This window comes from Hemiscyllium ocellatum, chromosome 39 (genome assembly GCF_020745735.1).
Source record: "Hemiscyllium ocellatum isolate sHemOce1 chromosome 39, sHemOce1.pat.X.cur, whole genome shotgun sequence".
Lineage (NCBI taxonomy): Eukaryota > Metazoa > Chordata > Chondrichthyes > Orectolobiformes > Hemiscylliidae > Hemiscyllium > Hemiscyllium ocellatum.
The window spans coordinates 21,783,864-21,928,042 of NC_083439.1; the positions used below are offsets into that span (position 1 = coordinate 21,783,864).

A 144,179-nucleotide genomic window follows, 5' to 3' on the forward strand; every position below is an offset into this window, starting at 1 on the left:
CAGCAGTGCTCTGCTGTTAACAATCCTGCATCGACAGCAGTGCTCTGCTGTTAACAATCCTGCATTGACAGCAGTGCTCAGCTGTTAACAATCTTGCATCGACAGGCAGTGCTCTGCTGTTAACAATCCTGCATTGGCAGCAGTGCTCTGCTGTTAACAATCCTGCATCGACAGCAGTGCTCTGCTGTTAACAATCCTGCATCGACAGCTGAGCTCTGCTGTTAACAATCCTGCATCGACAGCAGTGCTCTGCTGTTAACAATCCTGCATCGACAGCTGAGCTCTGCTGTTAACAATCCTGCATTGACAGCGGTGCTCAGCTGTTAACAATCTTGCATCGACAGGCAGTGCTCTGCTGTTAACCGTCCTGCATCGGGAGCAGTGCTCCGCAGTTAAGAATCCGGCATTGACAGCAGTGCTCTGCTGTTAAAAATCCTGCATTGACAGCTGAGCTCTGCTGTTAACAATCCTGCCTTGACAGCGATGCTCTGCTGTTTCCAATCCTGTATCGACAGCAGGGTTCTGCTGTTAACAATCCTGCATTGTCAGCAGTGCGCTGCTGTTAACAATCCTGCATTGGCAGCGATGCTCTGCTGTTAAAAATCCTGCATCAACAGGCAATGCGCTGCTGTTAACAATCAGGCATCGACAGGCAGTGCTCTGCTGTTAACAATCCTGCATCGGCAGCAGTGCTCCGCAGTTAAGAATGCGGCATTGACAGCAGTGCTCTGCCGTTAAAAATCCTGCATCGACAGCTGAGCTCTGCTGTTAAGAATCCTGCATCGACAGCAGTGCTCTGTTGTTAACAATTCTGCATCGACAGGCAGTGCTCTGCTGTTAACAATCCTGCATCGACAGCTGAGCTCTGCTGTTAGCAATCTTGCCTTGACAGCGATGCTCTGCTGTTAACAATCCTGCAATGACAGCAGGGCTCTGCTGTTAGCAATCCTGCCTTGACAGCGATGCTCTGCTGTTAACAATCCTGCATCAACAGGCAATGCTCTGCTGTTAACAATACTGCATCGACAGCAGTGCTCTGCAGTTAAGAATGCGGCATTGACAGCAGTGCTCTGCCGTTAAAAATCCTGCATCGACAGCTGAGCTCTGCTGTTAAGAATCCTGCATCGACAGCAGTGCTCTGTTGTTAACAATTCTGCATCGACAGGCAGTGCTCTGCTGTTAACAATCCTGCATCGACAGCTGAGCTCTGCTGTTAGCAATCCTGCCTTGACAGCGATGCTCTGCTGTTAACAATCCTGGACTGACAGCAGTGCTCAGCTGTTAACAATCCTGCATTGGCAGCAGTGGTCTGCTGTTAACAATCCTGCATCGACAGCAGTGCTCTGCTGTTTACAATCCTGCATCGACAGCTGAGCTCTGCTGTTAGCAATCCTGCCTTGACAGCGATGCTTTGCTGTTAACAATCCTGCATTGACAGCAGTGCTCAGCTGTTAACAATCTTGCAACGACAGCAGTGCTCTAGTGTTAATAATCCTGCATCGACAGGCAGTGATCTGCTGTTAACAATCCTGCATTGATAGAAGTGCTCTGCTATTAACAATCCTGCATCGGCTGCAGTGCTCTGCAGTTAAGAATCTGGCATTGACAGCAGTGCTCTGCTGTTTCCAATCCTGTATCGACAGCAGGGTTCTGCTGTTAACAATCCTGCATTGTCAGCAGTGCGCTGCTGTTAACAATCCTGCATTGGCAGCGATGCTCTGCTGTTAAAAATCCTGCATCATCAGGCAATGCTCTGCTGTTAACAATCCTGCATCGACAGCAGTGCTCTGCTGTTAACAATCAGGCATCGACAGGCAGTGCTCTGCTGTTAACAATCCTGCATCGGCAGCAGTGCTCCGCAGTTAAGAATGCGGCATTGACAGCAGTGCTCTGCCGTTAAAAATCCTGCATCGACAGCTGAGCTCTGCTGTTAAGAATCCTGCATCGACAGCAGTGCTCTGTTGTTAACAATTCTGCATCGACAGCAATGCTCTGCTGTTAACAATCCTGGATTGACAGCAGTGCTCAGCTGTTAACAATCCTGCATTGGCAGCAGTGGTCTGCTGTTAACAATCCTGCATTGACAGCAGTGCTCTGCTGTTAACAATCTTGCATCGACAGGCAGTGCTCTGCTGTTAGCAATCCTGCCTTGACAGCGATGCTCTGCTGTTAACAATCCTGCGTTGGCAGCGATGCTCTGCTGTTAACAATCCTGCATCAACAGGCAATGCTCTGCTGTTAACAATACTGCATCGACAGCAGTGCTCTGCAGTTAATAATGCGGCATTGACAGCAGTGCTCTGCCGTTAAAAATCCTGCATCGACAGCTGAGCTCTGCTGTTAAGAATCCTGCATCGACAGCAGTGCTCTGTTGTTAACAATTCTGCATCGACAGGCAGTGCTCTACTGTTAACAATCCTGCATCGACAGCTGAGCTCTGCTGTTAGCAATCCTGCCTTGACAGCGATGCTCTGCTGTTAACAATCCTGGATTGAGAGCAGTGCTCAGCTGTTAACAATCCTGCATTGGCAGCAGTGGTCTGCTGTTAACAATCCTGCATTGACAGCAGTGCTCTGCTGTTAACAATCTTGCATCGACAGGCAGTGCTCTGCTGTTAGCAATCCTGCCTTGACAGCGATGCTCTGCTGTTAACAATCCTGCAATGACAGCAGGGCTCTGCTGTTAGCAATCCTGCCTTGACAGCGATGCTCTGCTGTTAACAATCCTGCGTTGGCAGCGATGCTCTGCTGTTAACAATCCTGCATCAACAGGCAATGCTCTGCTGTTAACAATACTGCATCGACAGCAGTGCTCTGCTGTTAACAATCATGTATCGACAGGCAGTGCTCTGCTGTTAACAATCATGTATCGACAGCAGGGTTCTGCTGTTAACAATCCTGCATTGTCAGCAGTGCGCTGCTGTTAACAATCCTGCATTGGCAGCGATGCTCTGCTGTTAAAAATCCTGCATCAACAGGCAATGCGCTGCTGTTAACAATCCAGCATCGACAGGCAGTGCTCTGCTGTTAACAATCCTGCATCGGCAGCAGTGCGCCGCAGTTAAGAATGCGGCATTGACAGCAGTGCTCTGCCGTTAAAAATCTTGCATCGACAGCTGAGCTCTGCTGTTAAGAATCCTGCATCGACAGCAGTGCTCTGTTGTTAACAATTCTGCATCGACAGGCAGTGCTCTGCTGTTAACAATCCTGCATCGACAGCTGAGCTCTGCTGTTAGCAATCTTGCCTTGACAGCGATGCTCTGCTGTTAACAATCCTGCAATGACAGCAGGACTCTGCTGTTAGCAATCCTGCCTTGACAGCGATGCTCTGCTGTTAACAATCCTGCATCAACAGGCAATGCTCTGCTGTTAACAATACTGCATCGACAGCAGTGCTCTGCAGTTAAGAATGCGGCATTGACAGCAGTGCTCTGCCGTTAAAAATCCTGCATCGACAGCTGAGCTCTGCTGTTAAGAATCCTGCATCGACAGCAGTGCTCTGTTGTTAACAATTCTGCATCGACAGGCAGTGCTCTGCTGTTAACAATCCTGCATCGACAGCTGAGCTCTGCTGTTAGCAATCCTGCCTTGACAGCGATGCTCTGCTGTTAACAATCCTGGACTGACAGCATTGCTCAGCTGTTAACAATCCTGCATTGGCAGCAGTGGTCTGCTGTTAACAATCCTGCATCGACAGCAGTGCTCTGCTGTTAACAATCCTGCATCGACAGCTGAGCTCTGCTGTTAGCAATCCTGCCTTGACAGCGATGCTTTGCTGTTAACAATCCTGCATTGACAGCAGTGCTCAGCTGTTAACAATCTTGCAACGACAGCAGTGCTCTAGTGTTAATAATCCTGCATCGACAGGCAGTGATCTGCTGTTAACAATCCTGCATTGATAGAAGTGCTCTGCTATTAACAATCCTGCATCGGCAGCAGTGCTCTGCAGTTAAGAATCTGGCATTGACAGCAGTGCTCTGCTGTTTCCAATCCTGTATCGACAGCAGGGTTCTGCTGTTAACAATCCTGCATTGTCAGCAGTGCGCTGCTGTTAACAATCCTGCATTGGCAGCGATGCTCTGCTGTTAAAAATCCTGCATCATCAGGCAATGCTCTGCTGTTAACAATCCTGCATCGACAGCAGTGCTCTGCTGTGAACAATCAGGCATCGACAGGCAGTGCTCTGCTGTTAACAATCCTGCATCGGCAGCAGTGCTCCGCAGTTAAGAATGCGGCATTGACAGCAGTGCTCTGCCGTTAAAAATCCTGCATCGACAGCTGAGCTCTGCTGTTAAGAATCCTGCATCGACAGCAGTGCTCTGTTGTTAACAATTCTGCATCGACAGCAATGCTCTGCTGTTAACAATCCTGGATTGACAGCAGTGCTCAGCTGTTAACAATCCTGCATTGGCAGCAGTGGTCTGCTGTTAACAATCCTGCATTGACAGCAGTGCTCTGCTGTTAACAATCTTGCATCGACAGGCAGTGCTCTGCTGTTAGCAATCCTGCCTTGACAGCGATGCTCTGCTGTTAACAATCCTGCATTGACAGCAGTGCTCAGCTGTTAACAATCCTGCATTGGCAGCAGTGGTCTGCTGTTAACAATCCTGCATTGACAGCAGTGCTCTGCTGTTAACAATCTTGCATCGACAGGCAGTGCTCTGCTGTTAGCAATCCTGCCTTGACAGCGATGCTCTGCTGTTAACAATCCTGCGTTGGCAGCGATGCTCTGCTGTTAACAATCCTGCATCAACAGGCAATGCTCTGCTGTTAACAATACTGCATCGACAGCAGTGCTCTGCAGTTAATAATGCGGCATTGACAGCAGTGCTCTGCCGTTAAAAATCCTCCATCGACAGCTGAGCTCTGCTGTTAAGAATCCTGCATCGACAGCAGTGCTCTGTTGTTAACAATTCTGCATCGACAGGCAGTGCTCTGCTGTTAACAATCCTGCATCGACAGCTGAGCTCTGCTGTTAGCAATCCTGCCTTGACAGCGATGCTCTGCTGTTAACAATCCTGGATTGAGAGCAGTGCTCAGCTGTTAACAATCCTGCATTGGCAGCAGTGGTCTGCTGTTAACAATCCTGCATTGACAGCAGTGCTCTGCTGTTAACAATCTTGCATCGACAGGCAGTGCTCTGCTGTTAGCAATCCTGCCTTGACAGCGATGCTCTGCTGTTAACAATCCTGCAATGACAGCAGGGCTCTGCTGTTAGCAATCCTGCCTTGACAGCGATGCTCTGCTGTTAACAATCCTGCGTTGGCAGCGATGCTCTGCTGTTAACAATCCTGCATCGACAGCAGTGCTCTGCTGTTAACAATCATGTATCGACAGGCAGTGCTCTGCTGTTAACAATCCTGCATCGGCAGCAGTGCTCCGCAGTTAAGAATGCCGCATTGACAGCAGTGCTCTGCTGTTAAAAATCCTGCATCGACAGCTGAGCTCTGCTGTTAGCAATCCTGCATCGACAGCAGTGCTCTGCTGTTAACAATCCAGCATCGACAGCAGTCCTCTGCTGTTAACAATCCTGCATCGATAGCAGTGCTCTGCTGTTTCCAATACTGCATCGACAGCAGGGCTCAGCTGCTAACAATCCTGCATTGACAGCAGTGCGCTGCTGTTAACAATCCTGCATCGACAGCCGTGCTCTGCTGTTAACAATTCTGCATCGACAGGCAGTGCTGTGCTGTTAACAATCCTGCATCGACAGCTGAGCTCTGCTGTTTACAATCCTGCATCGACAGCTGAGCTCTGCTGTTAGCAATCCTGCCTTGACAGCGATGCTTTGCTGTTAACAATCCTGCATCGACAGCAGTGCTCTGCTGTTAACAATCCTGCATCGACAGCTGAGCTCTGCTGTTAACAATCCTGCATTGACAGCAGTGCTCAGCTCTTAACAATCCTGCATCGACAGGCAGTGCTCTGCTGTTAATAATCCTGCATCAGCAGCAGTGCTCTGCTGTTAACAATCCTGCATCGACAGCAGTGCTCTGCAGTTAAGAATCCGGCATTGACAGCAGTGCTCTGCTGCTTCCAATCCTGTATCGACAGCAGGGCTCTGCTGTTAACAATCCTGCATTGACAGCAGTGCGCTGCTGTTAACAGTCCTGCATTGGCAGCGATGCTCTGCTGTTAAAAATCCTGCATCAACAGGTAATGCTCTGCTGTTAACAATCCTGCATCGACAGCAGTGCTCTGCTGTTAACAATCAGGCATCGACAGGCAGTGCTCTGCTGTTAACAATCCTGCATCGACAGCAGTGCTCTGCAGTTAAGAATCCGGCATTGACAGCAGTGCTCTGCTGTTTCCAATCCTGTATCGACAGCAGGGCTCTGCTGTTAACAATCCTGCATTGACAGCAGTGCGCTGCTGTTAACAGTCCTGCATTGGCACCGATGCTCTGCTGTTAAAAATCCTGCATCAACAGGTAATGCTCTGCTGTTAACAATCCTGCATCGACAGCAGTGCTCTGCTGTTAACAATCAGGCATCGACAGGCAGTGCTCTGCTGTTAACAATCCTGCATCGACAGCAGTGCTCTGTTGTTAACAATTCTGCATCGACAGGCAGTGCTCTGCTGTTAACAATCCTGCATTGGCAGCAGTGCTCTGCTGTTAACAATCCTGCATCGACAGCAGTGCTCTGCTGTTAACAATCCTGCATCGACAGCTGAGCTCTGCTGTTAACAATCCTGCATCGACAGGCAGTGCTCTGCTGTTAACAATCCTGCCTTGACAGCGATGCTCTGCTGTTAACAATCCTGCATTGACAGCGGTGCTCAGCTGTTAACAATCTTGCATCGACAGGCAGTGCTCTGCTGTTAACAATCCTGCATCGGGAGCAGTGCTCCGCAGTTAAGAATCCGGCATTGACAGCAGTGCTCTGCTGTTAAAAATCCTGCATCGACAGGCAGTGATCTGCTGTTAACAATCCTGCATTGACAGCAGGGCTCTGCTGTTAGCAATCCTGCCTTGACAGCGATGCTCTGCTGTTAGAAATCCTGCATCAACAGGCAATGCTCTGCTGCTAACAATCCTGCCTTGACAGCGATGCTCTGCTGTTAACAATCCTGCATTGACAGCAGTGCTCTGCTGTTAACAAACTTGCCTTGACAGGCAGTGCACTGCTGTTAACAATCCTGCATTGGCAGCAGTGCTCTGCTGTTGACAATCCTGCATCAACAGGCAGTGCTCTGCTGTTAACAATCCTGCATCAACAGCAGGGCTCTGCTGCTAACAATCCTGCCTTGACAGCGATGCTCTGCTGTTAACAATCCTGCATCAACAGGCAGTGCTCTGCTGTTTCCCATCCTGCATCAACAGCAGGGCTCTGCTGCTAACAATCCTGCATTGACAACAGTGCTCTGCTGTTAACAATCCTGCATTGACAGCAGGGCTCTGCTGTTAATAATCCTGCATCGACAGCAGGGCTCTGCTGTTTACAATCCTGCTTCGACAGCAGTGCTGTGCTGTTAACAATCCTGCTTCGACAGCACTGCTCTGCTGTTTACAATCCTGCATCGACAGGCAGTGCTCTGCTGTTAACAATCCTGCATTGGCAGCAGTGCTCTGCTGTTAACAATCCTGCATCAACAGCAGTGCTCTGCTGTTAACAATTCTGCATCGACAGTAGTGCTCTGCTGTTAACAATCCTGCAACAACAGCTGAACTCTGCTGTTAACAATCCTGCATCGACAGCAGGGCCCTGCAGTTAAGAATCCTGCATTGACAGCAGTGCTCTGCTGTTATCAATCCTGCATCGACAGCAGTGCTCTGCTGTTATTCATCCTGCCTTGACAGCAGGGCACTGCTGTTAACACTCCTGCATCGACAGCAGTGCTCTGCTGTTAACAATCCTGCATCGACAGCAGTGCTCTGCTGTTAACAATCCTGCATCAGCAGCAGTGCTCTGTTGTTAACAATCCTGCATCAGCAGCAGTGCTCTGCTGTTAACAATCCTGCATCGACAGCAGGGCTGTGCTGCCCACATGTATAAATGTTCTTTTTCAATTTAGCCACAGCCTATTCCCGGTCATCTCTTTCCCAATCATACCTTTTTCTCAGCGTCCTATTCATCCTTTTCTCATTGTTTTGCGTTATCTGCGCTGTGGACTCTTTCGGCCTTTCTCCACCCTTTTTAGATTTAGATTTCCTCAATTCTGAATGTTTCCCCTAGTTTTCAATGCCATGACCCATACTTGTGCTTCATCTCCTTTCAGTTTTCAATACGATGTGCTCTTTCTAATGGTTTCTGGAATCTCACGATCACTGATTTTTTACTGGACCTTATGTACAAGTATTTTCCACTGCTGATCGATTGGACAATTTCTCCAAACATTTAGTCTAGGCAAATTGATTTAACCTTTATATAAATTTCATTTATCACTAAGACGAGCACTTCTTGTGATGCAGTGATAGTGCCCCTAACCCTGGACTTGAAGACCTCTATCCAAATCCTAACCTGGTCCAGAGGTGTGACATAACCTCCTTCACCAGGTTGGTTAAAAAATATCTATAATTAGTTGAAATCCATTTCTAACTACTGTGGAACAGTGAATAACTTTACAGATATTGACAAATTCAACATTGTCAATATCTGTAAAGTTATTCACTGTTGCACAGTAGTTAGAAATGGATTTCAACTGATTATAGATATTTTTTGAAAATAAATGTTCTTGCATTAAAGAATTTGAATATTGACCATTTCCAAAAAGAAGAATTCCAGTGTTATTAGCTAAGAAATTAAAAATGATGTGCTGTCAAAACTTAGCAGATCTGGTAGCATCTGTGGAGAGAGAAACCGTGTTAATGCTGTAAGTCCAAAATAATTCTCAAAATGATTCAGTATGAACCTATATGAGTGTGGAAGAATTTGCAGACCAAGGATGGGCGAGATCATAAATTCATTTGTAAATTAGTGTGAGAAGTGTGAATTTACTGTAGTGGGGGGATAGAATTCGGAGGATAATTGCTGGGACTGAAGTAATAGATAAACAGAGCCAAGTGCAGGATACAAAAACTGACATTCTGTACAAAGAAGAATGTATTAAGGATGAAGCTCAAGAGGTCCCTTCAAAGGGAATTGCAGATGGTAAGACTAACTTTGATCAAGTACATCAACCATAACTTGTATTTTTATTAGTACTTTAACACAGTAAATTGTCGCCAAGTAATCATAGGGATGTTATGAAACAAAATTGGATGCTGATTCATGAAAGGAGAAATTCGTGCTGGTGATCACATGCTTTTCCAAAGATGTAGGTTATAAAGACCACCTGAAACGAAGAAATTAAGCTAGAAAGGCCAAGAAGGTTAGGGAAGGAAATCCAGAGCTTCGTATTTCAGTTAAAGGCACAGCCAAAGGTGGAGTGACTGCAATTGGAACAAAAGGTCAGAATTGAATGAGAATGATATCTTGGAAAGCTGTGGGAGGATATTGGAAAGAAGAAATCATGGATAGATTTGAAAACCAGGATGAGAATTATAAAATTGAGTTGCTTGACATGGAGCAAGATTAGGTCACCACAGGAATGATGTGTGAATGAATGTTTACACAGGACAGAAGATGGAAGGGCTGCCAGCAATACATTGGAATAGTCAAGTTAAGAGATAATTAGAATGTGGGTGACAGTTTCTGCAGCAGGTGAATTGAGGCACTGACAAAATCAGATAATGTTACAAGGTTGGAAATAGCCCTGTCTGAGCAATAGTGCTGATACGTGATGGAAGTACATCTCAGGGGTCACACACACCAAGATTGTGAATATTCTGTCCAAGTGTGGACACTTAGCACAGAGAGAGGGGGGAGTAAGTGGCTAGGTAATGGATGTCATGGCTGTGCCCAAAAAAAACTTGGGTCATCCCAGTACGTAACTGGAAGACATTTCTATTCATCCATTACGGGTTGTTGGACAAGCAGTTAGAAAATTTGCAGAGGTAGAGGGGATCGATAGAGGTGGTGGTGATGTACAGTTCAGAGTTACCATCATTCGTGTGGAAACTAATGGTTTGAAATATTGTCATCAAGGAGTAACGTGTAGATGAGAATTAGGAAGGAATCAAGATTTGATCACTGGAGACACCATAGATAGTGTTACAAGAGCAGGAAGAGAGTACACTGAGGGTGACTTTCTATCTATTAATAGAACAAAGTGAGACTGAATGACAGAGGAGAGGTGTTGGAAGAAGATGGTATAAGCAATTGTTTCAAAGATTGCAAATAGATTGAGATGGATGAGAAAGGTTTTATTGCCTCTGTTAGAATCATGTTGGGTGTGATTTTGATAAGAGCTGTTTCAGCAATATGGTGAGGCAAGACTCTGTTTGGCAGGTTCTTGAGTAGATTAACATGGATTCAGGAGGTGACATAACAACATAAGAACATAAGAAATAGGGGCAGGAAAATGCCATGCAACCCCTCAAGCCTGAAGCACCATTCTATAAAATCGTTGTTAATCTGGCTCAAGCCTCAAATCCTCTTTTGTGCCAGTTCCTCATAGCTCTTAATTCTCCAATATTTCAAAAATGTATCTACCTCTGCCTTAAATAATTCCTGTGATCCAGTCTCCACAAGTCTCTACGGTACAAAATTCCATACATTGACTACTGTCCGAGAAAAGAAATTCAAATATGTCTCAGTTTTAAATGAATATTCCCTTATTCTGTAACTCTGTTCCCTAGTTTAAAGATCCCCCACCTGTGGAGCCACCATTTCTATCCTGTTAAACCTCTCCAGGACCTTATTTGTTTCAGTAAGAACACCCGTCATCTTCCTAAACTCTAAGGAATAAAAGCCTAACCTGTTTTGCTGTTCTTGTTAAGTCAACCCCATAGTGAATCAGTTTTGCCAGTAAATGCAGGGACCAAAACTGTACACAATACTCCAGATGCAAACTCACCAAAACCCTGTACAGTTGCAGTGAGACTTCCTTATTGTTTAAACACCAAACCCTGACAGTAAAAGCCAAAATTAGATTTTTCTTCATTTAGCTGCTGCACCTGCATGCTAACTGTTTGTGTTTCACACACAAGAACACCCAGATCTCTCTGCACTACACTCTTTTGGAATCTCTCTTCATTTTGATAGTAGTCTTTATTTTTATTCTTCCTACCAAAGTGGTTAAGCTCACACTTGACTAATTAAACTCAATTTTTCAAGTCTTTGCAACTCAGTCAATATATATCCCCTTCATCACACATGCCCTCCCATCTATTTATCTATTGTCAGCAATTTTGCATAAATTACACTCTGCACCTCCTTCTCTTTACTAATATGGACTAGAATACCTACAGTGTGGAAACAGGCCCTTCGGCCCAACAAGTCCACACCGACCCACCGAAGAGTAACCCACCCAGACTCATTTGCCTCTGACTAATGCACTTAACACTATGGGCAATTTACAATGGCCAATTCACCTGAACTGCACATCTTTGGACTGTGGGAGGAAACCTGAGCATCCAGAGGAAACCCACACAGACACAGGGAGTGTGCAAACTCCACACAGACACCCACCCAAGGCTGGAATTGAACCTGGGACCCTGGTGCTGTGAGGCAGCAGTGCTAGCCACTGAGCCACCATGCCACCCAGACAGTAAATAATTCAGACCATAGGAATGATCCTTGTGGCACTCCACTGGTAACATCTTACCAACCTGAAATAGGGTTTCAGCAGCTGAGGGAGAAATCAGATTGGAATTAAACAATGTTGCAGTGTTATAAATATCTTGGTGATAGATAGAATAAAGGGTTTGAAACTTACTTTTAGGGGAACATTGAGCAAGCAGAGGAAAACAGAGGAAAAGTTTAGAGTTTTACTGCAAGTCAAGCAAGTTGGCTTCAGTCTCACTTATGTTAACTTGATTGGCGATTGATAGGAAATTCTGGCTCAACCTTGCCTTGATGTTGAATAATGGACATTCACTACAGTGGTCCTACAGGCACTGATAGAGTTGCCATCAGTGTACAAACAGCAGCTAAGCCTTTGCCACTGAGGGGAAGCATGTGTTGAAAGATTAGGAGTGGTCAAAGGTGGAAAATTATAGCTTACCTGAGTGAGCACTGGAGAAAACAACTGGAGCTGAAATGCTGCGTCATTTTAGGACAGGTAAAAAACTGGAATGGTTGATCACAAAAGAAAGGTGGCAAAAGAGGAGGAAGTAGTTGACTAAATAGAACACCATGAAAACCATTGAGAAATACAAGGAGAGGTAAAATACCATTTTTGCAATCATTACAGATTGGTTAATTGGGATCTTTTGGTCTATCTAGGGCTAAAACTGAAATGATTCAAAAAAAGGAGTTAGAAGTGAAAAACTGAGAATAGTCAGATGGGCATGACCTTTTCAAGGACCATTGATGGGAAAGGATGCTTAGAGAAGGAGATGTTATTAAAAATTTTGGAGGGAAGAAGGATTTTGGTAAGGAAAATACTGGTATTAGTATCAAAGAGTGAACGAAGAATGTTGAAGCAAACAAACCATTGATAAAGCTACTGAATACTGAACCAAGTAAAAGTAACACATTTCAAAGTTGTTGTGGTTCTCTTCGCCGAGCTGGGAATTTGTGTTGCAGACGTTTCGTCCCCTGTCTAGGTGACATCCTCAATGCTTGGGAGCCTCCTGTGAAGCACTTCTGTGTTGTTTCCTCCGGCATTTATTGTGGTTTATCTCTGCCACTTCCGGTTGTCAGTTCCAACTGTCCGCTGCATTGGCCGGTGTAGTGGGTCCAGGTCGATGTGTTTGTTGATAGAATCTGTGAATGAGTGCCATGCCTCTTGGAATTCCCTGGCTGTTCTCTGTTTGGCTTGCCCTATAATAATAGTGTTGTCCCAGTCGAACTCATGTTGCTTGTCATCTGTGTGTGTGGCTACTAAGGATAGCTGGTCGTGTCGTTTCGTGGCTAGTTGGTGTTCATGGATGCGGATCGTTAGCTGTCTTCCTGTTTGTCCGATGGAGTGTTTTGTACAGTCCTTGCATGAGAATTTGCACACTATGTTGGTTTTGCTCATGCTGGGTATCGGGTCCTTTGTCCTGGTGAGTTGTTGTCTGAGAGTGGCTGTTGGTTTGTGTGCTGTTATGCTGCTAGGATGTCACCTAGACAGGGGACGAAACATCTTCAACACAATTCCCAGCTCGGCGAACAGAACCACAACAACGAGCACCTGAGCTACAAATCTTCTCACAAACTTTGAACATTTCAAAGTATTATATGCCTTGATATTGCCAAAGATGCAAAGAAGTGGTGATAGATCATATGATTCTAATGGATTAGATTGTAATGTCATCTTCAGAGGTTCAAAGCAATTGTTTGTCTTGTAATCACATCTCCATATCAATATTAGATTAGATTAGATTACTTACAGTGTGGAAACAGGCCCTTCGGCCCAACAAGTCCACACCGACCTGCAACCGAAGCGCAACCCACCCATACCCCTAACCTAACACTACGGGCAATTTAGCTTGGCCAATTCACCTGACCTGCACATCTTTGGACTGTGGGAGGAAACCGGAGCACCCGGAGGAAACCCACGCGGACATGGGGAGAACGTGCAAACTCCACACAGTCAGTCGCCTGAGTCGGGAATTGAAACCCGGGTCTCTGGCGCTGTGAGGCAGCAGTGCTAACCACTGTGCCACCGTGCCGCCCACATCTAGATATTTCTCTAGATCCTTCATAACCCTCTCTGTAACTGCTGCCAAATAATTCTGAGTGGCAAAATCTTGAAAGATTGCAATGTTTGATGGAATACAGATTAGAATTACTTCAGCTATAATTATCTAAGGTGTATGTATAACTTTACAGCCAATCCCTACAGTATAAACGTTCCACCGGGAAAAGAAAAACTCACTGCGTATTTCTGTTATTGCTGCCAGTTAGGTTTTAAGAATTGCACCATCTGAGGAACACCTTGTGAATTGCATAACTAATGTTTATCCATGTTGTACAAGCTTACATTACAGTTTCATTTTTTAATTAAATGAACTATCAGAGGAACTTTAATTCTAGCATCACTTCAAACTCTTTCCTTGATTACTTGTTGAGTGGTTGGTGATTTTGTATATAAATAGGCACTCAGTATTAATTTTACACAACATTTTTGCATCCTTCTTTTTATTAGATTTTTTTTTCAGAAATGTCTTCAATTCTGATCCACAGTTATGATGACAAAAAAAGCAATAGTTTCTGAGTTACGATTTCTATCTGCTAAATGATATATGTTCAGTAACGTTTAGGCCAATATTTTACTTTGGGTGTTTTCTAGATTAAAAGCATATTGCTTGGGCTGCAATTATAGTGCCCTGTTAGTGACTAGCTCCAGCATTATTGTGCATCAATTGGGTGGAATTGGAAGCTGACTGAGTATTTTCAGGAGTCACGACTATTTCGAGATTCTGACCTTGCATGGGTATGCAGTATCACAACATACTCCAGAAAGTGTCCCCTGCCGTTGCCCACCTCTGGGTTTGATGTCTAATGGAAGGCAGCGATGAGTTCCTCAGACACCCCGAAGCCCTACCATGATGCAACTCAGGTGGAAAGAAGAAATCAAGAGTGCCTCAAACTGTAACATTTCTATTCAAGAAATGACAGAGAGAGAATATAGGGAACAATGGGCCTGTTAATATATCAGGTGTTGGGGAAAATGCTGGAATCAATTATTAAAAAATGGAAGTTGGGAATTTAGAAAGATGCAATGTGATTAGGCAAATTCAACATGGTTTTATGAAAGGATAAAAGTGGTTGATAGATCTAATAGAATTATTTGTGTATGTAAATTGCAGAGTGGATAAAGAGGAACCGATAGTTGTATTATACTCAGATGTTCAAAATGTACGTGTGTATGCTAACGTGCATTGAAAGCTTTCTTTAAAATTCTTTTGTGGGCTGTAGGCATTGGAGCCAGGCCAGAATTTGTTGCCTATTCCAGTTGCTCTTAAAAAAATGGTGATCTTGAACTACAAATTTGGGAGAACATACCAGCATGGATAGAGAACCATTGAAAGATTAGAAGTCTGAGAGTAAAAATAACTGAGTAACTTTCAAGTGGGCAGGATGTCACTGATGAGATGTAATGATGATTGATGCTGAGTCCATAACTATTAGCAATCTATATTTGTGACCAAGATAAAGGAATTCAGTCCAATATAAAGCTTGTTGGGAAAGTAACGTTTGACTGCACAGTGTGTTTGCATAGATATATAGGTAGGTTAAGTCATTGGCAAGAAGATGATATTTGGAATATAATATTTAATTATTCTGATAGGTAGAATACAAAAACAAAATATGCTCGAAGGTGTGAGAAATTATTAAAGCTTGACCTTCAAAGAGATTTGGATGTCTTGTACATGAAACACAGGAAGTTAACATACAAGTTCAAGAAGCAGTTAGGAGCCTAAATTCTATTTTTTTTAAATTGCAAGAGGTTTACATTGCAAGGGTAAGGAAGTCTTGCTGCAATAGTACAGCATTTTATTGAGACTATACCTGAGATACCGTGTATTGCTCTGACCTCTGCCTAAGGAAAGGATATATTTGCTTTCAAGGCTGCGAAACAGAAGTGAGTAAATTGATTGGTGTGACAAAAGAGTCGTACCATAAAAAGAACGTGAGTGAAAAGGGCTCTCTAAAGTTTTGAAGATCTCACTGAGACACATAAGATTGTGAAAGGGCTTGACAAAGTACAAGCTAAGAAGCATTTTATTTGGTTTGGTCCCTGGATGTGGGAACCATTAGCTAGGTTATTTTGGCCATTCCTAATTGACCTTGAGAAGATGATAATGAACTGTCTTCTGGAACCATTCCAATCCTTGGGCTGTTGATACATCATCTACTGTGCTATTGAGGACTATGACCCCCTGGCCGGTGGTGTTGGTGGTGGGGGGAGGGGGTAAACTAAGGGGCAAAATCTAATGACAAGACCAGTTAGAACTGAGCAAATGAGAAATGTCTTCACTCAAAAGGTTGTGAATCTTTGGAATTCTTTATCTGTGAATGTCCTGTCCTTGAGTATATTCAAGACTGCGATTGATAGATTCTTGGAATCTAAGGGAATCAAGGGACATGGAGATCATGCAGGAGAGTGGAAGTGGGTCAAGGATCAGCTATGATCTTATTGAATGGGAGGCAAGCTCCAGGGTTGTATAGCCTCCTGCTGCGCCATTTTCATAAGGTCTTTTGATGTTGATAGAAAATGACTCTGTATAGTAGTTGTTAGGATGTCTCCATTTTACTTGTCACACACAAGAACCGTCCTGTTACAATCAAGTCAGATTAGAACCCATTTAAATACCTCCACTCGCACAACCTCTACCTATTGACTTAACAAGGTTCCACTAGCCTGACTCTCATGTGGGACAAGTAGACACTATGGTAACTGCAAGGAAAACTAAATGACAGGCCAATGGATTCGTTACATTGGGCGTTTCCCCCCAGCAACGGGAGCCAACATTCATAATGTGTGCGTGGAGTGTTGGAACCGAACTCCCACTGCCTGGCTTGGGTCTCTGTGCTTTGCTTTGTTAACTGTATGTGGGGTTCTTGTTTGTCTGTGTTTAAACTAATGGCTTGAGAGCAAAATGTTTTGATTACATTAATCACTGTCAGTCTCTTCTGAAAATAAGCTCTTTGATGTAAACCTCTATTGCAGGAAAGCGTTTTCGAAGGAAAAAAAAACAATATTCACAAATGCTGGATGATAAAAAGAATAGTTTCGAGGGGTTTTGTTTTCGCACTTTGATAAGATTCTGAAATCCAAGGCTGTGGAGCCAGGGAAATCAATAGCGCTGTGGTTTCGGTTATAAATCGTTCGATACCAACTTTAAATGTTCTGCCATTTCCTCAGTGCCCAAGTATGTCTCAGGATCTTCGCCATTAATAATACCCATTGTACTGATTCAACAGCAGCTCCAGACAGAGACCAGGCTGTCTGCAGGCGCGAAATTCGCAGGTCGTTTGAAATCTGTCGAGGAAACTCCTGCCCCGAATTCGCTGCCGGGAGAACATTAACGGTTCGTGTCAAACCCTGAGAAACAAGGTCCTAACAGGATCGCAGTGAGGTCCCGTGTTCTTCTCGCACCGTATTCGATATTCTAGAAACAGTTCAAAGGGTTGCATTTGCAATGAAAGACATTAAGGGGCGGGTACTTGCGTTCTGACGGTAGACACGATTGTCCATTTGTGCATAGGAAGATCCCACGCTTTGGCGAATGGAACGAGGGGACTCTCTCGCTCTCGCTGTTGATTTGAGGGAGGAATATTTGTCAAGGAAACTCAAATAACGCCAGAGAGTGCCCTCCAAAGCGCTGCGACACAGGTTTAGCGCCTCTCTCTCTCTGAAGATTGGCATCGTCTGTTATCCACAGGCTGGCACATCTGGCAATGCCTGGGCAGAGGGCGAAATACTGGCGATGCAAAACATAGAACAGGCTATTGTTTCAGCCCAGCTGTCAGAGTGGGTGGTGAATGTACCTGGTAATATAGGAATAAAAATGACAAGGGCTAAGAGAAGTTACCTCCAGCCAATACTGGGCTTGTGGCGTGAATTTCGACCTGCTCACTAGCAAAAGGATGATGCTGAGAGATCTGCAGGTGGAGGTTTGTAATTGGAAGGGGGATACTGGGACAGGGAGGGGTGACAGTCTGTAAGCTAGGGATCTGCTGAGGAGGGGTCTGTAAGGACGATACTGAGAGAGGGTATTTAAGGGAGATATTGACGGAGGGGGTCTGTGAGGGAGATACTGAGGGAATGGTCTGTGAGGGAGATACTGAGGGAGGGGTCTGTGAGGGAGATACTGAGGGTGGGTCTGTGAGGGAGATACTGAGGGTAGGTCTGTGAGGGAGATACTGAGGGAGGGGTCTGTGAGGGAGATACTGAGGGTGGGTCTGTGAGGGAGATACTGAGGGTAGGTCTGTGAGGGAGATACTGAGAGTGGGTCTGTGCGGGAGAGACTGAGGGAGGGTCTGTGAGGGAGATACTGAGAGTGGGTCTGTGAGGGAGATACTGAGGGTAGGTCTGTGAGGGAGATACTGAGGGTGGGGTCTGTGAGGGAGATACTGAGGGTGGGTCTGTGAGGGAGATACTGAGGGTAGGTCTGTGAGGGAGATACTGAGGGTGGGGTCTGTGAGGGAGATACTGAGGGAGGGTCTGTGAGGGAGATACTGAGGGTAGGTCTGTGAGGGAGATACTGAGGGTGGGTCTGTGAGGGACATACTGAGGGAGAGGTCTGTGAGGGAGATACTGAGGGAGGGTCTGTGAGGGAGATACTGAGGGAGGGGTCTGTGAGGGAGATACTGAGGGGGGGTCTGTGAGGGAGATACTGAGGAAGGGTCTGTGAGGGAGATACTGAGGGAGGGTCTGTGAGGGAGAGACTGAGGGAGGTCTGTGAGGGAGATACTGAGGGTGGGTCTGTGAGGGAGATACTGAGGGAGGGGTCTGTGAGGGAGACACTGAGGGTGGGTCTGTGGGGGAGAGACTGAGGGAGGGTCTGTGAGGGAGATACTGAGGGTGGGGTCTGTGAGGGAGACACTGAGGGTGGGGTCTGTGAGGGAGATACTGAGGGAGGGGTCTGTGAGGGAGATACTGAGGGAGGGTGGGCTATTTAAGTATAAGGGAGTTTCTTGGCCTGGGTCTTGGGGGTGTGGGCTCTGTAAGTGTTAAATGTTACTAGCTTTAAAAAAAAACCATGTGCCGGGAGTTTGCTGCTGTCTGTCTGTCTGTCTGCCTTTGTGAAAAACGCGTTTATTTTGGACGGTTTCGAAGAGCTCGTTCCGCAGAAGCTGTTTTGTGTATCTTCAAACTTTCGTTTTCATTGGCAGGGAGAATTCCCAGCTGGGGAGAAGTGGCGGATCCTGTCTGGAGGTTGTGGGAAAAGTCCGCTGTCGCTTCCGAGCGCTGCTCGTTTCCATTGCCTGTGGCGGGCTTGGGCTGTGAGAGTTTGCTGGGGAAAGTGGGCTCCAGCAGCCGGACACACACACACACAGATACACACACACAGACACACACAGACACAGACACACACACAGATATACACACACACAGATACACAGACACACACAGAAATACACACACAGACACAGATACACACACGCAGACACACACACAGATACACACACAAATACACAGACACACACAGACACAGATACACACACAGACACAGATACACACATACAGACACAGATACACACATACACACACACACACAGAAACACAGACACAGACACAGATACACACACATACACACACAGATATACACACACACAGATACACAGACACACACAGATATACAGATACACACACACAGACACACAGATACACACACAGACACACACATACACACACACAGATGTACACACAGATAGACACACACAGACTCACACACAGATACACACACACAGACACAGACACACACACACATAGATATATACACACAGATACACACACATAGATACATAGACACAGAAACAGACACACACACACAGATACACACAGACACACACAGACACAAACATAGACACACACACAGACACACACACACACAGAGGCACACAGACCGACAGACACAAAGACAGACACACAGAGACACACACAGACACCAGACACAGACATACACAGACAGACATACACACATACACAGACAGATACATACACATACACAGACACACACACAGACACACACGCACAGACACAGGCACACAGACAGACGCAGACAGACAGACACACACAGACACAGACACACGCACAGCCACGGACAGACACAGACACACAGACATACACACAGACACACACACAGACACACACATAGACACACAGACACAGACACACACAGACACAGACACACATATACTTACCCAACCAGAGTCACCTTGCCGTATGTTCTTTAGTGAAGCCGATAGCAGCTCTGAAACAACCGGACTGTCGGCTTTTGCCGGTTAAAAATCTGCTTCTTGTGCAAGTTTGAGATTTTTAACAATAATAAAAGCTGGTGGAGCACAGACAGTGTTTTTCCTGTCCATCTTTCAGTATAAGTGGTGCCCATGCCCCTCAGAGACGGGACACGCCAATCAGGTAAAGGCGACACAGATTAGGACCAAAGCTGAAACAGAAATTCGCCTCCCCGATGGGGGGATTCGGTCCGCAACATCAACCAGAAACAGGGAGAGGGAGCCAATGTCTACTGTAGGAATGAAAAGGGCTTGAAAGAGCGGAGCTGCGACTCTTTTCCCAATTCTAGTGGTGATCTCTGGTGAAAACCGCTCCAGGATTAACCGGGGAGAGGAAGGGGGGAGATTAAACTGGCTGAAAAATCTAATGGATTTCAACCGTGTGGGTCATCCGCTGCATTGCCCCCCCCCCCCCTCCCCCCCAGGTGTGGCTGGCTGTGCAGGTGAGGAGGTGAGTCTCAGGTAGAACATACCATCTGACAAGGTAGGACCAGAACTGACTGTCTCTCGTGAATGCAGCAGTGCATTGGGAAAGGCAATGAGTCCGACTGTTGCACATCTTTGGAACATGTCATTGAGAAAGGACAGCCCAACCCCCTTCTCAGCTGATGCCCAATAAGAGAGAGACACAGACTGACACCTGCTTAAATAGAAAAGCCCAGAGCTCAGGGACACAAGTCAGAATCTCTGATCAGCAAAAGTAACGGGGGGTGGGTGGGAGGGGAGACAGAGAGAGAGAGAAAAAAAACTCGGCATCCTGACTGCAACCCGTCTCGCCAAATCGACAACTATGACTTCCAGTGAAATCGAGATTCCCAGTGAGGTGAAGGCTGACCCCGCCGCTCTGATCGCTTCCCTCCAACTACTACCATCGCCGACACCAAACCTAGAAATCCAACACACCAAGGTGCGTTTCCTTTTTCCATTAAAGTGTGAGTAAGTGTGAGGGAGTCAGGGCACTCGGGGGGTCACGGCGGCTGCGGACAGGCGGCTGTAGCTGTCTATGCGTGTGTCTGTGTGTGTGTGTCTGTGTGTGTGTCTGTGTCTGTGTGTGTGTATGTGTGTGTGTCTGTGTGTGTGTCTGTCTATGTGTGCCTGTATGTGTCTGTGTCTGTGTGTCTGTGTGTGTATCTGTGTATGTGCGTGTGTCTGTGTCTGTGTGTCTGTGTGTGTATCTGTGTGTCTGTGTCTGCGTGTGTATCTGTGTATGTGTGTGTGTGTGTCTGTGTGTGTGCGGTGCTGCTGTGTATACTCTTGTAGATATAATAGCCCTTTATAGATCATTTAGGGTGTAGGTTTGCTCGCTGAGCTGTAGGTTTGATATCCAGACGTTTCATTACCTGGCTAGGTAACCTCATCAGTGGCGACCTCCAAGTGAAGCCCATAGACCATGTTGATATATGGTCGCTCCAGTCCTTAGAGAATATTTTTGCTATTACAAGCTGAATTTGAATCTTGAAGATTCTTTTTCTTCGGTTTGGTCAGCTCACCAGGACGGTGTTTGTAGACTCAGCTTCCCAGCACCTATGACAGCCCACACTGTGGGCTCCAAGTTCACTTTGGGACTGTCCACCATGGGAAAGTGCCAGCCCCTGGATTCACACACCGACTTTTGAATTCTCTCTATTTCCAGTACCTTGCCGTATAGTTTACCTCTTGACTCTTGTTTGTTTGGCGTTTACACGGTGGTGAGAACAGCAGGTGGGTTTACCCCGCGAGGGGCATCTTCACAAGAGAATGAAAGTGACAAACAGAAGCGTGAAGTCACTTCATCACAGGCCTCCCGAGAGCCGTGCCTTAAAGCAGCTCTTCAGGTCAAATCAGAGCATGGGGGGAGGGGGGACGACACATGTGTATCTGTGTGTATGTGTCTGTCTATGTGTGTACCTATGTGTGTATGTGTGTGTGTGTCTGTGGATGTGTGTATCTGTGTGTATGTGTGTGTGTGTCTGTGTATATATGTGTGTGTATCTGTGTGTATATATGTGTATGTATGTGTCTGTGTGTATGTGTGTCTGTGGATGTGTGTGTCTGTATGTATGTATGTGTGTGTGTGTATCTGTGTATATGTCTGTGTGTCTGTGTGTATGTATGTGTGCGTATCTGTGTGTCTGTGAGTATGTCTGTGTGGATGTGGGTGTATGTCTGTGTGTATCTGTGTGTATGTATGTGTGTGTATCTGTGTGTATGTATGTGTGTCTGTGTGTATGTCTGTGTGTCTGTGGATGTGGGTGTATATCTGTGTGTATGTGTACGCGTGTATCTATGTCTGTGTTTGTGTTTTATATGCGTGTATATGTCTCTATGTGTGTGCATATATATATGTGTGTGTGTGTGTCTGTGGGTGTTTGCATCTGTGTGTTTCTGAGATAGACGGGGACGAGTCTGAGACTGAGCCCGGTGAGACAGTGGCTCTCTCTGCCCCCTCGGGTGGGATTTAGGGTGATGTGGAGATTATGATCGGGAGTGCGGCGGGCTTTCTGGTTCTGTGTGTCTAGGATGGACTGATCTCAGGTTTGTCACTGACTGTCTTTCCCAAAGGACTTGTTGGAGCAGCTAGCAGCTCCTGTGATGCTCCCTGTTCAGCTTCCAAAGCAGCATTTGGTTCAACCTGCTCTGTCACAATTCCCGACTTTTTGATTGATTTTTTTTTGTAATAATTCCGCGTCTCAGTCCTAGTTAGAACCGGTAGTAAAGCGGTCAGTGGTTTGGTTCATAGTTGACCGAGTTAAACATGTTCACTGAGTGAAAAGTGCTGGAGGCAGGCTCTGTTGAGACTCTGAAGAGAGGCATTGTGTGATTGGGCAGAAATGGTGTGCAGGGATCTGGGGTAAAGACAGGAGACTGACACCAGGTAATAGAACAATGGGCCGAGCGGCCTCCGTAATCCCTCGTGTGATTCCCTTGATGCCGCTGGGATATCCAAAGGCATTTTGTCTTAGCTGCGTGTAAACCGGAGTCCCCGCCGCGTTCAGGTTTTCTTCTGGTTGTAGATTTTCTTTCGGCAGAATTCACCTTAGTTTTTACACACCGGCGAGATGGTTTTCCGCAGGGGATCTGAACAGCTCGCATTCTGGGTGGATCCTCATGCGTTCAAAGGGAGCGGGGCAGATTTATCGCTGTCTCCGTGCCTTGGGTGTCCCGTCGCAGTCTTCAGTGCAGCCCTTTAATGCAGTATCCACTTTCCCGTTTATTTATAAAGGTCAACGCCCAGCCCCATATAGGACACGATTTGGAAAGTGATTGGGAAAGAAACGAATTGGGAACGAAAGCCTCGCTGAGTGACCGGATGGTAACTTGGCTCCTTGTACTCCTCACATCAGTCTACATGAGAGCGGTACAGGGAAGGGGGGCTTTGGGGGCGATGACTAATGTGTGCACATTTAGAATGAGACTTTCCACAATGTTACACCGCGCTCTCGATAGACTGGAAACACATAAACGTCCTCGAATTATTCATTTCCGAGTGAAATGTCTCAGATGGGTAGATTTGACAAATTCCCAGAAACCCCCCGGACCATGGAGAGCGTGGGGTGCAAAGTGTGGAAAGTCGATACAGACTTGCGAGAAAGACCCTTCGGCCCATCGAGTCTCTGCCAGTCAAAAGCAAGCACCTAATTATTCTAATCCCATTTTCCAGTACTTGGCCCCTCGCCTTGTCTCGCAGATTTAGAACAACATAACCTCATGGATAGAAAGAAATAAGCCTCTGGCACTTTATGCTGATCTGTAATGTGTTTCAAATTGACGTTGATCGCAATCTAGCCTTTCCTCACCTCCCGAGTCCAGTGGAACTCATTACATCTCACCGAGAGAACACAGGGCGTGTATGAGCGCCACCGCAGCAATGGTTAAAATATTCATTTCCGTTATTGAATCAGCCCAAACTCCAGAGCGTACCAAGGAGTCTAGTTTAATTCAATTCTGAATTCTTACTTTGAGAAGGGCTCCCGCCCAGCTTTAAGAATAGAAATAATTCCACACCGGCAGGGTAAAATGAGGTTCCAATCAAAACGGGGGAAATGTTCACACTCTCTAGCACTGCAGTTTAAATGGGGGCTGAGACCCAAGTCAGGGTCAACCTGACATTAAAGAGAATTGCATTTCGGTACACGGATCCGAGCCTGGGAAGATCGGACTGTTTCATCTCAGAGCGAGTTAATGCCTTTCCATTCAATTTACATTACACACATTTAACACAACGTGAACATAAGGCTCTGGGCTCTGATGTTGCACTTTCGCCTGATAACATCTTCACTCTCCCATTCGACCACCCATTGGGTGGGAATCTGGTTCACCGTCTACCTGCTCCTACTCTGACCGGCTCCAGCACCTCCAATCTACTCTTTAAACATTTGCCTGTAAGTGTCGGATGATGGCCCTGTTCATGATGGAAGCTGTAAAGACACAGAATTTCTTACAATCTTATACTCCACAACCACCTGATGAAGGAGCAGCGCTCCGAAAGTTAGTGCTTCCAATTAAACCTGTTGGACTATAACTTGGTGTTGTGTGATTTTTAACTTTGTCCACCCCAGTCCAACACTGGCACCTTCTCTGTGGAGTATATGCAGAGCTCAGTTGGAAGTGGCTACGGCAGAGAGGAGCCAGTGAGCATGGACATCGTTCTGATGTTCGAACTCGAAGTGTTAACTCGGTTTCCCCGCCTACACCCGCCCAGTTTCTCCTCTGTTTTCATTTTCGGAACAGGGTTCTGAATAGTTGGAACCCAATTTAAGAGTGGCATCTGCAGCATGGATATAGTCCGTGAAATATCTGCCTGTGTTTATGAGCTGCATGCCTGACACAAATTCATTGTGGGCAAGCTATGTCCCTCTTCTGCGAGTGTGATAATTGATTAAAATTCATAGAATCTTTTCACTTGGATGGATGATATTTAAGCTACTGTACGCGTTCTGGCTCTTTGACAGTGCTAGCCAGTGGGTAGTGCTCTCTCCCAACTGAATTAGATTAGATTCCCTACAGTGTGGGAACAGGCCCTTCGCCCCAACACGTCCACACCGACCCTCCGAAGAGAACCCCCCCCCCCCCACTATATTTACTCCTAACTAATCCACCCAATACTACGGGCAATTAAGCATGGCCACTTCACCTAACCTGCACATCTTTGGACAGTGGGAGGAAACCGGAGCACCCGGAGGAAACCCCAGACACGAGGAGACTATGCAAACTCCAGTCGGGAATTGAACCCGGGTCCCTGGCACTGTGAGGCACCAGTGCTAACCACCATGCCCCCCTTTCTGTTTAAAGTTCTGCACCATTTTAGTTACTTTTGTTGTTATATATCCAAATCTCTTTTGAAAGTCAATAGTAAACCTGCTTTCGACGGCCTTTTAGATAACGTCTTCTCAAATCAAACAATTCACTCCATAAAATAAATTCCCATCTTCCCTTTTACCAATTCCCTTAAACCTAACTTCCCATTGATTGGAACAGCTACTCCTTATTTTCTTTTAAAATGAAATTACTCTTTTTGAAAGTTACACATGGTAGAAGTAGCTAGGAAAATTTGATATCAATAATTAATAGGTTTGGTTCTGTCTTGTTAAATGATAAGTTCAGTTCTATTATTTTAGAGGAACAATTGCGTACTGGAGGGAAATTGAGAGTCAGGGCTGATAGCTCTAAGCTATGCATTATATTTAACGTTTTTGGCTTATTTTACAGTTGAAAAACTATTCAAAGATTATGCATATTCCATACTAAGAAATGTTGAGTAATTTGATCCAATTTTGATAAACGTCCCAGTTCCATAATGATTCTTGCTTATTGTATTCATTTAAAAAACAATTTCACCAAGTATCCAGCATCCTGTTTTTAATTCCATAATAAAGCAAATAATGATTGATTATTACATCATACCTGCAATTTTCAGACACTTGCCATGTACTTGTTACATAACAAGAAAACTAAAAAGATCAGAATCTGACAGATATTTTTAAACCTTTTTCCTTCTTGTCAACCTCCTAGTGATGTTGGCTTCTTCATTCTATGGGTAGAAGCTGTTTTCTGCCCCCTCAAGCAAGTAGTCCTTCTCGGTTGTATGGAATTTGACAGCAAATACTTGTCACCTATTTACCAACATGCCCTTATTCAAGTGACATGCATATACATCCCTGCAGAAGTCACTGAATAATGATTAACACGGGGAGCACAGACTAATTTGCTTTACCTGTCCTGGAACCAATCAGACTAAATTCATTAGCTTGGCTCCTATCTGGGTGACTCAGCCTAAATTAGAACTTGAACTTGGCCAAAAACTCAACTGGATATCATCACAGAGCTGCTGGGAATCATTTAAGATGATTTTATTATAATGTCACAGCATGAGAAGTGTAGTATGAAGATGTATCATGAATGACAGAGTGATATTTGGATTGAGTGACCCAGAAGACCATGGATAGAGCATTTATTTTTGGATTGTGTAATCTGTAGGACTGTAAACAGAGTGATATCTGAATTAAGTGATCCCTTTAATTATAGGATTGTGACATTGGAATTGAATAGTCCACATTAATTGTGAGCATTTTAATGACTTGTTAATATTTTATAAATTGCCACAATTTCTCTTACTATTCTTCACACTATAAAGTGGAGAAATCATTCAAATAACTATGATAAAGTATAAGTACTTTTATTTTACTCACTATAATGTTTGTCCTAGTACAGGAACAAACAGAGAAGCTGTGAGAATAACGTAAACAGCATTCACAAACTCTTAGGTGTGCTATGTCATCTCAGCCTCAAAATATAGTACAAAAAGTTAGAGTCAAATGCAATTTAAAAAGGGCTGTGCACTATTATTAATGGCTAATCAATTCATATCACATTCCAGTTTGTAAACTGTTAATCTTTGTAAGTCTGTATTAATTGGCCACTAAAAAACTCCACACAAAGAAATAAATGTTTTGTTTGATGTGTTTGCTAGTGAAGCTATCAGGGTGAACGGCAACAGAAGGCACAAAAAATCACATAGTTTAACAATTAGTGATTAATTTTTATTGATTGATGCAGGGCAATCTCATAATGTGTAAATTATTTATTCTACAAATGGCACACAACATGAAAATCTGCCTTTTTCTGTTTCTAGATTGCTAACTAGTCTGATTCTGCACTTCTTCAAAATGTAGTCCAGGTTATTGAATATCAGAATCTTTAGCAGAAGGCCACAGAATTTAGTTTAAATTTAATCAGACAGTTATAATCTACCTTTGTAGGTTTATTTTTTGAATAGGCTTGCCCTGGTGCAGCATTCTCATGTTGCAAGATTCAAAGTTGAGTTATAGCCAGTTTGCCAAGTATTTCTCTGATGGGGAATAGAAATCAATTGTTTAGAACCTGTGGTTCTTTCAGTTTATTGAGACAATACAGCAGAACCAACTTGTTGTGACATAAACTGGAGTTAAATCAAACATAAAATTATTTATTCAAAGTTCCATGGTTATAATATTAAATAAAACTGATTACGTCACTCAGCTTTAATTGTTTTTACTTTTGTAAACTAATTGAAATTAATCAGCATGCTCAGACATAATAATAGCTTAAACTCTGCATCATTAGACACCATTCAGTAATACCTGTTTCAGTTCCATCAGTAAATCCTGTACATATCAGAATTCAAGCCTGATCTCAGCTACAGATTACATTTTAGCAGTAAATTACTTTGGTGGAAATCTGACTCTGACCATGTAATGAGCTCACACTTTAAGCAAGTACAAATTGGGCCTAATTTTCCTGCATGTTTTCTTTAAGTAAATGTTTCTTTTCTACTTAGGCACGAATGTCCCATTAAATAAACAAGCCCTTGATAACTTATTCCTGAGTAAAGACATTTCCCTTTCTACACAAAGTGGTTGTGTGTGAGTAGGGCTCTTTGTAGTTGCCTCTCCCAGCTGTTTGCCTGGGCAGCTCTCAGGGGGAGTGGAAGCAGCGAACCTGGAATAACAACAACATTAGACTTCATTTACCTCTCTGGAGAGTTTAGATCTTGCTAAATGGATTGAATTGATGTGATATTGTATACTAGGCTAGACCAAAGGGTTGCGGTGAATTAACTTTTTTCCAGTGCCTTGAAGCTTCCTTAAAGGGCGGCTGGTTATTAGGCTACATGTGTTGGCTGTAATTAATATGGCCTTCCACACCTCCACACGTTGATAGGTATTTGCACTGTCTGGGTGATAAATTCCCCAAATGAAAGCATTGCTGGTGGTTCCAGCCATTTAGTGATTTTGTGTCACAAAGTTCAGTCTATTGGGCATAAATCCTGCCTTGTAAACAGCAGGAGCAGTAATGAGCTTTCCTGCACATTTTAGTATCATTATATCAAATTCATGAAAGGATTCCAGCAGAGGAAGGAGATGGGATGCACTGGGTAACAGAAGAAAAGACCATTTATTCACGAAAGCTTCAGGTTGCTGTAGTGCTGGGGTTTGTTACTTCACACCTTTATCTCATAAATGCTGACATTTTGTTTGAAACTCTTACCTCGAATGTCATGCCTAGTTTCATGTAAAGGTTAATCACTTTTGAGCTGTCAGGATGTTTTTAGTTCTTTTAAACAATGAAGTAGATAGCATTCCAGTGCCCCTTGTATCTGGTACTTAGAGTGATAACATTCAATTAAGTTGATATATAACTATCATCACATTTCTTTCATTTGTTGGCAGTCAGAGAATTTATTTTAATTAACTCCACAAATCATATCTTTGAAAAGAGCATTTGTTCAAGATAAAACACAGCCAGCAGTTTTGTCTGGAAGAGATATTCATATTATTCACCAAAGAGATAAGAACTCTTAGAAAGAGTCCAAACTAATTCGCTTGCCACTTGAACTTGTATAACAGGAGTTCTGGAAAAAGTGGAACATTGGGATATGAGAAATGGAGAAGTGATAGGCTGAGAATGTCCAAGAAGTACCTTCATCGCTTTGGCCTAAATTATTCCTTCTACCACTGTGCAGGTCAGTGGCTCTGCTATTCGTCTCTGACCCAAGTGATCTGGAGTTCTTCAGATCAAAACTTAAGTCTTGCTGAGCTGAGATCAAACGGGTGAAGGTAGGGATACTGCCGGTGATTCATCATTGCCAAGGCGGGTGATTGGGCCAAATGGAGCCTTTGCAAATGAAGTTGACATTCCAGCGATCTCCTCTGTTTGATCAGGGGACCATTCTCTTGATAACATTAATTTTCATTCAGCAACAGAGCAGTGGAATCTCCTGTAAATATAACTCGAAATAATGTTACATGCAGTTACATGTAGATAGCAAGTTTTTAATTCGTAAATGTTCGTATACATACATAGACTGTTCTCAAACGGGTATAATTAACACATATTGTGTTTTCACTAAATTTATTTAGCCAATTAATGGGCGATGCGCTTGTGAAAAGACTTGAGCGTCAGTTACATCTGCATAAGTTAAATTCATCACATCACCATTTTCTTGTATTCCCACTTGCAATCATTCTACAAAACTGTGTAATTTGAAACAAACTAATGTTCTTATTTTAGTGATGCTTAACTAATTTAATTTTACTACATTAACACCCATGTTAAAATAGCGGGAACAAAAAACTGTTCATTCATCCACTATTATCAAAGTTCGTTTTTTTTTCGTTTGGCGAAGGTGGGTTGTGGTATAATCTTGAATTGCCCTCCGACACTCAGACCAAGGTGAGAAAAACTCTTCGTCCTTGTTTGTTCAATTGCATTTCGCGGTGAATGAAGGCAAAATGTTCACCAAAATCATAGTGGGCACCTCCGTACACGTGGTTTCCAACATCGCAGGGCATCTGATTAATCCAACAAAATACAAAAACAACAAGCCAGAGTGTGGAAACATGTAAAATGCGTTTTTAGAAATCAGTTGCAAAATGTCACGTTCTTGGATTCCACGAGGAATGTTTGAACCGTAGGCAAAGTATAAAATATATAATTTTGGACTAAATTACGAGGCACAAATACGTTTGTCAACAGACATGCTGCAAAGGGTTGTTTAATGTATTATTTCAACAAGTGACAGTTGCCACAATGCATAAGGCACTGCGACCTTCCATCCCGCATTCTGGAAATCAGCAAACATTCGAGACATAGCAGCGTCCCTCAGATGTGTCGTTCACAGTAAGAAAATAAACACTTTGGTGCCCTATGGTTGCTCTGTTGCCATATGTAAATTTCACGACTAATTGAGGAGACAAGGAAAATAGATTGAGCAAACATTTGGTGCAAGTATTTTGTTCCATAACAAAATGTCAGGTTACATTCCTAGTTTCATAACAGATTGATGGCCGATAGTAAAAGATAGTCAGTGTCATCTCCTCCCATTCTATCAATGCGAGGCAGCCCTCCCACCGAGCTCTCTCACCAAGACACAACTGTTTCTACATTTCTAATGCCTATAATCCTTGTTGATTCAGATTAGCAACATTGAAGTCTTCGCTAACACTGTTTGAGCCTTAAACTGATATCGGAAGGTCTGTCTTGAACGACTTGAGAGCGCAAAGCACACCCAAAACACAGCATTGTATTCTTGGAACTAGAAAAACCAAAACAAAATGACACCAAAAGAACTGGAAACGCACACTTAAGTTGTTGAGTAAAATCTAAAAGAACCGCGGATGCTGTAACTGAGAAACAAAAACAGAAATTGCTGGAAAAGCTCAGCAAGTCTGGCAACATCTGTGGAAAGAAATCATAACCCAGAGGATGGGTCCCTCAATCGAAACGTTCACTCTAAACTGTTTAGTGATGTCTGGAAGTGAATGCATGATTGTGCTTTACTGGTATCTGAAAATTACACAGAAATAAAGAGGTCAGTTAATTAATTTGAGTTCTGAACCATACACAGAGTCCCATTTTTGGGGTTTGAGTGACCGTTAACCAACCGTCCTGTTTTCCAATCTAACCACACCTCGTTGGTAGATTACAACGTGGCATACGCAAGCAATGCAGATTTTTTTTTCAGTCTCAACCCAGTTAATAATAGAACCTGGTGCAGAATTGACTTCTTCAAGAAACCACCAATAAGTAATATTTCATAAATATAGTATACTAAACAATATTTTATACGGAAAGAGGTGTTTTTTGCAAGACAGCCAGGGAAGAGATATTTGTCTAACAACAATCTTCTTAATAAATGCATGCAATCATTTTATGCTAAAACATTCAGGATAAGAGTGGACAGTGATATTGTAAAATTATTTGTTAAAATTCCACCTCAAGTTAAATAGTGTTTCAAGAGGAATAAAATTAGACTTTCTTTACCAGGTCTGAGTTTTTGGTCACCCATATACAGTAAGCATTTAGGTTCTTGGCTGAGTTCCCTGAATAGTTCACATTCTCAAAAAACTATTTGCATTTAATTTCCCTGGTTTGATTGTGTTCTTGCTAGCCCTATCCAGAATGTAGAATCACAGAACACAGAATGGTTACTGTGCAGGCAGAGGCCGTTTGTGTCCATGCAGTTCTCTGCAATCACAACATAGCTAATCCCATTTCCCTGCCTTGATTATGTTGTTCTGCCCAATTTCTTTGCAAACATTTAGAGATAGGTAAGGGATAGTCTGCGCTGGATTTCCCTTCTCTTTACTTTTTTTTCACCTCATGAGGCAAGCCACATCCCTCAAGAATGCTTTGCGGTTCAATCTAAGATTATGATACTCATGGAAAGAGAATTATGCCAGCTTTTATGGACTCCACACTGAAATCTACATATTTCAGGTTTGGCTCAACTATTTACAGCTAATGTTTTAAGACAAGGTAAAATTTCACCCACCCAGATGATGGTTCCACTACAAAATAGTGTGCAGCAGTCAAGAGCAAAATGGTGTGGAGACAACATATAGATTGGTAAGAAGGGTTAACCCTTCAATTGTTTAAATATCTAAAATATATAGAGACTAATAGTACAACTAATGCCCAAAAAACATAAGAGGTGATTGCAACATAACTGAAGATTGAAGAAGGCACTAATATATATATTTATATATAGTCCTTTAAAATCTGTCAGAGGCTGGTTTGCCAAGATCAAGAAACTCAGTTTGTAGTTTTAATGAAATGATCCAAATTAGCAAACCATCTATCATCAAGTTTGCGTTTTATTGGTTAAAACCAACAGAACTCCTCACAGAGTTCTCCAGACTATTTTGTACCCTAAAATATTTTCCTGCCATTTTTAAAATTATGAATTTTGTGGAATGTGGGCATTGCTGGCTGGCTAGCATTTATGACCCATTACTAGTTGCCCTCGAGAAGGTGCCTTCTTGAACTGCTGTAATTCCCATGTTGTGCATTGATCCACAGTGCCATTAGGGAGGGAATTCCAGGATTTTGACCCAGTGACTTTTCTCTGCAAATTGCATCCTTCAAACTACAATAAACATACCTATAAAAATACAATGTCAAACAATGCTTCTGTGCTAATTGTTTAATTACTCATTAAAATAAACATGATTAGATAATATTTAAACTTTGATTTATGTCAATTAGATTATGTCAATGTTTATTAAGTATGCATTCAGGCACATATTTAAATTTTAAAACATAAAGCTAGTATGGTGAAATATGTTTAAAAGATCTAAAATAATGAGAAAGGCTAAACGAAGTTGTAAAGTAACAAAGAATGTAGAGTGGATGGAAATAATCCTTGATGTAATGGTTACAAAGAGTTGTGTCCTGTTATTAGCAATGATTGGAAGCATTTTTTAACTTCCTGCTGATGGCCTGTGATACAAATAGTGCAGTTTTCTGCCACAACAAAGAAAAGGGAAAAGCCATCTGTGACTCATTGAAACTATAAAAACTCATCAAGATTACCTCGTTCTTCACAATAGTATTAAAAGATAATATTTTCCAGCAGTTGCTATTACCTATCATGACTCATTGGTAAATCACAGTCCTGACTTTAAAAGTTCTGTAAAGGAGGTAATCACAGGATTTCCACTGAGGGTTGCACTATACTACATGAGATGTTATTACTTGGCTTGGGAAACTCATTCTTAACTTGGTATATAATAACATAACTTTACAGACAGTAAACTTGGTTTTTTTGGGGGACTATGTAAGTTACTGAAAATTGTGGAAACTGGCTTAGACAGGAACAGGCTCATCTGGGATCACACAAGGATTTATTCTGGGCACTACTTGTCACTGCATGGGAAAAGCATTCGAGAGTATTTACAGTGTTGTTAAACATTGTGACCAAAACAATTCTTCCCCCCAAGAGGAAAAGTAAACTTGGTATGTGTTAAAAGATATCAGGTATCCAGATGTAGATTGAAGACTTACAGAATTCACACTCTGTGTAAACATATTTGCGCAGTTAATGGTCCATGGAAAAAAAGGGAAAGCAGTTAATTGGATTGGTAATTAACTGGACAACAAATGACTCTTGCACTGGTCCACCTAAACCATATCAGGTTCACTCACACATTTCAAAATTTGGGCCTGGTGAAACTGAAACTGTCACATCCATTCCTGCACAAGTTCTGGTCATCCATCTACCTCCAGGCCTTCTGACGTCCTGACAGCCACTTGTACCTTGGTAGCGCTCTCCATTTCTCCAGAATTAAACTATATGCTTGCTACAATTGGATTAAGGCCGGTGTGCAACCCACATCCTTCATTCAAAGCAGCAGGAGGTTGTCTCCCTGAGTTGCACTGTAACCTGACGCATCTCGCCCAGTACCATAAACATAATGTCAATAGAACATTTGTCAGTTGATGCAAAATTGAGTTAGTAAAACAGACCACATGATGTGTGACCTCCTCTTGCAACCTCAGCTTCTTCTAAAGGAAGATCAATAACAATCAACTATCAGGTAGATTACAGCATTTCCCTATAAAGTGCATTAAACTCAATGAATGTAACGCATCGACTATTCAGGACTATGCTCAAGTACTATTCCTAGGTAGCATGTCCTCATAAGGCAGGCAACGAGGTTTTTTTACAAGATTAAAATAATGCACAGGAAAAGCAGAGTAACACTAGCCATTGCCTGTTTTGGCAGTAGTTAATGACATAGCTCATCAGGCATAAGCATTTACTTTCTCTGTAAAAAGCACAAGTGAAAAGTTAGTAAGCAGCAGCTTTAAAACTTCCACATAATACTGAACACCTTGGGAATCACACAATGTGCAGCCATAAATTCACAAAATTAAGAACTTGGAGTGGTTCAGCTAATAATTAGCCAGATATATTATGTGCTAAGTACAGATACTGCTTTGAGGTGTGATTACCTGTAATGTAAAGAAGTATTTACATTTTAAGATTAAGGCAACAGCAAAAAGAAAGAAGCATTATTGACAAATCTCAAACTAGTCAATATGACATACCATTCAGAAATTACTAAAGTAAACATGAATATTGGGAAATAGCAATAGGAGCATTGAGTAAAAGTTCAAGATCAAACCTCTATAGTTGGTTGTGAGGTGGAAATAATGGATGCATTTTTATGGAATAGGTTGTATTTGCTGAAAGGGCAGTTCCTGCTCTAGTGTCAATTTGGTATCATGCAGCAGGTCTTAGGCCAGAGTAGTCTCACACAGTTTGACTTCACATCATCTGCAATGTATCTGCAGTCTCTGCAAAAGATGACATTTGAAACTTAATATTTAAAAAAAAAGAGGCCAAACTGTTTTCTGGACTTTAACATCTTTAATGTTAGAAAAGTGCAGATGGACTCATTAATACATTTTGACGATAGATATCGCAGAAAAATCCTTGGACACAGAACATATTTCTCCATGTAGGCGAAAGAGAGGAGTGTAGATGCTGGAGATTGGAGTTAAGATTAGAGAGGTGCTGGAAAAGCACAGCAGGACAGACAGCATCTGAGAAGCAAGAAAATCGACGTTTCGAGCAAAAGCCCTTCATCATGAATGCCCAAAACATCAATTTTCCTGCTCCTCAGATGCTGCCTGACCTGCTGTGCTTTTGTAATCTTGACCCATATTTCTACATGTACCTGCTCTGTTGATTCAAGACCAGTGTAAGTGAAGTGAAAAGTGAATGAACTTTATCAAAAATGGTGTTAAACTGATTCATCTAATCCATCCTCACTCTTAGAAATTTATATTCATAGAACTATAGAAATTTATGACACTTGAGACCACCCAGTGAAGACCTAATCCTACTTCCCAGCCTTACATTTGCAGTTTTAAATCACTGAACTGTACATTTAATGCAAATTGTTCTCTTTTTCTCATTCTGTAAATCATTCATATTAAATACAAAAAAAACATTGAATTAATCTATTCAAGCCAATAAATGGTATCAATGGTATGAAGATATTATGTTTGCCAGTAAAACAGAACAGAAGAATCAGCTCCAGAATTAGAAAACCAGCAAAACTGTAAGTAGGATGTGACTCCACAAACTGTGGGGATGTATATGGAGTAGGCTGACATATAATATAGTGCCTTCTTTAAGAGACTGCTTAGAGGATTTCTGATAACGAAAGCATGGAAAGAATGTCACTGCAGATATAATGCAAAATGATAAGAATGTTAGTTAGGTTATGTTTGGGGCTAGCATTTGTATGGAAGGTAGGAGGCACACCTAATTATTCCCAGTTAGGTTTGGTGAGGCTGATGGGTGGGATAACCATTTCTCATCCATAGCTCTTTGATTCCTAGTTAATGGCCACATGTGTTTTACAGAAAAGAACTGGCACAGATTATAATCTAGTTGAAACATTAAACATTTCTGTTTAAAGTCCTGTGTTCATTCACCTCGGTTATATTTCTATTTAAATTTTATCTGAGTGCAAATCATGTTCATTATAAATATATTTTACCTGCAATGTATTTATTGCGACCACAGGAGATCTTCAGATAATTCTATGATAGAATGGAGGCGAATTAATTTATGATGAGTTATCTCAATTCCCACTTCATTTTTTGAATAGTTCATTCTCTCCTTTTGGTTCACTCATTCATCATACTTCGCTTAGAAGTTATGGGGTGAGTCTATTCTCTGTGATTTGTCTGAATCACCCTGTAAGCCACCAGTAAGAGGTTTTCAAAAATGAGATTGAATAAAGTAACTTTTACACCTTGAATACACTTTTGAATATAAACAATGACATTATTTATTAAAATCAGCTAAGGTCATGAATTTACAAACTCATTGTACCAAATTTTCTCATCATCCCTTTGGATAGTTTACATTTTACTAAGAGTTAAAGACCAAAGCAAAACATGATAGAGATTATTATTAACTATCCACTGTTGTTGTGCTCATTTGATGCTAAAGATATGCTGATTATATTAGTGTCTATGGAATGATGTTAAAAAGTTAATTACCAAGGAACACATTGAATATGATTAAGATTATAGTGCAGTGATATGCTATATTTTGTCATCCAAAAAGTCATGACTTAAGAATTCAAACTGCATTTGATTAGCCTTGTGACTTCAGCTTTATTGCACAATTACTGTAAGACACAGATGTTCCTATTTCATTATGAATTCCAGTTTAATATCTGTTCCGCATGTCCAAAATTTGATCTTGTATGTGCAGTTGCATGGCACATACATTGCAAACTAATGACTATAGTTAGAGTCATATATACAAGAAGGATTTGTGTCTTGCATATATTAATTGACAATTAGTCACAATATGACATTTATTCAGAATTTTAATGATTAAATCTGTGCCACATTTATATAACAAAATTGAGTGCCTCTCCAATGACACTTGTGTTTCTCAGTCTCATGTCACTTCCATTACAATGATAATTGCAAGTTCTGAATGTTCCAAATGGGCGGAAATGAAGTTTTTCAGTTGGAACAGGATATGAAATTTCCTGAGTTATCCTAGGAGCAGGTGCCCAATGTGCATGAGGTTATGGAATATTTACAAAACTGTGTCATTCCATGACTTGGAAGACATTGGAAGCCAAACAGCTGCTAATGCTTCAAAAATAACTGAGCATTTGATGCCTGCCTCTCTGAGCATGGGAGTCAAAAATTCTCAAAGCAGGAAGCTACATATGAAAAAGGAATTATTTCTATGGAATGAAGTTGCAACCAGCTACTAAATCAATTAAAATAGAAGAAATTCCCATTCATTCAATCCTCCATTCACCGAAAGTTATTCCTCATGTGGGAAACTGTTATTTGGGATGTGAAAACTCTTCCGGTACCAAAACATGTGTGAAGCTGAAAATACAAAAACATCCCACAACAGCCATGAGAAACACTTGTGATTAAGTCTCCAGCTCTTGTGATACATCGTAGAGCAATTTTTTAAAAATTAAAGGAAAAGTAGTAGACTAATCTAATTAAAATAAATATTGATTCTCCTTCAGCAGCTATTAATTGGTTGAATAAATAACTTGTAAGCTTTTGACTGAAATTAGATTCTCAAATAAACAAAAGCACTCAATTTCTCCTTGTTCCCTTTTCTAAGATAAAATCCATCAGATCATTTGCGGCCTTTTTAATGGTGAACAGGTTATAATGCTGATAGATTATGATATATTTGTTGGATAAGCAAACCAAAATATAGAATAAACTAAGATTGACCTTTTTCTGCAGTTTTATCTCATCTGATGTTGAAACTTCTGGAGAGGACATTCATAGGGTGGCATGGTGGCTCAGGGGTTGATGCTGCTGCCTGGAGGTGGGTGCGGGAATGGGTAGCACCAGAGCACAACTATCAAGAAAGGCTGAACAAATTGGAGTGTTTTTCTCCAGAAGAGACCTGTTAGAGGTCTTTAATGAAGCAGTTTCATAAGACTAACACAGAGAAGCTATTTCCACTTGTGGGAGATGTCTGACATGAGGGCCATAAATATAAGGCAGGTCAGTCACTAGTAAATAAAGAAAGAATTCAGAAGAAACCCGTTTACTCAGAGACTGGTGAGAATGTGGAACATTCCACTGTCTGGAGTAATTGTGGTGACTAGCATTGTTCTATTTAAGGGAAGCTAGATGAGTCTTTAAGGAAGAAAGAAATAGAATGATATATTGGAGATGAAGCAAGATGAGATGAAGTCTTTGTGCAGCATGAACACCGGTGTAGCCCCTAGCGGGCTAAATGCCCTATTTCGGGGATATAAAGTACTATGTGCATGTGTAATTAACAGAAATCATTGCTTACAGGAAGCCTGAGCATAATAAAACAGGAATAGACAGTGTGTCAGTTGGCATTGGGAAGAAAAATACATTATAGTTGGATCCCTTCACCAAAACTAGAACAATAAAATCATTGAGAATTACTGTAAGCAATGTTATCATGCAAACACTCTTATAACTAATTCCTCTATCTATATATTTGAACAGAGACATTAATCTAATTAGTTTAAATGGTTCAGTGCCTCCAATAAAATTGCAAACAGAGGAGTTTGCCGTAAGAACATAATGTTTAGCAGCATTGCTCATGGTAATTCCCTAACAATGCCTGTACTGATTGCTTATAAGAGTGAGCTGGTGAAGTAAGACAGTGATCATACACTGAAAATGGACCATTCATTCACCTTCTATTACTGAAATAAGAGATGGCACAGCCAATGACTAAACAGGGGGTGAAAGATTTTCAGATATTTTGACACCCCTAAACCAAACATAAACAACTGTGAAGCTAATCAAATCAACTAATGGCACTTCGTGTCCACATAATATAATTTGTGTTAAATTCAGTCATCAGCCCTCTTAACACTGACATCTGTGGCACATCCTTGCTACAACTATACCCTCTAACCAGCTATTCACCCCCTCCATGTTCCCCTGCTTGAGATCGAGGACATATAGCTGTTCAATTAACAAAAGAAAATTACAAAGTTCAGGTTATTATCTTTGAAGGAATATTGTTCTCAAGGTGTTTTAACAAATGATTCAACTTTTCCAGGTCAGTTAATTTAATGACAAATATAGTACAGCCAGATGTGGAGCGAAAATCCCATTATTTTGTCTGTCAGTGTACCTTTAACTCCAACTTAAGAAAAGTCACCCCTTGTACAATAATGCAACTTTTTCTTTCTCCAACTGCAATCATGTTCTAGCTTGATTGCTAGATCAGATATTAATCTGTGTTGAATTATGGACAGTTAGTGTTCAGTTTTCATATATAAAGGGTACCCAAACTAAATCCATACCTAACTGGCATTTATAGGAGATGTGCATTGATATGCCTGAACTATTTCAGGACGCAGAGATGAAAAGACATTGCTGTTACACATTACAGCACTTCAAGCAACAACTCCTTAGGGCCTCAACATCATTTAGAAGCATTTAATCATCCAAGATATGAGAAGAGTTTGTTGTACTAAATTAAACACATTGGAAATCTAAATATTCCTTCTCACTCTGCCTGAGGGTAGATCCTGAATAACAACTTGCTGCACGTTGACAAAGTGGTGTGACTGTTTTAACACGGGTAAGCTGTAAATCCCCAAACAGAATGTGAATTGAGTTATTTCCATATCAACCTATTTAGCTGTGCTATTACACACAGCTCTGGAGCCAGTGTGATTTAAAACCAGGCATCCAGGATCAGAGGTAGAGACACTACCACTGTGCCACAAGAAAGCCCTCCAAGGTGACAAGTAATTAGTCTATCAGATTTCACCTATTTTCAAATCAACCTGTTGAAAGATCTTATTACACATCTCAGGATCAGGTGGAACGTGAAACCTGAGACTCTCAGTCTAGGGGTAGATTGACAACTGAACCCTGTGCTGTTTATCCAATCCAGATGTGAGCTGTTTAACCAACTGAACTAACTGACCCTACATTTGGAATCTAATCTAAGAGATATCATAAACCCTTCCAATGAATCCTAAGTCTTATTCTACAAGTGGCAGAAACATACAACAGATCATGGTTGAAAATCTGTCCCTAGCAGTTCTGTTAGAAAAATGGAATATGGTATTATGAAGGTGGGAGTGAATCAAAGTTATAATTGAGTTGGAGGCCAGATTACATCACAAACTATCAGAGGAAATTCTGCCTTTTATTGACATCTTCTTAAACCCAAAAGTAAGATTATGGCAGTTAATCACCTGCTGCAATCTATAATTTTGAAGCTTTCACTGCCTGCAATGCAATTTACAAAAAACAAACTTATGATATTTAAAAGTAGAGCTGAAATTACATTCGTTCAAAGTGAGACTGTTTTGAAGTAATTACTGTTGAACATAGTGCCTATAATTCCCAGAGGCTCAATAAAAAAAATTGTGATGGCCAATACAGTAAATGTCTTAAGTCATAGTTACAAGGATATAAATATTCAATTTAACTCACGTAGAGGTGTTGGTCACATTTTACCATTTATTTTCGATGCATTTTAATCCATAAAAAAGTCAAAGGGTATTTATATAATCTTGGAGGTTTTATTGAATTTGTTAAAACTACTTTGTTCAGTCATTTTGTGATGCTATATTTTTATTTCTGTTTGCAATTTTCCATGAGCTTTTGAATGTATGGGATACTGTAAGCCTGGAATGTGTTACAAAACTAGAATGAATTATAGGGTGGAGATAGCAAAATCAACCAAAACATCTCAGCTTGAATGATTTATCAATACCACCTCAAACCAGAAAATATTATTAGAAAGCTAGTGTTGCTGATTACTTGTTAAGTGTTTAGAAATATAGTTTTAACTGAAACTTCACATGTTTTTGTTTCACCATTAGTATGTGTCATTTCAGAAGGTAAGATTCTGTTGAATCCAGCTCATCTGGTCATACAGCATGGAAACAGACCCTTCAGTCCAACTAGTCCCTGCTGATCATGTTCCCATACTAAACGAGTCCCACCTGCTTGCATTTGGCCCATATTCTTTCAAACTTCCTTATTCATGTACTTATTGATAAGTCTTTTAAACATTGTAACTGTACCTGTATCCATCACTTGCTCTGGCAGTTCATTCCATGCACTAATCAGTCTCTGTGTAAAAAGGTTGCCTCTCATGTTCTTTTTAAATCTTTCTTCTCCCCACCTTAAAAATATGTCCGCTGGTTTTGAACTGTCCCGCCTTAGACAATAGACCTTTGCTATTCAACTTATCTCTGCACCTCGCAATTTTATAAATCTCCATAAGGGTGTAGGTTTGCTCACTGAGCTGTAGGTTTGATATCCAGACGTTTCATTACCTGACCTCCAAGTGAAGTCATGAGGTTGTCCTCTCAACCTCCCATGCTCCAGAGAAAAAAGTCGCAGCCTATCCAGTCTATTTTTATAACACAAACTCTCAATTCCTGGCAACATCTTGGTAAATCTTTCGCCTATAAGCATAAGTAAATATTACTACTTATTTCATTATGTAATACAGAGAATTGCATCAGATACGAACTAATAAGTGTGTTGAATGATGCTTCCCTAATATGTACATGAGACAAAGTTTGCCTCCTGTGGACCTGTCCCATACAATACTAGTTCTTCCTCACTTGTCACCTGTCTCCTTGCTGACCAATTTTGGCTCCTGACCCCCGACACTATAGATTTAACATTGTTTACCACTTAAATCAAGATTTTGGCCAATGCTCCTATCAATGTGGGTTGATGAAATGAAGGTCCAGGTCAACCATGATCTTACTGAATGAGGGAATAGAATGGACTAATTGGACTGTGCCTGGAAAAAGATGGAAAAGGTAGTGTCCAGATCAAGATGGATGGGGTCTCTGGGATAAGATTGGGGATGAATGTGTCTGGGACATCGCTGGGAGTTCGAACAGGAGGATTTGGAATAGGAGGGGGTTGGGAGAGCAGGGTCTGGAACGAGATGAGGGGGTCAGAAGAGCAGGGTCTGGGATGAGATGAGGTGGTTGGGGGGTTGGGAGAGCAGGATCTGGGACAAAATGGAGGGGGTGGGAGAGCAGGGTCTGGGACAAGATGGAGGGGGTCAGGAGAGCAGGGTCTGGGACAAGATGGAGGGGGACGGGAGAGCAGGGTCTGGGACAAGATGGAAGGGGGTGGGAGAGCAGGGTCTGGGACAAGATGGAGGGGGTGGGAGAGCAGGATGGGGACAAGATGGAAAGGTTGGGAGAGCAGGGTCTGGGACAAGATAGAGGGGGATGGGAGAGCAGGGTCTGGGACAAGATGGAAGGGTATGGGAGAGCAGGGTCTGGGACAAGATGGAAGGGTATGGGAGAGCAGGGTCTGGGACAAGATGGAAGGGTATGGAAGAGCAGGATCTGGGACAAGATGGAGGGGGATGGGAGAGCAGGGTCTGGGACAAGATGGAGGGGGTGGGAGAGCAGGGTCTGAGACAAGATGGAGGGGGATGGGAGAGCAGGATCTGGGACAAGATGGAGGGGGTGGGAGAGCAGGATCTGGGACAAGATGGAGGGGGTGGGAGAGCAGGATCTGGGGCAGGTGGGGCTAGGAGAGCAGGGTCTGGGACAAGACGGAGGTTTGTAGGAGGGAGGTGTTTGGCTTCCCTGGATCTTCAGACTGACCCCTAGTGTGTGTGAGATTAGATCAAATAATTCAGCAAGTCCTGGGGTGGATCCTGGAAGCATTCCAGTCCATTTCAAAGCTCAACTGTACCGTTTATACATTTCCACTGTCAAACACATGTTCTGGTGCTCTAAGTGGTGCTTGAGGTACATGTTTGTGCCGTAGATGTACATGGTCCACAATTCTAACTTACACAATGAGCACTGAAGGATCGAACCATGGACTACTAAATTATTCTGGTGGTGACACGAAACTGATTCAAACAGCCCAACAAGCAATTGCCTTAATGGAGTGTTGACACCTGCTGCTCCGTTTTCACACGCCTCTCTGAAAGACAGACTCGTACATCGCCCCGTCCCACACTTCCTAAAATACAAAGTAAAAAACGAAAGCAGAACTGAGAAGGCAACACAATCACTGTTCCTCTCTTCATATCGACGTTATGAATACTTTGACCAGTTCGTCCCAAACTGGATTAAACATATGTCAACGGGATAAACGGAGGCTTTTCTCACTTTCTCACCAGACGGCTACTTCAGAAATGTATGAAAACCCTGTATGGCAACGTGAACATTGCAGTCAATTTTCTCGGTAAAAAGTACCACCACATCCTCCTCCACTGATTTTGATTAACTAAGAGACCGGGTCTCTGTCCCTGACACATTAAAACGGCCAGTTGCTGCAGTTGAGTGAAACTGAATGATCATTTGTTTCCAAACTTTGAGTAAATATCCAAGTTAAATGGCTGGGGAGTTCTACAGACCTGAACAAAACACGAATATCTTGCTTACTTCCAAAAATTGTAAGGTTTTCCATCAATGTATAGATAAATAGAATATAGCATGGGATTTGCTTGAAGCTGCAGGTGGTAAAGGTTAGAGTATGCTTAATGTTTTGGGGACCTCCCTACACCATCCATTACCTTGATGTGAATTACCGTTGAGCTGAGTTCATTCCCAATTAACTGATTCAATCTGACAAACAAGAAAAAAGGTCTTTGGAAAAATGCACAAAATCACTTCCCAAAATGTACCCATTATTAATTAATAAATTGGATGAAAACATAAAAAAGACCTATTTTATAATTCTCACGTTGGGATATAGGCGTTACTTGCAAAGCCAGTGTTTGTTTTAATCGACTGTGGTGAGCAACACTGCTGAGAGTCTGGAGTCACATTGAGATGGGGTAAGGACACAGATTACCTTTCCTAAGTAAAGAACATTGGTGATTTTATTTAGAAAGTGGATTGTTACATGGTCATTCGACTGGCATTAAATTTCAAACTCACCAGCTACCATTGTGGGATTATAAGGTTACCTGTGACACTGACACTAACATTGTCGTTTCTAAAACCCCGAAATAACCGCGAATGCTGCAAATCAGAAACAGAAGTTTCTGGGAAAGCTCAGCAGGTCTGGTAACATCTGTGTAGAGAAATCGGAGTGACCGTGTCGGCTCCGGTTCGGAATGCAGCGTCACCGGACTCTGATCTCTCTGCACAGATGCTGCCTGACCCCCACCCCACCGTGTTGATGTCCTAGCCTTGATACAGGAGGGGGGTTCGCTGAGGAGACCGGTTTGTTTTCAGGGGTCGCTCCATCTTCATTGACCAAGTGGAGGTACCAGCTGAGCGTGAATAAGCTTCCTCCTTCACCAGTGAGTTATGTCGCTTTTGTGAAACTGCCAAGTCTGTTTGTATGTCAGCTGCAACGGTTCATTCATGAGGCAGTTCCAGAGAGCTGCTCTCTTTTCTCTCAGATCTCCTTGGAAGCGACTAATCCCTGTCTCGCGGACAGATTACATTTACGTATCTGCTCTGGTTAACTTCAATAAATCAGGATTCAATGATCTAAATATTTAGAGACTGGTAAACATGCGTCTGTGAGGGACGGGAGGGGACCATAAATATTGTTCCTGAACAGACTCGGAGTGCATTGGGGCGGGTTGTAATGCCTTCGATAAACTGGAGAGGTAAAAACCAGAGCACACACTCGCTGAGAACTGTACACACGATCGCTTGGACCACATTCCTGTCTCTCGCGTTGGCAAACACCAAAACTTCCCATGGCTGACGATGTTCAAAGTGAGAGCTATTGGTTAAACGAATGGTCTATAAGTTGTTTAGCTGCAAGGGGAATCTCTGCAGGACGGTATTTATCTTTAAACCACCTGTTTCGGTTTTAAACCGACTGAGAAATGTTAATTTACAACGTGGCTATCTTTGTGGAAGCTTAACTTCTATTTATGTAGCGCCTTTAATGTAGGAGTACGGTAAAATATAGGAGCGGTTATAAAACAACAGACGACTAAATACGATGGGAACGCTTCAAACCAGTACAGACCCATTGGTTTGGAGGCGCAGATGTAAACATCACCCAGACCCCTTTCCTGTATCCCGGCGACTACAGGAGTCACTGGGACACAAGTCACAGTGGATGGGACAGTTGGAGAGAGGGTGGGAGAGTGTCCCATAAATCAATGCTCCTTCCACACACAGGATAGTGTGCAAAACTCTGGATAGTTGGAGAAAGACTGCGGAAGCAAACCACATTGCCAGACTCCTGTTGCATTTACTCAGTTGTAGAAAATATGTACACTTCCTTAAAGTGTGTGTGTAAAGCGTATCAGACTGTGTGGTAACTGGAACGTAGCAAATGTTGCATCACATTCAAAGGACAGAAACAAACTCTGCAATTATAGACCAGTCAGCCTAATGTCCGTGAAGCAGAACTTCTGAGACAGTAATCCTGGACAAAATTAATTGGCACTTGGAAAAATATGGTTTAAGAAAGCCAATGCAAATTTGTGGTTTGGTGGACTTGTTTGAGTTCTCTGTTGAAGTAATGGAGAGGGATTATGGGAGTATTGTGATGGATGTGTATATGGATTTTCAAAAGTTTGGTAAAATGTCACTTATTAGACTTGTCAGTAAAATTAAAGTGCCTGAAATTAAAGGGAGAAAAAGGGCTTTTTAAAAAAGACTAATAAAGCAGAGAAATGTGGTCATTTATCAGAATGGATTGAAGTATATGATGGCGTTGGTAAGAGGCTGACATTAGGTCAATCATTTTTTGAAATACATTAAAGAACCAGAAGTAAGCATTTACAGCAACATTTTAAACTATTTCACAGGACACAGAACTTGCAACTGTCATATAAAGGCAAAGCAGTAGTAATAAGCTTGGGGAGGATTTAGGTGGGTGAAATGGGCAGATGGATGACAAACAAAATGTAATACAGAGATGTGTGAAATGAAACATTGTGAAGAGAGACCTGGAAATATATACAAAAGTCTTTGAAGGTGGCAGGACAGTAATCAAACTAAGAATAGGCATACAGGATCCTTGACCCTGCAAATAGGGGGATAGAATAGAAATGCAAAGAAATTATGCTAAACTTTATAATACACTGGTGAAGCCCTATCTGAAGCAATGTGGCCAATTCTAAGCAGTTTGCACTTGAGGATATTGGAGCCTTCAGAATTTTACTAGAATGGTACTGAGATGATGTACTATAATTATATAAAGGCTACAGAAAGTGGGGATGTTCTCCTTCGAGTAGGGAAGATTAATGGGAGGTAGTTTTCAAGATTTTGAAAAAGACTTAATTAAGGAGAAACTGTTTTCAGTGGCAGGAGGTCGTTAAACAGACGGAACTGATTTAAGGTAATTTGTAAAAGAACCAGAAGACATGAGGAAAACATTTTTACACAGCAAGTTGTTGTGATCTGGAATACACTGCCTGGAAGTATAGTGGAACCAGATTCAAAAATAACTTTTGAAACAAGGAAACTTGAAGAGGAACATTTTGTAGGCCTCTGGGAGAGAAGTGGGACATAACTGATATTGCAAAAAGCTATGAATGACTGAATGAACGCCTTCTATACTTTATTAGATATGATTTCCTTAAGAGTTACAACTAGATGAATAGCATGAGCTGCAGTGTACACATCTGATCTTTTACATATGGCTGTCCAACTCTTTTTAGATTACATGCTTCTTTATGGATTCCATGCTTTCTTATCTCATCAGCTTTTCATTAACAATGAGTGGCATCATTCAGTGAGTGGGAAAACATTCTCCACCTCCAACCCTTCAACAGGAGAGAAAATCTGTGATGTTCAAGAGGCTGACAAGGTAAAATGCTCTGGTGATAATGTCAACATTTGTTTCTCAAATAAAGATCAAATCATTCCCATTGTAATTGCCCTTAGTTTGATGTGTCCAATATATGCATAAAATCATTTCATGAACATTCAGTGCAATAGGAATTTTGTCCACAATCTATACAAACAAAGTGTTTCAAAAGGCCTAATGCATAGTTACTTTGCACACATATGAGCTATAAAATGCTGGGAAATTGTTAGTAAAGGAACAATGCTCACCATTCGAGGCTGTAGAAATATTGGCCGTTTTATGGTATAGAAGAATCTCACCAAGATTGAAAGATATGGTTTGCTATAGTCATTCCATCATCATTGTATTATGCAACTGACAGAATGGAAGGTGAATTAAATAGACCCAGGTTTTTATTAGTGTTCAATAATGTCTATGTTTCAATGAAAGCAGTGTAACAACTTGCCCCTGGGTGCCCCATTGATCCTGATCATGATGGACAGGGTTTCTCATTTTATACTTCATGCATCAAGAATGTTTATACAATTTACATAGTTATCCTGCTATTCATTCATTCACTCATTAACTTCTCAATGACAAAATACAACATTCACAAACACAACTGGGTTACAATTTTATTGCTTTCTATTTGCTTAATAATAAATACTTTCTTACTTTATTCTCTCACTCTTAAACCATTCTTTCTTCTCTCTTTATTACTCACTTTTGATTTTTGTTATCTATCAACTTTAATTCACCCATATGAGAAGAATTCGGATTCGCCACTAATTGATGGAACAATTTATGCCACTCCATATTATCCTCAATGAAACTGAGAAAAAAATTGAAACTTCACCAATAGCCCCCCCATTAAAATACATTTCCATTTTTAATGCCTATTACTCTGGCTGCAGCCATATACAATTGCTGTCATATATCATAAGGGCCCTTCTAAAGTCATTATGTTACATTGGAACATTAAGGTTCAAAAAGGAAATAGTGAAGCTGTGAAATCTCAGACCAGCAATTTGTGAATTGTTTTTGGAGAAATTTTTTAAAAAATCAAGACCTTTGATTTGTATATGAATAGGAAAGGTTTGGAACGATATGAGCAAAACACAGGCAAGTGGAACTAGCTTAGTTTGGGAATATGGTCATGCATGGTCTAATTGGACTGAAGGGTCTGTTTCCATGCTGTATGACTCTATAACTATCTGCTTTGGCAGTATTTGTATGTCATTTCTGTTAGTGTAGGAGAGTAATGATTTTTTTGGATGCAAAGCTGTTTTGACACTTGAGTGCAAATAAGATAGATTTCTTTGAGGAAAAAATGTTGGGATGCAGCGTATGTGTAATATGAGACATGACCTAGTAAATGTAGCATGCGTGGGAGGAAAGCAATGATTTAGGACCTATGGTTCCCAACTCTCTCCACCACTGGGATTTTTCTTCTGTCATTTCTATGTCTGTTGTAGATTAATTGATAAAGATTGATTGCTATGATCAGTCAACAATTCCTTCATAACTGTATTAGCAATTTCTGTGTTCTGATGAATGCAGTATAATGACTTGCCCCTGGGTGCCCCACTGATCCTGATCATGATGGACAGCGTTTCTCATTTTATACTTCATGCATCAAGAATGTTTATACAATTTGCATAGTTATCCTGCTACTCATTCATTCACTCATTAACTTCTCAAGGACAAAATACAACAATTCACAAACACAACTGGGTTACAATTTTCTCATCTTGTGCTTGTTTGATTAGATTAGATTAGATTATTTACAGTGTGGAAACAGGCCTTTTGGCCCAACAAGTCCACACCGACCCGCTGAAGTGCAACCCACCCAGACTCATTCCCCTACTTTTACCCCTTCACCTAACACTGCGGGCAATTTAGCATGCCAATTCACCTAACCTGCACATTTTATTTTGGATTGTGGAAGGAAACCGGAGCACCCGGAGGAAACCCACGCAGGGTTATAAAGGTTTTCTTTCTCTTTTTAGTTCTCATTCTGAATCTACATTAACTCTATTACCCTTTCTGACATTTGGTTTGTTTCTTACTCTATTCATTTCTTTAGTTGATAAAGGAAATACATTGAGGCGTGGGAACCTTCAGGTTAAACCACCGCCAGTTGTCTCTCACTCATGAGAGAGCAACCCTATCGTCTGGTAAGACTATGGTGACTTACAGTTGTCCAACTGAGCACAGTGGCTCAGTTTTCTTTAGCATTGCTGTGCCATTGTCAGCTACACATTCAGAAATGTTTAAGCTCAATAGTGCATAACCTTTAAGCATCTTATATGTAATAGTATGTGATGAGTTTTAGTACTCACAATGTATACAAGCATAAGGCACTTAATGTATAAGAAAAATGTTTTGTGTTAAAATTGAAGATTGCTTCTTACTGTAACATTAATTGTTGTCTTTTTTTTCTGTACACTGCTTCTACAGGCTGATGTGGACAAGGCAGTACAAGCTGCTCGGATTGCCTTTTCCCCGGGCTCTGTGTGGAGGCGGATGGATGCTTCAGAGAGGGGTCGGCTGATCGACAAGTTGGCAGATCTGGTGGAACGAGACCGAGCGCATCTTGCTGTGAGCATCCAGTCACATCTTGCAGTATCAGGCATTGAATTACACGATCAATAAACTGCAGAACTAGCAAAGAGGACATTTTATTCCCACCCACAGTTAACAGAAGGACAGATAAAATAGTTAAACGAAAGATAAACAAAATAACAGCAAAGATAAAGTGTAGCCAAAAATAACAAAACAGAAATCTGAGGAAGCCAAACATTAGAAACATTAAACTTAAACACATACCTTTAGAAAATATATCCCTAAAACATGGAACCTAAATATATATTTTCACTACAAATAACCTAGAAACATAACCATAAAAACATCTACCATAGGAGAATATACTCTAAAATGCATATCCTAAGAATATACCTCTTAAGAACATATACTTCAGGAAATGTAACCCAAAACATGGATTTTCAAACCTCCATAATATTGTTTGAAGGATTCCTCTTCAAATGAGTAAATAACCATGGATCCTCATCTAAAGATTTTGGTTCTATAATATTCAAACAAAAGAGCTACATGTGAAGAGTATTTCTTTAAAGCTTTTCAGAAACTTGGTATTTACTTTAATGATGTTTTCAGTGCTCCTTCATGTACAATCCAAACCCTCCCCCCGCTTCACTCTGCCATGCATATTGTGGTGACTGCATTCTGTTCCTGCTTCTTGTACTTACACATGATGGTTTTGTTCCCCACACCCCTGGAAAGTTTCTACTGACCCCTGGGAGTTCAGTGACTGTAATTTGTGAATTACAGTTAAAAATTACAATTAAAAAGAAATACCCAGAAAACATTAACCGAACAAAACATAACCTTAGAGCAGAAACATTAGAAACAGAGTCATACAATTACATGTAATAGAGAAAAACAGATTAGAAATGTTTGTTATCTCTAAAAATAAACTTCTCTTTTAATTCCTTTAAAACACAAGATAAACAGTTCATCATTGCTTGTCTATACTTCCAATTCTCCAATGTTTCCTAGTAGATGGCCTGTATTCCTTTCCATGTTGAGGGGGTTCATCTTTTTGCTTATTCCCCCAACTTAATAAATTATTTGTCTTTCCCTTCAAATAACAATGCACCTGTTATGAACACATTAGGGGGCTAAATTTCTACTGGTAACAAACTGGCAATGTGTTTAGGTAGATTTCCTTATGCACTATTATAAAGCAGACGAAAATGTATTAACCAATGTCCCATTGGAGGAAGTGAAACACCTAAATGTCAGACATCCATGGGAAATATGAATAATCCATTTTATGATCCTAATCACATTAACACACTCATCACTTCATCAGTCATGAATGATATGGTTGGTGTCCAGTTGGATGCAGTCCATACACCAAGAGAGACTGATAGGTACCTTCAAATAACTAATATTGAGCAAGGCATGCTGTAATCTCACTTTCTGTCCCCAGCTTGATTTATCATCTCATTGAATTGCATTATGTTCTTTGCAGACACTTGAATCTCTAGACAGTGGAAAGCCATTTCTCCAGGCTTATTATGTTGACCTACAGGGAGTCATAAAAACTCTCAGATATTTTGCTGGTTGGACTGACAAGATTCATGGCAAGACAATTCCCGTTGGTAAGTTGACAAAGGAAAGGGACCCATTGGTGTTTCTTTTTGGCAGGAATTCAAGCAGGGAATACCAAACTAAAGCTGAAATGAGACTTAATGAATAAGCTGTTTCTGTGCTTAACTTAACTTTTGTTTTAACAATCTCTCACAAGAGTTAAACATCAGGTGCCTTGTTTCAGATTGAACAGAGCTTCTGTACTTTTTGATGATATTTGATATCATCAAATGCCTGATTTAGATATTGTAGCTTACACTAAATAGCATTTACTATTGACAGTCTAAATCTGGTCACAAGGTTACTTAGAAATCTTAGAATGTATATAAACTAAGAGTCACAAAATTTGTTATGTGGTGAGTATGATGTTCAGTCAGTAGACAACAGTCATACTGTCATGGATTTTTTGAAGTGGAATTTCAATCTGCAGCTGGTAAGTCTATAGGCTTGTGTTAGTGTTTGCTTTCAGCGCACTTAGATGTATAGTTAAGCTTTTTTTGATAGTCATTAATGGGGTGTGAGCATTACTGGCAAGACCAACATTTGTAGTCCACCCCTAATTGCCCTTCAGAGGATGAGCTGGCTGCTTTAACTGCAATCTATCTGTCTTAGGTATGTTGACAGCAATGTTGGGGAGGGAGTTCTAGAGTTTAGATCCAGCAACAGTAAAGAATTGACAAAACATTCTAGGTCAAGGTGTGTGTAACTTGGAGGGGAATTTGGATGTGGCAGTTTCTGCATTAGCTGTCCTTTTCTTTCCTGGTGGTAGACATCATGTGTTTGAAAGGTATGGTTGAAGGATGCTTATTGAATTGTTCAGTGCATTTCTAGATGGTGCACACTGTGACATTGTGTATCAGTATGAAGGGAGTGGATGTTAAACATATTAGTTTGGTCTCCAAGCAAGATGGCTGTTTTGTCCTGCAGCTGCATATATCCTCACAAACAGATTACTCCTTCTCACCCTGACTTGTGTCTTGAGGCTGGTGGACAGGCACAGCAGAGAAAGCAGTTGAATTATTTGCTGCACAATTCCCAGCCTTCGATATTGATGCTATAAGTTTCGGCAATGGCATTCTCATTGGCAAGATGAAATGGTTAAGTCAAATTGGAAACAAAAGCAGAAATGCTGCAAAAACCCAGCAGGTTCAATAGGAGCTGTGCAGAGAGAGAAAATAGTTAGATTCTGTCTTGTTTGAAATGGTCATTGCAGGCACTTGTGTGCCATTAATCTGCTCAATTCTGTGTAGATCTTGCTGCATGTATGCACAGACTGAGCCCGTACATGAGGAGTTGTGAAGGATTCTGATCATTGTGTACATTCTCACTCCATGAGTGTATATTCTCACTCCATGAGTGTACATTCTCACTTCTGACCTTATGATGGAATGAAGGCTATCAATGAAGCAACTGGTGGTGCTGATGGTGGGGCTTAGATCAGGATGTGATTGTTGGTTTATACTTGCCCTTTTGCTTTGATACACATCTGAAATCATTTCAAATTGACAGGAAACTGGCAGTAAACTCTAACCATGGAGATTTGATTATTGCAAATCATACTATTTCCAAAGAAATGTCAGATACAGTTTACTTTTCAGACCAACCCAGTTGATTAACAATAGAGTTATACAGAGAGTTTCACACTAATCGAAAGCAGTTTCAGATTTATATCAATGTAACTGCATGACTTAAGGGTCACTGTTGAATTTTCTGAACACTATATAAAGCTCAGTATTAAGTTTCTTAATACATGAAATCAAACTCTGCTTCTCTTAACAGTAAAACAAAGCTCCCCAGGAGCATAACTTTGTGGTATAACTTTCGTCTTTCTCATATTCTACAAGAATTGGTCTCATTGAAGTATAACTTCAGCACAAGTTCGATTTATATGGATAGCTGATGTAAAAGATTAATTGCCATCTTGTGCAAACAGAATTTTGGAAATATTGCTTGGTCCAACCTTTTACTTTGAAATTCATATAGTTCAGTAATTATGGAGAACCAAGAAAAATAAGCATATACTTTTAATATGACATAATCCTGACTCCAGATCAGCATCCCTGCAACTGTGATTAGCTATACCAACCTTTATCAATTCCTGTCCACATAATGATAGTTTCATAAGATTTTCCAAACTGATCCAAACTCAATTTATTCAATATCCTGATGATGGACAAAAGAAAACAAACTTCTAACCTGGGTCTTCACTCTATCGGAATGTAGATACCAAGGTTAGAAGTCAGAGTTACAGCTCACAGCTCCACTCAACCCTTAAGATGCTCCCATTTGCAGATAACTTTCCTTTCTTGCATTCCCCATGCAATATATTAATCTTAGCTGAGATTGTTAATAATTTTTTGTCAGACTTCCACCAATGCAGTCGGTGGTTATTGTGAATGACTTTAGAGAATGACCTACTCCAGTTCCTATTTGAGAAGTACCAGTGATTGTACAGATTAACGTCCCAACTGGTGTGGTCCTGCCAGTCTCTGTAGTGTGGTACACCTTTTAAAATCTGTGCTTTGAATGAAAATTAAGGTATGTTCAACACAAGTATGTGTTACTGGTCTCTGCATTAGTTATTGAAGAATTTTTAATGCTGTTCAGGGCTTAGTCATCTGAATAGAACCAGCAGCTTTCAAAATCATCAGTTTGGGTCAAATGACCACCAGATCGGTGAGTTTTGTGTAAGGTTAAAACAATCTAGTCATATCTAACTTAGTGATGAATGAGACTGTTCCCTCCTGATCACCACCACTTGAATTCTCTCAAGTTAAGGCTATACAATTGCTGACAGAAAACAAAATTGGGGATTGTTAATGTCCTGTCACCCATTTGTCATTGTCACTCTCTATTTTCACATCCCTTTAAGTTCCAAAGAGAAAAAAACAATCCATAGCAGGATTGTATTCTTCAAATATTATTGTATTAGCTCTTGAAAGTCACTTACTATGGGACGATGCACACACATTAGACTCAAAAGAGCTTCTCAAGTTTCTTAATTTAATTCCTTTGAAAGCAGTAGTTTAGCAGAGTTTTTTTTTGATAGATTTCCTTTATAGTGGAAACTGCTTTTAAAAACACCACTTGATTAAATGTTTAATCACAGTGAATTGCAGGGTTAGAGCTAATGGGTTCTGGCTTCCAGAGTGGGTGTATATGGTGGAAAGACATTAAAGAACTGGTATAAATGATGACAGAGTCAAGGCCCAGATGTCTTCCCAGTTTATGCTGTTTTGACGAGTGGGAGGGGAGACAGAGTTATACTTTGTAAAATGCGCATGCAGTGAATCTGTCAGTCTGGGGTAGTAACACTGTGAAACCAGTGAGACATCAGTGTAACCTAGAGTAGGCTGAATTATAATCAGTGATAAATCATTTAACAATCTATGTCCAAATGAAATAATTATAATGTCCAAGAAATATTTGCAAGTGGTAGGTAGTTTCAAGAGGGTTTAAGATAATAATTTTCAAGTACAGCTCATCTTAAATTCTTGCCTCTTTGATAATGAAACACAATGTCTTTTGTGTCATTTTCTTAGAATGCTGCTCTGTTATTTTCAAGAAACTCTGTTGTAATTTTATTGGAGATTTTCATGTGCCAGGAATTCTTTAACCCTCAAACCATCCCACTATGAAAATTACTCAAAACGTCAGATGTCTTGTCAGTTGTTCTTTCTAAAGTATTTACAACAAACTGGAAACGAAACCATTGTTGGATTTCGGTTCGATTCTGAAATGCCTTTGGGATGTCAGTTTTCCCTCTGGTATTTCGACAGCCCTTTCCAAAGCTGTGATTTATACCTTACAACTGTGCTGTTTTCCTGCTAGTCCTGACATTCTGGGCATGAGAATGGGATTTTTTTTAATTGAAATGCTTAAAGGGGAAGATGTACCATCAGAACTCCATTATAAAATCCCACAGTTGAAACAAATTCTGCTGAACTTTAACATCCTTTCATTTTATTTCTATTTCTGTTGTTTCAAAAAACAGAATTTGTTTAAATAATCTGAGCTTGATGACAGCATGAAAGAAATTGGCCAAAACGAGATGCTTATCCCAATAGTGTAAGGAAGTTGAACTAAGATTAATAGATAATATCAAGAGCTTGGGGTGTTTCAGCAATTGTGTCAATTCAGCTCCTTTACTCTCTTGGATTCATTGACTTTTCTAGAATCACTTTTTCCAATAACATTTAAAATAGACAATAAAATAAAGGATTTTTAAAAGTTGTCTTAAACCGATGCTATGGCTCATTTAAGATGAGCGTTTGGTATGTAAAATATCGCTGTTGTAGATTGAAACATAGGCTTAGTGTAATCCTAATTAGTTATGATTCTAGATTGGCTGACAAGTCAGTGAAGCATTAAAAATTCAAACATATTTTGGAAATGTTCTAATTAGTGCAACACCACCCATGCTAGAATTATTTTTAGAATCAGTTCAGCTGGTAACTCTTCATGTAAATAGTTTCTACCTTTGTTTTTCCATTAATTTGTATGTCTCAGCAGGAATCCTTTCCTTCTTGAAGGCAGCATTAAATGTATTTATTTGTATCCAACTAGCCACTGGAACAGCTTGATCTTGACATGTTCTGTGTTGTCAAATGACAAGTGCTCATTCATTTTAAGCACTTGCAGAGAGGTTCAGGTGTGGTGGAGATCAAAGTGTGGAATATCACAGGGAGGTTCCAATGTTAAAAAAAAATCCTTTAGGCACCTTCAGATTGGTGTCAAATGTGCAGACCTCATACAAATGGACTTCTACTGATATCTCCCAGACAGGAGACATGCACATTAGTTATTTCCAGTGACAATGAAAAATAGACTGTCGCTCTGTGCCTCTAATATAGTTGCTTCTCTTTATCAGTTCGTAAACTGTGAAAGAAAAAATAACCTTTGTTAAGACAAATAAAACATAAGCATTCACCCTTCTCGGCACTTTGTAAATGCAAATCTTGGAAATGTTGGCACTAATGATTATCAAAAGCCAGTCCATTAAAATGTGGCATTATATTTTAACTGTTGAAGTAACGTGCAAGGGTGTGGAGAGACAACAGGAGATGAGCACTGGGTAATGATGCTCGTTTGTACAGCTAGTGTAGGCAGAGTAAACCAAATGGCCTTCTGCTGCACTGGAATAATTCTGAGATTCTGTGCATCTGTATTGAAATGCAAAGAAATAAGCATTTCAGAAAGAATTAGAATGGGCCTCATGCTGTCCTGTGAATTTACCCATTCAGCAGCTGAGTCGATACACTGAGGGTCTTACTTTGAATCTTTGATTTGTGCAGAGCGTTTATGAGTCTGACATAAAATTGTAGATAATGGACCTAACAATGTGAATACCAGGAATCAGTTTCCAGAATCCAAATTTAAGGAACGTATTAGAAGGATCTTAAACTATTTCAACTAGCATATCAGCTTGGATGCCACAATTAGTGAAAGCACCCTGGGTTAAATGGAGACAAGGAATACAACACCTCCTGCCAATCCAGTAATCTATCATAGAAATACAAGCTTCCATATGGGAGACAAAAAGAAATAACTTGTGTTTATATAGCATCTTTCATGAACTCAGAATGCCCCAATGTGCTTTATAACCAAATAAATACTTTTTGAAGAATTGTGAAAAGGAAGTTTAATGCATTTGTAGATATTTTCGATCTTTAAACTGAGGATTGCTGAAACAAGTGAAAGATCGCCTCTTGAATCATCGCACAAAAATAATTCCCTCATTTACGTCGCTGACTGCTTACTATTTACAGAATATAAACACTCTGGAAATTGGAAAAATGCATACATTTCACCACATTCTTCCACCAAGTATAACTGACTGGCAATAATTTGACTGTGGGTGTTGACTGGCGTGGAACTTGGCTATTTTTATCGTGGAGTTGTCCTTTAGCCGATTTTGGACTCCATGGTATTAACTCTGCCTGTCAATCCCCTATTTTAAAAAAAAGTTCCTAATGACACATCTTCCAATAATTGCATCTAAACCTTAAGAAAATGATAAGATATTTGCAACTCCACTTCAGACTGATTTTGGACTTGGCTGGGTTGACTCATAATTTGAATTTATGTTAAAGAATAAATGTTGAAATGTTTGTTTTACACCTTTCCATTGATATATTCAACTTATAGGCTTGGCTGTAATGCATTCTATGAACAAGGCTAGATCAGTATCCACCATTCGTGGAATATATCTTTTTTTTGTGAAGGTAATATTCTTGAGAAAATAACATAAGAAGTTAAGGAATAGGTTCAAGAGTCAAGCTTAAAACCCATTGGAATGAAAGAAAGAAAAAACTCAATCATGACTGATCCTTAGCTTCAATTTCACTTTACTGCTTACTCATTATAACCCTAGCATATCAATTAGGATGACACAATCAGCCCTTGATTCCCTGAGAGTCCAAATACCTGTCTATCTCAGCCTTAAGCATGTTCAGTGACGGAGCACCCACCACCATCTAGGGTGAAGAACTTGAAACATTCACAACCACTTGAGTGAAGAGATTTCTCCTCATCACAGTCCTAATTTAGGCTGGGAAAAGGGGATGTGCAACAAGACCTGGATGCCCTTGTAACTTAGTTGCTGAAAGTAAGTGTGTAGGTGCATCAGGTGGTATGGAAGGCAAATCGCGTGTTTTAGTACAGGGGCAGGCATACCTTGCTGCAATTGTGCTGAGACCAGATTTGGAGCTTTGTGTTCAGTTTTGGTGCCCTTAACTGAGCAAGAATGTTCTGGATTTGGAGGTTGTGCAACAAAATTTTACCAGACTGATTCTTGAAGGGACAGGACAGACACAAGGAGAGAGATAGAATTAATTAGGAATACATTCACTGGAGTTTCAAAAAGTAAGGAGGGGGGGTACGCTTTTATAAGAACCTATAACATTCTAATGGGAGTATACAGAATAAATAGAGGAAGGATATTCCTGATGAGTGGGAAATTGAAAACTAGTGGTCACAGTTGATACGGGGGTAGGCAATTGGGCCCATGATGAGGGGAAATTTCATCATCAAGAAAGGGATGAGGCTGTGCAAATCTCTGCCACAGCAAAAGGTTGAGATCAAAGCATTGAATGTAGTTCTTAGGGCTGAAGCAATCAAAGGCTATTGGGAGAAAACAGGAACTGGGTACTGACCTGGATGACCAGCTGTGGTCGTAGTGGTGCAAGTGGTGGATGGCCTATTCTTGTTCCCATTTTCTATGTCTATGTTTCTAAATGAACAGTCCCTTGTCCTGAGAACATGCCCCTGATTACTTCATCCCATAGCTAGGAAAACAATGCCTTAGTGTTTATACCCTGATGACCCATTCAATATCTTATATGTCATACTGAACATAAGCATACGGGGAAGTGATGGCCTTGTGGTATTATTGCTGGACTGTTAATCCAGAGACCCAGGTTCAAATCCCATCATAATTTCAATAAACATTTGGAATAAAGAGTCTGATGATGATTGTGAAGTGATTGTCAATTGTGGAAAAAGCTATTTGATTCACTAATGTCCTTTAGAGAATGAAATTGCCATCTTTACCTGGTCTGACAATAGACAATAAGCGCAGGAGTAGGCCATTCTGCCCTTTGAGTCTCCACCACCATTCAATATGATCATGGCTGATCACCCTTAATCAGTCACATAGCCTGCATGTGATTCCAGACCCAGCAATGTGGTTGATTTTTAACTGCTCTCTGAGCAATTAGGAATGGGCAAGAAATGCTGGCCTTACCAGTTACAGTCTCATCCCATGAATCAATAAAAAAAACTTCTCTTGCTGGATCGTTACAGACTCACATCAGGATTGGAATTGGATGTTTCCTTCTCAACTCAATTTTCTCCCCGAGGTGGGAAAAGGAATGGACAACGAAAACAACTGGATTAGGCAAATATTAAAATGAAAAAGTATTGTAAAAGTTATGCTTTGTTGGCAATCAAATTGTTGAACCAGGTTTAAAACAATAATGTTAATCATATAATTGCAGTCTACCTGGTCCCTTTTTATAACAAGGATTTTTATTAAACAGTTCTCTTCGCAATTTGTTTTTCTTGAAAACTACATTGGTTTGTCAATATCAGGACTTGACAGTAAAAGATAGTCTACATATTTTCTCTCCTGTGCAAGTTGATTAATGTGCCGAGAAGTATTTAATGTTTTTTTGTGCAGCCAAATCAAACAGGAATGATGAGTAATTGCAGACCTTTCTTACAGATGGAGATTATTTCACATTTACAAGACATGAGCCAATAGGGGTGTGTGGACAGATCATCCCTGTGAGTATTATTCATCAACAGTAGGTGTTTATGTTCTCAGAAATACCACAGATGAAAACTGAAGACCAATTTTTAATCTTATTATTTGTGCACCTCTGACATGAAAGGCTAACTTGCAGCTGGGAGTCCTTAAATAAAAACTCAGCCCATTGAATACGAGGAAAAGCCTATTTTCAAACAGTAGAAGGGACTTATTTATTTGGCTACATTCATAGTTAATTTAATGCATATATTAGAGAGATCAAATCAGCACCTTACATTCTTTATTAATCAAATAAAATCTTTGATGGTTCAGTTATTTTGTACAGGGATTTGAGATTAAATGCAGAATAGATTGAGTGCTGCACATGTGTTACAGTGAAAGTGTGATTACAGAACATTTAACAGTATCTTCCAACAGTTGTGGATATTCTTGAGAGCTGAATATATATAATATGTATACTTTGCAATCTACATTGAGAAGTATCCAAATGTAAACAGTTAGGTGGAGAGTAAATATCCTAATAAAGCTCATGCCTTGTATCTGTCTCTTTCAGATAAATATCAGTATGCTTGAACCTATAAAATGAATTATAATATTTAAAACCCAAGGGTGGTAACATTTAAGTTAGCAAATTTTGAGTTTGTGTAATTGAGTGTAAATGAAATACTGTTGCTTCATGCTTCACTGTCGTCATGACTATAGTTGGCTTTTAAATGTCAATCACTCTGGGCAATAATTGCAGTATCAAATTATTGTCTATTTTGATGTATCCAAGGATCTGTATTTATACAGGGGAGTGACCTATACACGACATGATTTATATAACATGAGGAAAATAATTGTGTCCAGGCACGGAAGAATTGTAGCTTTTGTAAACAGGCTGGATGAGTAGAAAAATAAATAAATAACTTGCATTCGTTTAGTGCCTTTCCCAACCAGCAGATAGCTCAAAACGCTTTGTAGCCAATGAAATGGAGTAACAATGACAATGTAGGAAACGTGACAGTCAACTTCCACGCTGTAAATTTTCACAAACAGCAATGTGATAATGACCAGGAAACCTGTTTTTCTGGTGTTATTTGAGAGATAAATATTGACCAGGACACTAGTCATTTTGCCTCTACCCTTTTCTCAAACAGTGCTGTGCAATCTTTTACATTCACCAAAGCAAGCAGACAGGTCCCTGGTTTAATATCTAACCCAAAATATGGTGTCTCTGACAGTGCAGCATGCTCCATGCTACACTGGATTGCTAGCCTTGATTTTTGACCTCACATCCTGGAATTAGATTTGAATGCACCATCAACTGAGCAATAGCCAGTACCAATTAGTAGGCCTGAAACCGTTATAAAAGATGTCAATATAAAGCCTTGTCAAGTGATGAACCATGTACAGCTCAGATCACTGCATCCTTTTTCCTAGCCATGTTACTGGGAGGAAATCCAAACAGGGGCCAAACACGTACTTCAGTGTGTGGAGGGACTTCATTTGGAGAGAGTATGCAGCTTCAGATAACGTTAGTTCATCGTTTAGCAATTGGTCCAAAGACTAGTAGTTGGAGACCCAGGGGTTGGGCAGCCAATCTGTCATCTGGCTGCAGGGGGAAAAAAATGCGTGAATAGTCCACTAATCACTAACTGAAATGTCAATGCTTAAGTCAGTAAACATTGTTTACTTGGTCGATGGTCTAATCTAAAAATATTCACAATATGTCTGAAACTTACTGATGTTAAGATTTATTAAAAACATTCACAAAGTTAAAGTGTACCATAATATCATTTCAATGAGATTCCCCTCTTTCTCCAAGAAATTGTAGAAATCATGAAAATGCAAAAAAAAAATGAAGTATGGTGAAAAGAAAACAGCGGAACATATGTTGAATAGTGCAAGTACAATTCTTAATGAAGTGGGAAACAAACAAGTTGCTGCTTTGTCTAAAATATATAGCCTGTAAATTAACATTTATGTTATGATAGATCAACACTGAACAGACATACATATATCTAACATTCTTGGTCCAATATTTTAATGAAAGTATTAAAACAAATTGATGAATTAGCTGATTTAGAACAGAAGACAATGTTGTCAGAAATTCTTGGTGTATTGGTGATCAACAGTGATCTTCAGCTTAAATATGTAAATGCATTTTTACGTAACTCCAGCAATGGTGCTACTTAATTACTGTACAGAAATGTACAAACAGTCTTGTCAACAGTCGGTCTTAAATAATTATGAGCTTTTGTCATCAGAACATGATTTTACATATCCCATTTTTAAAATCATCTTTCTGTTCCTCATTTGCTTGCAGTGGAATTTTCCCCTTCTCATGTTTGCGTGGAAGATAGTTCCTGCCTTGTGTTGTGGTAACACAGTAGTCATCAAACCAGCAGAGCAAACACCCCTGACTGCGCTCTACATGGGAGCCCTCATCATTGAGGTGTGCTTTTTTTTTACTTTCAATGATGACATAAGTAGTGAGATCTGACAGTTCCTCTGAGATCTCTCCAGTTATTCGAGGCAGTTTTTCCTTTGCTGAACATATGTCATCTAATCCTACTTTCACAGACTGGGTTTCCTCCAGGTGTGGTCAACATTGTGCCTGGATTTGGTGTGACAGCTGGTGCAGCAATAGCCTCTCATATGGATATCGACAAAATCGCATTTACGGGATCAAATGAGGTACACAACTTGCCAGAAACATTGTCAAAATTAACACAATGTTATATTGACTTGAAATTAACACTGAGGGTTTATATCAAGTTGTTAAATGGCACAAATAATAGAATTAAATATGAAGTATCTGCATTTACATTGTTTTATCATGTCTCTAGGATGTTCTGGAGTACTCCACTACCAATGGATTGAAGTATCATCACTGTGTGTAGTAGTCAAATGAGGCAGACAATTTGCATACAGTATGATCCTAAAATGAGATGGAAGATTAATTAGAATCATAGAATTTACTGCACGGAAAGAGGCTATTCGACCAATTGTTTCTGTTCCAGCTCCCACAGAGCCACTAGTCCCGCTCGTCCCCCCTGTCTCTGTAGCCCATTAAATTCATCACTTTCAAATCTATATCCAGCTCTTTTTGAAATCTACTATGGAATCCACCTCCACCAGTCTCCCAAGACAATGCATTCCAACTCCTAACAATGCTCTAAGAAAATACTCTTCATCTCACTCCCTCACTCTCTTGCTGACAATCTTGAAATTGTGACCCCTAGTTAAACTCTCTGGTGGCAAAGACCAGAAAACACCTTGCCTTCCACCAAATGGGAGAATCCAAAACTAGAGGGTGTGGATTTAAGGTGAGAGGTGATAGTAGATTTTAAATGAGGCAAATAGGGTTTTGAATTAATGTACCTCTGCAATGCATCAATAAATAAGTCAGAATAGATCACAGCCTGAAACTTCTAGTCAGCCCTTTCTCTGTCACTGATAAGAAGGAAAAAACATACCCACTTACCTTCCGCTGATCTTTCTGGTCAATATTCCACTGGAGTATTCTGCAGGTCCTTTTTAGATCTTTCTCCACTCACCTTAAGTCCATGCCCCTCTAGTTTTGGACTCCCCCACCCTAGAGGAAAAAAAATCATTGGCTGTTTACCCTATCCACACTTCTCATGATAACTTACCAGGCAATTTCCACAGAGTCAGTACGTTAGGACTTTCATAGCATCCCAATGATCATCTTGGATCATACGTCTTATAGTCTTCAACTATCCAGAGACCAGATGCTGGTCAGTGCCTTGAGTATAGAAGTTGGGGGTCATGTTGGAGCTGTATAGGACATTGATTAGGCCACGATTGGAATACAATTCTGGTCTTCCTGCTATCGGAAGGATGTTGTGAAGTTTAAAAAGTTCAGAAAAGATTTGAAAGTATGTTGCCAGGATTGAAGAGTTTGAGCTATAGGGAGAGGCTAAATGGACTGGGGTTATATTCCCTGGAGTGTTGGTCACTGAGTGGTGACCTTATAGAGGTTTATAAAATCATGAGGGGCATGGATAGGGTAAATAGACAAGGTCTTTTCCCTGTGGTAGGGGTGTCCAAACTAGAAGGCATAGATTTAAGGTGAGAGGGAAAAGATTTAAAAGGGACCTAAGGGGCAACACTTTTAATGCAGAGTGTGGTGCGTGTATGGGATGAGCTAATGGGGAAGTGGTGGAGGCTGGGACAATTATGGCATTTAAAGGCATCGGGCAATAGGAAGGGTTTAGAGGAATATGGGTCAAATGCCAGAAAATGGGACCAGATTTATTAGGATGTCTGGTTGGCATGGACTGGAGAGTCTGTTTCTGTGCTGTATACCTCTATATTTAAAGCAAGAATTGATGATGTTATTTTTAATAAATCATTTTAATAAGTTCATTGCAAAATTTGGGTTAGAACTTTCATTCTTAGAAGCAATGTTAGGGCAGATGGGGGAAGAGGTCTGGAACTAAGCCAATATAATCTTCAAAAACTATAAAATGCTCAGAGGGGTAGAGTTGAAATAGCACTGGGGAGATAATTGGAGCTGTGGGGAAGGGGAAGGGTGCTGTCTATCCTGCCGAACACCCACATTTTTGGCCATCAAGCTTCTGGCTGTGAAAGTCTCGTCCCCTATACCTGACCTCCCTCCCATCTCCCATCTCCCATCACCATCTTGCCCCCAACACCACTACTCACAGATGCCAAAGGGAGCTGGTAGCTGCCCTACGTGGCGAGGGGCTTCCCATGTTGACCTGAAATCGTCCTGAATTAATGCTCATCATCTGCCAGCCACTTTGCAGCAGGCTCTAATCCTCATCTGTTCCCACTGTCAGAAGGGAAGTCCCTGCAGAAGGATCAATTGAACTGATTCTATGACGTTTCCTGCAATTTTACTATCCTCCTCCAGTGACCTATGTAATCTTGGCTAACATTTCATTGCCTATTCATCAATACTAATCATGATGGTCTGGAATTAAGCCTTTAAGACTGCACAAACAACCGAAGAGCCATTTAACTAATGTTAACTATTACTAGAGTTGTAATACTACAGTGAGAATTCAAGTCTATTCTATGCTTCAATGGATCAGTGAGCACATGAGATGATGTTCCCCTCCACTAAAGGGTTTGCATGAATTGGCACAGCTGGTAATTCTGTAACCTCTGAAAACACCCAAGTGATTGGTATTGTGGGATGGGGGCTGGGGATGAGGGGGTGGGGGGGGGGTGGTGGATGTGGTGGGGGAGGGTTAAGATTAATGATGACTTGAATAGCAGATGTTCTGCATCCTATGCAGATCAGTAGAAAGCTTTGGCTTTTCACCAATGCTATACCTTCAGTTTTGGAGCATTAAATATTCAAACTTGTAGACAATTAGCACAGAAAGAATTACCAAACACAAGAGGCGACATCATGTACACCAGTAATATTGCAACATACAGTGTCGCCGTAGTGTTACCAGACCATAGGAGCTGCTCTCTTATTAGAGAGAAGCGACTGGTGGTGATTTAACCTGAGGGCCACCAGACCTCAGGTGAGGGAACAAGTTGAGAAGGACAGTCTTTCATGGTAACCTCAAACCAGTGATGGGAATTGAATCCATACTGTTGGCATCACACTGCTCCGCAAACCAACGATCCAGCCAACTGAGTAATACCAATTATTGCAACATAAATCAAAATTAATCTGCTTTAAATATGTCTTATAATCTGACCTTCAATTATTGTGCCAGAAAAGGAAGCAAAAGGCAATTGGTCAACTCTGTAGCTGTCTGGAAGGCTGATATGGCATGTCAATTAAGAGAAGTGATGATTTTCACTGTAAGAGCAGTGCATGGCAAGAGGTTGATTGATCTTGTAGGTCTTCATCTCAGATCCAGTACCATCCCTGATGTTCAGCCTAATTACGGAGTCAGAGTTTCCTTGTCTGTAATGCCAAGATAAGTCGCTGTGTTGCAGTAGGTTTAATAAGGTTGTGTATCCAAAGTGCCTTTTGCATTTCCAGTCTTCTGTCTCTTCATACTTGCCAGCAATATAGGTGCTAGCAGACGCTGCACTGATATTCTCAAGCAGAAACTACTTTAACTTTTTGTGTTGACTGCTTCTTTGAAATTACTAATGCTAGGCCTAACATAGGATTTAATGTGTTTTTTTGATTTGAGTGGGTCGCTGTGGAATATTGAATGAGTTCATACTTAAAGATTTTTAACAGTCTTATCAAGCAAGATGCGGACATTTCATTCTTATTTTGCTGTTCCGTGCTAATACATTTTCGGGCAGAGTGTCATTGAATGGTTACAGAGCTGAAGGAGGTCTTTCGGGTCATTGAGTTCTTGCTGGCTGTCTGAAAGAGTAATTCCCCTAACCACCTTTATCTCAAGGCTCTGCAATTGCTTTTGCTTAAGAGCGATATCCAACTACAATTTGAAAGCCTCCATGCTCTTAGGAAGCACAATCCAGATTGTAACTGATGGCTGAGTAAAAACTTTTTCTTATGTCATATGTCATATAGAATCCCTGGAGTTGGTAACAGGCTCTTTGATCCAACAAGTCCACACTGACCCTCCGAAGAGTAACCCACCCAGACCCATTCCCCCTACCTGATATTTACCTCTGACTAATGCATCTAACCTACACATCTCTGGAGACTTGGGCAATTTAGCATGGCCAATTCATCTGACCTGCACATCTTTGGATTGTGGGAGGAAAATGGAGCACCTGGCGGGAACCCACACAGACACGGGGCGAATGTACAAACTCCACACAGACAGTTGCTTGAGGCTGGAATTGAACCCAGGTCCCTGGTGCTGTGAGGAGCAGCGCTAACCACTCAACCACCATGCCACCCCTTGTTCAGCTTTTGCAGTCGACTTTCCACTTGTACACCTCTCAAAGGACACTGAACACGGAGCAGTAGTGCTTTCCTAAATTACCTTTTTTTACTCACATTAATATAAAGCAAAAACAGGTAAATTGTTCTGGGTGTTCTGAAATGCTACTCAGCCCGGCAGCATAGGGAGGACTTCTCTTAATCCTGAACAATCCCTGCAGCAAGGTACGCCTTGCACGTGTGACAGGATGCTGAAAGGCATCTTCCTCCCAATTCCAAGGATCAAACAAAGCACATTCAAAAGTTTGTATCCAGAGTTAATAAAACCGAGTCAGAATAAAAACCCAGATGAAAAGAGGGGAAATTGAAAAGGCAAAGATGAAAGATTCAGACATAAAATCTGAGGGGATATTTTCAGCTTCAACGCTGTGCACTGCAAAGATCCACACCCAAGAAAGAGAGAAGAACAGACTTCCATTCACATATCTCATCGCCACCAGATGACTCAAAGCACTTTACAGGAAGTGGAGTGCTTTTGGACATGTATCGTAACACAGGAAATACAAATTCTCACAAACAGCAATATGAAAATAACCAGATCATCAGTGGTATTGATTGAGGTATAAATATTGCCATGTCACTGAATAGATATCAACATATGAATTATGGGCAGAAGTAGGCCATTCAGCCCTTCAAGCAATTTCCACCATTCAATAAGATCATGGTTGAGCTGCTTGTGTTTCGCATTCCACTTCCCAGCTGCCCTCAAAACCCTTGCCTAACAAGATTCTACTGTGTTTTGAAAATATTCTATGCCCTTCTGACATAGCTCTCTCAGCAAAAACAAAAATCCCTTCATCTTTTCAACCATAATTTAAAACATTTAATCCCTAATTATTGATTCACTCACAAGAGTAAACATCCTTTTCACATCCATTTTGCCAAGCCTATTAGAATCTTTTAATCTCATTCAAGTCATCATTCATTCTATTAATTCTAATGAAAACAAGCCAAGCCTGTCCTGTCTGTCCTCACAAGACAACCTACTCACTCCTAGTTTCAATCTATAAAACCCCTTCTGAACCACCTCAAATGCATTTATATTCTTCCTTAAATATGGAGCCTTAAACTCTATAATATTCAAGCTTTGGTCTTAACCAATGCCCTGTAGAACAAAAACATAAATCCTTACTTTTATATTCAATTCCTCATGTAATAAAGAATAACATTTCATTAGCTGCCTTAATCACTTGTTGTAGAATCATTCTTTTTTGTGATTCATACACTAGAAAGCCTAGATCCCTCTTTAAAATAAATAAACCATTTAAATAACTCCTTTTTATCTTTCTGACAAGGTGAACAACTTCACAGTTTTCCACATTATACTCCATCTGCCAGATTGTTTGCCCACATCTCGCCTATCTGTATTGGTCTGCATCCTTGTTATGCCAACTTCCCAATACATTTTCCTATCTCTTTGTGTCATTTGCAATTTTAGTTAGATATCTCCTGATTAGCCTTTCAAGAGAGGTTATTACACATCTCTGGACCTAGTGGGACTTGAATCTGGGTCCTCTGGTTCAAAGGTAGGGACACTACCATTGCACTACAAATAGACCATGCCTTTGATCCCCTCATCTATATCATTGACACAAATGTTTAAAAATTCAAGAGTACAGCATAAGCACTTGCAGGACCCCATTTGTCACATCTGCCAATCTAAAAATGACCCACTTTTGCATACTTTCTGTTTTCTGCCAGAGAGCCAATCTTCTATACCTGTCAGCATGTTACCGCCCCAACACAAACTCCCTCGTCACGCAATAACCTTTTAGGTGGTACCTTTTCAAATGCCTTTTGATGACACAATGGGGCATAATCTTATGGTCACCCGCAAGTGCGTTTGGAGTTGGAGAAGACCCAAACAATTCAACTAGGTAGAAGGACCAACTGCCAATTCCATTAACAGTAACAACTTGCCTGGAGTCCGTGTTTAAAGACTTCTCATAAAGATACAAATTAGAAACAGGAGGTAGTATAGTCAGGGGATGTGGTCAGAGAGGTAGGTCCTCAGGAGGCTTTTGAGGGTGTGGTGACAAGGAGGAATGTTATGCAGTGAGTTCCAGAGTTTGCAGTTCAAGTTTTCATGCAGATTGTAGAATGGGAGGGGTAAGTGATGCACTGAAGGTCAGAGGCCGAGGGGTGTATTGTGCTGAAAAGCTTAAAAGGCAAAACACAATGACAGAACAGAGTGAGATTTGTAACTCAAACTGACATTTTGAATTCAATTTCATAGTGGAGGGGGAGAATCAAATAGGGGTGGAGGGGTGTTGGTTGATCAGGATGAAATGGAATTAGGATTTGGCGTAGGATAAGTTTTGGGCTTCAGGTCTTTGAGTATGTTAGAGTTTGCTTCGGATGGAACAGCTTGCGTAAAGAATGCAGCCGTCTGAGGAATCTAATAACCACTATCATAAAATTTAATCCAAGCTATTCTGGGTGCCTGAGGAGATGGGCACTGGATCAGAAAGTCTCTCTGAATCATGTTGCACAGACATTTATTTACCACTTGGAATACAAGCAGCTTGTCCATGAGACAACAGGTTGCACTATAAAAGACAAAATCACTTCCCAAACAATGAGTCTGACAGATTTATTTTTATTTAAGTTATCATTGTGTTAAAATGGAGATTCAAACCGTTTCATAACAAATATTTCAAAGTTGTAAGTGATTTGGAGGTGCCTCTTCAGGCAAAATTATTTTAGTCGCAATTCTAGAAGGTTCTGCTTTCATTAAAGCATATGTTCTAAGTCATATTGTGTGGTTTGCCTCAATTGCAGTTTATTTTCATTACCTGCACATTTAAAAGCTTCATGACCCTAAAAATGAAAATGAAAATTATCCAAAATCTAAAGCTCCATCTCGCAGATCCAAACAAAACCAGATGCTTACTGCGATGTTCAGCCATTATATACTGTGTCCTTTTTAGGTTTTGATTTCCTGTTATGATCCAAATATCTAAAAGCAGCTGTGTCTCACAGAGGTTAACATTTGGTTTGATAGGAATATCACAAAACAGGACATCTATTTTCCAATAAAAAGTGCACCGCAAGGTCTAGTGTAATAAAAGGTCTGCCTGCTAACAGCAGTGATCTGCTCCCTTATGAAAAGCTGCGCTGCTGTCCTCCAAGAAGTCTGCTTGAGAGACTTTCTTTTGCATCTTTTAATAATTAATTTCTTATGATGATTGAGTTTCCAGTAACTAAGGTTTCCTTTGCTGGAATTTTCCTCCTGTGATTACCGGAACAATTGTATTTTTTTTATTAACAGACGCTGAGCATATATTTTTACTCATTAGTTTACTTTCTTCTATGGAGCAGATACAATTCTGAAAAGATACAGCCAAATTCTATGACACAGGATTTCGAAAACAGGAGAGCTACAAGGGTTGATTGGTCTTGTTTTCTCTACTTACATTTGTGATATAGTGTATACTATCTTCTTGAAGTAATTTTTTCTGATTCTGATATAAACACATTACATTGTGATATGGGAAAAGCTGGAGAAGTTCTCAATGAAAATGTAGAAGTTCTGCTTGGTGCAATTTATGCTGTGGAACCTGATGTAGAAAGTATTTTTGCAGCAGTTTCTTCATGTCTGTTACTAGCCAACAGGTACAACCTCTTGCCCCTGGTACTTCCACTCTGGTCCTTTATTAATCTTGGTCACACTGACTACAAATAGAACTCTTTGATCTCCTCTGTTGCTAAAGCTGCATGTAAGTAATTCTATGTTTATTAACCCAAGACTTTATTTTCCCTTCAATAATTTTAAACTCTTAATAAAAGCAAAGCCAATTCAAGGATAAGCCAATAATATCTCAGGGAATGTGGTGATAGGGAGAGCAACTAAATCAATGGAGTTAAAGCGAAAGATTGGCCATGATCGACTTGACTTGTGGATCTGGGTTAACACACCGTATTGTATGGTCCTGCTGCTATTTCCTTTGTTCTTAATACTGCTGGCATATTTAATAAAGCTCTTCCTCCTAGCATTGCTCTTTCATCCTGAACTGAGGTAATTCCTAATTTTCTGTAGAAGCAAACCTCCTTCCTCTGCTGTCTGCTGCATCTTCACTTGTAACTGATGTAATCTTTACAATTGATATTGGTGCGGTCAATGTCCCACTATGGTTTCTCTCTTGTTCCTTTGAAAACTCAGCCTCCGACCTTTTGTACTCTCTCCCATCTCCAAACCCTCATTGGGCTGAAACTCAGACTCAAAACAGCTTCTGACCCTTCATTTATTCTTTTAGTGTACAATTGGAGATCTCCTCACCACCTCATTCTCACTTTCTTCCTCTGACTTTCAGGCTTTGTTGAAACTAGAATTTATAATCACCCAGTCTCAGTTTATCTTCCATTTTATCTTAACTTTTGTAACATTTTTGGTGTCCTGCACTTATGATGTTATGGCCTTTGCTTTGGCTTTTCAGTAAAAGTAAAATTACATTTTTAAAAAGCTGATAAAATGAATAAATTTCTTCATTTTGAAACTTCCAAATGCTTTCTAGCGGTACAAAGCCAACTTGCTTCCAGTTGGAAAATTTCTATTCAACAAATGAGATGACTTAATATTGGCACTTTAAACATAGCATCTAATTGCAATGCATTTTTATTTTGGAAATTTCAGTAATTTCAATTATATTATCATGTTCTGTGAGAAGGGAAGCTCAATTGAGCATCAATGCATGAGGACAGCACCTTTCAAACCCACAACCACTTCCAGTTGGAAGGATAAGGGCAGCTGATACATGGGTACACCATTCCCTGCAAGCCACTCACCATCCTGACTTGGAAATATATGGCCATTCCTTCACTTTTGCTGGATTGAAATCCTGAACTTTATTCTCTAAGGGCACTGTGGGTCAACCAACCGCACATGGACTGCTGCAGTGCAAGAAGGCAGCTCACCACACCTTCTCAAGGGCAACTATGTACAGACAATAAAGTCTGACCATGAGCGAATAAAAATAATCCATTCCAACTCACTCCTGGCCAGTCTCTCCAATTAAATCCTCTGCAAATTTGATACCATCCAAAACTCTGATGCCCATGTCCTAACTGCCCTGATTTCCACTAGTCCTCAGTCAAGCAATGCCTCAATTTTAAAATTTTTGTCCCCTTTTTGAAATTCCTCTGTGACCATATCTTCTTCCTATCTCTGCAAATGTCCCCAGCTGCACAGCACTTTGAGATATCTGTCCCCCCACCCCCCACCCCAAATTGAGATGTTTTGAGTGTTGACAATTTTAATTGCTCTACCATTTGGACTGTGTTTTCAGCTGCCAAGATAGTAAGCTCTGAAATTGACTCCCTAAAACTTTCCATCTCTCCTCCTCCTTTTTCTTCTTTAAGATTCCGCTTAAAAACTTTGACCAAACTTTAGTTTTTCCTGTCCTAGAATCATCTAATGTAGCCTGGTGCCAAACTTTGTTTCATAGACCTCCTGTGAAGTATCTGGGGATGATTCATTACATTAAAAGAGCTATATAAATACAAACATGTTATTGGCTGGGCAAATGCTAAAAAGGTCCTGTGATTAGAGCAGGTGAGAGTGACAGCCAATGTTGTGCAAGTTAGACAGTTGACAAAGGGGATGCCCCACATAATCACTGTGCTTTATATAACCCGCTGCATCCCCTGAATGCAACGTCCTCTCTTAACCCAACGTCCTACTGCCTCATCATGTGACAAAGTCAAGAATGGGGTGTTTTGAAGTTTGAGGAAGGAACCATGATGCTTGGATTGGTGCCACAGAAGAAGAGCATGTTAAGAGGGCAATTTGAAAATCATGAAAGATTTTTAAGCAGTAAGTCATTAAAAGGCTATTTCCTCTATTTGAGGATTCAGTGATGCATGGGTAGTAACTCAAATTTGATGCAGAGGTTAAGGATTGATCTTACACAGGGAGTATATGGAGGATGGAATGCTTTTCCAAAGGGAGTGTTTGAGACCGAGATTACTCAATCTTCTAAGGGATTGATTGTCAAAGAGAGAGATCAGAATGGTGAGTTTAGTTGTGATTGTTCAAGCAAAGAGCCAGGTCAGGCACAATGGATTGAATGGCTTCTTTCTGTGCTGCAAATGGTTATGGTTCTATGTTTTCTGGTCTCTTTGTCCAATTCTTGCTGACTACAGCTCACCAGCTGCACGGTTTCAAGTCAAGATACAGGATTTACTCCCATTGACTTTACTAGATTTCAGATCATTAAATGTTTAAATGGAAAACGGCTGTGTCCGATGTCATGTTCCAACATACCTCACCAGCTGCAATGCTTACATTTCACTGCAATAAAGTAAACTCTGCTTTTCATTTTAAAAAAAAAATTAGCCTTACCCACAAAGGAGAAATGGACTCAGAAGGCAAAAATCATCAGTGGGCATCGGAATAAATGCTTCAGAACGTCACTAATGGTGGGGAACCCTTCAGGTAATCAGTGAGGTGTTAGGAATTTGGCCTGAAATCTAATGGGCTTGATTTGCCAATGAGGTCATTTCCTCCATGTCACCAATTTGCTGTTTGAATCATTATTTGACACAAAGTTTAGAAGGGAGAGAGAACAGTGTAAATGGAAGGAGGAATTTGCAAAGAGGAAATCAGTAGCAGAGCTGTAATATTATTGGATTAATAATCTAGAGGTTAATTCCCTGGGGACATTGGTTCTAATCCCACCATGGCAGCTGGTGGACTTTCAGTTCAATTAAAAACTTTGAATGTGACATTAATTCAGGAATGGTGCAATGAAACACAATCATTCACGTTATCCTTGAACAATCTGTATGATAGGCAGAGGGACAGGTAGTGTCGATGAAGTAGGGAGGCTGCAGATGGATTTGGACAGGGGCTAGGAGAGTGTGCGAAGAAGTGGCAGATGGAAACAAAAGAGAATGTATGAGATTAGGAGGAATAGAGGTGTAGACTATTTTCTAAATGGGGAAAGGCTTCGGAAATTTGAAGCACCAAGGGACTTAGGAGTTTCAGTTCTGGATTCTCTCATGGTTAACATGCAGGGTTAGTTGGCGGATAGGGAGGCAAATGCAATGTTAGCATTCATTTCAAGTGGGCGAGAATACAAGATCAGGCTCTGTATTTGGAATATTGTCAGCAGTTTTGGACCCTGTACCTAAGGCAGGATGTGTTGGCATTAGAGGACATTTACAAGCATGATCCACAGAATGAAGGACTTAGACTTAGACTTACAGTGTGGAAACAGGCCCTTCGGCCCAACAAGTCCACACCGACCCGCCGAAGCGCAACCCACCCATACCTCTACATTTACCCCTTACCTATCACTACGGGCAATTTAGCTTGGCCAATTCACCTGACCCGCACATGGACTGGCTGTGGACCCTGGGTCTGTGTTCGATGGGATGAGGGGGGATCTGATTGAAATTTACGGAATACTGAGATGCCTGGATAGAGTGGACGTGGAGATATTTATCCCCCTGAGAGCACAGCCGCAGAGTCAAGGGGCAACACTTTAGACCTGAACTGAGGAGGAATCTTTTCAAATCACTAAGCGTACTTAAGACAGAGACAGATAGGTTCTTGATTGGTACAGGGATTGGGGTTACGGGGAGAAGGCAGGAGGATGGATCAAGAAACATATTAGCCATGATTGGTGGCACAGAATCGATGGACTGAACGGCCTAATTCTGCTCCTATGTCTTATGATGTAATGGAAGCTATAATTGATTGTCATAAAAGTCCATCTGACTCATTAGTGTACTCTCAGGGAAGAAATTCTGCCATCCTGGTCAGTATATGACTCCTGACCCACAGCAATGCCCCCTGAAATGGCCCAGCAAGCCATTCCCTTCAAGGATAATTATAATGGGTAGAAAATGCTAACTTGGCCTGCAACGTCCACATCCCACAAAAAGAATGAAGAGAAAAGGGGATAGACAAATTTAATAAATGGATGAAAATATGGCAGAGGTGTGAGGTGACTTTGAGGACAAAAAGGTTACATATACTTTTTTAAAAGGTAATATAAAACTGTGAACTGTAAAGCATCAGAGAGATTCAAGTATCCAAGCACGTTTAAAACCCATAGACAGATACAAAAAAACTTCAAGATGGTGAATGCATGGTTGCTGTTTAGCCTAAGTGGGGGTGAAATGCAAAGGGAAGGAAGCAATGCTTCACTTATACACAGTCTTTGACAGACTTCAATTTGGAACACAGTATTCAGTTTTGAGTGTTGCTCTGCTGGAGGTAGCTTGGTACAGATTTTTAAGATCCACACCCTGCTGTGTGCAGGACTAAATTACAGGGACAGGTTGCATAAGCATGGCTCATAATTCTTTGGAGGAGATGGAGCTTGATCAAGGCATTTAAAAGGTTATTAGCTACAAAAAACACTAAGAAATTATTTCCTTTGTTGGGGGGAAATCAAGATCCAGGGAATGTAATGATAACATTAGAACAAGTGTGTGCAGGAATGAAATCAGGAAACACGTTTTCATGTGGGTTCTAGGAATATTGAATTTTTCAAGACAGATAAATTACATTTTGGTGGGTAAAAGGAATATTGAATTTTTCTAGACTGAGATAAATAACATTTGGTGGGTAACCGTTTTCAAAGTATATGGAGTAATGGCAAGGAAGTGGACGTTGAGATGTCTATCAGACCAATGGCGGAGCAGAGACTAGATTAGAGTGGTGCTGGAAAAGCACAGCAGGTCAGGCAGCATCAGAGAAGCAGTAAAATCAGGAGGCCATTCCTGATGAAGGGCTTTTGCCCGAAACATCGATTTTCCTGCTCCTCAGATGCTGTCTGACCTGCTGTGCTTTTCCAGCACCACCCTGATCTAGACTCTGATCTCTAGCATCTGCAGTCCTCACTTTTGCCAATGGTGGAGCAGGCGTGAGCAGTTAAATGACCCGGATTTGATTTCTCTCCCCTGAATTGTTGATTGCAGGAATGCAGCTCTTTCATGTTTGGGGATCAATAGATGAGGAAGACCAGATCTTATCTTGCTCATTAAAAGCTCAGCTCGGTGCAAAAATGCTCTTTTTCTAATGAATTGAAAGCGATTCTGCTGCTGTTTGGTGCACTGAGTTGCTTTTGCTAAAGAAGTCTTTACAATGTTTGGATATGTTCTGGAGAATATTTCACATGGTTCTGGCTCATATACAAAATGGAATCTCACAAGTGAGGAAGGTTTATTTTCTTGTATCTGTAAACCATTCAACTTGAGGGTGTTGGAAGAGAGGGGAGTAGACATGTTAGGAAATAGGGCTGACCCAGCTGCAATTGCAAGTGAACCTATGGATGGAATTAGCTCAATATTCTGCTCTGTCATTGAAAAATGCAAAGGGGGGAAACACCAAAGCTCTGAAATATAAGTTTATGTTCAGTATACTTAAAGTAAAGTAAATCTAGCACCACTGTTTTGGGATAATTCAATGACCACTCCATTTGAAGGTGCTACCATCTCATTCCCACCAGGCATCCGGACTAAAACTCAGCCCTCAACTCCTCAAAAGCTTCTTAATTTTTCAGACCATCACAAATCTGTTGAAGTTATAGCCTCTTATAATTTAGACAGTTTACAAATTGGAGAGATTGAGGGAAAGAAATTGTCAAAAGTAAAGGATTTTTTTAAGCTCAGGCACAAGCAGGAATGAAGGGTGCCAAAGTGTGAATACGTGGTAACAGTAAAACTGCTCCACAAAAATAGCTGACGTGGAAAATGTTTGGTGGGCTGACAAACTAGGTTCGGAGTCCATTGGCCTGATAGGAAACTGGTGGGAAGGTGGGAAACCACATTGAGGAAACTGGTGGGAGGAGGGTGGACAAAGCATAGAATAAGAGCAGGAAAGATTAGGCAGAGTGGAAGTGCACAGAGGGATAATACTCAGACAAAGAGGAAAGTGATGCAATGCGAGATGGACATTTATGCCTGAGAAGTAGGTAAGGGGAGAATAGTTGACAGAAGGTCCAAAGATTGAGTGGGACACTTTAGGGTAATGTAAAACTCTTTAACTATAGCAAACATAAAATTAATTTTGCAAATAAAACAGAATCTCCTAACAATATATGCAGTGAGTGTGAGAATGATGTAGCATGGTGACAAGTAGCAATGTTTCCACTCCCTTGACTGAGGATCACTGACAAATGTGACAAGTTGCCTGGCCTCGCAGCTGCAGGGCAGCAAGACCAATGGAGTTTGAGTCTTTCATGTGCAGCAGAGGTAATAAAGTTCCAAAAGGCAAGATGTGGATGCTGTGAGTATCCAAGTAGGTGAAAAGTGTGTGAGCACTAACAGAACATGCCAGCAGTTCTGAGATGCAACCTGCTCCAATCCATGGATGGATATCCACCCCTGCTCGCAAGCTCTCCTGGCTCCAGCATTAAAATTAAAGCTGCCAGTTGGCCCAAAATGCAGCATTAAAGTGCATGACTGTTCTGTAAGTGGATCAGGGATATGGCATAAGGACAGGGTGAGGCTGATATGTGTTGGTTGCCAATGTCTATAGACAATGGAATGCATGTGGTCTTGGCCCATCGAGTATGCTCGGAGATATTCGTGACTGGTGTCCAAGATGGAGGTCCAGAGGAACAAGCAGTGAGCTGAACTTTGACTTTCATTTCAGCAATTAGAGTCATAGAGATGTACAGCACAGAAACAGACCCTTCAGTTCAGCCTGTCCATGCTGACCAGTTATCCCAACCCAATATAGTCCCACCTGCCAGAACCCAGCAAATATCCCTCCAAACCCTTCTTATTCATATACCCATCGAAATGCCTTTTAAATGTTGTCTTTGTCTAATTTCTATCCAATGGGTGGAATAAGTAAAACTGCATATTAATGAGGCAAAATTAAGTAATAATGAGATATTAATGCATGCTAATAGACCTCCTAAGAGTTGGATAGAGCTCTTAAGGATAGTGGAATCAAGGGTTATGGGGATAAGGCAGGAACAGGATACTGGTTGAGGTGATCAGCCATGATCATAATGAATGGTGGTGCTGGTTCAAAGGGCAGAATGGCCTACTCCTGCACCTATTGTTTATTGTCTATTGTCTCCTGCTGCGCTGTCATAAGAACCTTGTTCAGCAATTGGTTGGAAAATGGAGCTTTTTGCTCTCGATGTCCAGAGGCTGCATGCTGGATATTTTACCCGGTTTTCCTAAGTTTCTCACCATTATCCACATTGTCCAGGGCCAGGACAACTTCATTACTTAGACTCGTTTTTGAATTCCAGAATTGTTCTTTGAATTTACATCCCTGTAGTTACAGTGGTGGGTTTCAAAACCACATCTCCACAGCATTAACGTCAGAGTTCTGGAATACTAGACAAGTAATATTACCAACATGTTGGGGTTTTTTTTCCACTTGTTGTCCCTAGGTTCTTGCTTTGACTGTCTACAAAATATGAGGGTGTTTCAAAGGAATTCAGTGATTGTTTAGTACATCCTGAAAAGAATTAAGTCAATGCGAGTTCTTTCTTTCCATTTATTAACCAGTACTTTCTCAAATGAACATTGCCATAATCACACTGTGATTCTGAAACAACAGGATAGAAAACCAGTAATACTTGGACGTGTATTTGTTGCAAGTGGGTTGTTCAACATGTAAGGAAACCATGGAATTATTTACCATGAACTGAGACCAGACGTTGCTATTGGCCATTGATGAGTGGCGAGAGACAGGATGGGGTCAACTTCTCTGTGTTTCACTCCTCATGACAAAGTATTCTTTCTGGCCTTTTATCCCACTATAAGCAAGTCTAGCCTTTAGAAGATAGCCAAATTCAGATGCTCTTTGCACATCAGATATTTTAAAAAGGAAGGTATTAAATTAATGTTGTGCAAGAAATGAGAGAATAAGTAACTCTGTGAATCTGAAATAATGGTTGATGCTGTCCTGTTTCTGAAAGATTTCAAGAATGTCTTGTTAAAAGTCTGAAGTCAAAAGAGGAGGAAGCTATTTCCTGTCTCAATCCCTTAAATGCCAGAACTCAGCACTTTTTTGGGGGGCTATTTCATCCAAAAGTGTCAATTAAAAGTAGAATCAGCCCACAGTAATTTCCCCAAAGCATTCTTCTGAAGTTTTACATAGTCAGTAATGATTTCCCATGATAATTTTTTTTCAAGTATAAGGAATGACGAACATTTTCAAACATCCTTTTGACCAAAGCTCATACGGCACTAATCATACCATGTTGTGATTACAAAATTAAGGAATTTCTTTCAAGCCATAAAGCAACAGGAAGCAAACAATAACTCCGAGCCTTAATAAATCTTCTGAGAAAAAACTAAAATACTCCCATTTCTCTGGTCTTATTAGTCAGGAAGTTGCACATTTTCAGATGCCAGTAAACTCCTCATATCTGATAACTGATCCCGTCACCCTCCAAAATCTGCCTAAGATGCAAAAGACATTAGACTCATCTTGCAAACTCTCTTTCGCATTTTTAAATTGACTTGATTAAATTCACTTGCAAAATTAATTTTCTGTTTCAAAAATGCTTTGTTATGTCCAGCTGACTATTGCATTTTGAAGTGAGGGAACTGTTCATTTAAAAGAAAGGGAACAGTCAACGTTTGTTTAGGTTCAATAGATGACTAGAGTGAAGAAAAAGTTTGCCGATGCCCCTGTGTTTTGTGTCAGACTTGATACTAATTTATGTATTTCTAGAAAAACAAATATAAATTGTTTCCTTTATATTTTCAAAACAAGGTTGAGGTCTATGACTTTAAAAGGTGAATACTTAAAATACTTAAAAACCAGAAAGAATATCATACCACTTTTCATAACACAGCCAGTTAAGTACTTGTTCAAAGTGTGGTCACTGTGGTAAGGCAGAAGTCTCAGTGTACTTGACGTACAGCAAGATCCCAGAAATATTAGTTCGTACATTGTCAAGCAGTAATGACAGGATCCAACAAATTGGCCAACCAGCCTCATTTGATTATTAGTGCCCAGTTAAAAGTGTCAATCCCTTGGGTGTCTTAGCAGTTTATGTGCAGAAGCCCTGGTCACCTCTGCAGGGATCTTTATCAATGGGCATAGTTCTGTCACTGAATGTACAGGCTGACCATGTTGAATACGGAGAGCCCATTTTTAAAATATGATTTGAATTTTTAACATGAACATAGCTCCCACACACTTGTAGGCCCTGATCTTTCACAATCACATGAAAGGACCGACAATGCAGCATTCTTTCAGCGCTGAATGGAACTGCCAGATTATGAGCTCAATTCTGAAGTCTCTGGAGTGAAGGGTTAAACCCACAATGGTCTTTTGGAGGTTAGAGTGAGACTGAGCCAAGGATGACACCTCACAATATTCCAGTGATCAGGTGACAGTGAGTAATGATGGTACAGCATGATCTGTGCTGGATCACAGCTACAGAAAAATCTGAGTGTGCTTTTGGAAAGATTGCCTTTCAGTATTTCTGTCATGTGTTGTTATGTTCCTTGTGTTTTATACTGCCAATAACCAAACAAGTCATGTGTGTTGACATCTTTTTCATGTTTTCTTTTGTATCTGTGCTGGGCAAATTCTTTAGCCTTGATTATGGAAGCCATGTTAGACATTATAACTAGGACATACAGACAATCAAATTGTGCCATTTGGTGAATTCTGTCTGTCTAACCTCCTCTGGCTGACAAAACCTAATGTTATTCTGCAGTTCAGCTGGTAAAGAAATCTGCTGCTAACCCGATTGAATGTGAAAAGACTGCTTGAAGTATGCTATTACTTTCATATCAGTAGCTGGCTGGACACAGGAGAAGCATCAAAGTAAATGGAAGTAAAACTAGAACCAAATCCCACCCGCCCAATTTTCTGAGTTAACAGCTGCATTAACTACAAACCCCATCATTCACTCGGCAGGGTTTCCAATTTGCCTCGAGTGTGCTCGCCTTCATCCCCTGATTTATTTTAAATAGGAAAAGCGTTAAAGACTTTGAGTGGTCACAGAATAAGACTTGTGAATGTGCTGCAGTTACAATGTGTATGATATCCACTCTCTCACATACCTATCACTCTCCTGATATGTAACAATTATGCAGTCGTATGTTAACAGCTGCTTCTAAAACATGCCCATTGGCTATGTTACATTTACTTTGTTGAATCTGTTTTAGTCCTCACTGATAAAATATTCAGTATCCAAGCCAGCCTTGCTCCGATCTATGAGTTATCACTTTTCCTCACTTGAACTTTAATATTACTAAATCTCAGAACAGCCTCAGACTAAAGTTTGTATTCTGTATTTATCATTAGGTTGGAAAATTAATCCAGGAAGCAGCTGGGAAGAGTAATCTGAAGAGAGTAACACTGGAGCTGGGAGGAAAGAGTCCGAACATTATTTTTGCAGATGCTGATTGTAGGTTTAACTTAAAATGACAACTATTGTACAGAGCAAGGACACACACATTTATAGTACAAAAATGCCCTCCTATGCAATTGGACTTACACACAAGCACATGCATGACAAAACTCTCAATTTTGATGTAGTGCACAATTAGATTAGATTCCCTACAGTGTGGAAACAGGCCCTTCGGCCAACCAGTCCACAGCGACCCTCTGAAGAGTAACCCACCCAGACCCATTTCCCTCTGACTAATGCACCTAACTATGGGTAATTTAGCATGGCCAGTTCACCTGACCTGCATATCTTTGGACTGTGGGAGGAAATCGGAGCACCCGAAGGAAACCCACACAGACACTGGGAGAATGTGCAAACTCTGCACAGACAGTCAAACCTGGAATCGAACCTGGTACCCTGGTGCTGTGAGGCAGTGCTAGCCGCTGTGCTGCCCCAGTGATTGCCCAGGCATCAAATTACCCATCACTTACTCAATGGAAAGAAAACAATGGTGTTAAATAAGTGGTTAATCCATTAAACCTTGTTAAACACCCCTCTGAAATTGGACATGTCAAGTAACACAGTTGCATGCATAATATCTTGTTGCTCTTAAGTGTTTCCTAAGTGAGATTTGAGTTGTTGTACTTACTTAAACAGCAAGCGATTGCAAATGACACAGTGACCAGTGACAGCCTCCACCTTTGCCAACTCAAACCGTTGCCTGTTACCTTCCATGTTGGAAGGTGATGTCTGCTGAAAAGTCTGGTATATGAGGAATAGTTCGTTTTACTCAGATACCCTTGAGGTAAAGAATTTGTAATGAGAGAATTTCATTATCTCTTCTTAAAAATCATTTGAATCTGATTTGGCTCTGGAGATGTTCCTTTTATACTTTGAAGATTATATGATGTGTAGTAGTACTTTGATACCGACCTACATAACTGCTGAGCCACAGCTGTTAGTGCTGTATATAAAACACTCCACTGTGTTTTAGAATGTCATTTTTCTCAACTTCTTATATTTAGACAAGAAATCTGTGGTTCCTCATTTTCTGTAAATATTTGGAGGGAAACGTATGACACTTAGAAATATATTGTCCAAGATGATACTGGAACTTCCACACACAGAAAAGGTAATAACTAATCGCTCATGTGCCATGTTGTTGGCTTATGCTTGCAGTGGATTATGCTGTGGAACAGGCTCATCAGGGAGTGTTCTTCAACCAAGGCCAGTGCTGCACAGCAGGATCTCGGATCTATGTAGAGGAGCCAATCTATGATGAGTTTGTCAGAAAGAGTACAGAACGTGCACAGAGGAGAACAGTAGGAAACCCTTTTGATCCTGCCACTGAGCAGGGCCCGCAAGTAAGATTTTCTTAAGCAAAACAAACAAAAAATGGTTATGTCAACATTTGTTCACTTTTATTATTGATAATTTTGAACACACACTTTAATTTCTTAGAAACTTTTGACATAGCCCTGTGCATTGGAGTCAATCAAGAAACACTAAAACAAACACAATAAGCCACTGAAAGATACAATTCAGATTAATTTTAGTAAACTGTACTAGTATTACTAGCTAATTCTAGAGGGAGAGTGACTGTAGATTTGGCCTTACTTTTCATCGTACAGTTTGTTATGTTATGGTATCAGGTTGAGTTTATTATGATGTAAGTTTGCTCATTGTCGGGGTATAAGACTAGGTTTTTTTTTGTTGAATTATAAGGCTGGGGTTATACTGTACTGTCTTTAAAAAGCTATTTCATGGGCTGTGAACTTAGCTGACAAAGCCAGCATTTGTTGCCCATCCCCATTTCCTCTTGAGGTTGTGGTGGTGGTGATGGATGTAACGGTGGTGGTCATGATCGTGGTGATGATGGATGTGGTGATGGTGATGGATGTGGTGGTAGTGATGGTCACAGTGATGGTGGTGATGGTCATGGTGATGGTGATGGATGTGTTGGTGTTGATGGATATGTTGGTGGTGGTGATTGTGGTGGTGGTGATGGTGATGATGATGGTGGTGGTCATAGTAGTGATGGTGGTAATGGGCTGCCTTCTTGAACAACTATAGTCCACCCACCATGAGTTTCAGGTTTTTTACACTGAATAGTCATCAGATATTATACAATTGGATATTTTACAGTATGATATAAGCTTACTACGATGTAACTTTTTTTAACTATACAGATTATAAGATTGCATTTGCTGTGGTACAGAGCGACCAACTGTGCTCATAATGGATTTTGTTTATCTTCAGATTGACAAACTGCAATGTGATAAAGTCCTTGAACTTGTACTAAGTGGTATCGCTGAAGGAGCAAAGCTTGAATGTGGTGGCAAAGCATTGGGGAAGAAAGGATTCTTCATTGAACCCACTGTATTTTCAAATGTCACAGATGACATGCGGATAGCGAAGGAAGAGGTACTGGACTCGATTCTAATTATTTCCAGTACGAAGTTTATAGATTATATCATTCAACAATAGACTTTGAAATGCTATTTTACTGTTAACTTGTATTTTAATTCTGAGTATCTTCATTTATTTGTTTCAGATTTTTGGCCCAGTTCAACCAATCATCAAGTTTAAAACTATGGAAGAGGTTGTGGAAAGGGCTAATAAGTCTCAGTTTGGTCTGGTAGCTGCAGTCTTTACCAAGGACATCGATAAAGCATTAACAGTTTCTGCTGCGATGCAGGCTGGGACAGTCTGGTAAGGAACCACAACGTGAGACAACTCTCTCCTAAACTCCATCACATTTCTGAATTATTTTTCAAGAAAAAAGATCATTGATCAAAGATCAGACCAGAAGAAAACCACAAAGATAGATTTCTTAGATTTTAATTTAGAGGCTGTATAAGGTGGGTGGTGTCAGACACTGAACTGACCAAATCAGATGAAAGTGGGTAAAGTTTGCAATACGATGCTCATGGATTAGAACCACTGTCACAGGAGCATGGACTGTCAAACAACTCGTATTAAGCAATAGTTCTACATTGGGAGTGGAATCTTACAAAATGTGACAGATCAACATTTTCACAAATAATCATACAGAGTCATAGAGTCTGTTTTGACCTTATTACAAACTTCAATAGACAACAACAATGAAACAAATCCATATCTACAAAGGAAGCACTACCAATATACACTAGCTACTTTGTACAATAGAGAGACAGGCCATTCAGCCCATCATGCCTGTTCTAACTCTTTCAAAGATCCATGCAATTAGTCCAATGGTTCTGCTCCTTTCCCAAAGTCCTACAAACATTGGCTCTTCAATAGCATATCAAAGCACCTTTTTGTCAGTTACTATTGAATCTGCATCTGCCACTCTTTCAGGCAATGCATTATAAATCATAAAAACTTGATGCATAAAAATCTTCTCATTTCCTTCCAGATTTTCACAAATTATCTCAATTTTGAGTCTTCAGGTTACTAAACTGTTTCCAGTGGAAACAGTTTCTCTCCATCTACTCCATCTAAACCCTTTATAATTTTAAAACCCCCCATTAAATCTCCCCTTAACTATATGAACTCAAAATCCAAGTTTCTCCCATCTCCCAATATAACTGATGGCTGTCTACCATTCTAATAATAAAACATAATGCCCAGAAGTAGACACAAGTCTCTAACTGAGGCTGATTTCTAAAGCTTTACCATGACCTCCTTGTTTCTTTACTCAGTGCCTCTATTTATAAATGATGTGGAGGTGTCCAGTGTTGGACTGGTGTCACAAAGTTAAAAATCACACAACATCAGGTTATAGTCCCACAGATTTATTTGGAAGTGCACATAGACAATCCTTTATCTGAAATTCCAAAATCCAAAAAGCTCCGAAATCCGAAGTATTTTTCCTGCAGATTTTATCTCATTAGTCAGGTGGTTTGGCGTGCAAACACAGTTCATGCAACACCACACCCACTCAACCCACATCACTCAGCGGTGTGGCCCAGCATTGGCAGGCATCAATTCTGTCTCAGTGCGTGTAGTAATCACAGGTGGGTCTGGTGGGTCTGCTGTTCGGTAATTTTTAAAAATGTTACAATGAAAATGTCGATTAATCTGAAAGACAGCTGGTCCTGAGGATTTCGGATAAAGGATTGTCTACCTGTACAAGCTTTCGGAGTGCTGCTCACTCGTCGGGTAGCTAGTGGGGCTGGATCATAGGGCACAGAGTTTATAGTAAAAGATCAACTGATACGATGTTTTGAACAAATCTAGATTGCTGTTAAGTCTTTAATCACTTAGAATGGGTCACAGGTTTTGATTCATTAATATGTACATCCCAGAACTTCTTTCAGTTATATTCCTGAAATAACCTATGGTTTTATAAAAGAAAGTGACATTTCAGCAGAGACAATGCTTTAAAGTTGTGAGGTTAGAGTCCGTCTGTATTCCAACCTTGAGTCAGACTGGTTCTATTTCCAAAGTAGGAATTTATTAAATGTCACGTGGACTGACTGCTTACAGATTATGTGCTTTTTTGAACAACTTAGAATGTATCTGCAAATGCAATTCACCCCATAGAATTCCATAAATTCCAAATAAATCTGTGGGAATATAATCTGGTGTTGTGTGATGTTTAACTCTATTTATAAAGGCAAGAATCCTGATTGATTTTGTTATTAAGCAGCTTTTTTCGACAACTCCTCAAAGAAACGATAATGTGAAGTTCCCAGACTCTCTCTTCCTGCATGCTCTTTAAAATTGTCCCTTTTAGTTTATGTTGGATCTACTCATTCTACTTTCCAAGATGCATCACTTCACACTCTTCTGCAGTAAATCTGCCTTGTGCCTGCCCATTTCCACAGTCTGTCCATGTCCTCCTGACGTCTGTTACTAGCTTCCTATGACATAGTTTATTCCAGAAATATATCCAGTTATCTACTGAAAGTAAGTACGGGGAATGAATGCTGAACAATGGATTCAAGCTGTCCAATTCGGTTGATGTGTTGCTACATCACTCACTGCTTTTGCAGCTTGCCAGTCGCTCTCAGACTCCAGTCTGTTGCTGGCACAAAGCATTGCACAGCCTCTTGCCTCAGATGGTTTCCAGCCTGCTTACCAGTGACTGTTTTAGTGAGCTCACTCCATTATTACAGTCAACGTTTTGGAAGGAAAGAATATTTATTGAAACAAAACATATCAAAACTCAAACACTCATTCCTGAGCAATGTTGAACATGAATTCTATTTTTCGTTTTATTCAGGATCAGCAATTTCTAGATGTGGAATATTATAAATAAAAATGCTCTGTCATGAGTTGGAGCACTCGATGGAGGTTTCTTTTGTACAATCAGGTTTATTTATGCTTTTTCAAGTTTTACTTCTGGTGAAATACGACGGCTTTAGTCTATTTTGGGCCTTGTCTAGTGAAATGAAATGTGTGTAGGGACAGAAGATGTTAACTAGTAACTAATGCAATATTTTGTGTCATGCTGAACTCCAATCTGCAGAGTCCCTTTTCACAGCCAGGTCATTGATAAGGAATTACAATTGACTTCAGTGTCTCTCAAATGAGGAGAGAAAGCCAATCAAGGTTCCCTCTTTTGAGTTCCCTCCATCAACAAAAGGCGACCATAATGTTGGGCAGAGCCTGTGATCTTCCACATCTTCTTTGCAATGGACATAGAGATCAACTGTGTTAGGCTCCCCCATCATTGAGGACAGGGATATTTCTGAAGCCTGCTGCTCCAATGAGATGTTTAATTGACCACCACCAGTCACAATTGAATGCAGGGCTTAGATTTGATATTGTGGAATTGTTTAGACCTGTCTAATACTTGCACTTTCTGCCATTTGGCATGCAATCAGTCCTATTTTGTAGCTACACAAGATTGACTTCTCATTTTTAGGTATGCCTGGTGCTGCTCCAGGCGTGCCCTCCATTGAAGCAAAGTTGATCCCCTGGTATGATGGTAGTTGTAGATAGGTAGTGTGACAGGCCATGTGGTTGCAAATTCTGCTCGACAGGTGTGACACTGGAAAAGAACAGTAGATCAGGTAGCATTCAAGGAGCAAGAGAAATGACGTCAATTCTCATGTTCCTCGGACACTACCTGACTTGCTGTGCTTTTCTGGTGCCACACCTTTTGACTCTGATCTCCAGCATCTGCTATCCTCACTTTCTCCTGGTCACTGTGAATTCTGCTGTTGATGACAGTCATAGTGCCTCATGGATGCTCAGTCTAGATCCATTCAAATTTAGCATGGTGATATTGCCACACAACACAACACTTCTCGGTGTGAAGATGGGAGTTATTCTCCTCAAAGACTGCGCTACTGTTGATGATGGACACTGAAGCCACCCAGTCAGAGCACATTTTGTGCTCTTGCCACCCTCAGTGAACAGAAATTACTGGAGAAACTCGGCAGATCTGGCAACATCTATGGAGGGAAAACAGAGTTCAGTGACTTTTCATCTGAAACCTCCATGCTATCTGTGCTCATCTAATTTCTGGCCTCTTCTTTATATTTATTACTCTACTATTAGTCGCCATGCCCTTCTGTTGCACATGCCTCAAGCTCTGGAAATCCCTTCCTACACCTTTTCTCCTTTAAAATATTTCTCCCTTAAAATCTACCTCTTTAATCAAGCCTTTGGTCATTTGATCTGATGTCTCTTTAGCTAGCCAGATGTTGTTTTATTTTATAATGCTCCTATGAAGCATTTTGGTTAAAGGCACTATATAAATATAACTAGTTGTTGATGTGCACCATGCCTGTTTGAGATGAAGTGTTAAAAGTCATAGTCAATTTGAACCTCCTTGGAGTTCAAAACTTAATGCCAGGACTGCAATTAATTGTACAAGCAAGTGTTTTAACATTCACAGAGAAACAGATTGCCTCACTCACACCCGCGGAGGCAAAGAACATTCTAATCAATTAGGAGACTGACAGTTTTAAAAATCACTCATTTGAAAAACAACTCACATTTGCTCTCTCCAACATACATTTGTGCTGCTTTTTCAAATGGGGTCATGTATTGTTCATTGGTGCATTTGTTGTATTTGGATCAGAACTGGGTATCAGTTTGATTGTGATTTCAATGTGTTCATGTGATACGACAATGGATTTTGATGCACTTGATGTATTCACATTACAAAGAGAAATTTGCAAAAGGCATTTCCTTAAAAGATTGGCCACACTTCTGACAGTTCTTAGCGTATATGCATGCATTTTATGTACATGAAGTTATTCTGGAGGCATATTTAGTGGGGCTGATAACATCAACCCTCAAACTTGCTAAAAGTATGCTCCAAATTGATTTGTATTTTAAAAATCCTGGCTCTGTACCACGGAATTTCAAGCAGCAGCAATTACTCCAAGAGCTGAATCATTTGCACAAATGTAATTACTGAAACAGGACAACTTTTCATTAAGACAGTGGAGGAAGAGTGGAATATGACATAGTTGAAGCTTTGAGTTTTTATCCATTCTGAATCTTTTAAGGTTGTGTTGACTCTTTTCCAATCTGATGAATTTTGTTCATCTGTCACAATTCATTGTCATATGTTGCACATCAAACTCTAAACCCTCTTGTGAATACAGTTAAAAATCATCTCTTATGCTTTTTTTCTTCACTCGTCTTGCAGACTTCAGAATTGAGTGGATTTCTTTAAACAGTAATTTAATTCAAATTAAATTCATTCTTCTTTTATTGCAGGATTAATTGCTACAATGCCTTAAATGTCCAAAGTCCCTTTGGAGGATTTAAAATGTCTGGCAATGGAAGAGAAATGTAAGTAGTTTTATAGACTTGGGTTTCGGAACACTGTGTATCTCACCAAACTTAAGAGTGCTGTTTTATTTCCACAAACACATCTTCTGTTAAACTTAAAAAAAATTAAACACTGGGGAAGAAGAAAACAGAATTCCTCAAATTTGCAAAGTGTTTTTTTAAAAACCCGTTTTCTGATTTCAGTGTCAAAGTATTATTTTAGTCAACCATACAATGTGAACGTGATATTTATCTCTTTCGTTCTCTTTCTCTCTCTCTAGGGGAGAGTATGGGCTAAAGGAATATACAGAAATCAAAACTGTAACAGTCAGAATTCAACAGAAGAATTCTTAAGGTCGTTGGGGCTGATGTTTTGTACATGGACCCAGTGAATCCATTCTGTGGTCAGCAGGACAAACATGCACAATGGTGGGTTGTGCAGTATACGGTTGAAGCTTTATCTTATCAAAAGTAACAAAAACTATACTAGTGAATGTATATGTAACACAAATACTGTGTATTTGAGGAAAATACAATAATCTCAGCAGATTCCCCGAGTGCATTCATTACACATTTCCCCTCAAAATCATTTCAAGCCTTATAGAATCTGTCCACTGTGGAGACTTAATAGACTGGGAACATTTCTAGTGTCACTGGACTGATAGCCTTGTTCTGCCTCTATTAACACTTTGAAAACTGCCATAGAAGCTAAAGACCCCTGGTTAAAAATCCGCATGTGCTGTGAGCTGGTTCAGATCCACGAAGGAGGGGGAGAAGTTGAAGGGTGAAGTCAGCCTAATGTTCACATCCCTTCAGTGGCGCAGTGTAAACATCAGTCTAGGCCCACACATTCTCTTAGACAAAAAAAAGGTACAATTATGCAAGCGAATCACAAAATCCAGTGTGTTCTCATTTTTCTGATGCTTGGGCAAGGGTGGGGGGGCCGGCGGCAGCAGGAGCTGGAGGCGGGGGTTGAGATATGGTGAGGTGCCTCTATGGGTTACCCAAATATAAATGTGTAGGTATCTGGGCTGTACACTAGTTGATTCTGGATATAAGTTTGCCAGCTGAGCTGGAAGGTCAGCGAACAAACTTACATCCAGAACCTCAACTTGAGCTACAAATCTTCTCAAAACTCGTTAACTGGTTGATTCTCATAGCCATTCCCAGCAGAGAACTGAGACTGCCATTAGCTGCAAGAATTCAACGTTTAAGATATAAATTTGCACTGGAACAATATTAATCTGCTGCTGTCCATTTACCTCTAAGGACAAGGAAGCCTCGGATTTCCCAGTGTCAGTCTCACTTGGGAAGGGCAGCACAGGAATCCCTGAGATTGTGGAGGGTCCATATCCATCGTCTGAAGACATTCTCTTTAATTATGACCTTGGGAATGCCTGTGCACCCCCCATGAGTCCAATATGAGGTTTGAAAGTGAGGATATGGCAGAACTGGTGGGCAGATTACCTATATTGGTAATCACAATTTACATAACATCTACTATTTCGAGGATTGAACCAGCCCTTCAGCCCAAGAGCCAGAGCAGTGTTTACACTTCACATGAGACTCCTCCTGCCCTTCTTCCCTCAACTTCATCCACATCTCCTCCTTTTTCTCCCATGTGTTCAGCTCCCCTTAAACGTATACCCTACACAATATATATCAACACAAGCTGCTCCCTGTGGTAGCCAGTTCCACACTCCCAGCACTGCCTGAGTGGACCAGTGACCTCCTGGATTGGATTTATTCACAACTTTATTCTTATGGGTGCTGATAGTGTTCCCATCTCATAACTGAAAGCTCTCTATCTGGTCATCCCTCAGCCTTCCCTGATCCAGCAAAAGGAGTTGCTGTTCATGTTTTTTTCTTAATAGGAGTACTTTGGCAGTTCAGGTGTCTTTATAATATTTCAATGTTAAAATATGTTTTCATTTCAATTTTTCAGCTCAGTGCTGCAGGACAATTTTTCTTCTGCTCTGCCCAGCCACTTGGTGTGAGCCAGAAACAGTGTGAGCAGCACCCATTCAAAATATACACAGGCAGCTGGGCAAAGCATTTATAGTGGGTTCAGGGAGAGTAAGAGTAAGTGGATAAAAATTTTAACCTCCCACAATACCTACTCGCCGCCTCAAACAGCCCCAGGAAATTCAGGACCAGGATTCAGTTCTGTACTGGTTGTCAGAGAGCAATGTTAGATTGTGCAGCTCTCTCCTCCTCCCCCAACCTTTTATTGTATTCTTCCAGCAGATGCCAGCTGTTTTAAACAGCACCAGGTTAAAAGCAACTTAAAACAACCAGTAATAAATCAGAAAGTGCTGGAGGAAGAAACTCAGCAGCTGTATGGAGAGGGTAAAACAGAGCTAGCATTTCCATGCTCTGAAGAAGTCATTGAACTCAGAGTGTTAGCTTTGCTTCTCATACCAAAGATGCTGGCAGACCTGCTGAGTTTCTCCAGCAATTTTGGTTATCACATTTATGCTATCCAATGAAGATGACTTTCTCCAGTCATTATGTGTATTGACGTAAGAATTAAACATGAAAGGGCTTTCACTGTTGTTACTTCAAGTTTAAAATGTTTTTTGAGCATTGTAAAATGTCTCCTGGAATACCAACTAGTACTGCATTTGTTTATGTCTAATACAGAAAGCAGCCCAGAACAAAACTAGACCTGAATTACATGAGGCACTAATATTAGGCAATTTCTTTGGCAAATCTTTGTTCTCACTTATTTCCATAATGGCAGCTTGGTAAGTTACAATGAATAACCTCCTCACTTCATTTGGCTATAAACAGTGCTCTCCTCTGAATACAGAGCTTATCCTCTTCCTTGTTATCTCCCTTGCTAAGGGAAGGTAGATTTGATAAAGACAATGCCCTTATATATGTGCCATGTCCTCTTTCTGTGTTGTCTGGGACATTGTTACATGTTACACCGTTAACTGTTGAGTGTTATCAATATATGGAATAACTCTTGGGCCTTGGTAATATTGAGCAGCTCAATACCTAGGCAATGTTGCAATGTAACACGAGTCACTTGATGTTGTATCAGACATTAGACATCAATGAATCATTTGAAATTTTTGTCTGCTATTTAGCGATTTAAACACAAGTATTATCACCCTTTTAATCATTATGATTCTGAACAACAAAAATAAGGCACAGCAAGAGGCAATTTGCAGCTCATAGCAGAGAAACAAAATCTCTTTAATCAGTCAAAACGTCTGAAAATGAGGTAACTGGTTGGCAATAATAACAAAGAATGTATCATATGAAGTGAGAGGATACCAAAGTAATTAGGAACTTATTTCAACTCTTGAGTGGTTAGTCTAGAAATTGCTTTTGGTGATATTAGCAGACTAATAATTAACACAAGTAAAAGGATATAGCTTTGTCCAATATTTTAACATAGGCTTTAATCAATTTAAAATAAAAAGTTAACATTTCTATTAAACTAGTACGTAGAGGAATTCCTTAACCATTAAGCATTCAACCGTTAATATCACAAACAGTCATTTCAAGGCTTATGTATGTTTAAAATATTTTGTTGTTACAATATAATTACCATGATAAAAATGAATCCTTTTATTATATTTCATACTTCTCAATCAACACATATGGAAACTGAGCATTAATTTGATAAATTACCATTATTCCTGTTTTTTTTCCATTTCTATGATTTAGGTCACCTATGGTTGATGTCACAAAAAGCAATAATGTATAAATCCTTGCATTTTTATACACTGCAAATTTCTTCTGTTAACTGTACTGCAGTTTTGAAATCATGTATATACAATTATGTACTATGAAGATATAAAGATATTTTCTATACTGTTTTTCATTAAAGAAAGAAGACACATTTGATATTGGAGTCTAAGAATTATGTGAAACAATTTCACTAAAAATCTGCTGATGTTTTAGAACAGTGTCAGCCGTGTTGTGTTGGTTGTGACTAGATTGTGTATACACAAAGTCCCTGCCTAGGAATCTATTTCCTGGCACCTGGTCAAAAACTAGTTTTCATTCTCCAGACACTGCATACAACAGGAATACAGGACTCCCAAAATCAGTCACCGGCATCTTATGTTTCCCTATTACCCTGTCTGAAACAGGACTTTATATTTGGAACCCAATTCATTTTCCCTCTCTGACACATAGACTAAAATCAGACAAAAATGGAATGACTACACTTAGTTCTGGCAACTGTACCTGAATACATGCCTCTCAGTATTTAGACCTGAAAAACCTGCCAATCATGAAGACCCCACAGGCAGTTTATAATAAAATTACCACATTTGATCCATCCAACTCACTATTATTAAGAGTTTTTGTTCTAATATATAAAATTCCACTAATTGTTCAATATTTTAACTTCTATTGTACTAAAGGTACAAATAATGTCAATGTTGACAAACCTGCATAAATATTTGGTTATAAGAATATATCCAGAAAGACAACTGAACATTTTGGCAATTCATTTGACAGCTAATAAATGTTTGACTATGTTACAAAGTCTGTGAAAAGTCATTATTATTTTTTAGTGAGGCGTGAAGCAGTTGAACACATCCATCTGAACGTGTAGCAGGTGTGGTGACATCACAGCAATGACATTCTACACAGCAATGACATTCTACACAGCAATGACATTCTACACAGCAATGACACTCTACGCAGCAATGACGCTCTACACAGCAATGATGCTCTACATATATGTGTGCAGTTAGTTAAACAAAGATTTGTTTATCCTCTTCATTCAGTTCCTTTGACTCCTTCTACCAGAGAGATGCTAAAGCTCCCACTGCAGCACTCATTCATTTTTATACGCTTTCAAAATTTTCACCTCCACTAAACAGAGTGGAAAATTATTCCACACATTGATCACTCTGTGTGAAGAATTTCTCAACGTTAGCTCTAAAATTGTCTTTTGTTAGTTTGGGCCTGAACTCCTGTCAAAATCTAGTGTAATATCAGAGGTTACTTTTCCCATTTCTTTAAGTCAGAAGATCTCTATAAGGATATCTCTCCAACACCATCTATGTTTGGATGAAAACTTCAGGTTATTCCAATCTCTCTCTTTAACTCGATGTCAAAAAGTGAGGAACACCTCATGCCTTTTTAATCTGTCTTCAGCATTTAAACATCTCTCCTGTCTCTAGGTGATCAAAATTGGATACAGTATTCAAAGAGGAATCAAATCAGTACATTGTAAAGTTTGATTCCTTTCACCTGAGTTGTAGTTAATTGTTCTATCTATGTAGTTAATCATTTTCATTGATTTCATTGACTGATGCTCTTAATTGGTTGGACTTGTAAGTTTCCCAGCTTCATCATTAATCATTTCACACTGTCATGGGGTATCTGTGTCACCTATTTTTCCTTCCTATGTGCAACATTTGTCTCAGTTTAAATTAATTGTTCTGCCTTCTTACACATTTGTCCAACTTATTCTGTAGTTTCTGTACTGCTTCACTGTTTGGTTTCATGTCATCTTGAGCGTTTTTGTTCGCACTTCTGAACTCCAGGAACTTACAAATTGAAGAAAGTAGTGTCCCCAGCTCCAGTCTCTGAGGCAACCCATTGCCAAAGATCCAAGTGCTGAGAAATCGATAAAGAAAGCCCGCGGATCGAGAGGCTGGGACTGTAGCATAAAAGTGGACTGAACAAATTGTGGGAACAGAACTAGAGATAACAGTAGAACCATATGGACAGAACAAAAAGAGGAAAAGAAAGTTTGTTTAGCTTGAAGAGAAACCGTAAATACAACTTACCAAGCACTATGGTAGATTGAGGCAAGTCCATCAAAGTGTATTCATGCTGCTGCCGATTAACAATGTTCACAAAATGTATCAAGAATGCTCACATTAAACTTCAAGCCAATACATCATTGTAATGACATTGTAGATCATAAATATAATTTTGCATTGTCACGTTTTGAAAACCATCAAGCATGACTCTGATAAAATGAAAAAGCAGAACATTGCGGATGCTGGAAATCTGAAATAAACACAGAAAATGCTGGAGAAATTCAACAGGTCTGGCAGCATCTGTGAAGATAAATAGAGTTTATGTTCCAAGTCTTGTGACTTATGGTACATCTGATATGGTATTTCTAAATTATTCTTTGATCTTAATTATTATAGATAGTAGTAAATAGCAATTTATGCTAGTGACATTAGTTTTGACTAAACTGATTTTATAAACATTTCTTTCATTTTCCTCTCAACAAGTGCCATTGCACAGCCTTAGCAAGCTCATTCTTCCCCAGAATCTAAAAACTGACAACTTCCATCAATTATGCTTTAAATTAGCATTGTCTCACTCCTATTTCCTCATTTTCTTCCTCTGCCCTGCTGCTCTCCACAGTTTAAGTCAAGGTTTCTCAGTTAAAAAGAAGTCTTTATAAAACCTAATTTGGTCTTAAAGACTCAGGGGAGTAATAGGAACCTATGATAAATGTACACATTTTCCACAAAAGCAAACCCGAAGACAAAAGGAGCCAAGCTAAACTGGTCTAGTGTTGATTTAAATGTTTTTTATGGCAAGTTTATTTCTTAACTGATTTGTGTGCACTGTCCAACACACTTGTATTTATCACAATTTGTATCTGCCCTTCTGCCCAGTTTTATATTCTGTTCTGAAAATGAGCATTAAACATTGCTCAATTGTAGATATTCAAAATTGAGCACTCAGATTAGCTTTAGATGAGCTAATATAACCTTTTCAAACTGTTCACAAATAAATATTAATGACTTGGAGGAAGGAATTGAATGCAAATTTGCAGATGACACAAAAATAGATTGAAAGACCGGTTGCAAGAGGGATACAAACAGTGTACTGAGAAACATTTATAGGTTAAGTAAGTGGGCAAAATGTTAGCAAATGGAACATAATGTGGGAAAATGTGAAGTTATTCATTTGGAAGGGAGAACAAAAGAACATGATATTATTTCAATGGAAAAAAAACTGCAGAAAACTGCAACACTAAAACAATTGTAAACAAGCCATGTAAACTTGTAAAAAAGTACTTGTAAAGCAAACACAGCAAGCCAGCACAAAGGTGCAGCAGGTAATCTGGAAGGCCTATGGAATGTTGGCTCTAGTTTTGAGGGGGTCGGAGTATGCGAGTGGGGAAGTCAGACTGCAACTGTACAAGGTAGGGAGATTATGGCTTTGTGGTACTATCGCTGGACTGTTACTCCAGAGACCCAGATGATGTTCTGGGGACCTGAGTTTAAATCCTCCCATGGCAGATACTGCATTTGAATTCAGTAAAAATCTGGAATTAGGAATTTTATGGTGACCATGAATCCATTGTGGGTTGTTGGGGGAAACCCGATCTGTTTCACAAGCATCTTTTAGGGAAGGAAACTGCCATGCTTACCTGGTCTGGCCTAGATGTGACTCCAGACCCACAGCAATGTAGTTGACTTTTAACTGCCTTCTGGGCAATTAGAGATGGATAAATGCTGGCCTGGTCAGTAATGCCCTCGTCCCATGAATAAAGGAAAGGTTTTGGTGAGACCACCTCTGTGGTAGTGCAGGAGGATCCCGATTTATGAACATCCTACTTACGTACACTCTTACTTACAAATGCTGTCTCATATAGGAATGTAATGTTAACACAAGCATTTCCTTTTGAATATTGACCTGGGTTGTGCTTTAACTTGCTTACAAATCCACTTGTGAATGGACTGTAGAACAGAACCAGTTTGCAACCCAAGCAATGCATGTACTGGTTAAATGCCAATTATGCAGGAATAGAGTAAACAATGGCAGCATTATTATATGTGCAAATATGGCTCCACATCAGAGTGTATATTAACCTAGTTCATTCAGGTGTTTACGCACAGTAAAAAATGGAAGCATGGACCTCTTCCTTGGGTTATCCATTGACTCAGTACATTGTCATACTAAATCACAATTTTATTCTTCATTTTAGGTATAAAGATTCATTTATTTAATCTGTTCAAATCTTCATATTCACTTCCTCTTCATCCAAGATCTTATCAGCTTATCTCCCTCATAGACAAATATTACTTTATCTCTCAGACTCAGAAACAATCATCTTCCCTGGTGCCAAATCCAATCTCTACCTTTCCATGATCCATAATCATATTCTGTCTCCTTTCCAAGTCTTAATCACTGATCCTTTTAGATTCCCAACCATATCCATCAGCCATGCATCATTGTATCTTCTGATGGATCAAGGAAATGTAACACTGAGGGACAGAATATAAGGATATAGCAATGGAAAGAATAAAACAGAAATGGCCTTTTGTCTAGAAAGGAGAAAGCCAGGAAAAATAGATGGACAAGTGTTCCACCAAGCCCATGAGTTTATCCAGTAAAATCCTGAGTTGTTCCGAACCAGAGATGTTCACAATTAATTCATGCACGATGTTAACTGATATCAGTTGAGATTATATTAAGATTATTGTGATCAATGTTTATGTTGTTGGGTTAGGAAGTGAAAAATTGTCGCAGATTTCCATTTTTGAAATTTCAAAAATATACTTTATTCATAAAAACTATCTTTTTATGCATACGTATTCACTAACGCAATTCAATTCTGTACAGTAGCATATGAGGAAACAAACAAACATTGGAGTTTGACTCTATCCAACAAACCAAAGACATTATTTACTTGTTCAAGATTATATTTACATATATTTGACGGGAATGGACTACCATTTAATTTTGGCAGAAAGACCTCAGACTTCCCCACTGCATCTTGGTAGCAGCTGTCCCAAACTTTAGTGCACCCTTCAGCATGTAGTCCTGGACCTTGGAATGTACCAGTCTGCAATGCTCAGTCAAGGTCCACTCTTGGCTCTGAAAGACCAATAAGTTTTGGGTAGACCAAAGAGCGTCTTTCATCAAGTTGATGGCCCTCCAGGTGCAGTTGATGCTTGTCTCGAATTGTGTCCCAGGGAACAGACCATACAGCACTGTGTCCTGCATCTTGGAGCTGCTCAGGACGAACCTCAACAAAAAACCACTGTATGCTTCTCCACACTTCCTTTGCAAGGGCACATTCCGGAAGGAGATGTGTGACAGTCTCTACCCCTCTGCAGCTGCTTCGAGACCAGTGGAAATCTAGGCCAGTAATAATTATAGATTGCACAATTTAAGATTCATAGGCACAGAGTTGAGGTTGATTGAGATTCCTGTTGCAGTTATAAATCCTACGTTTAGTAACTGTGAAAGATCACAACAGAATAAAGGGTGCTAGGAGGAACTATATCATTGTCAAGTGTCAATTTCCTTAAGAAATGGAAGGGAGAAAGTTGACAATAAAACAATAAAACTGTCAGAATGATACATAAAAACTTTTGTTCCTATTAAACTTACAATGCACTTTATTTTAAAAAATGTAATTCTTTACATTATTTAAGTATATTTTAAAATTTCTTTTTATTTAAATAATGTCCATATTGCAGTGTTGTTGTTTCTGAGTCAAAAGGTTATGAATTCATAACTCACTCCTAATATTTAAATATGTATTCTAGGCTGACTAGCCCCACTTTGTTCCAATTTGTTGATCTGTGGACATTCCTTTGTTAGTTAACATCTCATAACCTTTCATTATTTTGAAATTATCTGCCAGACATTTTGTCCACAAATGTGCAAAGGCCATGGCTTCAGATTTCTTTCCGAAATTATAGCTCTGCCTTCATTCCTGTGAATCTTCGTTATAACCTATCCAAGTTTTTCCTATGGTCGGGTAGTCAGGTTGTACACAGCACCTTAACTGTATGCAAACCAACAGCTTGCACAGATTCAACATCAACTCATTGCTTTGAAATTCACATACCAATATCCTATTTGCCTTTTGCAATTCATTTTGTTCAGATGTCCTCTGAAAGGTTTGCTAGACCTATGTGCCTCACGGTTTGAAAAGGCTTAAGGTTTCAAATACTTAGCCTTTCACTAATATTTTTTCTAAAATACACAGGATCACTTTCTTCCTCATTAAACTACATCCTCCACCTATGACATATTCCACCTAGCTGCTCTGGTTTTCTGCAGTCTTTTTATTCTGCCTTGTTAGATGCCTTTATTTACTGTAATAAGCAAATATTAGAATCATTCTTATTGTGGCGTTTGAATATTTTCACAAATGGAAAACAAAACATCTTCTAATTCCCAAAGTCACGTCACTATCCACATGTTATCAATCTGAAAAACATTAATTTTCTTCTGCACTTTGTATCCCTTTGCCATCCCTTTATCCATGCAGTCACACTTTCTTGAAGTAATTAGCCTTGATCCAATTTGTGTAATAAGTCTCTTTTATGATAATTTATCAAATACCTTCAAAAAAAGTAGGTAAACAACATTCAACGTGTTGTTCTTATCTATGCATTTTGTGTTTTCCTTTACAAATCTGCAGACTGTTCCTTACTGGCTCATGCCTTTCTAAGTATTCATTAGCAATAATGCTTTGACAGGCACCCTGAGAGTTGCTGTGCTTCAGGCACCAGCTCATGTTATTGTGGGCACGCAGGCCTGAGGATCAGTTTATGCCCAATGCATATAGCATATCAAAATATAAACCTGATGGGCTTTGATGGTTTGAAGCCTACACACAGACAGTGCCCAAATCTCAGAACTAGCTCCAGTTTTGATTAAATGAGACTTTCCAATATTGCATCAAGGAACCACAAACAGCACCAATATAAAACAGATGGTGATTAGGGAGATTGTTACCTTAAGTTGGATGTTTGTTAAAGTTACAGTGTCATTATTGACGTATCCTTTAAACTGACTGGTTTAACACTGCTGTGATTGGCTAAGATAGCTCTGACTCACCATGTTACATTCTCCGGCATGGGTAGGGAAAGGAGGCGGGATGTGAACCCGCTCCGGCAAGAATGGGAATCAAATCTGATGTTGTTTACAATCTGACCCACACTCGCCATCCAGTCAACTGAGTCAAACTGTCCCTAGTGAGTATGAGCAGCTGTGGCATATAGTGATGATAGAGGCTCCAATTTTTTTCTCCATCACACGGCTGACCAGGAATTTTGCCCAGTTTTACCTCCTGCAGTTGGTGTATATTGGAAGGATTCACAAGTTGATTATTCACCTGTTTGTTCAAGTAATGACCTTTCTTGACCATCAAATCCTGAAATGGGGCTTGAAGTTGGAGTCTTTAACTCAGAGGTTGGGGCTCCCACAAGACCTCTTTCATTTTGGTCTTGTTGAATAAGTTATTGAAATTAATTGCACTCTCTTTGGAAGTAACTTGCAGTTCCTCTGTAACAATGTTCATTGACACAGGGAACCTGTCAGCATCCAGCCAAGGCTGTTAGAGTGAACATTTGAGGAGAATGATCAAGAAGCCATAAAGACAGCAGGGACGACATTTACAACAGCCTGACAGAAATGTGTCGGTGAGGATGTTAATTGGGTACCAAGATGGTAATGTGCGATTGATTCATGCCTGTTTGTAGTCATATAAGGCAGATTGTGCTGCCTGCTAATTTACATGATAGAGGCAGGCAACCCAGCACTAAGCAATTTGTTTCCAAGTCAGGATGGTGAGTAGCTTGGAGGGACATTGCAGATGGCAACGTTTCTACTACCCTTGTCCTTCTAGATGGAATTAGTTGTTGGTTTGGAAGGTGCTATCTAAAGATCTTTGATGAATTTCTGATATGCATCATGTAGATAGTACACAGCGCTGCTTCTGCATCAGTGTTGGAGGGAAACAATGTCAAGGGTGGTGGTTGGACTGTTTCATACTGGAGATAGTCATTATCTGGCATTTATGTGGCACAAATGTAACTTATCATTTTTCAGTCCAAGCCTGGATATTGTCTAGGTTTTGCTACATTTGGACTGCTTCAGTATCTGAGGAGTCCCGAATGGTTCACAATCATTGGCAAACATCCAATTTCTGACTTGATAGAAGGAAGGTCATTGATGAAGCAGCTAAGATGTTGGGCTTAAGACACTGCTCTGAGGAACTCCTGCAGAGATGTCCTGATCTTTTGGTGATTCTTTCATTTTTGTCTCATTGTAATTTTATAACTGCCTTTGCTGACTAACTACCTACTTCTCTGTCCCTGTAACAGTGCTTCTTCCTTACCTATGTATGGAATACTATCCTGTAATATCTTTATCCTTGGAATTCTTTTATCTTATTGCTTCCTTTTCATTTTCCATAAAGTTTGCTGAGGTTTATTCTGGGTGAAAGTGAGGACTGCAGATGCTGGAAATCAGAGTCTAGATTAGAGTGGTGCTGGAAAAGCACAGCAGGTCAGGCAGCATCCGAGGAGCAGGAAAATCGATGTTTCGAGCAAAAGCCCTTCATCAGGAATGGGGGCTAACCTGCTGTGCTTTCCAGCACCACTCTAATCGAGACTCTGAGTTTTATTCTGCATTATCCGTAAAGTATTTATCAAATGCCTCAATATATATATTACGTATCCATAGATCTCTTGCCTTTGCTCTGTTCTCTTCACTGTCACTCAGGATGCATTTAATCGGTACCTTGCCAATCTAATATTTAAATATCCACCCCTGATACTTTGTCTTTACTTCCATTAAGCTCTATCTGATTCTGTTAATGCGAGCTAATTTCCAGTTCTAAACTATGAACTTGGATTCCAATTTTCTTCTATATATTTTCAATGCGAAGATAATTATAGTATACTCACTGTTTTAATAGGGTTTCAACAGCTCATTTTGCATCCTCAACAAGTTACATTTATATAGCACATTTGACATACAAGAACAGTCCACGGCAGATCACAGAGATGTGATCAGACGGAAACACACAAAGGAATTGATGTTAGAAGGGTGTGGGGCCAACATTTTGTCAAAGAGGACGTTGTAATTTTTTAAAAGAAAATTGTTAAAGATGAGTCATAAAGGATGAGAAAGGAGTGAAGAAGCTCAGGATGATATTTCCAAGTCTTGGGATTCAGACAGCTGTCAAGTGACTTCAGGTTTTTATTCAACGGATCAATGACTAAACTTACAAAGCATAGTCATGCTGTGACCTCAATCACAAAACCCAATTTCCACTCGGAAATGTTTGACATTATCATCAGCATTCAAGATGAAAAAGAGGGAAGCCACTGCAAAGGGTAACTGATCGTCTTTAAAACAATTGCTCTGCTGAGATACAGTCACAATAACATCTTGGAAGTCTCCAGTTTGAAGGTAATCCTGCCAAGGACAAAACTAGACAACAAAGTAGAAAGAGTTTTTTTTAAAAATTAAGTTAATTTGCTTTTTAAATTGTTCTCACCATTATCATAATGTTAGCATTCCAATTTTCAACGTTGTACCATCCGACATTAATTACTTATCAAGCTGTGTGTATGTTTCAAGCTTCATAAAAACAAAGCAGTTATCAAAATAAAATTCCTTGAGTTATTGGAACATTCATGCACAAATAAATATTGAGTTTTATGTATTTTCCATGAAGTACATAATGGGGATAAAACTGGAATCAACAAAATTACCTCAAAGACTCTCATAGTTCATAGGCATCACCAGAATGGTGTAACAAGATAAACCAAAATGCTTCTCTAGCTTTTCTGGTTCAGTTCCAAGTTTCATGCATTCTACAAGGTATCCCTGGAACCATTTAGCACGTTGACCTCCAGAAGATTAGTGACTCCTCATTAATTACAACAAAAGGTACAAAAGATACACTGTTTATTTTATAAAATATTTTGCAGCAACTGTTGAAATAGTTGAATTTTTTTTTCAAAAATCTATTAAGACTGACATCTCCAATGTTATGAGATGGGATATTAACAACACAGCCCAGATCTACACATCAAATGAGGGGTACTTGCAGAGAGCATGGGAAAGGCCTGCCTCAAACTGCATGTGTTCCATTCACTCGCCATGTACCGCACTTTCACAGACTGAGCTGGGGATGGGCCAGATTTTCAGTACAGGAAGCTCTGTCATGACTGAATTGCACCTTTGAAGTGTAAATCACCAAGATAATTTTTCTTGAGGAAGCATTTCTGCTAAATTCATGCATGAGAAGTGGTTTTACTGGCTACAGATGCACCAAAGAGCATGCGATTCATTTATTTAGTCTGTAACTGTAATTTGGAGTCAGCTGCTGTTTATGTTTGAACTGATCCAATCTAGTACTGCCAAGATACACATCCAATAATCTGGATCATTCTTTTCTCTTCTTTAAGCATGTCAAAATTCATTTGGTTCCTCTTTTTTCTCCACCAAGGTCACTTTTTTAAAATTTATCATCGTTTTCTGGGGTTCATTGCTCCAAATTTTAAAATACCAGCTTTAAAAGGTGATGCATAGGAATAGGAAATAATTTGGCAGATTGGTTTGTGTTGCTTAATACCTTTGACATCACTGAAAACAAATCTTTGAATAGAAAGAGGTTGAAAAGTAAAACTTGCCAATCAGAATAAATGAGTTAATGAACAATAATTATTGCTCCTTTCATGACTTTCAGACCCCAAAGCTCTCTACTTGCCCTAGATGAGTGCAGCTCCAACAACGGTCAAGAAGCTCAACACCATCCTGGGCAAAGCAATCTGTTTGGCCACTACATCCATCACGTCCACCACCAATGCACACTGCCAACAATGTATGCTGTACACTTTAATAACTCAAGAAAACTCCACTAACAGCACCCTTCACAATACAGCAGACGTATGGGAGCAAAGGGCAGTTTGCATGTGAAATGAACTTCCCAAAGAAGTGGTGGACGTAGGTACAATTACAACATTTAAGTGACATTCGGATGGATACATGCGTAGGAAAGGTTTGGAGGGACATGGGCCAGGAGCAGGCAGGTGGGACTAGTTTGGTTTGGGATTATGTTCGGCATGGACTGATTGGACCAAAGATTTTGTTTCCGTACCGTAGCACCACCACCTGCAAGTTTCACCCTTTTTAAAGATCAGTTTCAAGATAGCCCAGAACAGTCTACATCATCATGCAGACTGACGTATCTTAGGAAGAATCTGTTGTTTCAATTTATCTGGGTGTTTGCTGACAGGGGTTAGTTTAATCGCAGTTTGGATCTCATGTAGTTTGTAGGTCATTGAACCAAGTTAGCCAACATAAATACCAGTCAGAAAAGACCCTTGCTGTTTACTGAGAAAGTCACTAATTCCATTACTAACCACACAAAGGACAGGTGCAGCTCATGCTCAGGTAGAGTTTTGTCTATGTCGTGGCTGGTGGGAGAATCTAAATGGGCCACACAGCGTTTTATTGTAATAGAAAATAACCAGCACAATAGCTTGGAAGTATTGGAAAGTGATGCAACAAGAACAAAGGACTGAGGTCCCCACAGGCAAAGAAAGAGTAAATAAAAGTTTTACCTGAGAATAGCTGGATCTGAGGATAATTCTCCAGAGAACTGTGGCAAACCATATGGCAGGTCACTAGATAAATCAATAACTATGAGACTTATGTGTCTTATAAGAAAATTCTTGGAGGAAATAAATAGTAAATCTGAGAGCATAACATTGTAGTTCTAAACCATATTGTTAAACTAATAGTAATTGTTTTGTTTAGGCCCTTTATATACAATAGATTTTGTTTCATTTAAAAAAAAGGTGATCTAGTCGCACAGTTCTTGGTTAAAACAAGATGTTTGGAAGTATTTTTCAGTGTTAACTGCCCTTAACCAGATCATGTGAATCCCCAACACAAGACACTGCGTGCATTCCTCTTGCATGTTACTTTTTTAGAGTAGTAACGTAAAACATAGGACAGCACCTCATTTTATTTTAAAGACAGCGATTCGATAACCAAGCTATTCAACTGACAGCTGCCTCATTGGGAAAATGTGAGGAATGGCCGTCTGTGCTGCTGATGGAATATAACACATCGACGTCTTCTCGCTTTTCAAAAGGAACGCTTCAGACCTTTGTGAGGCTTTTGCTGTGTGTGCCTTTGAATCATGAATGGGGGCCACAGACAAAACGATTCAAGGTTTGCACTTGCACGCAGCTTTATTTGTGATCTAAAGAGGCCTGCTGTGAATGCAGTGTAAAGTAGCAGATTGATTTTTCTTTAAAATTCGCAGCACTACCTAAAGCAAATGGCACTGCAATGAGCCCGAGTGCCAACATCAACAGAGCTTCACTGCAGCACCTCATCCACTTCAACAGGATCTTAGGGCAGATTATTCAGAACCTGTTCCAAAATTCTGTTGCGGAAAATAATATGCAAATACTCCTTTCAGATTTGAATGTTCACAGACTCGAGCTACCAATCAAGTTAAGCCGGGATAGGAGCTGTTTTTCGGTGCCTCTGTACTAATTGCTTAAGAGAAAATACATGATAGAATACATTGTGTCAAAATGATCATTTTATCACTCACTAAAATTGTAACCAAAGTGACGCAAGATTCTCTGGTTTGAGCCCTACCCAATTTCTTCATAGTCGGACGTCACACAACACCAGGTTATAGTCAAACAAAATCACGAGCCTTGATGAAGGAGCAGCGCTCCAAAAGCTTGTGATTTCAAATCAACCTGTTGGACGATAACATGGTAACGTGTGACTTCTGACTTTGTCCACCTCAGAGCCTCCACATCATAACTTCATCACGCAAAGGACATGATAAATGCAAAAAAAAAGGGGGCTTCCTGATCAGAGGGAATGCCTGGTGGGTCTTTACGGAATTATTTACACCATTCATAAATATTTTGATTTTGCAACAGAAATCTTGCTCGCATTGCCAAGTCCCAAATGTAAGGGACATAAACTTCATTCAGAGAGTTAGGCTAAGGAGTAGGAGATAGGCTAAGGAATAGCAAAAAAGATTTAAGGTAGTTAATTATTATGTCATGACTGTTCAAAATACAGGTTGCAAGCAGGCATACAGGATGCTAAAGGTGCAAAATGTATTTGGGGTTGCAGCCATTGTAAAATTGCTGGACGTTGTGAAGTTAAAGAAAAATGAGGAGGCATCTACAAATAGAAGATGGAAAGGACTCCCTGACAAGATGCTTCTACACATCAAACCAGCTTCTTAGCCATGAAATCTCCTTGGGGGAAGTATAAACATGGAACAAAGCCTGAGGCCACTTTTCAGAAAATCTTCACGAAATGCCTCTTTAACACCTCCATGCAAGCCTGCAGGAATTCAGACATCTCACCCACTGCAACTACACCATAACTTACACCTTTGAACGTGAAATGTTCTCCCTTGGGAAATTTGTCAAGTTCACACTTGAAAGGTTAAGGAAATACATGCTCAATGCTTTCAGATTTATGCCTTTAATAACAAACCTGGAAAACAACAACTTGCATTTTCATAAAGCCTTCAGGGAAATGAAACATCCCAAAGCACTTCATAAAATCATTATCAAAAAAGAACTTGACACTGAGCCACATAAAGAGATATTAGGTCAGATGATCAACAACTTGCCTGAGAGTATTTTAAAGGAAGGAAAAGAGGCAGAAGAAGGTTAGGGAAAGCATTGCAGCACTTAGAACCCAGGCATCGAAGAAGAAGTAATTAAAATCAGCATGGAGAGAAGGCCAGAACTGGAAAAATCTGGTTTTCTCAGAGGTTTGGAGGAGGTTACGGATAGGGATGGGGCAAAGCTAAAACAGGATTTGTAAACAAAAATGGGCGGCACGGTGGCACAGTGGTTAGCACTGTTGCCTCACAGCGCCAGTGACCCGGGTTCAATTCCCGCCTCAGGCCACCGACTGTGGAATTTGCACATTCTCCCCGTGTCTGCGTGGGTTTCCTCCGAGTGCTCCGGTTTCCTCCCACAGTCCAAAGATGTGCAGGTCAGGTGAACTGGCCATGCTACATTGCCCGTAATGTGAGCTGAAGGGGTAAATGTAGGAGAATGGGTCTGGGTGGGTTGCGTTTCAGCGGGTCAGTGTGGACCTGTTGGGCCGAAGGGCCTGTTTCCACACTGTAAGTAATCTAAAATGAATGGGAATTTTAATACATTTGCTTAATCAGTGTGGGTCACCAAACATAGGGGTTAATAGAATTTCATGTGAGCAGTGGGGACCCCTACATGAGTAGTAAACCAAGTGGCACTTTCACTACCTTATGAGGAGAGTTTGAGCAGTTTAGGCCTATACTCACAAGAGTTTAGAAGTGTAAAAGAAGATCTAATTGAGGGAATTGGTAAATTTGACCCAGAGCTGATGTTTCCCTTTGTGGGGAAATCTAGAATGGAAGGTCATAGATTTAGTTTAGGGGGTGGAAGATTTAAGTCTTTTCTCAAAGTTTGTGAATATACGAGATGTCATGTTGAGGCTGTACAGTACATTGGTGAGGCCACTTTTAGAATACTGCTCACAATTTGGTAACTTTGTCACAGGAAGGATGTTGCTCGAGGAGAAAGGGTACAGAAAAAATTGACAAGGTTGTTGCTGGGACTGGAGTGTTTGAGTAAGAAGGAGAGATTAGATAGGCTGAGGCTTCTTTTCCTGGAGCTTCGGAGGCTGAGGGGTGACCTTATAGTGGTTTATAAAATCGTGAGGGGCGTAGGTAAGGTCTTTGTCCTACGGCAGGGGAGTTTTTGCCTGAAATGTCGATTTTCCTGCTCCTCAGATGCTGCCTGACTTGCTGTGCTTTTCCAGCCCACACTAAACTTGACTCTAATCTCCAGCATCTGCAGTGCCCATTTCTGCCCAGGTGAAGGTGAGACAGGGAAAGATTTAAAAAGGACCTGAGATGCAACTTTGGAATGAGCTGTATGGAATGACCTGCCAGAGGAAGTGGCAGTTGTAGGTAAAATTACAACATTTAAAAGACATTTGCACAGGTATGCGAATAGGAAAGATTTAGAGGGATATGAACCAAACACAGGCAGCGCAGATTCGTTCAGTTTTGGAAACCTGGTCGGCACGGACGAGTTGGATTGAAGGGTCTGTTTCCGTGCTGCATGTCTCTATGAATTTTCTTTACTCAGCGAGTCGTGATTTCATGGAATGCCCTGCCAGTAACAGTGGTGGACTCTCCCTCTTTATGGGCATTTAAACAGGCATTGGATAGGCATATGGAGGAAAGTGGGCTAGTGTAGGTTAGGTGGGCTTGGATCGGCGCAACATCGAGGGCTGAAGGGCCTGTACTGCGCTGTATTTTTCTATGTTCTATGACTCTATGATCGTACGACTACTCCAGAGCGCGGTGGGTACTGGGACACTGAATACATTTAAGAAGGTGATAGACAGAATTTTAATTTGTAAAGTGTCGAAGGCCCATAGGGAATGGGCAAGAAAGTGAGTTTGCAGCCAAGATGTGGTCAGCCATGACTGTATTAAATGATGGCTGAATTGCCCCCTCCTGCTCCTGGTTTTTATGCTGTTATGCTCACTAACTCAATCTCCAGGATGTGGAGGAGCCGATGTTGGACTGGGGTGGACAAAGTTAAAAATCACACAACACCAGGTTATAGTCCAACAGATTCTGGATCAGTGGTGCTAGAAGAGCACAGCAGTTCAGGCAACATCCAGTGAGCAGCAAAATCGACGTTTCGGGCAAAAGCCCTTCATCAGGAATAAAGGCAGTGAGATGGAAGCATGGAGAGATAAGCTAGAGGAGGGTGGGGGTGGGGAGAGAGTAGCATAGAGTACAATTGGTGAGTGGGGGAGGAGATGAAGCAAGAGCTTTCAGAGCGCTCTGAAAGGTAGTGCTTCCAAATAATCCTGTTGGACTATAAGCTGGTGTTGTGTGATTTTTAACTCAATTTCCACGAACTCAGAGGAAATTGAGTTCCTTGTTGGCAGTGTGAACACTGCTGCCAGGATTCCTGCAAAGGGGAATGGCAGGAGTCAGAAGAAATGGCAGCAAGTGGCTCTCAGCAGGACCCTCCTTCCTGGATATCCATGGTTGATCAAATATCCCACCTGATCAAATGCCACCCTTTGCCCCTCCTTGGACCTCCATCCAAAGGGGTTGGTATTACATTCTGGTCAGGGTACAAGTTAGAAGTCTGGCTGCAAAACTTTGGATAATCTCAAGCATACAGGAGTGGAGGAGTGGGCAGATGGAAGGCCAATCAGGAGCAGGTTAGAATAGTGGTATCTAGAGGTTCAAATGTTATGGAGGTGGGGGTTTCTAAGATTAAAACCAATTGTCTGACCAGCAAAATATCTAGGCCAAAGTGAGGACTGCAGATGCTGGAAACCAGAGTTTAAATTAGAGTGGTGCTGGAAAAGCACAGCAGGTCAGGCAGCATCCGAAGGGCAGGAAAATCGACGTTTCGGGCAAAAGCCCTTCATCGGGAATCAGCAAAATATCTGACCAGCTATCCCAAATGACAAAATGTTTCTTAATAACAAACATTTCTCTTTAAGCAGCCTGGGAATCAAAGGATACAAGATTTGCCAGACTTCCATCGATCAGTAATTTGAGCACTGCAACACACATCGAAGCAGAACATTTCTAGCTTGAAGTTACTTGGTTTTCTTTACTAAATGCCCATCTCTCCAGATTATCACATCCCTTAGAACATTGTCATCTCCATCATCTTCTTTGCAGTTGCTGTCAAACAGAAATAGATAACCTCAAGATCTGACTCTGTCTCTTCTTAGTTATCATTGTATATTGTCTCACTCCTGCCTATTGAAATATGGGCAGATCTTGAACAGTTATTAACTACATAACTCATATGGTTTAGATAATACACTCCAAATTTCCTTCAGCACAGAAGTAAATGAAATCAAGTGCAGCACACTATCATCTTTGATAGTCTTCATGTCTGGTAAGATCATTCCTGTGATTATTTCCAGAGAATCTATTTTAGTCACTTTGTTTTAATTATCTTCAACTGTGTCTTATACCTGTCTCTATTGTATTATTTACTTTAAACATTGTGAAATATGTTTTGAGGACTTGCTGTCTTATGGCTTTCTGCTGAGCAATAGAGATTTAGATTAGTATATATCTTTTTTATCCAATAAATATACAAAGCTTCCCTGTTTGTAAGGATAGATCAAAATATTTTCCATTGTTGTGTTGTGATTGCTGCCTTTGGCAGTGAATTCATTCCATCTTTCCCAACATGTTTCATTTCTTTGAAAAGCGAGTCAATTTGAAACCTGCTCCAAATTTGGACTTGTTTGCTGTGGTAATTTATCTAACCAACAAAAATATGATCACTATTTCCAATAAGTTTCCCACATGAGGATTGAATATCATCTCATGCTCATGGTTAAAGATTAAATACAATATATTATTTCCCTTAATACTTTCCAATGCACGATAAAAAATGTCAAAGATGACAATATCAACAAATATTTCTGTCTTGCTCCCTCTAGACTTGTCAAGACCAGTTTATTAATGAATAAGTGAATACCCCCAGCAAGGCCTACCCATCTCCAATATCCCCTTCATCACCAGTGACAACACTACAGTGTCCTCTTTTGCTCAGAATTCTCCATCTGGCTGATTTCATATGCTGTAAGTCCCACTATAAATGCCAAAGATCTTAGACTTAGTTGGTCTGGTCCTGTGCAGGTCAATGGGCAACAAGTTCCACCATCAGCTCCAATCCACTATAATCTCTTGAGCTCCAGCCCAGTGATGTCCCACTCTTGGGAGGTTCTCCTTTGCAGCAAAATCCTCTTTGGCAAACCCTGTCTTCTCCTTCCATATATGCACTCCAGTACTGCTTTGGTAGGGTACGTGTATGAGAGGCAAATAGATGCCTTACTGAGTTCTGTTGTCTCTCCACTATGATGTCCCTGAAGCATTGACACTGTTTCACACTCCACAGATGCTGGCTATTTCCTGCATTTTCTGTCTTAATGACACTAAACCCTGTTAGGTAACAAATTGTATCATAATTGAAAATTAATCAGTACAAATTATCTTCCTGTTATCTTTATCAAAAAGATCTTTCTGAGTACGGAAATGGTTTCCTCTCGTGTGGCCGTGCAAGCATTTTCTTGCAAAGTAATGATGAGGAATTTCACTTCTAAGGTGAGAAATCTTGAAATTCATTCCTTCAAAAGAAAGTTAGAGGGCAGTTTCAGAGAAACACAACCAGGACCTAAGCCTCTACATAATGGATTTAAAGATTTTCCTTGAGACCTACTGCTTTAGTCACCTGCATCATATCTCTATATGTGACACAGTGTCAAACTTCGATTGGTGCCATTTCTGTGATGTGCCTTAGGACATTATGTTATGTTGAAGGGCAACGTTTAGGTGGTTCAGATTTCCAGAATGGAGCTTCTTTTTTATTGCGGATGGTAGGATAGGCAGGAGTGGGTTGGAACATTTAAGAATCTAGTGCTCTGAATGTTAAGAAAGGTGCATGATGTCTTAACATTTCAAGTGCTGAATTAGAATATAGCTTAAAACTAAAGAGCTCCATCAAAGTTAGAGATTAGGAAATGTTCCATCACAAGATAGTAGAATGGCAGTTGATAAACCATTCCACGAAAGAGCCATGTTGAGGCTGTCCATGGCTAAAAGCAGCTCAAGATGGTGGTTTCACTTAAAACAGAATACCTTGTTTAGTGTAGTATTAAAGTAAACCATAAGTTAGGACAATTGTAGCTTTGTCAACAGAACATGCCCAAGGTAACATGATTGAGCTAGTGCACAAAGGGTCCTGTTACAGGCACACAGTTGCAGTTGTTCATACAGAGACAGTTGGATAAGAACACCCTTGTGTATGCTGACAGAAAAATTCCATACCTGGCTAATTTAAAGTTTCAGATCCATCACAAATAGATTGATTTTAGTTAAAATTTCTAGATAATCATTGCTATAGATTTTGAATTAGTTATAAATGTTGAATATATATACGTACAACCTAACAAAAAAATCCACATTTAAAGAGATGCCACTAAAAATCCTATGGATAAGGAGGCCTTAGACAATAAGTGAGGGCTTCCCCCAAACTGGGAGTGGGAGGATTGAATTACAAGTGTAGAAGTCAGCAGTGCTGGAATTTGGTTAAATGCAGCATAGATTGTGAAAGCCCCAAGGATAGAGATAGGGGTGGCTGCCCAACATCAAGAGATCATGGAAGACCACGTTGTCCATAAGCTGCCCACTATTGGCGTACAATTACATGGTCATTTTGATTGGGTGTGCATGTGATTAATTAACAATATGCTTTGTCTATAATTGCTAAAGACAGGTTGAAAACAAACAGATAAAAGTTTCTGTCTTTCCTTTGTTCATTGAAAAAGCTTCTGATCCCCAGAGGTTTCTTTCCACTGGTGTCATTTCAATCAACTCTTTCATGCTAGAAGTAGACTCTGTGAGTTACATGATTTATTTAGCCATTCCGCAACAACAGCAATATAAATGGCAAGCTTGGATTGGGATCAAAGTTCACAATGAAGTGTTTATATGCAGATCAATGTGTTCCTTTCCTTTAGAGTAGCGTTAGATACGCTGGAAGGACAACATCTGTGACCATAAAGTGGAGATAGAGAATTAATAGGTAGTGCATTGTCAGGATAGAATCCATACCTTTTGATGGAGGAATAAGCTCAATGAGTGGAAGATTATTTATTCATTCCAAACTTTCCTTTGTCTCATTGAGAAACAGATGCGATGTCAAGTATTCAGAGAATGGAATTTACATCAAAAGAGGTTGGAAACATTCACATCTTTAATATCCAGGGTATTACCTGCCCCTCCCTTGCAAACAAGTCACTAGAATGTTGCAGAAAAGATGTTTCCGCGGTAATTCATTTATGGAGACTAAATATTTCATACCTGGGAGAGATTTGATGGAGGTACTCAAAAACAGGACAGCTAGAATAAATAAAGAGAAATTGTTTCTACTTTGTGAATTAATTGAGAAGAAGAGGGCAAAGAGGTTTCAGGTAATAAAGGAAAATTGATATAGGAAAATCATGGCGGCAAAAGTAAGTGTCAACTCCACTTTCCTGTCTTTTCCCCGTTAACTTTTGTTTCCCTCAATAATTAGAAATCTGTTTATCTCAGCCTTGAATGTGCTTAATGACCCAGCCTTTGCTAGCCTCCATAGTAAAGAATTCCACTGATGCACTATTCACTGACAGAGGATAATCCTCCTCACATCTTTCCAAACTGGGTTACCCCTTACTTTAAGGTTATACCCACTGATCATAGACTCCCCCCACAGGGGAAATAACCTCTCCACATTGACCCTGAGAAGTTCCCTCAGAATCTTCCATGTTTTGATATATTCACCTCTCATCTGTCAAAACTACAATGCGTACAGGGCCATGAGTACAGGTTCAGTCTCTTCTCAAAAAAAAATCCCCCCCCCCATACCCAGGGTCAGCCTACTGAAGTTTCTCTGGACTGCTTCCAATATCTTTCTTTAGATAAGGAGACCAAAACTATTCACAATATTCCAGCTGCAGTCTGACTAATGCCTTGATTAGCTTTAGCAAGACTTCCTTAGTTTTATATTCCATTCACTTTGAAATAAAGGCCAACATTCTATTGGTTTCACTATTAACTGCTGCACTTATGTGCTTGCTTTTTGTGATTTATGCATAAGGTCTCCCAAATCCATCTGTTCCATAGAATGCTGCAGTCTTTTTCTCATTTAAATAATATTCAGCTCCTTTATTCTTCCTGCCAAAGCACCATAACTCACATTTTCCCACTTTATATTCCATCTGCCAAGCTTAAGTCCCTTTGCAGACTTTTCTGGCATCCTCACCAATTGTCTTCCCACCTATTTTTATGTGATCTGCAAAATTGTCTAAAGTGGATTTACTTTCCTCATTCAAGCTACTAATATAATGTAAACAATTGTGGCTCAAGCATTAATCTCTGTGGCACTCCACTAGTTATAAGTTGTTATCCTGAAAATGCCTGATATCCCAACTTTCTGTCCTTTATTAATTAGCCAATTCTCTGTCCATGTTGATGTACTACACTCAACATTAAGGGCTCCCATCTTACTAAGTAGCCTAATGTATGGTACCTTATAGAATGCCTTTTGGAAATCCAAATATCTTACAACTACTGGGTCCCCTTTATCTATCCTGCCTGTTAACTCCTGATAGGATTCTAATAACTTTGTTAGGCATGCTGTCCCCTTCGTGAAAGCATGCTGACTCTGCTTGATTATATCATGCATTTCTAAGTGCTCTGCAACTACATCCTATAAAATAAACCCTAAGATTTTCCCAATACAGCTGTCCAGCTAACCAGTCCATAGCTACCCACACTTTCTCTCTTTCCAGCAAGGAGAAATTGAAGCACAAGCAGCCAGCACAGAAAGAAGTGCAGTATTGGTCTGAGGTAATAGAAGGGTTACTATGGGACTGCATAGAGTGGATGGACAGATCGATATTTGAGAACTGATTAGTCAACCTAAACAAGTATGCGACCACCCGTTACAGACTTCATTGGTAAGTGGGTAGAAGACTGCTTGCTGAAGAAACTACTCCGAATGTTCCCCAACTGGAAACTGTGGATGAACCAGGAGATCCACTCCTTACCGCAGTCCAGGTTTGAGGTGTTCAGGTCAGCAAACCTTGATCCATGCAGGAAATCCAGGTACAACCTTCGTAAGGCCATCAGAGACGCCAAGAGGCATTACCAGACTAAGCTTGAGAGCCGGACCAACCATCAGGACACCTGTCGTGTGTGGCAGGGCTTACATGACATAACGGGCTACAAAGTGAAGTCAAATAAAATCGCAGGCATTCTGCCCCAATGAGCTCGATTCATTCTACTCTCGCTTTGAACAGAAGGGCAGTGAAATGATGTCATCTATCCCAACAGCCTCGGGTATACCTGGCCTCACAATCACCGCCGCAGACAGTAGATGGGCCTTCTCGAGAGTGAACCCATGGAAAGCGATTGTCCTGGATGAGATCTCCGGCTGTGCACTCAGATCCTGTGCAGACAAGCTGGCGAGAGTATTCATAGACACCTTTAACCTCTCCTTACTATGACCGGAAGTCCCCATCTGCTTCAAGGAGATCTCCATCATGCCAGTGCCAAAGAAAAACTGTGCAGCGTGCCTCAATGACTACCGCCCGGTGGCTCTGACCTCCATACTTATGAAGTGCTTCGAGAGGTTAGTCATGGCTCACATCAACTCCGCCTACCAAAGTGCTTTGATCCTTTACAATTTGTCACTGGGATTTGCCAGCAAGTCCTCAGCAGATGCCATCTCCTTGACCCTACACTCACCACTGCACCATCTGAATAACAAGGATACCTATATCAGGCTCCTACTTATTGACTATGACTCCACTGCTCTGTAACTGGATCTTTGATTTCCTGACCAATAGATCACAATCAGTTAGAAGAATTGACATCACCTCCTCCACCATAATCCTCAACACTGCTGCTCCACAAGGCTGCATACTCAACCCTTCATTATATTCCTTATACACTCATGACTGTGTGGCCAAATTCCACCCCAACCTCCATTACAAATTTGCTGATGACATCACCATTGTAGGTAGGAACTCCAACAACAATGAGACAGAATACAGAAAAGAGATTGAGTGCTTAAGGGCATGGTGTAAAGACAACAACCTCTCCATCAACATTAGTAAAATGAAGGAGCTGGTCATTGACTTCAGGAAGTGGAATGGAGGGCACACCCCTGTCTGTATCAACGGTGCTGACTGAGGTGGAGATGATCAAGAATGTCAAGTTCCTGGGAGTGATGAACACTGTCAATCTGTCTTGGTCCATCCATGTCAAAGTGACAGTCAACAATGCACAACAATGTCTCCACTTTCTTAGCAAGCTAAGGAAATTTGGCATGTCCTCAATGACTCTTCCCAATTTTTATAGAGGCATTGTAGAAAGCATACTATCCGGATACATCACACACTGATATGACAGTACTCTTCCCAAGATTGCAAGAAACTACAGAGAAGTATGAACGTAGCTGAGTCCATCGCACAAATCAGCCTTCCATCCATTAACTTCATCTGTACTTCATGCTGTCTCAGGAAAGCAACCAACATAATCAAAGACTCCTCTCAGCCCAGTTATACTCTCTTCCACCCTCTTCTGTAAGGCAGAAGGTACAAAAATTTGAATTCACTTACAAACAGATTCAAGAAGAGCTTCTTCCCCACTGTTATTAGACTTTTGAACAGACCTCTCAATTGTTAGTGTTGATCTCTCTCTCTCTCTCTGCACTTTCTATGTGGCTGTGGTATTATATTCTGCACTCTGTTCTGCTACCCTTATATGGTACAAACTGCATGTCTAGTATGTAAAACAACACTCTTCACTGTATGTCAGCACACGACAACAATAAATCAAACTCAAATTCAAACTCCCTTTTTGAATAAAGGTATTCCACTGGCAGTTTTCCTGAATCTAAAGATTTTGAAAGCTCACTATCAGTGCATCCACTATCTCTGTACCTACTCATTTTAATATTTTAGGATGTATCCCAACAGGTCCAGAGGACTTATCGGTCTTCAACCTTGTTAGTTTCCAGAGCACATTTTCTCTAATGATAGTTATCGTATGTATTTCCTTTCCCCCTTTTACCCATTATTATTTAATATTTTTGGAATGCTATTAGTGTCAGCTACTGTGAAGATTGATGCAAAGTGTTAATTCAACACCTCTGTCATTTCCTGGTTCCTCGTTATTATTTCCCCAGCCTCATTCACAATGTTTACTTTGGCACATCTCTTCTTGTTTATAAATTTAAAGATGTTTTTATTGTCCTTATTGATATTATTTGCAAGTTTGTCCCCAAAGTTTATTTTCTCCTCTATATTAATTTTTTGACCATCTTTAGTTGGTTTTTAAAACTTTCCCAATTCTCTAGCTTACTATGGTGAGAAGTTGGGATCTGGCACATACTGCCTGCAACCGTGGGGAAAATATGTTCAAGTGAAGCATCTGAAGAGCAATCACTCTATTATCTGAATCGGAAGAATGTGCAGGCTTACAAGGAGAAGATGCGAGAACAGCATTAAATGAACTACTCATTCCCAAATCCAATACAGATATGATGGATGAACAGTCTCTTTCAGTGCTGTAATAATTGTCTGATTCTGTGAACATTTATTTACTTGATATCTCTCCAATCCTTCACCATTTACAATTTCATAAGAGTTAAGTGTTTGAACAATAGTACAACCCTTTGAATATTGTTGACTCCTACGTTGAACTAGAGCATCAATATCTCAAATTTGTTATTCCACTCATTCACAAGTACTACAGAAATAGCAGCTTTACTCTTCCATTTTGTTTAGCTTTTCATTCTATGATCAGAACTGTCTTCCCTTTCCTCACATCCACTCCGATGTCTTTGTGAGACATTCTTTACGGTTGCATCATTTCAGAATGTATAATATTACCCATCTCATTCAAATAAAGAGAACTATTCCAAAGTTGTACACAGCTGCCCTTGTCCAACATCTGTGCTTGATTTTGTCTGTTGTTATTTTAATTTCTGGCTTTACAAATGTCCACTTTTGTGGGTTTGCTCAATATGTTTATTTTCTCTTGATCTTTCTGTTTGAGGAATGTCTCCTGATTGAATCATATAATGCTCTGAATAATGCTGTGCCAAAAGTGTAATCCATACGATTAAACAAACAAGTGGCCAAAGTTTCAAACAGTGTAAAGCTATGAGTTAAACCTAAAAGTGGATAAAGATCCAACTCCTTCTCACCTATTGACACCAGAAGGCAGAACAAACCCAATCGAAATATTCTTGTCTTAAACCTGGGTTTTGGTTCCACTGATCCTATTTCCAAGATATGATGGTTTTTCACAAGTATTCTCAGAATTGAATGTCTTAGGTTTTTAATAAATCTACAACAGAGAAGTTGTATAATGCACTGCAGATCCTTTAAAGAGCTGGCAATTGCCTCAAGATAAAATAAAATGTATGGAACCTCTACAGAGCCTTCATAAAAGGGAGACAGTATCATGTTGAATGAATAAAGGCGTAAAATGCACAAGTGAGAACCTTATGCTAAATTTTTAATAAAATACTTGTTTAGCCCAAGCTGGAGTACTGTGGGCAGTTTTGTGCACCATTGCTTAGGAAGGATGTCAAAGCTTTGGAAAACACAAACGAGATTGACTAAAATAATCCCAGGGATGAGGCTCTGCAATTATGTAGAGAGAGTGAAGAAGTTGGGGTTGTTCTTTTCACAGCAGTGCAGGGAAGGTGAAGAAGTGATCTGATTAAAGTGTAGAAAATATTAAAGTGCTTCGAGAGAGAAATGAAGGAGAAACTGTTCTGAGTGGCAAAAGAGACAGTAACAAAAAGGCAGAGTTTGAATGTGATTGGCAAAAGATCCAGATGAGGCATAAGGAAATCCTTTTCACACAATAAATGGTTGTGGTCTGGAATGCATTGCCTAAACTGTGGTGAATCCAGATTCAATAGTTACTTGTAAGAATATTAGAAGTGAAAACATGTGCACGACTATAGAAAAATAACAGGGGAGTGGGATTAATTTGATAGATCTTTCAAAGGCTGGGCATGAGCATATGGGGCTGAATAGCCTCCTTCTGTGCTACATTATCCTACATCCTAGAGCAACAAATTAAAGGTTCTGATGACTTACATTGCAAAGTTTTCTCAGTCATTACTAATTCAATAAAACTATATCTTGAACTTACAGAACTCGAAGACCCAGAGATTATCATTCTGAAGCCTTTGTGTCACAAGTCAGGAGAATAATTGTATTCTCATGTTGGAGGTTGTATTGTAGGGATGTCTCAAGTCTCTAAATATTTAACTGCAAACAATCACCAACTTATTATTTTAAAGCTCTGTCATTTATGCTTTTACATTTTTGGGTCAACTCGTATCTATAGAGTTCACTTAACACAAGATCTGCTGGGATTTCCCATTTAGAATGATTACAATAAAAATGTGCTGTTTGGAACAGCATGGACTAAAGTAACAGGTCGAAAGAACAAAATAGAAATAACTTGCATTTATGCAGTACCTGTCATATCCTCAGGATATCCAAAGAGCTTCACGGCCAATGAAGTGCTTTTGAAGTCTGCAGGCATATGAGCAAGTAATAAAATCTGTGTGAGTTTGAGTCTCTGTTGTATCTATGTAACAACAAAAATATCCTCACAATGAAACTAAAAGTATGCAACAGAAAAACAGCATTTATGTCCTGAATTCAAAGGGACAGGAATAGGCTATTTACCCTCATGAGCTTGTTCCCCTGATTAATGAAGTCATGACTGAACTCCATAGATCTGCTTTTAGCCCATATCCTTTGCATTTTCAGTTAACAAAAATCTATCAATCCCAAACTAAAAATAAAAAAAAAGATTAGCATTAATCTAGAATCAATTTTAGAGTTTCTAATTTGCAAAAAAAAAACTTTGTGCATGGAAATGATTCCCTTTTTTAAGCTCTGACTCTAATTTGTAGACTATGTTCCCTGGCCTCAGTTTCCTGAGTGATTAATAATCCTGGATATCCATCTGATTTATTTAGTACTGTTGTAACCCATTGTAATAAAGTTGTTACTTTGACATTAAAATTCTTCTACTTAGAAAATTCAATACTCTCAAATAAAGATGAAAAAGACAACTGCAAGTTTCTTTCCTTTATAAACACTTAACAAAACATGATGGTAGCAGTTTAACTCAATAAAAGACATTACAGGGCGAACTTTCTAACAAAGAAAATTTCTCTATATTCAACTTCAAATCCTGTACAATTCAAAACAACAGTGTCAGTGTAAGAAGAAAGAGCTTCCTACAAATTACTTTGTTTCCATTAATTTAATACAATTGATATTGTGGCTAAGGTAACATTATGATTAGATTACTTACAGTGTGGAAAAAGGCCCTTCGGCCCCACACCAACCCACCCAAACGCATTCCCCTACGTGTACCCCTTCCCCAAATACTACGGGTAATTTAGCATGACCAATTCACCTAACCTGCACACTTTTTGGATTGTGGGAGGAAACCGGAGCACACTCACGCAGACACGGGGAGAACGTGCAAACTCCACACAGTCAATCACCTGAGGTAGGAATTGAACCCAGGTCTCTGGCACTGTGAGGCAGCAGTGCTAACTGCTGTGCCACCGTGCTGTCCTAAAATATTATAAAATATTATTTTGAACCACTTATGCGTTATATAATATATACAAAGAAAAGCAAATACTCAAGAACTTTACTGGCCATGGCTATCAGCCTTGAATTGCATGAGCTCCAGGTGCCAATGGTTGCCATGGTTACCTCCTCCATTGGTATTCATGTTGGGGTGTCTGCTTCTTTGTGTATTCTCCCTAGCCTTCTGAACCAATAGCCCTTGCCAAAAGAATGGTGGGTGCTTAGTGCTTGGTCAGTTGATTCGTTTTGACGATGGGTTAAACAGGAGTATAGTGCCTGTACTGAAGGAAGGTAAAAAGCAGCAAGTGTGGGCCAACCTGGTGTTTGTGAGGGCATCAGGATTGAGTGTGGTTGCCAGAATGTGACAGACAGTGGTGTGATGAAGTATCCTACTCTAACTGAGGGAATGGAATGAGCAATAGTTGGGTGAAGGGTTAATAATGACAGGGTTAAGTAGGGAGGTTCTGGCCTGTAAAGACAACAGGACTGATATCAAGGATAATCTTAGGTTGGCAATCCTGGCTCAGTCATTAAATCTTCCTGCATTGGAGCCAGTCCATTGAAACAATGGTGCTGACATGGCTCAGTGGTTAGCGCTGCTGCCTCACAGTACCAACGTCCCAGGTTCGATTCCAGCCTCGGGCAACTGTCTGTGTGGAGTCTGCACTTTCTCCCCGTGTCTGCGTGGGCTTCCTCCAGGTGTTCTAGTTTCCTCTCACAGTCCAAAGATGTGCGAAACAGGTGAGATGGCCATGCTAAATTGCCCATAGTATTGAGGTACATTTGTCAGAGGGAAATGGATCTGGGTGGGTTACTTTTCAGAAGGTCGGTTTGGGCTGAAGGGCCTGTTTCCACACTGTAGGGAATGTAATCTAACTTTTCCCAGTGCCAGTCAGAAGGAGAATAAAACCTCCTTCCTTTGCCACTGGAAATGAGTTGCTATGTTATTCGATTTCACTTAGATATGCTTTATTCAAACTCAGGAGGCTTGAAGCTGTGGAACAATGTTCCATTTCCAGGAATGATGTGCAAACAGAATCATATGTTGGAGTTCAGTGAGTGTGTACATTGGTCCTTGTTTAACCTTCAATGCTAGTGCTGTCACTAAAATGTGAAATTAACTTATTCAGATCCCACTCTTTTAAATATCAATGGACCTTTCTGCAGCAGATATTCTAACTTTGTCTTTGGTTTACTATTATATGGTAAAATGTAAGTTCTTCAGTCATCTCCACTTTATATCTTGTTGTCTGGGCTGGCATGCTGTGAAGCTGTAACAGTGCCACTTCTTTTTCTGTTCCTAAACTCCTGAGAGAGATATTGGAGGCAACAGGAAGCAGGAACGGTCCCCAATTTGAGTCCACAGGCCAAGCAACCCTTGGCTAAAATCCAACTCAACTGGTGTTGTTTTTCTTCTGAGCTCATTATCTGCCCCTGCTTACATCTGCAGAAAATATCTGGCATTGTTTCCCTACTGGGGAGAGAAAAAACAAACCTTTACTTGTATTAGTAAATCAGCTCAGACCAAGTCATCTTTCCCACACACACACACATATATACACACACACACACACACACACACGCACACACACACATACACACACACATGCACACACATACACACACACATACACACACACACACACATACACACACGCACACGCACATGCACACGCACACACACACACTCATTCTCTGCAGGTTTATTTAGTTGTACCATTTAGATTTTTGAGGCAATATTTTAAAGAAATGGACCTCACCACAAAATAGATATCCTGCTTTGTATTAACATAAGTTTTTCACCAAAAGATTTTAGTGGGAGGAATTTCAATTCTCCTCATCTCTAGGATCGATGTTTTGACTAATATTCATTCCTCAATCAACATCACAAAGACACATTATCTAGTGATTATCACATTGCTATATGTGGGAGTTTGCAATGCACACATTGGCTGCTGCATTTCCAACATAACAACGGGGACCACACTTCAAAAGTAATTAATTGGCTGAAAAGTGCTTTGAGACATGCAGTGGTCATTAAAACCAAATAAATGCAAGTGGTTTTCTTCCTATTCTGCATAGGTTTGCAATGTGTTCAACATTCTAACATTCCAACCAGGGAGAAAGATCCCAGGGAAGGGCCCACCATCTGTCGTTAACAAACAAAAATTAAAGATAAAGCATGTGGTTGTGTGAAAATGGGAGTCAGGTCAGAAGATTGGACAAAATTTTTAAAAATCAAAGTTTGACTAAAAAATTAATAATGCAGTAAAAATTAGAGCATAACTGAAAAGTAGCTAGAAACATCAAGATAAAGAGTAAGAGTTTCTTTAAATATTACTAAAAAAAACGAGTTAACCAAGTGAGCACTTATCCTCAAGAAAGTGAAATTATTTCTGGGGAAATAATTACAGAAAATAAAAAGTAGCAAATGAATTGAACAGGTATTTTGCATCAATCTTCACATTAAAGGATATAAAGTAACACTTCAGAAGTAACTATAAATCAAGAGATGGAATGTGAGGAGTTAAAGAAAATTATGCTCACCAGAGAAGTGATCCCGAGCAAGTCACTGAAACTACAAGCTAACACGTCCCTGTATCTTAACAAAGTTTATCCTCAGCTCTTAAAAGAAGTAGCTAGTGAGATTGCTGATGCATTATTTTAGAAGTTCCATCATTCCCTTGATTTGTGGAAGTTCACATTTAGATTGGAAGATAGCAAATGTAACTCCTTAATTCAAAAAAGAGGGAGACAGAAAACAGGAAACTATTGGTCAGTTTGCTTAATATCAGTCCCTGGAAAATAATAGAAGCTATTATTAAAGATGTTCTTGCAGGACAATTAGAGATGATAATCAGGCAGAGACAACATGGTTTTGTGAAACAACAACCATAATTAACTAACTGATTTGAGTTCTTTCAAGGGGAACATATGAATATATTTTCCAAAGATTGGCAAGAGACATTGCTCAGGAAAGACATCAACAATTGGTGGTATAATAGACAGTGAAGAAGGTTTTCTAAGATGACAGGGACCTTGATCAAATGGGTCAATGGGCTGAAAAATGGCAGATGCAGTTCAATCTGGATAAATGCGAGGTTTGAATTTTGGTACAACAAACAGGGGTAGGACTTACACAATTAATGGCCTTGGGTCATGTTGTAGAACAGAAGGACCTGGGGTGCAGGCACATATTTCTTTGAAGTTTGCGTCACATATAGACAGGTGGTTAAAAAGGCATTTGGTACACTTGCCTTCATTGCTCAGTCCTTTAAGTATATGAGTTGGGACGTCATACTGAGCTTGTACAGGACATTGATGAGACCTCTTCTGGAGCACTATGTCCAGTTCTGGTTGCCTAGTTACAGGCAGGATATTATTAAACTGGAGATGGTTCAGAAGAGATTTACCAAGATATGGAAGGTTTGTGTTACAAAGAAAGGCTGGGTAAGCTGGGGATTTTTTCACTGGAGTACAGGGTTGAGATGTGGCCTGGTATAAGTTTGTAAAATAATGAGAGATATAGATTGAGTTAATGGTAGTTATCTTTTCTCTAGGATGGGGACATTATTAATGTGAGAGGAGAGAAAATACATGAGGGGCAAATGTTTTTACACAGAGGGTGTTTTGTGTACAGAATGGACTTGCTGAGAAAATGACGGATGTGATTACAATTACAATGTTTAGAAGATATTTGAATAAGTACATGAATAGGAAAGGTTTGGATGGATATGGGCCAGGAGAAGGCGGGTGAGAAAAGTTTAGTTTGGAATTATGTTTGGCACAGAGTGGTTGGACTGAAGGGTCTGTGTCCATGCTATGTGACTCTATGACTCTAAAGACTATTCCAGAAAATAAGAAGACAAGGAAAAGGGGATAACATATTTGACTGCATAGAAGACTGGCCAGCTAACAGGAAAGAGAGCAAAGGTGTAATGTTATGGTTCACAAGATGCAACAAGTATCATACCACAGGAATCAATCCTGGGACCTCAACATTTTACACTTTATATATAACTGACTTAAATGAAGGGACCAAAGATATGGTTGCTAAATATGATGATTGTGCAAAGACTGGTATAAAACTATGTTGTTAAGAGATTATATGGAAGCTTCAATTGGAGACAGATCAGTTGTGAGTGGGCAAGGATCTGCTAAATGAAGTATAATATGGAAAAATGTAAAATTATTCATTTTGGCAGAAAGAATAAAAAAGAAGCATATTATCTAAATGAAGTGAGATAGCAGAGCTCAGGAAATAGAGGGATCTGGTTGTCAACATGCACAAATTACAAAATGTAAAGGTAAAGGAAGTAATTAGGAAATCTAAAATAATGTTATTGTTTATTGCAAGGTTATTGAATTCAAAAGTAGAGTAATTATGCTCCAGCTATGCAGGGCGCTGTGAGACCACATCTTGAATATTAAATGCAACAATGATTTCCTTATTTAAGGAAGGATGTAGCTGCATTGGAAACATGTCCAGGTTTTTGAGAAGTAAAGGGGTGAAAGGTTATTGTGCATTGGTGGTAATGTGGAGTAATCGGAGTAGCTCCGACCTCAGTGAATGGTGAAGCAGACTGAAAGGTCTGCACCTAATTCACATGATGAAATGGTCACATCAGATTTGCTGAACATCTCTGGGGCTGAGAATACAGAGATCCTTAGCCCAGTACACATTGCCACAATTAGCCTGTAGTTCTTCATCTTAATGTAACTCCCCATTTTAGAAAGGCAGGCTGGAAGATTGAACTTGTTGTCATTCTTGTTCCTTTATTTAACAGTGCTGCGTGTGGTTGCATGGGCTTTTCCTGAAGTGTCTGATGATTGCCTGAAAATATTATTAGTGAACTATTAGGAAATGGATTATTTTCATGACATAATGGAAATTGAATTTTATATTTTAAAAAAAGTGTTTTATATTAGCCATAAAGTGACACACAGATGTAGATTTTACATTCAGGCAAAATCTGAGTAGAATGCAAGTGGAGCACAATTCATCTGAACAGATGCTTGCTTGAACAGACTTCCCTGTTATTCCAGTATTAGTTGCCCAGGGAGAAGCCAGTGACATTAATAAACTTAGGGAAAATTACCTCCATGTTTTTTCTTCAGGCTTCAATGCACAGTGGGTCAATGAGAGCAGTAGTCACAGTCTGGCTCTAGAATTACCTGATGGTTCTGGGTTTAATGGCAATTGTAATTTTAAAAGTCGTTGGCAAAGTGCTGATCCATTTAAAGCATTTGGCACAACATTGTATCTGTGATCTTCAGAATGTGAAACCTTGGCATGTGCTGCTCCTTTAGAGAGAGTGAGGACTGTAGATGCCGGAGATCAGAGTCGAGAGTATGGTGCTGGAAAAGCACAGCAGGGTAGGCAGCATCCGAGGAGCAGGAAAATCAATGTTTCGGGCATGAGCCCTTCATCGGGAATCATGAGTCGGATGTTGCCTGGCCTGCTATGCTTTTCCAACACCACACATGCACTGTTCCTTTGTCAAGTCCAAAAGGACTGTGTTGGTATGTGGGGATTGAGATCAGATGGATACATTTTCGATTAGCCTGTTTGGACATGTGATGTCACACATTCATGGCCGTCACATTCTGAGGTGAGATTTGAACCTTTTGGCCCATAGGTAGAGGACACTAGCACATATCCATCTTTCCCATGTCAGATGGATGTACAAATGAATATACTGTAGCCAATCTCAAATGGATTGAGCAGGGTGAAGGGGATAGCAGCCTCTTTATTGATTTTCATGAAATTATACGTTAAGTAATTTGCCTCCTTCTTCTTCATGTTGCTTAGCAAGCCTGAACCCGATTGTAGATGCAGGGTCAAAAAGTGTGGTGCTGGAAAAGCACAGCAGCTTAGGCAGCAACCGAGCAGCAGGGGAGTCAACTTTTGGGCATAAGCCCTTCATCATTCCTGAAAAGCCAACTCCCTGCTCCTTGGATGTTGCCTGACCTGCTGTGCTTTTCCAGCACCACACATTTTGACTCTGATCTCCAGTATCTGCCGTCCTCGCTTTCTCCTACTGTAAATGCACCTAATTGTCAATCAGTGCAGATGGTAAACAGAGAGACAGAGGATGTCATCATGTCAATTCTGCTTCATACCTATGTCAGTGCAAACACTCAGCAGGTCCTTGCACTTGTTGGGGAGTCTGTGCAAAACAAGTTGAGGGGGATGTTGTGGGGACAGAATGGTTACTTAAGTGGGCAGATTCCCTTCCGATTCCAAATGGCTCCACTAAAGCAGGCAGAGTCCAGAAGTGAATATCCAGCAGTGAGCCAGACTTTCCAACTACTGTCCACAATGGGACTGGAAATCCATTGAGCACAAAGCATTAAATTCATTGCTCACATTTCTTCACACAGTAGTCTCTCCAAGCTAGTAATAAGGAATATTTTGAGGGAGGTGAGGAACATGTGAGCACACATCAAGAATTCTGACTAGGAAATCCTTTCACTGTGTCCCCCCACTCAATTCACACATAGCAACATCCCTTGGTGCACGCTGTATCTGTTCCCCAGTTACCTGACAGGAACTATAAGGTGAGCTCAAATTGCCCATATGAAGTGGCACATGATGCTTTCAGCAAGTCAGTTCAACTTAGCATTGAGTTCAATTCACATTAATAAAAGCAAAACACTATGGATGCTAGAAAACTGAAATGAAACCAGAAAGTGCTGGAGAAACCTAGCAGGTCTGGCAGCATCTGTGGAGAGATACACAGGAGTTAATGTTTCAAGGCAATGAGTTATATCAAACTCTAAATGTTAACTGTTTCTCTCTCTACCGACGTTGCTTGACCTGCTGCGTTTCTCCAGCATTTTGTGGTTTGTGTCCAATTTAACACTGAAACAAAGGCCAATATAAAATTATTGGATTTTTCATGGGAACACTTTTGATTGAGGTACATAGGAGATGGTAGTGATGGATGGCGCTCATGAACCCTCCTGCCCAGCTGGATCCCCTGTTAATGGGGTGTGGGCAGTGGCAATCAGGTGGTCCACAACTCTTTGACTCCCATGAGTCCAAGTAGCAGGCCATGCATATGAGCTGAGATCTCATTTACAGTCAGATAAGACTAAGCAAGAGGCCCATCAGCTTCAGCTGTTGTGGTGTGAGGACGCCACCCCCCCTGAACACACATAGACTGCGAATGTTAGCTGAAGCAGAAGATCTGAATAAGCTAGTAGGACAATGGCCCAAAGACAGAGGTGGCACTACTATAACATTTAGGAAGGTAAGTGATTGGGCACCTATGAAGAGCTGAGGACCTCACACAGTGTACGCCCCATAATTAGTCAGGGAAAGCCATTGACATACTTTGACAAAGGATTTCCAGTTGTCTGGTATTCCCCCAAGCCAGAACTTCCTCCTGAGAAAGGGACCAACACATCATTCTAACCTAATTAATACTTCTCCGAATCTTACATTGTTAAAAGGGGGTGGGGTGGCAGGACTGCCGAAGCCATAGAATTCAGCCTTCCATTCCCTTCAGGAATTGTGTGAAAAAGTGTTCTGGGGTTTCACTCTTAAATTGCCCAGCTCTAGTCTGAAGATTATACCCAATCTAGTTTACAATCTCCCATCAGAGTAAGAAGATTCTCTGATTTTACTTGGTCACATCCTTTCTTGTTTTAAACTTCACAATTAGATCATCCGGAGTTGTCTAAATCCAAGGAAATTCAAGTCATGTTTGTTTATACAGTCTGTCCTCATAACTGATCTCATTGAGCCCTGATATTATTATTGTGAACCCTTTAAGACCATAAGACCATAAGACATAGGAGTGGAAGTAAGGCCATTCGGCCCATCGAGTCCATTCTGCCATTCAATCATGGCTGATGGACATTTCAACTCCACTTACCAACATTCTCCCCGTAGCCCTTAATTCCTTGTGACATCAAGAACTTATCAATCTCTGCCTTGAAGACATTTAGCGTCCCGGCCTCCACTGCACTTTGCGGCAATAAATTCCACAGGCCCACCACTCTCTGGCTAAAGAAATGTCTCAGCATTCCTGTTCTGAATTGACCCTCTCTAATTCTAAGGCTGTGTCCACAGGTCCTAGTCTCCTCGCCTAACGGAAACAATTTCCTAGCGTCCACCCTTTCCAAGCCATGTATTATCTTGTAAGTTTCTATTAAATCTCCCCTTAATCTTCTAAACTCCAATGAATACAATCCCAGGATCCTCAGCCGTTCCTCGTATGTTAGACCTACCATTCCAGGGATCATCCTTATGAATCTCCGCTGGACACGCTCCAGTGCCAGTATGTCCTTCCTGAGGTGTGGGGACCAAAACTGGACACAGTACTCCAAATTGGGCCTAACCAGAGCTATATAAAGTCTCAGTAGCACAACGGTGCTTTTATATTCCAACCCTCTTGAGATAAATGACAACATTGCATTCGCTTTCTTAATCACGGACTCAACCTGCATTCTCAACTAGCACTCCCAGATCCCTTTGTACTTTGGCTTTAAGAATTTTCTCACCATTTAGAAAGTAGTCTATGCTTTTATTTTTAATTTTTTTTTTCTAAAGACAGTTTATCCCCTCTCTGGATTTGGGATGGGACCATGCTGCATTCACTGTCTGGTGTATAGGTTTGGTGTTCAGGTCCTTTTCTATGCAATTTATCAAGAATTAGTCTATAATCAGCAGGCAATATCCACATAGCTTTAGGAGGAGGTCATTTGATAGTTCAGTGCATAACTTTATTCTTGACTGACTCTGAACAAGATCTTTTAGTGATCCCATGGTTATGGCAAAGAACAGGGTAGTGAGACGGACCAGTTAGTGCTTTCAAAGAGCTAGTATAGGCAGGATGAACTGAATGGTCTCCTTCTATATTGTACCATTTCATACTGTGTCCTTCTAAAGTTCTACCATTTCATCCTTTGCAAAATATATTTAAAAGTGCTGCAATGACCAAAGACTGTTGTTATAGAGATATAAATTTAAATATTACTTACTTGTTGATTCTGTGTTAACAATCTGTGAAGAAACCATGCATCAATTTTGATTTCAATATTGGTTCTTCCCTGCATAATGATAATGTTACTGGACTAATAATCTAAAGGCCAAGGTTAATGCTCAGGGACCATGATCTCAAGTCCCATGGAAGCTCGTGGGATTTTAACGCAATTGATTATCCAACTTGAGTTTAAAAAAATAGTTTCTTGGTCACCATTACTGAGACTATCTGATTGTTGTTAAAAACCCATCTGTTCAGTAGCATTCTTCATGGAAAGAAATCTGCCAACTAAGCATCATCTGGCCGCTGTGACTCTGGACTCATACAATGTAAATCACTGTTAACTACCCTCTCGAGTGGTGCAGCAAGCCTCTTGGTTGTGATAAGCTACACAACAGAGAAGTTAAAAAGTTTTTTTCCCAAGAAGGGAACTCAGCACCACCCTCTCAAGAGGTAACTAGGGATGGGTAACAAATGCTGGCCCGTGTGAGCCAATGCCACCTACATCCTGTGAAAGAATAAAAGAAAACTGATCTATTTGAGTTGTAAAAAGATTTGAACCATGCTGTCAGTGAACCATATTGTGAAACAGTGCCTAGTGTCTGCTGTTTCCAGTTTCTGGTGTGTTCTGGCACAAATTCCAAACACTTCTCATTAATATATTCATGTTAAAGTTGATGTACATTGTGCCAGTTACATTCAAGTTTCAGTTTGATTTTACTGCATGTTTAATGACGTCAGGTTTGAAAATATCTATTGCAGCCCATGTATCAAACAATGAAACAGCTACACCTTTCAACACATATCATATTTAGCACTCAAGCTGTAATAAAAACAGTGAAGTATATCATCACAGCTCAGCATGTGTTCATCTTGTTGGATTATCATATGATATACAATTACAGCTTGAAAACAATGGAGAATAAATCAGCGAAAGTGTGGCAAGGAGTCAGCGGGAAATGTTGTAACCTACTTCAAATTGCCTTTTCAATAGCTGGAGAACATGAACACAATGCCTTGGCAAATAAGATACATCCCCCCAATAATTGACTTAAATAGTGTTTTCAATTTAAAAGCAGGAATTCATTCCCACAGTGTTAAAGCTTCCTTGGCAATGCATTATAGGCAGTAATGCTGCCAAACATAGGCGTATCACTGAAGCTCCCATTTCCTGTTCAGCAGTGAGTGGATGGCAACATTACTGAATATTTGAAAATATCCCCCAGCCTAATATCTTGTGTAAATTGTTAACTTAGGAGAGGAACTTCAGTCTGTTAGAAAGAGTACTTGCTATGCCATTAAGAGATCTTGAGTTACCACCCTCAGAAGATCAGAAACCAGGAGAGAATAAGAAAGATAAAATAATAAGAAAAGTCAAATGGATACAGACCACGTTATTTGCTTGTGATATTTGCTTTGATTTGATTTGATTTATTATTGTGACATGTACTGAGATACAGTGAATAGTATTGTTTTGTGTGCTAATTGGATAAAACATATCTTGTATAAGTACATCAGGGTAATTGAACAGAATGCAGAATATAGTGTTACAGCTACAGAGAAGATGCAGAGAAAGATCAATTTTAATATATGTGAAGTCCTTTCATAAGTCTGGTAAAAGCTGGGAAGAAGCTGTCCATAAGTCAGTTGGTGCATGTTTTCAAACTTTGATATGTATAATAAATCCATCAGGAATTTTGCTTAAATTATGCAATCTCGTATCTCTTCATCTTAGGCCACATTATCAGCATACCACAACGGACAATGGGAACTAATGGGAACATAATCTAGCCTTGTTCTCTAATACTGAAGTGTTAAGAAGGCTGTGAAATGCTACGTTGACCTGCATGCAGGAGATCATTCCCTTTCTTTTTTTCTTGAAGTTTCCTTTTGCGTAAAGCTCCATTTCAGATCTTCACTTACACTTGGGTACACAGTGAAGATTTTCATTCACACTGGCTGTGGATAGACCAAAGAGCAACTTCTTAAAATATACTTGTAAACTCCATTTACCTTCCCTTGTATTAGAAATGGAAGCTGACTACTGCAAAATTTCTTTTGAACTCGAAGGGAATCATTGGATGTAGGGATAGGACAGAAAAGTGTAATTGAGGTTGAAAATCAATAGTGATCTTACTGGATAATTGAGTAGTTTCAAGGCTAAAGTGGTTTCCTCCTGCTCCTATTTTCTACGTAATGTTCTTTATAGCATTAAATCTACAATATATTCCTGGCTTGCATTACAGAACATATTATACATCTTTCTGTACGTCCTTATCTGTGTAATCTCATGCAGCCTCACAGCCCTCTGCTATGTGTATGCTTATCTGATGCTAGCTGATAAGTAATTGTTGATTGTACAGAACATGAGTATTGCTGAGAAAAGATGCATCTTGACAAAGTTTTTTATCTTGAACTCATCAGGACAATTTGCAAGAATACCAACTTATGGGAAAACCAAAATTTATACTGCATTAGAGGAGAGTACTAGTGGATTGGCAACTGGACTTTGATTATTATGCTTTAGTTCATTATTCAGGACAATACCTTGACTAATCAGAGTCATAATGCCCCTAAATGTGGAATTTAAAAATTTAAAAGGACCTGAGAGGTAACTTTTTCAAGCAGAGGGTGGTGTATTTATGAAATGAGGTGGCAGGAGGTTGGCAGAATACAACATTTACAAGGCATCTGGATGGGTATATGAATATGAAGGGTTTAGAGGGATATAGCCTAAGTGCTGGCAAATGGGTCTAGGTCAGATGAGCTATCTGAGTGCCACAGACGAGTTGGACCAAAGGATCTGTTTCCATCCTGTATGACTCTTATGTAAAGCCTAGTAATTAAATGTCAATCATTATGAATTGATACATTTTAAATAGCAATGCCTGTTTCACTCAGAGTTCACTTGCCAAACAATCAGCACCCTCCTCTCATAGATGGATGTAGATGGAAATATGGGTCTTCCTAATAGAAAGCACATTGGATGAGAAACTCAGCTCAGTGTTGAGTTGCACAGCAAGATCTCAAAGTTTTGTTCAGCCTGAGTCTACACCCAGGGAAATTGGTGGAATCAGAGGTCAAAGAAAGTATGGAGTTTGTAGCAGGTCTTTCCCAGGAATAACTGGAGAAAATTTTGACTCGATCAAGTTTGGATATTCAACAGGCTGTCTAAGGATAAATTGGACACATGGGGACAGAGGACAGATTGGACAGATCAGGAGGATAAATGGAGCTGTAGAGCTGGGTGGCAGTAGTGCATGTGGAGAGATGATCACATATTTCTGGACAATGCTACCATACCAATGAGTAAGAACAGACAGCCAAGAATACACACTGGGTCACTCCACAACAAACGGTGTGGTGTCAGGAAGTGAAGTAATTGGTTCGGAAGCTCTAAACAACGCACCCAAGGAAGGCAAATCACACTGAAATGAACACTGCAGGAAAGCCATTGAGGATGAATGGCAAGGTTTACTATATCAAAGCAATGTTGAGGAGATTGAGAGGCTAATACACCATGGTCATATGAACCTGCTTATTGCCTTTCTGGGAATTCAACAGAAACACAAATCTCAGAGAATTAAACCTGGACTTGTCGGAAAGATGGTACAAATTTGGGATGAACAACTTCCAGAAGCTACAGAGAGGAAGACAAGGTTGAAGTCAGCTTGCAAGAGTGATATCAGTGGTAGTGAGGACAGAGTGAGATGGATGGTACCTGATGTGTGAATGTTAGACAGATCGGGGTGGTGGGGGGAGGATAGGGATTGGTTAGAAAAGAGGATCGCTAGTTTAATGAGATTGCGATCAAGGGAGCAGGAAATGGGATTCATGGGTAAGATGATCTGAGTGAGGGCATGGCATAGGACCAGAATGAATCCAGAGAAAGATGCATAAACTTGGCTCGAACAATTTTCCACATTTCACTTCCACAAACAGCATGATGCAACCGAACAGGCCTCTGAACATCTGGCCTCCAGCTGCACCTTATCCTCATTATTTATGATTCTCAAATGGCCAGCCAGCTTCCCACCTTCAGATGCCTGACATAAACAAAATGTACATTATGAGTCTGACTCTAAAATAAAAGAATAACATTTCCAGAAGTCACTGAATGGCTTGGGTTTGATCACATGCTCAACAGAGCACGGCTAAAGAGGATTCCAATGTGGGGATGTGCACAAATGTCTAGCTCTGCTAAACAAATTTTTGTTTATTTCATCGGTGCAATGATCTAGAAGCAGAGGAGGCAGAGGGAACAATGGATGGTATTGGGAGCATAAGTGATACAGAGGCCCTTTTCAACAAATACTCCTGGGCACTCGCGCTGACTGGGGTTCGGGGAGAGAGAGAGAGAGAGACAGATGTTTGTGAGGAGGGGAGGACATGGCTAACTGTGCAGGGAGTGGGAGGACTGGCTGTTATTAAGGCTGAGCAATGCCGACATAAACAAACCCACAAGAGGTCCATTATATTTAAATATTAGAAATTTATGGAATACCATTTCTGCAGATGTTAAGTGAGAAGAAGTGAGAGTATTTTGAAAGCAGGAAGGCTTCCTGTCCTCAAAGGTTTACGTTTACTTTTTAAGGTACACACAGATAGCCTATATTATAAATAATAACAGCTGCCTTAAGGTATATATTACAAGGTTGTAACCTAAGCTCAGTGTTCAGATGACTTTGTAAATGTTTATGATGACCAAGACTTCTAACACACTTCAATCCAGAAGATATTCCATCTGTTTAGAGTCATCGAGTCATAGAACATCGAGTACAGCACAGAAAAAGACCCTTTGGTCTAACTCGTCCCTTCCGACCAGATATTCCAACCCAATCTTGTCCCACCTACCAACACCCGGCCCATATCCCTCCAAACCCTTCCTATTCACATACCCATCCAGATGCTTCTTAAATGTTTCAATTGTATCAGCCTCCACCACTTCCTCTGGCAGCTCATTCCATACACATACCACCCTTTGCGTTAAAATGTTGCCCCTTAGGTTTCTTTTATATCTTTCCCCTCTCACCCTAAACCTATGCCCTCTCATTCTGGACTCCCCCACCCCAGGGAAAAAGATTTTGTCTATTTATCCTATCTATGCCCCTCATGATTTTATAAATCTCTATAAGGTCACCCCTCAGCCTCCGATGCTCCAGAGAAAACAGGCCCAGCCTGTTCAATCTCTCTCTATAGCTCCAATCCTCCAACCCTGGCAACATCCTTTAAGTATTTTCTGAACCCTTTCAATTTGTGCATTTATTTTGCAGGATCATGCTTTCAGTTTGATTTAGTGGGGTTATGGTTGAACTCTAGGGCAGGGTTCCCAATGTTGAAATAGGGTTCTAAAAGCCCATAATTGTTCAGCAGATACTTTTCCTGGGGTTGAAACCATTGAGTGAACTGAGGCTAAAGATTATGCCAAGAATAGAAATTAATATGTATTTTGAAATTTATATTCCTCACAGGAAAGAAAATATAATTCTTTTTAAATGGCCTGAAACTAAAAGCGAAACTGTTACAAATAAGATGTTCATAAAGTTGTTATGGACTGTCTTTTCAGGTTAAGGTAAAATGGAGGAATGCAGGGTGTCACATGACCTATTCTGACTTTTGCCTGATGACAGGTTTGGGATGGTTTAGTTGTTAAAGGGTGAAGCATAGCCCAGGTTTTTTTCCTGGCAAGATGCTCTCAGCTGTGGACAACGGCAAACATATCTATGATGAATGTGGGCAAACCACTCTCCAAATGCCAGTGCATTGAGTACAGGAATTGGAAGATCATATTGCAGCTGTACAGGACATTCAAAGTTTGTGCGAAGATTTGTAGCTCGGGTGCTTGTTGTAGTGGTTCTGTTCGCCGAGCTGGAAGTTTTTGTTGCAAACGTTTCGTCCCCTGGCTAGGAGACATCATCAGTGCTCTGGAGCCTCCTGCGAAGCGCTTCTTTGATGTTTCTTCCGGCATTTATAGTGGTCTGTCCTTGCCGCTTCCGGGTGTCAGTTTCAGCTGTCCGCTGTAGTGGTTGGTATATTGGGTCCAGGTCGATGTGTTTGTTGATGGAGTTTGTGGATGAATGCCATGCCTCTAGGAATTCCCTGGCTGTTCTCTGTCTGGCTTGCCCTATGATAGTAGTGTTTTCCCAGTCGAATTCATGTTGCTTGTTGTCTGAGTGTGTGGCTACTAGGGATAGCTGGTCGTGTCGTTTCGTGGCTAGTTGGTGTTCATGTATGCGGATTGTTAGCTGTCTTCCTGTTTGTCCTATATAGTGTTTTGTGCAGTCCTTGCATGGTATTTTATAAACTACATTAGTTTTGCTCATGTTGGGTATTGGCTCCTTTGTTCTAGTAAGTTGTTGTCTGAGCGTGGCTGTTGGTTTGTGTGCCGTTATTAGTCCTAGGGGTCGCAGTAGTCTGGCTGTCAGTTCTGAAACGCTCCTGATGTGTGGTAGTGTGGCTAGTCCTTTTGGTTGTGGCATGTCCTCGTTCCGTGGTCTATCTCTTAGGCATCTGTTGATAAAGTTGCGCGGGTATCCGTTTTTGGCGAATACCTTGTATAGGTGTTCCTCTTCCTCTTGAGTTTGGGTTGAATTTGTGGTAGGGCTGTTTGTTCTAACCTTTGCAAAACGGAGTCCCGAGATTGGTGATCCCATGGGTGTTCCGTTGATTTGTTCGTATATCTGATTGTTGAATGTAAAGTGTGTAGTGAAATTCAACCCAAACTCTGGGTCAGATATGTCAATGACACTTTCGTAATCATCAAAAACACGGAAATAGAAAAAACACACTGGATCATCAACGCCACACTCACAGGAATCCGATTCACGAGAGAAGTAGAAAAGGATAGCCAACTCCCATTCCTAGACGTGATAGTACAGAGAACACCGAACGGAGAATTCACCACAAGGGTACACAGGAAAACAACACACACAGACCAAGTCCTAAACTATGAAAGTAACCACCCCAACACACACAAACGAAGTTGCATCAGGACACTATTCAAAAGAGCTACAACACACTGCACTACACCAGAACTGCGAAAAGAGGAAGAGGAACACCTCTACAAGGTATTCGCCAAAAACGGATACCCACGCAACTTTATCAACAGATGCCTAAGAGATAGACCACGGAACGAGGACATGCCACAACCAAAAGGACTAGCCACACTACCATACATCAGGAGCGTTTCAGAACTGACAGCCAGACTACTGCGACCCCTAGGACTCATAACGGCACACAAACCAACAGCCACGCTCAGACAACAACTTACTAGAACAAAGGAGCCAATACCCAACATGAGCAAAACTAATGTAGTTTATAAAATACCATGCAAGGACTGCACAAAACACTATATAGGACAAACAGGAAGACAGCTAACAATCCGCATACATGAACACCAACTAGCCACGAAACGACACGACCAGCTATCCCTAGTAGCCACACACTCAGACAACAAGCAACATGAATTCGACTGGGAAAACACTACTATCATAGGGCAAGCCAGACAGAGAACAGCCAGGGAATTCCTAGAGGCATGGCATTCATCCACAAACTCCATCAACAAACACATCGACCTGGACCCAATATACCAACCACTACAGCGGACAGCTGAAACTGACACCCGGAAGCGGCAAGGACAGACCACTATAAATGCCGGAAGAAACATCAAAGAAGCGCTTCGCAGGAGGCTCCAGAGCACTGATGATGTCTCCTAGCCAGGGGACGAAACGTTTGCAACAAAAACTTCCAGCTCGGCGAACAGAACCAGTACAGGACATTGGTTAGGCCACTGTTGGAATATTGCGTGCAATTCTGGTCTCCTTCCTCTCGGAAGGATGTTGTGAAACTTGAAAGGGCTCAGAAAAGATTTACAAAGATGTTTCCAGCGTTGGAGGATTGAACCACGGGGAGAGGCTGAATAGGCTAGGGCTATTTTCCCAGGATTGTTGGAGGCTGAGGGGTGACCTTATAGAGGTTTATAAAATTATGGAAGAGGATGGATGGAGTGAATAGACAATTCTTTTTCCTGGAGTGGGGGTGTCCAGAACTCAAGGGCAAAGGTTTAGGTTGAGAGGGGAAAAATTTAAAAGCGACCTAAGGGGCAACTTTTTCACACAGAGGGTGGTGGTGTATGGAATGATCTGCCAGAGGAAGTAGTAGAGGCTGGGACAATTACATTTAAAAGGCATCTGGATGGGTATGTGAATAGCAAGGGTTTAGAGGGAAATGGACCAAGTGCTGGCACATGGGACTAGATTAGGTTAGGATAGCTGGTCAGCATGGATGGGTTGGACCAAAGGGTCTGTTTCCGTGCTGTTTACGACTCTATGACGCTAAATGCCACATGGAAGTGTCAGATGTCAGGTTTATAAATGGTTATACTTGACACTGTCTATTTAATTCCAAGGCAAAATATAAGTGAATTAGTTTTATTGCCACATGTACTCACATGAGTACAGTGAAAAGTTTACAAATCGCCACTTACAGCATCATCTTAGGCACAAAGGTACCTAGGTACAGCATCTTGAGTACAAATCCTTCGGAAAAAGATTAGAAAAATAAAGAAATAAGAAGTCTGGCATTACAGACCTTCAAAAGTCCAAAATTGCATAATAAATGTAAAATAACAGTTCAGAATAATTCCAAGATAATATAATAAAGAAAAAAAAATTTAGTAAAAAAGAGTTCAAGCTAAAGTCCACTGAATTCATGTCATGGCTCTGTGCTCCAGGACACAAACTCTCTGTTAGAATACAGGGGCAGAGCCACCACGATGCCGAAGAAAACGTCGGATACAGTCACAGATCGACTGAAGCTGCCACACAGAGACCCAGAGAGACCTGATGTACAGGTGTGATGTTTTGAAGCAGTAGTAAACTCATGAGAATGCAGTCGAATAGATGAAAGTTAGATATGTGTCTGGATTTACAGAGATTTTTCGATGGGGGCTGATGGTGAAAGCGGCGTTGAAGGCTGAAAATGTGGTGGTATTTGAAGGCCTGTGACCAGTGGTGTGCCACAAGGATCGGTGCTAGGTCCACCAGTTTTAGTCATTTATATAAATGATTTGGAAGTGAGCATAAGAGATACAGTTGGTAAGTTTGCAGATGACACCAAAGTTGGAGGTGTAGTGGACAGCGAAGAGGGTTACCTCAGATTACAACAGGATCTTGATCAGATGGGCCAATGGGCTGCGGAGTGGTAGATGGAGGTGCTGTATTTTGGAAAAGCAAGTCAGAGCAGGACTTACACACTTAATGGTAATGCCCTGGGGAGTGTTGCTGAATAAAGAGACCTTGGAGTGCAGCTTCATGGTTCCTTGAAAGTAGTGTCGCAGGTAGATAGGATAGTGAAGAAGGAGTTTGGTATGCTTTCCTTTATTGGTCAGAGCATTGAGTATAGGAGTTGGAAGGTCATGTTTTAGCTGTACAGGAAAATGATTAGGCCACTTTTGGAATAATACGTGCAATTTTGGTCTCCTTCCTATAAGAAGGATGATGTGAAACTTGATAGAGTTCAGAAAAGATTTACAAGGATGTTGCCAGGGTTGTATGATTGGAGCTATAGGGAAAGGTTGAACAGACTGGGGCTGTTTTCCCTGTAGAGACAGAGGCTGAGGGGTGACCTCATAGAGGTTTATAAAATCATGAGGGGCATGGACAGGATAAATAGACAGTCTTTTCCCTGGAGTGGAGGAGTCCAGAACTAGAGGGCACAGGTTTAGGATGAGAGGAGAAAGATATAAAAGAGATCTAAGGAGCAACCTTTTCACACAGAGGGTGGTACACGTATGAAATGAGCTGCCAGAGGAAGCGGTGGAGATTGGTATAATTACAGCATTTAAAAGACATCTGGATGGTTATTTGAATAGGAAGAGTTGAGATGGATATGGACCAAGTGCTGGCAAATGGGATCAGATTAATTTAGGATAGCTGGCTGGCATGGATGAGTTGGACCGAAGGGTCTGTTTCCGTGCTGTACATCTCTATGACATAACCACAGAGCTGGATTTTGTGAGAGGTACAGGCCATAGAAAACCATTGTAGTTTTGATTAACAGGATTTATTTAAGATATTTCTGAACTTCACAGATACAGTGAGATGGAGAGAGTGCAGTGAGATTGCAACAGACTGTATTGTTCACCATGCAGAACATCGCATTTAGATTGAAGAGACCAGTTTCATGAGGCTAGAAGATACACATAGGTTCAGCTGGAGCAAGGTATCTGCAGGGAATCCCTTAAAGTGTAAAGTCAGGCTGGGAATTCAAAGTTATCTGCCTGGAAAAGGGAAAAGGAAACATCAGGAACAGGGTATGGCTTTGTAATGGTTCCTGGGTATTGAAGTATCCACAAAAGAGATAATGTATAAACATGAGGAGGATTTTCTTGATTATTTTAAAAGTTAAATAAAGAAACTTTCCTTAAGTTTGGAGTATAAATTACCCACTGGCGAAAAGTTTAGTCAATGTAGCTTTTAGTTTATTTCTTGTAGTATAAGGCTTAAAACTTGACCTGTTGCTGTCAGTTACTGGAAACTTGAATATTATTCTAAAATTTATTAGTGTCTACAAGGATGGTTACAGTACTGCAAAATATTGCTGACTATCATGAAGCTAATTGAAAGCTCTTGGGGATAGTTTTTCACTCATGTCACTGGGCACAGGCTGGTAGTGTCAATAAAACCTTACTGCCCACCTTTCAACCTCAGTATAAGACATCAACTTTGCACAGATTTCCCATCTACTAGCTGGCCACCTTTCTCAGCCAGCAGGTCCTTTCTTTTGAGAGAATCAAGAGATGGCTTGGAACACAGTCAGGCAGACTGTGTGTTCCATGAACACCGTGCCCACTTTTACTTGATGCTCCGGGCAAGGGAGAGCAGAAAGGATGAACTTCTAATTTGTCTTCATGGAGCCAGGAGGAGCCATAAGGATAATATGGACCTGGGTCTATGGATCACTAGTCCATGATTTTACCATAATGCCAGCAGTTCCCCCCATAAAGGCAATAAAACACTTCAAAGGAGGGTTTTAAAGGAAGAAAGAGTGGTAACAAGGCAGAGAGGTATAGGGAAGAAATTCTGAAGCTTAGGACTAATGGCTAAAAGCATAACCATTGATAGATTAATTTAGATCAGCATTATCCAGGCATGAACATTAGAGGAGCATAAATATGATGGAGAGTTTATTGGAGATGGCTGAAAAGATAGGGAGGTCATGGAGAGGTTTGAAAACTAAGATCAGAAGCTCTTAATCAATGCATTTTTGAACTGGGAGTTAATATCAGTGAATGAGCACAGAGATGATGAATGAATAGCACCTAATACAAGTGACGACACAGGCAACAGAGCTTTGGATGACATCAGGCTAATGATAAGTAGGGTTTGGGGGATGAGAGTGGAATGCATTGGTATATTAAGGTCCAACGAAGGAATGAGTGTTGCCATCAATGTTGACAATGCTGATTGCATCTGCATTACCTTACATTAAACACACAACTAACTGGTTTGACACAGCTCCCAATCTCCCACGGGAAAAGGCCCAAAAATGTTCTTTTCCTCTGGGGCAGCTGCCCTTGGATGGCACCATTCTGCAACACTCTATCATGGCCAGCTCCTTATGCTGGGAGATCAGGAAATCACAGCAAGTCAATGTACATCTTTCACAATGTTTATAATCATAGAATTGCCACAGTGCAGATAGAGACCATTCAACCCACGAAGTGTGCACCAACCCTCTGAAGAGCACCCCACCCTATCCAACCATAACCCCACATTTACATGGTTAATCGACCAAGTCTACACATCTGTGGACATTATAGAGTAATTTAGCTTTGCCAATCCAGCTAATCTGCACATCTTTGGACTGTGAGAGGAAACCCACGCAGACATGGGGAGAACATGGATACTCCACATAGATAAAGACTGGAATCAAACTGGGTCCCTGGTGCTGTGAGGCAGCAGTGCTAACCACTGAGCCACCATGCCGCCCAGAATCACCCCGGTGTGCATCCTTGAGAACGGTTTGTAGAGTAGCCTCCTGCTCTGAATGAACCTCAGCAACCACCATTGCTTCTCTTTCTAGACCTTCTTTGCAAAGGCACATTCTAGAAGGAGCTGGGCCATCTTTCCTTACCACTGCATGTGCGTTAAGAGCAAGATAGTGCTGTTAGTCCAAGCATGTTTGAAGATTTTGACAGATAAGCGCCTCTCACTACCAGTCGGGGCTTGCTTGACAGTTTTGGTGATAAAACATTCTGACAAATTCCTTTTGTAGTCTGATCAGGGACACATCCAATAGGATCCATCACCTCCTTCCTGCTCAGGTAGATATAGAGAAGAAATTTCTGGTGGAGGAATTCAAAACAAGTTGTCATCAACAAATCTGTCCCTAGTGTAAGGTGAATGGAAGGCCCCAAACTGGGATCCTGGGCCTCTGGGAGGAGCCCGGAAACCTGGAGGACTTTGTTCATGAAGTGGAAGGAAAAGCTGGAGAGCCACATGGGAGTGGGGGGTTGGGGGGTGCTCTCGCGCAGTGTGATTTGTGCTAGGGCCTTTGGGGCTTCACTGTAAGATAATCACTGGTAAATCTAGTAAGGGATTTGTAGAGGAGTGCCAAATGTAGAACTTGCAACCCAGGGAATTATTGAGGAAAGTGGCATAGATGCACTTAAGGGAATCTAGATTAAGTACTTGAAGGAGCATGGAACAAATAGAGTGGGACAATATTCGTTTGCCACATAAAAATTGGCAGGAAACAGTGGGCTGAATGACGTCTTCCTATGCTGCAATTTCTAGATAATTCTATGAATAGTGATCCAATTCTAAAAAGTCAGGACTGAAACATCAAAACAGATAATTTGAATGAAATCACTCTGTATTAAGGGTTTGGACTGAAAAAAATAATTGACTCATTGGAAATCTCCAAACAATTGCACACAAGTTGGGAGCAACACAATGCTGTCCTATGAATATAATTTGGCAATGATTCAGAGTATGGGGAAATCAAGTGGTTCTGCCCACACAGGACTTTTGACATGTTTAGAGGAGAGCTAATAATTACATTCACAAAATAAAACCAGCATCAGCCTCCCAAGTACCTCTGCTGGAGAGCAGAACTCCCTGTGTGGCTCTTTATCATATACTGTATATTAAACCGTCCAAGGCTCGATTGTCAAACGGGGTAAGCTGACTGACTGCAGCTGATTGAGTCCACACCCCATAGCAGATGCTGCAAACTCTGCAAGCAAGGTAGAAATCAGTTAGATTTTCTCCATCTTATTGCTAACCAGAGGTTGGCAAGGTTTACACCAGCCTGTGATGCCACTGAAGGCCAAACAGCTGGTCAGTTCTCAATTCATACATGGCAAAAGTGCCAGACACTGCCATTTGTTGGATTCAAATCCTTAGTGAGTCACTACCTCCTGTTATAGATCAAACCAAACTCCCTTCGAATATATCAAGGAGATAGCCTCGACTTAACTTTTATCATACTTAAAGGCAAGTGTGTTTCAGATGTAATTCAGTTGGTTACACTACTCAACTTTAAACAAAACAAACTTAATTCTTACCCTACACTTAAAATACAAACAAAAGAAAGAAGAATTGGCATAACTTTAACTCTATTAGAAAATTTAACAGAATAATATACTTTTTAACTTTTCCAGCAACAGCAACTTTTCCAATGTGACACCTCTAACAAAGCAGCTCTCTCTCAGTATTGGACCTCAGTTCCTGAAGTGGGGCTTTAACTCACAAACCACCTGACATAGAGGTTAAGCTGCCAGAACACTAACCACACCTACAGGCTAACAATGCTAGAGCCTGGTTCTGGTGGGTAACACTGACGGCCTGGGAACTGAGTCCTCCTGGCCTGAGGAAAGGGTGAATCTGGCTGTTAAGGCTTGTCCGCAGCAGTAGTTTAGACTTGTCAAGTAAGAAAAATAGCTTTTGAACTGCATCCTCATCACTACAGAAATCAATGCAAATGGACTGCAGCGATTCAAGAAGGCAGCTCACCACCACCTTCCGGCAATTAGGGAGGGCAATCAATGCTGGCCCAGTCAGTGATGCCCATGTACCCCGAGTGAACAGAAAAATTAAAACTCCAAGATTTCCTAATCCCTGCCTTATTTGTAACAGTCCCACACAACATTATATGCTGCCCCCCACCACAGACTGTAGTTTACAGTATATGAAGGAACTGTGATTTTGTAGGTAATTTCCTTAAACTGTGAAAAGCCTGCTCCATTCATTTCTCAGAGGTTATGCAATCAAGTGAATCCCTGCGGAATTCTAGCCCTAGCTGGTGCATTTCCTGTATGTGTCAGACCGAGTTCCTGTCACACCTTCAGCGATCACATCAAATGATGTATTCAAATTCAGAGAAAGGCAAATCAGCATTTAAAAGGTAGGAACTATCATAGATCAGTTGCAGGACAGAAAGAGACCATTGTGTCTCTGCTGGCACTTACAAGAGCAGCTAATCCCAATCTCTCATCTCTTCTCTGTAACCTTACAAACATTATTTCTCGTAATAATTATCAAACTCTCTGCTGGAAGCTTCATTGGAATTTGCTTCAGGCAGTGCGCTCCTGATCCTAACTGCTTGCTGCTTAACTAAGTTTTTTTCTTGTGTCGCCATTGCTTCTCTTACCATTCATCTTGAACTAAGTGCCCTGAGGTTCCACAGTATGTGAACATGAAGAAACAGTGACTTGAGTAAGAACTTCACGCTTTGACTCAAACACTACCTGGGATTTTTTTTCAGAGCTTTGCCTTATTGCCTTCAGTACGTTTGCACAGAAAACCTACTCACTGATAAATGTTTCAGCACATTTACAACATTAGAGCAAGAGCAACTGAGGAAAATCCTAGTAAGGAGCTCACAGCTGACACTGTAGTAAGTATCTGTTGATATAATGTAAGCATAATCTCTGGGATACAACTCAAATTAATTTGTTCACCCTTTACAGAGACAATAAATCCAACTAATAATGTAACAGTTTGGTTATTCTGCTGGTCTCTATTAATAATAACTGATCATAGAGGACAAAAGGTTCAACTCATACTAATCCAACACTCCAGCCATTTAAGATACTTTGGAATACGTTAGCTCCTATGGAAGGCGTGGATTATGCTCTAATGTGTACCAGGTTTCTAATCACTTTGAGAAATAATTTGTTTATCATTTCACATGCACATACACTGTAACCTCTAATTTAAGGATGGAAATCCATTCCCCAGTAGGTTAAGAGCCAAGAATTTAGGATGGTTACTGGCAAAATGTGACCACTCCCAGATTAGACATCCCCTAACCAAAGAGGTGATGGGATCCCTACAATTGCTGATAATTATCCTAACAGGGATTTCTCATCAGTGGACAGTCAAACTGACCTCAAACAAGATCACTTTGAGTCATAGAGTCATAGATATGTACAGCATGGAAACAGACCCTTCGGTCCAACCCGTCCATGCTGACCTGATATCCCAACCCAATCTAGTCCCACCTGCCAGCACCCGGCCCATATCCCTCCAAACCCTTCCTATTCATATACCCATCCAAATGCCTTTTAAATGTTGCAATTGTACTAGCCTCCACCACTTCCTCTGGCAGCTCATTCCATACACATATCACCCTCTGTGTGAAAAAGTTGTCCTTTAGGTCTCTTTTATATATTTCCCCTCTCACCCTAAACCTATGCCCTCTAGTTCTGGACTCCCTGACCCCAGAGAAAATACTTTGCCTATTTACCCTATCCATGCCCCTCATAATTTTGTAAACCTCTAAAAGGTATCCCTTCAGCCTCTGATGCTCCAGGGAAAACAGCCCCAGCCTGTTCAGCCTCTCCCTATAGCTCAAATCCTCCAACGCTGGCAACATCCTTGTAAATCTTTTCTGAACCCTTTCAAGTTTCACAACCTCTTTCCAATAGGAAGGAGACCAGAATTGCACGCAATATTCCAACAGTGGCCTAACCAACGTCCTGTACAGCCGCAACATGACCTCTCAACTCCTGTACTCAATACTCTGACCAATAAAGGAAAGCATACCAAATGCCTTCTTCACCCTCTTTTTACTTGCCACTCCACTTTAAAGGATCTATGAGTCCTCCAATGTCTCTTTATTCAGCAACACTCCCTAGGACCTTACCATTAAGTCTATAAGTCCTACTAAGATTTGCTTTCCCAAAATGCAGCACCTCACATTTATCGCAATTAAACTCCATCCACCACTTCTCAGCCCATTGGCCCATCTGGTCAAGATCCTGATGTACTCTGAGGTAACCCTCTTCGCTGTCCGCTACACCTCCAATTTTGGTGTCATCTGCAAACTTACTAATTGTACCTCTTTT

At 40.6% G+C, this 144,179-nt stretch overlaps 1 protein-coding gene across 2 annotated transcripts; it reads left to right on the forward strand.

Annotated features, from left to right (window-relative positions):
- Positions 1–20,676: 20,676 nt before the first annotated feature.
- Positions 20,677–91,460, forward strand: aldh1a2 (aldehyde dehydrogenase 1 family, member A2). Of its 2 annotated transcripts, XM_060853272.1 has the most exons (13): positions 20,677–20,846; positions 46,391–46,495; positions 48,935–49,075; positions 50,529–50,658; positions 58,872–58,933; positions 61,225–61,353; positions 61,482–61,595; positions 80,027–80,129; positions 81,291–81,475; positions 82,371–82,535; positions 82,666–82,823; positions 87,777–87,851; positions 88,112–91,460. In XM_060853272.1, the coding sequence occupies exons 1-13, from the start codon at positions 20,730–20,732 to the stop codon at positions 88,182–88,184; spliced, it is 1,557 nt and encodes a 518-aa protein (XP_060709255.1). In that variant the 5' UTR covers positions 20,677–20,729; the 3' UTR covers positions 88,185–91,460. The 2 variants fall into 2 exon arrangements, with proteins under 2 accessions (XP_060709255.1, XP_060709256.1); XM_060853273.1 differs by lacking the exon at positions 61,482–61,595.
- Positions 91,461–144,179: the final 52,719 nt, after the last annotated feature.

Bases quoted from the DNA above. Each gene is read 5' to 3' on its own strand.
- aldh1a2 (XM_060853272.1), top strand. From the start codon at position 20,730: ATGACTTCCAGTGAAATCGAGATTCCCAGTGAGGTGAAGGCTGACCCC. The intron at 58,934-61,224 runs GTGAGTATTATT...ATTTGCTTGCAG, and splicing joins TGTGTGGACAGATCATCCCT to TGGAATTTTCCCCTTCTCAT. The intron at 61,354-61,481 runs GTGTGCTTTTTT...CTACTTTCACAG, and splicing joins TGGGAGCCCTCATCATTGAG to ACTGGGTTTCCTCCAGGTGT.